The sequence below is a fragment of the Motacilla alba genome, chromosome 5 (assembly GCF_015832195.1).
Source record: "Motacilla alba alba isolate MOTALB_02 chromosome 5, Motacilla_alba_V1.0_pri, whole genome shotgun sequence".
NCBI lineage: Eukaryota > Metazoa > Chordata > Aves > Passeriformes > Motacillidae > Motacilla > Motacilla alba.
This window is the reverse complement of record NC_052020.1, coordinates 55,100,397-55,220,892: the sequence shown is the minus strand read 5'-3', so window position 1 is coordinate 55,220,892 and position 120,496 is coordinate 55,100,397. Positions and strand designations below refer to the sequence as shown.

At 42.0% G+C, this 120,496-nt stretch overlaps 2 protein-coding genes across 4 annotated transcripts; one reads left to right on the top strand and one right to left on the bottom strand.

Annotated features, from left to right (window-relative positions):
* Positions 1 to 343: 343 nt before the first annotated feature.
* ESR2 (estrogen receptor 2) lies at positions 344 to 41,376 on the bottom strand. Of its 3 annotated transcripts, none has more exons than XM_038138482.1 (9): positions 41,227 to 41,376; positions 30,427 to 30,899; positions 26,051 to 26,226; positions 22,721 to 22,837; positions 14,208 to 14,507; positions 8,875 to 9,013; positions 6,243 to 6,376; positions 3,809 to 3,983; positions 344 to 1,831 (listed from the first exon to the last, which is right to left on the bottom strand). In XM_038138482.1, the coding sequence occupies exons 2-9, from the start codon at positions 30,858 to 30,860 to the stop codon at positions 1,642 to 1,644; spliced, it is 1,665 nt and encodes a 554-aa protein (XP_037994410.1). In that variant the 5' UTR covers positions 30,861 to 30,899; positions 41,227 to 41,376; the 3' UTR covers positions 344 to 1,641. The 3 variants fall into 3 exon arrangements, with proteins under 3 accessions (XP_037994410.1, XP_037994408.1, XP_037994409.1); XM_038138480.1 differs by lacking the exon at positions 41,227 to 41,376 and adding an exon at positions 34,233 to 34,467; XM_038138481.1 differs by lacking the exon at positions 41,227 to 41,376 and adding an exon at positions 34,233 to 34,467 and having other exon boundaries at positions 22,724 to 22,837.
* Positions 41,377 to 79,589: 38,213 nt separating this feature from the next.
* Positions 79,590 to 119,964, top strand: MTHFD1 (methylenetetrahydrofolate dehydrogenase, cyclohydrolase and formyltetrahydrofolate synthetase 1). Its single transcript, XM_038138523.1, has 28 exons — positions 79,590 to 79,819; positions 87,724 to 87,808; positions 90,113 to 90,172; positions 90,853 to 90,906; positions 91,271 to 91,407; positions 91,529 to 91,629; positions 91,954 to 92,090; positions 93,501 to 93,612; positions 97,412 to 97,539; positions 98,175 to 98,272; positions 98,824 to 98,997; positions 99,514 to 99,650; positions 99,940 to 99,986; positions 102,264 to 102,371; positions 102,470 to 102,544; positions 104,302 to 104,404; positions 105,567 to 105,643; positions 106,607 to 106,747; positions 109,288 to 109,356; positions 109,887 to 109,998; positions 110,189 to 110,328; positions 110,738 to 110,779; positions 111,803 to 111,903; positions 112,626 to 112,803; positions 113,175 to 113,282; positions 114,474 to 114,626; positions 118,520 to 118,628; positions 118,810 to 119,964. Exons 1-27 carry the CDS (start codon positions 79,779 to 79,781, stop codon positions 118,607 to 118,609), a joined length of 2,808 nt encoding a protein of 935 aa, XP_037994451.1. The 5' UTR covers positions 79,590 to 79,778; the 3' UTR covers positions 118,610 to 118,628; positions 118,810 to 119,964.
* Positions 119,965 to 120,496: the final 532 nt, after the last annotated feature.

Here is a 120,496-nt window from a genome sequence, read left to right as displayed (position 1 = left end):
ATCTGGTATAGTTAGTACAAGATCAAAACAGACAATGGATGTGTAACTCACTGAAAACCTCCTATAAAAAATACTGTCCTTGGCTTTAAAAAAACCACCAAGATTAATGGTTTGACTAATATTCAAAATATGCAAATGGCATATTAATCAAAGTCCCTAATGCAAAAGACTTAGGGGCTCAAAATAGACTTTTGGTGTGATCCCAGTTCATTTCACCATAATGCCCAGAACATGCATGTGCTATATTTAAATGTTTCCAAGTAGAGACAGTTACCAGAATGAATGATGCCACGCTGCTGATCTCTGAGGTCATCAGCTAGGCCATTTAATCAGTTTTGTTTTGTTTTTTTTTTTCTCAGTGCAGCTTAAACACATGCAGAAATCAGCACAAAAAGGAAGTTTTAACCACTACATCTTCAGTGTAATTCAAACAAGTCATCGCACTTGCAAAGCAAAGCAGTGCTTTACATTATCCCCATCCTTACATTGTCTTTACGTTTACCATTATCCCCATCCTCGCTCTTTGAGGGCTCCTGGAAAGATATGCAGACCACAGCACAAGGTGCCATGCATGCTGAGAACAAGCAAGCAGCAAACCTCAGGGCAGCAGACAAAAACAGATCCCCATCCATGTTCCCATCCAGTGCCTCACCCCCTGCAAGAGGTTTTGGGTGGGCAGGATGTAATTCCACACGCCAGTCAAAGGGGTGGGAAGATTTTTTTTTTTCCTAGCTGGTTTCACAAGACCTGATCAGCAGATCATATACAAATACAAACAGTTAATATTCACAGAGCAACTTCTTGTACCTAATTATTAGAATAGATTTAACATCATTAATAAATATATAAAACAACATGATAAACCCACAGACAAAACACATTTCAAAGGTCAGCATTGACTGAGATATTCAGACGATTTGGTCCAGGCTTAAAGCACTGAAGAATTATAAGCAGATAACAATGTGAGCGTTAAGAACAGGCTCACAAAATACAAACTCAAGATCAATTTAAACATTCTGCAAAGGCTCTAAACTGACCCTAGAAGCTATTTCAAATGATCTTCAAATGAAGGCTCTTGCAGCCATTGCATATTTGAGAATAAGCTCCTTCACGCTGTCTGTATCTCGGCACTTTATCTAGATCAGCTGCAGAGCAGGCATTCCCCAGCACACAGAGGTAAACATCTGTCCCAAAAGATGCTGTCCTACATTTCACACCATCCCGTGCTGAAAGAGGACATTGTTCAGTCAGTTCTTAAAAGTCTTGCTCTGGGAGACAGAGACCAACATGCTCTCTCCAAGATTCTCAAACCTGTCCCTTTACCTCTCCCTCTCAGTTCTGCCTCTGAGAAGGAGAGGCAGCAATCCCCTGTCCCACAGTGCTGTTCTGAGGCTTGATTTCATAAGGTGCTTTTGCAGAGTCTCAGAAAAGGCACTACAGCAGTGCAGCTGTTGCAATGTCAGAAACACGGACAGAGGTGAGCGCCCCGCGGCCTCTCCCGAGACACCGATGTGCAAATCCAGAAGGGATGAGAACTCCCGCTAGGTCACGCTCCTGCAGCCCCATCACAGCAGCTCTGTTTTTCCCCATAGCTCTGAAAAAGCCTCACATTTTCCCCATAGCTCTGAAAAAGCCTCACAATTACTGGGGTGCCCCATTCCTCAGGCTGTCTCCAGGCTCCATTTGCTCCAGCGGGCCAAACTCAGGGTGTGTGGCCAGGGACATCCTCTGCCCTCGGAGGGTGTGAGCATTCAACATCTCCAGCAGCAAGTCATACACTGGCACCACGTTTTTACACTTCATGCTCAGGAGATGCTCCATTCCCTTGTTACTGTGCAGGAGAACAGAAAATTTCTCAGCAGTCTGATTCCAACAGTGCAGAGAAGAAAAACATGCTCATGGTTTCAAGAGAGTCCCTTTTTAAATTTGGATTTAAGAGGATTTAGCTGCTGTGGTCCCTGAGATCACTTACCACTACCAACAGTAACAACATCCCAATACTTTAAGGCTGACTAGTCTACTATTTAGAGAAGCAGGTTTTGTTTGACACTGTACAAACCCTTTCAGGAAATAATTCAGATGTATCGACCCTATTGAAATGAAAGGAAAACCTCTTGGATGCTGTAAAGGTGGGAGTCCCCATACTAAAGCTTTATGCAAAAGGGGGATTTACTACATGCAGTTTACTAAAGGCTGCCTACCTCTCCTACCTGCCTGAGTAGGAAGACCTAATTACTCAGCTGATTTCAAGCACTTTGTTTACTCTCTGCATGTCCAGTGAGAGGATCTTGCAGTGGCTGCAGACTTTAGAATAATCTTTCTGTTATGCAGTAACATACAATGACAGCTTGCTAGCTTGAACACTCAGTGCTGTATCATGGTTTGGACTAAAAATGTCTATTGCCATTGCAGCCACACATATTTGTACTCCAAATGCACTCGGGGTTTGGGGTTGAGATCTAAGGGTGCTTGCTCAACACTAAATCCATCCCAGTGGAACTAGCAGCAGACAGCCAGCAGCCAGCTGAGCTGGTGAGTGAGCTGGGAGGGGGGCAGTGCTCCCAGATAAACAAGGTTCTGCAACAGTTCAAGATTTATCAATATATTAATGGGCAAAAAGAAACTGCAGCCCCTCTCCCACACTCAGCTCTCAATTATTTCCAGAACAAAGTCTAATTGAATGACCAGCACCAAGCAACCTAAAGGAGACAGGACACAACAAGCAGCCTCCAGACTTTGGCTGAGGGAGACACAGCATAAAGGATCTTGGCTTCATGAGAAAATGTAAAAATTTCACAGAGATTTGTGATGTTTGTTCATGGAATGCCAGAAGAGCTTCTGCAAAGCTGTGATGTGGAGTCACATCACAGAGCACAAACCAGGTGATGGCAGAGATCAGAGCCATGAGACAGGTTCAGCTCTGGCTGGTGCTGGAGCTTTTGCAAGGCCAGCTCTCAAACTCAACTGACTGTTAAAAGCTGTCTTTCAGCACCATCAGGTCCCTGCTGCTGCCCTTTGCTCTCCCAGGCAGTTTACTGCAAAGGTGGCCATCCCCTTTTCAGGGTCCCTATAGATGTGCCCAGCTCTCCTTTGTGTGCTCCAGCCTGGTCCCAGGACATCTTCCCTGGACACACAGTCCAAAGTCAAGCCATGAGACAGCTTAGTCAACAGCTGGCCTCTGGGTTAACAATTTAAAATGACAAACAGATAGAAAATCAAAACCTCTCCTTTTGGGATCCTCATTTCAGTCTGCTGGACCACAAGCAGAGATGGATCTCTCAAGGAGGTCCAGGAACTGGAGCCACTTCCCGTGGAATAAACAGGAGCCTGACATTGCTGTAGCATGAGCCATTTGGTAACAACTCTGTGGCTCCACGTAAAAGACAACAAATTTGGTGTGGGAAAAACATGGTCCCCAAAATCCACTTTGCTCTACTAAAGCCCACACTGCAGATCAGTTTTGGAAGAGATTTTCATTTTGAATGGAAGAGTTTTGATGGCTGGATGAAAGGCCATCTGAAAGGCTCAGTTTGTGTCATTGTTAAACATTTCAGGCAGACACATCATGAATAATTTAATTTAATAAAGTTAAGACAGCATTTTCCTATCATCACATCCTTGAGTGCCAGCAAGCACTTGAGTTTACTGCCTGTTTTGTTGTGCTGGGAAGGAAAGCCTCACAGTGACAGAGGTGCAGAGCAGCGCCAGGATTCCCTCAGGAGTGCTCTGGAGTTCCAGCCACCTCTTTCTTTGCTGTAATAAACAAACAGTAACACAACAAGTGTTACACACGCTCTGCAAACTGTACCTGGCGTGTCTGACGTGGGAGAGGAGCATCAGCAAATTGGCCAGGCGAGTGGTCTGCTGCTGGGAGGGGATCCCACTCTTGGCAATAACCCACACCAAAGCCTCTGTGACCACGTTGAGCAGGTGGTGCAGCTTCCTGTTGCTTTCAGGCTCCTCTGCTGACAAGGGGAACATGCCTAACCAGAGAAGAGGAAGAGATATTTGCTGCTAGTGAGGAAGAAAAAAAGCTGCAACTGTAAATTTTTAAAATATGTAATATTTCAACAAAATTAGAGAAGATACATGCCCTGACACCCTCCTTAAGACTGTACAAGTGATGCTCTGTATGCCACATCAAGCTTGAATTTGATGGCCCCATCATTTGTAAAGTGAGAAGTTCTTCCAAATCCTCCCAAGACTTGTTGCACATAGGCCCTGCAGTCAGGTCTTGAAGTCCTCTCCATTCTCCAGGGTTTTTCCCCCTGTACCTTGTTTTTTGTATTATTATGAACTATAATATTATGTTTGTTCTAATCCCTTCTTGTTGAAAAAAACCTTTTTCCCCGAGTATATAATAGGGAGGAAGAGAACACCTCAGTGACATTGCTCAGAGTGACCCAGCTGGTCATGGTCTCCCTACAGATCACTAAGGGTGTCATAACACAGCAAATATCTGCAGTGAGAAACCTTGAAAGTCAGCAAAACCAAAACAAAACAAAAAAAAAGAAAAAAATCCAAACAAAACAACAACAAAAACCCCACAAAAATGAAATTTAAAAAAAATAAGAAGGAAGGAAAAAGAAGAGGTTTGGGGGTACGGACAAGGAAAAAAAAATCATCAATGAGAAGGTCTGGAAACACACAATAACATTATTGATAAAGCAGAAGAGACCTGGGACAAGGGAAAGAAAAAAATCTCAACAGTCCCTCCAGAGATACCTATGGAAGGACAGAGCTCCAGAACACCTTGAAAATTAGGGGCAAATGATTAATTTTGTCAAGAAAGGAGAGTAGAAGAAGAGAATAGACAAATCTTTTGAGACATGAAGTTTGAAGAAAATATGGGTGATGAATGTGGAGTTTGGTTGGGGGGTTTTGGCTGTTGGTTTGTTTTGGTTTTTTTTTTTTGGTTGGGTTTGTTTTGGTTTTTTGGGTTTTTTTGGTTTTTTTTTTTTTTTTGGTTGGTTGGCTGGTTGGTTGTTTTTTGTGGGAATTTTAGGGGAAAAAAAGAAGAGCTTTTGTTGTCTGTTGAAATAGTGTTATCCACAGAATCACAGAATCATCTAGGCTGGAAAAACCTTTAAGGTCAAGTCCAACCTTTGACCCAGCACTACCAAGGCCATCACTAAACCACATCCCCAAGTGCCACATTTCCATGGCTTTTAAATCCCTCCAAGGATGGTGACTCCACCACTTGACTGGGCAACCTGTTCCAATGCCTGACCACCCCTTTGGTGAAGAAATTGTTCCTAATATCCATTCCATTCCAAAAACCACTCCTGGTGCAGCTTGAAGCCCTTTCCTGTCATCATCATGGCTTTCCAGCCACTGTTCCCCCAGCCTGTGTCACTGCAGGAGGTTTTTGTGGCCAAAGTGGAGTACCCAGCCCTTGGTCCTGTTGAACCTCACGCTGTTGGTCCTGACCCATCAATCCAGCCTGCCCAGATCCCTCTGCAGAGCCTTCCTACCCTCCAGCAGATCAACAAGTGGGCAGACAAGTGGGACTGCAGCTGGAGCGTTCCCCTTAGTGCAGGACTAAGAATCATGCAGCAGCTTCTTGCTGAAAGCAGCAGATTAAATAGCTTAGCTGCTATTTTGTTGTGGGATTTTTTTTTGTCAATACTGACTATGAAATGTTCTGGGGAAAAAAAAATAACTTTTACTTCAGGCTACCCTAAACTAGAAAAACCACACCTAGGGTGAGAGGCTGCAAAGCAAAGCTGCTGTCCTGAAACCCATCCTGCAGAACTGCTGACTACTTCCAGTCATTTCTAACCAACCCATTACCATTAAATAGGAACATTTAAGCCACATTAATCATCACTCAGTTGAGTAACCAGTATTACTAGAATTAAGAATTAAGGACAGATTTGTAGGACTTTATAGCAACTGCACAAATGACCAGGATCCACAGAGACAGGAGCAAGATTTTCCCATCCAAAAGGACAGATCCACAGCCTGAGCCATGAGCCCCACCTTGTGAGAAGCTATCAGAGCTTGGGGTCTTTCATGAAGTTCTTAGAACAGGACATAGCCCCTGAATACAGTAAATTATACAGCTTAGAAATTTCCTGAGCAAAACTCTTTACAATCTATCAGAGACAAGTCCTTTCCTATTATTCTCTTCCAACAGTTTTTTATCATTTGACATTTTGGGTTTTTTGAGGCTGATTTCCCAGGCACCCTCAGAATGAAAGATGCAGTTTGGTCAGTACTAGAGCCAAGCACATACTCACTGGAATTGAGGAGGATCATTGCCTTGACACACAGATACTCCTTGTGCTGCAGCTTCAGCTCTCGGAACCTCGAGGTCATGGCCAGGAGCATATCAAAGATCTCCAAAATTCCCTCTACACATTTCCCCTCATCCCTATGGAAACACATTCAACATGTTACCAAAAAAGTAGAATTAAGGAACTGACTCAGACAGACAAAAGGCAAAGCATGAAGGAGGCTGCAGAAAGCCTATCTTATCTCATCTTTGGGAGAATTTAAAAGGCTCTGTCATGAAACCTGAATTGAAAATTACACTGGTGTGAAAGGTCAGCATGTACAAGAAACTGATTTTCTCATTAAAGTGCAAGCAGGATTGGCCATAAGTGTGATCTTATTTCTGTATCCTCGCAGTCTGAATAATTCTGGATAATCAGTTTGAAATCCTGTAGTGCAGGGCACAGTACCACCTTGAATAATTTTCCAGATTTGTTTCATAAGGAGTTACCCACACATAATGTTTGTACCTAATGGAGGCCTCAGGACCTGGTAAAAAAAGGAAGAGTTCCTAAAATAAGTTGCTTGGAATAGCAAGACATTTTTAAGGGATAAAACAACTCTTGTCCCTATCTCCTGGCACTTTTTTCTGGGTAGGTATTGAAAGGTATTTGGGGTTTTGTGGTTTGAATACTTTTATATTTGCAAGTGTTTACAGAATGCAACTTCCTCCATCTAGGACATGAGAAGTGGTCCTATTTTTAGATCTGAAAAATGCCCCAAACAAGTCATTCCTTTTTGTTTAAAATTCAGCAGTGGCAAGTCTCTAACTACTGAAGTTGCTGTTCCAGTTTTTTTCTTAGTTTTGTTTTATATGTACTTTACTAAAAAAGTAATTAAGCTCTACAACAACAGTATTCAAAGGGAGGCTCCTTATCCTCTTTGTCACAGGAGATTTTTTTTCTCTGTAATCTTTTTAAGACAAGACAGATTGAAGCACAGCAGTGCAGGAGAATAAAATAAATTTACTGGAACCCAAGAGAAAGGTGCTGAGCCTTCAGGCTGGAGGCAAGAACATGCAGGCAACACCACCTAGGGCAGCAGGTTCTGCCTGAAAAAAATATTGGTTATTGCCCAGTTTTCCTGTCTTTCTCATAGTAAAGAAGAATATTAAGCTTTAGAGAAGAAGAGACAGCTGCCAGATTCAAAACAAGGACAGAGGTTCTGGAGAAATATTGTCTGCAAAGATTATGTATGAAATGTGTCTGAAGGCTCCAGGGAGACCTCAGAGCCCCTTCCAGTGCCTAAAAGGGCTCCAGGAGAGCTGGAGAGGGGCTTTGGACAAGGGCCTGGAGGGACTAGAGGGAATGGCTTCAAAGGGAAGGAGAGTAGGTTTAGATTAGAGATTAGGAAGAAATTCTTGACCGTGAGGGTGCTGAGGCCCTGGCACAGGTTGCCCAAAGAAGGTCTGGTGGAAGGTGTCCCTGTCCATGGCAGGGGGGTGGAATTAGATGATTATTAAGGTCCCTTCCAACCCAAACCATTCTGGGATTCTAAGCTCAACTAAGATAAAAACAATCAAGTTACAGACCAGGTTCACATAAGGATGTCCTGAATAAAATTACAGCATGCCCAGGTACTTGTAAGCTCCCACTCTGCCATGTCTTGAGGAAATGAAGAAATGCATCAAATATTCTTACTCTATTCAGCACATATTAACTCCTGAGCAATTAAATGTATCGTACATTTTCATCAATTTCTGGTCATTGCACTGAACAGTGCAGCACGTCCTTGCATTGAATTTTATATGAGCAAATAATATTAATTTCCTCTATTTTATACACTAATTTTTTTCCTTATTAGCCTTTTGCCTGTCTGTATCTACAATGATAATTATTGATTGCAAGTCACAGAACTGGTGCAAATCTGAATTTTCCTGGGTTGAAAAGATATTTTAAAACTACCTAAGACAGTACATAGCTTCCCTGACTTTTTACCAATGTGAAGCTCAGGTCAAATCCTTCCAAGGTTCTGTAAAAAAAATCCTTATTAATCCATATTCTTCCTTCCTGGTACATGATGCTATGGAGAAATAATCTCTAAACTTGAAAACACCCTGCTGTACCTTGAAAAAATATTCTTAGTATCCAACAACAAGCTAGGGGTGTTTAAATCCCTCTCAGCTAGTGCTCCAATGTTCACTGTTATAGCCAACTATGAAGTCTGCTGTAGTGGCAGGAACAAAACAGGCAGGAAACCTATTTAAAATAATTAAAATATTGCCTGACACTGTATCTTCTTTTTAATGAGGGATGTAGGGACAAATGAAGAATGTAGTGCCTTGTGTTGCTGTACCAACACCTTCAGCATCTAGAGACCTGGAACAAAGGGAACAAAACCACCAAAAGATGGGGAAAATACAGAGAAATTTCACACTCGGTGCTACAGGAGTTCAGGGATTTACAAGTTCAACAACGATTTTACAGCTTAGCATTCCTTAAGCCCTGGAAGGAGGAGGAACCCTAGGACATGGTTGTTACAAGCACAAGTAAATGACATTGTTAGATGAAGTATTAATAACATCTGCCATGTTTAATCCTCTTCCCCACCTTCAAGCATACTAATATGAAGTGTCCTCAATAAATTTATTCCTCTTACCTGTCTAATACAAGGTCTGGTGCAAAAATCAGTTTCCCAGGATGGTCGATCGATCTCCACATCAAACCAATCATTAGAACTTCCATCCAGCAGCTCTCCAAGAGCCTCACTTGGTCATAGAGGCTGAGATCAATAAAGCCTAAAGTGATGCAAATAGCATAAAATAAATCAACTTGTTAAATGCCCTGTTTTGAAAAAGAAAAATTAGTATATGAGAAACAAAAAAGCCAGAAAGAACTATGGGTTGTGAAGATAAGGGAGCGTTGACATCCAAAGTGGCAGAGGCTGCCACTTCAAAGAAGAACAAAAATATTTGCAATTAGCATGATCTACAAAATATCTGGAATAAAGCAGAGTGGTGTTTTAGTGCAATTAGTCCCATATTGCTGGTGGAACTCAAATGACTGCAGAGTCACCTGCTTTATGTCCTTGTCCTAAAAGAGGAGAGATGTTAGAAGAAATATTGTCAGGGTGAGGCCCTGGCACAGGGTGCCCAGAGCAGCTGTGGATGCCCCATCCCTGGGAGGGTTCATGGCCAGGCTGGATGGGGCTCTGAGCAGCCTGGTCTAGGGGAAGGTGCCCCTGCCCATGGCAGGGGGTTGGAAGAAGGCAATCTTTAAGGTCTCTTCCAACCCAACTCATTTAATGATTCTATGATTCATTTCTCTCCAGAACTTTTAGCAAGGCCTCAGACAACACTGCAGCACTGCCACAAGTCAGAGACAGTCACAGCCAACCTTTTCTCTTCCCCTGAGGGGGAAAAAAAAAAAAAAAAAAAAAAAAAAAGATGTCTGGAGAAAAAAATAATGCCTAGAAGTCAAAAGAAAAAAACTGGAGAAATAAAATTCATGCACTCCAAACCAAAAGATCAGAAGTGTAAATTATCAAAACATGGGTAGGAAAACAGACTGTTCAGTCAAGGAGGAAAACACAGATATGATGAAGAGCTGCTCAGTGATCATAAACAAGATCAGGCCACAGTTTTCAGAGCTGAGCTTCTTCAGCTCGGGCCCTCGGCAAAGGTGCTCTGTTTTCAGATGAGCTGGCATCTCTGACACTGCCTGGTGACAAATCCAGGTACAGCCTGGCCATGGCAGACTGGTTTCCTGAAGTTCTTCCTGGGTGTCCGAGGTCTTAAAACACACACAGGATGTTTGGGCTGCCAAAGAACCTCTCTGTCAATAATTTATACAAATGCTTCATGAATTTTAATCTTATTACACGACTCAGCTGGAAGACAGGCAGTGACAGCCGGGGGCTGACATGAACTGGGCAAAGCTCAATTTTATCACTGCGGAACGTGCTGCCTTTCAAAGCTGGTACAGCCTTGCCTCTGGTTTTGTAAGGGTAAACAGGAGCCTAGGAGTGGTTCCTTCCCTCCTGGGTTCCACTGCCGCAGAATTTACTACAGAAAACACAGCCAACAACAGATTATCTGCCACACACACTCATCACTTAGAACTGCTTTCAGGAAAATATTCACGGAAGTGTGAAATGGTACAAAAACTGACAGTGCCAGTTTCCTGGGAAACAACAGCCCAAAGACATTTCAGAGTATATTTAAATAAACATTTACACTGCCATGGACTGATTTCTCTAGGATAAACAAGGAATTATCAGGTTTAAAAACTCTCTCAGTTGAGTGATGTCAGACCAAGTCCCGGCGTTCAATCTACAGGTTCTTGAGGATCCAGATTTACCACAGATGTCATCTGCTAAATTCACATTATCAGTGGCAGCTGTAGGAGCTATGGCCATTGAGCACAGCTGTTAGAAGGACTCGACTTCTCTTTTTTCTAACAATCTCATGCTCCAAAGGTGCAGGACAGCAAACACTGCACCTTCACTGCAGCCTCAGGAGCCCCATCTAATTTCTTCCAGACCACATTAAACTAATAATTTTTCTCTGGTTGTATTACATGTCCTTTAGACTGTGGGCTCTATTTCTTATAATTTAATTATAAATTGCTAAGACAGAGAAGAAAAAAAAAACTTGTGCTGGATGTGTAAAAACTAGGAAAAGACACACTGCTCTGGTCAGCAACACACTGGGCTGCATAATGAATCAAAATTTAGATATTGTGACAACATCTTATTGATTTGCAATACAGATTCAGCAATGAACCATGTAAAATACTTTTAGACTAGGTCAGCAAAGCAAAAGGCAATTATAGAAGCTGTGTTCTGCTGCATGACAACTGCAAATTAAAATACTTGGAATTCAGAAGGAAAAAATCCAGATGTCAGCTTCTATTTGACTGAGCAACAAAAAAATATACTCCATTAGGCTGAAAGTCCAGAACAAAAATACAGCCACAGAGTAAAATTCATAACAAAAGACTGTCATTAAATATTAAACATGAAAAACCCACAAAATACAAACATGCTTTTTTTCCTATTTAGGCAAAAAGTTACTGTTAATACAGTAAGGAATTTTTTTTCACCCCTAGTGAGTGTCAAAATAATATCCAATAATTACTTTGAGATGAAAATGGACTTCTAACCTGGGTACATAAAAGCAAATATTCAGCTTTTCAGAAATAAAATTACTGCTCACTGGGCCATTAGTCAAGAGCTCTCTATTTTTTTCCTAAGACATTACCTCCAGGAACCAGGCAGGGATGGTCATGATTACCTTCAGGCAAGAGCTTTTGAAAAATAAAATTCCATGTCCTGAGCTTTAGTCGTCACAACTTTTTAATGAAAAACAAAAAATCAGTCCACATTGAAGTTAATGGTCCAACTGCCATGTGATACAGCAGTGTCACTTATAATTGGGTGCATGTTAAACATCCCATCTATTTTTGGCATTGCTCTAAAATGCTGTTTATTTCTGTTCTCTGTAACAGGAGTGATCAGAAAAAACAAACAGAGACAACAAAGTGTCAGCATCCCCAAGAACTGTTTTGAAGGGTCTGATTGCTTCAATGGGTTTTTTCATACAGTTCCCTTACTGCCAAGAAAAGGTTTTTATTTTTGACATATGTTGAAAATAAACTAAAAGTGACCCGTGCCAAAATTAAGGTTGGTTTAGAAACTGATCTTGTAAAAAATAAAGAGAATTAATCTTAACTGGCTGAAGGTTTGGGTTTGTGTGTTTGTTAAAAAAAAAAAAAAAAAAAAAAAAAAAAAAAAAAGAAAAAGCCTCAGGGTTAAAAAATAGAAATTAATAATAATCAGGAAATGGAAAAGGTTGGGGTTTTTTTCCCACTGAAATATTGGCTAAAATGAGGTCATTTTCTAAGACTTGTTTTCTGTTACAATTCACTTCCTACCAGATAAACATAGCTAAGTGGAGTCCTCTGAAATGGCACCTTTTAATCACATTTTTATGATTTGACAAGAAATTATAACAATAGATACTGTTCCACCCCTTACGATTACTTACTTCACAGTTATTTTCAGAGTTTCTTTAGCCACAAAAAAATAAGTCTAAAGGATTCAGGCTCTTCATAAATTTTAAAACATCCCACATTGACAACAAAACTACCATCACTTTGCAGATGTCCAGCATGGTTTGAGACGCTCTGGGGTGCAAACATCTCCTCCCCAGCAGCTCAGCAGGAATCTGCACACCCCAAACCCATCACACCTGGACCCTCCAACACAGTGTCTGAGAGTGCTCTGCCCCTGGGAGATGTTCTCAGCAGCTGGAAGCACATCAGCCACTCCACCTAGACCTGAAAGAGGATGCGCTTCCCTGACAGCTAAATTCCTAATTTAAGGATTAAATGAGATATTCTCCTCCAACTTTGCTTCCTGCACTGTGCACACACTGTGTTTCTGGAGGGAAGGGTTCCTGTCATGCTTCCATGAGTGTTCTCCAGCAGCAGCAGCTCTTTACAGTGCACACCATGACAAGGGCAGGGCACACACCAGCACATGCTGAATCCTTCAGCACAAAATCCAGGAGAGGATCCACAGCGTGCTGACCCCCAGCAGTGCACTCTATCTGAACCTCAGGATCAAGTCCCATACTGCTACGAGTCCTCCAATTATTCCATGCTTCCAGCTCTCTTTTAGTTTTTGTTCTGCCTGTTTTAGCCATGGGTAGTTCATAAAGAAGGAACTGCAAATGCTCACCATTTCTGGTTTGTGGGAATGGTTCATTGCCATGGTGCCATGGAGACACTTGAGACATTCCAGGCACTGACACAGGTAGTTGTACTGCAGTGCATGTCCTGGGTGTTGCCAACAAACAAAAGAAACCTTACTGATTTTTGTTTTGAAGGAGTGCACATGATAAATCTGAAATCAATACTGAGCTCCACTGATGTTTTTCTGTAACAGCTCTGTCAAATGAATCGATTGCAGACACCCAGGACTTGGAAACCTTTCAGTTCTCATCAACCACTAGAAACCTTCCATCAGGACTCAAGGAAAAAATTTGTTGTTAAATGAACCTTCTAAATCAGCTTAATGAGGTGTTTATAGCTGAGGTAGAAATTACACACAACACCACCTCTGCTTTGTGGCAAAAAGAACAAGTATTTGAGTAAGGACAGACAGCAAGTTATGGGTTATATTGTGTCTAAATCAAAAAACATCCAGGTTAATTACTGAGAGCAATAAACTCTCCATTACTTAGCAGATAAAAAGCTTGACTTCTATACTGTGAAAAATGCGTATTTTATGATTGGCTTTTCACAAATATTAAAATGAATATGATATGTGTTATGTTAGAAAATTATGCTATATTAATTTTCTTAAGTAGTGTATTAAATATAGTTTTAGGTTATAACATAATGTTAAACTAGAAACTATGCTATGTAAGATACTTTTTCTAAGAGAGGACTCACACCAAGATAGCAGCCCCAGGACACCTAAATCTTTCAGAGAAAAAGAATTTATTGCTCTCTTATTGAGTTCTTCCCACCTAGCTCAGCCATGAAGATGCCACCTTAGGATTCAGAGGAAGAAGTTGACCCTGAACAGACAGAATCCTTTGTTTGAATTGAATTTATGCATCAAGTATGAGGTGTATGAATATGCAACAGGCTGTTGCTTTTAAGGGTTAATCCTCTGTAAACGTGGGTCCTTTTTCAGGCCTATTTTCCCAGATAGAGGTATCCGGACCATCCTTAACTCTTGGTTCTTATTGTCTCATATTGTCCTAAATCCTAATTGTCCAAACTTTTATTACTCTAATTACATTACTATTTTTATAACCATTTTATTACTATTAAACTTTTAAAATTCTAAAAACAAGCGATTGGCGTTTTCACATATACCGCGCACTTACTGTGCTGCTCTGTCACACCAGAGCAGAGAAGGACACGTTGCTGGGTAAAACCATTGACCACAACAAACAAAAACAAGCCTGAATTCCTCACCAGGAATCTTCTTGGCCCAGCCAATCATGTGCACCAGCTCTTTGTCCGCCAGCTTGGTCAGGGACATCATCATGGAGGCCTCGGTGAAGGGTTTGCTGGGCCGGCTGACCAGCACGTGGGGCGGCTCTGCCTCCAGCAGGGTCAGCACGAACTGCTCGGGGCTGACGGCGCTCAGCAGGATCTCCTTGACCCGCGTGGCCGCCTCGTTGTATCTCCTGGCTCTGCCCAGGCAGTGCGCGCGGTCCTCGGCGCCGCGGTGGCTCCGCAGGATGCGGTACCCGCAGCGCTCTCTCCGTGAGCCTGCCACGAGAGGAATGAGGTTGCATTGAAGAGTTTCTCCCCACAGAATTTTCCTCCCTCATGTAAACCCAAATGTTTGGGGAGAGGGAGGAAAACTCTTTAATATTGGATGTTGTGATATTGAACGCTAAGCTTCTAGGACGCACAGCATTTTGTCCCCACTGACTTCAGCTGAGGGGTTTTGTTTATTCTGCTGAACAAAAATAAAGTTAAAAAATGTTTGCTTTTGAACCTCGGTTAACTCGGTTTCAAAAGTCCAGTGGAAAACTCCCATTGACATCAAAAAGATATAAATCAGATCTTTAAAGGCAAATAAAGATAGCTGATTGTTAATTTTGCTTTAAATATAATCTGGAGGAATAAAAAACTTGAAAGTCTGGGCCAGGTTACAGATTAAATGCCTCAGGAACAAGCACAGCTGGGCCTCAAAGTTAGCTGGATGATCAGCCAGGGATTCACAAGATTCAACCCATTTTCTCCCCATGCCTCAAAAAGCCAGCAGGAGCTTCTCCAAAGGGAATTCAAATATCTACAACTAAGAGCAAACACCCTGTGTGAAGCTCTGTCTGCAGAAGGCTATTTCTGTTGCAAAGAGCAGTCCTTTTCATTCCCAGATTTAATTAATTGTTTATTCTGACAAATCTAAACATTGTCCAATTCTTGGTCAGTGTTACTGGTAGCATCACTGTTACCTGTTTTTGTATAGCTTCCAAGGAAAGAGTCTAAAAGTTTCTCCAAAACCACAACATTCATAAAATACTCAGCTAGAGTTCTACTTCAGCTAGCAAAGAGGTCCAAACAGAAGACAAATTAAAAATAAGGGCAGTGGGAAAAAATAATTTCAGATACTGTTGACAAGGCTTGCTAAATAAGATGCTGGGTGAATGCAGACTCTCAGGCTCATGTGGCAGAGGAGCCCCAGGTGGAGGTGGCTTTTCAGGTCATAGTCCTGTGAAACAGCATTTGGGTCAGTCTGTGAGAGGGGTGAATGCAAAGGCCAGTCAGGAACAACCTGTCTGAATAAGAACCAACTGAGTCTTCCAGGATTTTTCGGATGTTTATCTTTCAGTTGTCCACGGCTCTCACTCTCTCACTTCAGTAAACTACGTTGGATACAGGAGAAAGTTAAAGAAGTTCTAATTAAAGTTCTCAGTGTTGGAGAACACACTTTCCCTGGAAATCCAAGAAACTGGGGAAGCCCAACAGGCAGAGCTGGTTTGATGAGCAGACTCAGGCACAGAGCTATCCAAGCGGGACAGGCCATTTGGAACTGGAAGTATTTTTCAGCTGCAAGTCCAGCTTCAGGCCTGCACCGTTTGGAGAAAGGATGGGTTTGCAACTTTGAAAGGGATATGGGTATGATGAATTGGGCTGAGTGCAGACAGGATATTTGCACAAATAATGGAGTGAAGGAAATAAATAATTTGTAGAACCAAATGTTTATCCAAACGACAACTAGCTAGAAGTTGCCAGAGCAGATGAATAGCAACTAAGGGAAGATAGCACACCAGCAGAGACAGTCAGGGCATGAGACATTACCTTATGTAGATTCATGGAATGAGACTTGATGAAAATAGCCAAAAAAAAGGTTTCCTGCAGAACTACAGAAGTGACAAAGCAATTTCTTCCACCATCAGTCTGGGCAAATCCTTCCTGAAGAGAGCCAAAGGCCACCAAGGCATAGACTATTTTCTACAAAGACACCTGGGTAATGTAGTGAACTCTCTGCTAAGCCTCATTTCTTGACTAATGCACAAAGATCAAGAGGAAAATCTTGAAGAGGTTTGTAAGCTTCCAAAAAACACTAGAATGTTTTGGAAGTGGTCTGTTTTGAAATCATGTATTGCACAGAAAGTATGTATTTTCCATCAGGGAAGACAAAAAGTAAAGGCTGAGAGGGAAGTAGGCAACTGGAATGAGAGTGCAGCTGGAGACAGCTGAGGAGATGCCCAGGTGCCAGGGTGCTCTGCCTGCAGAGCTGCATAGCTCTGATCTCCACAGCATGCGAGAGACCAGAACCACAAAGAAAGAAAGCACATTATTTTCACTATTTAGAAACATGAAGCACATTTCCCAGGGGCACCTTGAAATACAGAACAAGAAAAAGAGCAAAGGGAATAAAAGCCATGGGTAGAATAGAGTAAAAATTTTCTTGGGCTATCCAAAAATTCCAAATGCTCTGTGACATGTGTTATCTGAGTTATCCTTTCCAATTCACTGTTGTAAAGATCTTTAAATAACATTTTGTAGCCTATGAATACAAATTTGAGCTTATATAAATAAATAGAAAATATAAACACACAGATAATTGAGCAGATACTTTAATGAATATCAAAGAAATCAAATTTAAAAGCAATTTTAAAAGAACTTCAGCATTCTGTTCCAATTGACAAAATCTTGAACAATTTCCATCTGCACAGCTGCACTCAGTGCTCCCTCTAAAGATGATTCAATCAGGTTATGATTTTGAGAATATTAAAGGTCTCAAGACTTGTGGAGGGTTCTTACTGGGAACTAGCAAACCCCTTTAAATTACTTCAGGTTCTTTAACTGAATCGAGTTTCTTATATAACCGACTTATATTATATAAAATATGCTCAATTTAAAACATATACCAAATTTCTATAATAACATTACCAGTGCAGAAAACCAGACTAGGAGTATTACATTTTTGCATAATAAACTTGCTACTAAAGAAAATATAACTGTTGACAGAAACAAGGTGGGAAAAAACCCAACCAAAGCAGATTCTGAGTTATTTGTGGTGTTTTTTATTCATCACATATTGCCAAAGCAGAAGTAGGCTGAATCACCAAGCAGTGTGCATAAAAGATACTTAAGAGAGATACCATTTATTAACACTTTCTGTTTTTTTCTGCTTGCATTTCAAGTAAAAGAAAGCTACATTTAAACTTTCTAGTCAGCTGACACAGCAGAAAACACCAGTTTTCCAGTTACAGCAACAGCTTTCAACAACATAAAGGAGCTTCTTTTCTTTCTATTCAAATCCAAAGTTTAGGCAGGAGCAAGAAATTTTATATATATATATTAGCATACAACAGACATGTATAACTGTGTATAAAACTATATGTCATAAATAATTATTGACCAGCCTAAAGTTTTGCTTAAGCAGATACAGAGATATGGATCAATGCGTGTAAAGGCAGAGAAATAAAATACAGCTTCCCAGATTAGGGGCTATCTTTGACTTTACTAGAAACTCCCTAACTGTTCTTAAAAATCTAATATTCATTTCTATAAAGGTAATTCAGGCAATTGCAGAAGTGCAAAATGATCAAATCCCTCATTCTTCCTACCACACTCTCCTTATTTAGAGCTATTTTGTGCAAGAAAATTGCTGTATTCAGCTGAGAATGCTGGACCAAGGGCAAGACCTTGAGCTACAGCACCGCAGACCATGAGTAAATGACCCCAAGATATAAGAAGTGAGGCACATTGAAAAAAGGTCATTAAAATGAGCCTGTTGTTCACTCAGCCACAGCAGGTATTACTGGCAGCGAAACACACTATTTTTCAAGCTTTGCAAATTCTCTGAAAATCACAAATGCTGTCTGATATGGTAGGCAGTTACATGGCACGTTGCCCTTCATACTGATTTTGGTTCCTGGCAATGGTTCACATAACTAACCAGTTCTGTAGCAACTGCAGATCCTACCACTGAATATTTTATAATCAGTTTTTGAAAAACTGTGAGTGCAAACCTGCTCCAATACACGTTGGTAAATCATGATCACTGCAGTCACCTTTCAAAGCAAATGCAGATGTTCTGGGGAGTACGTACCCCAGAGCAGACTCTCAAATTGAATTCTCAAGAGTAGAGCCACTGACAAAGGAGCTGCTGTCTGCCTGTGTGCACATGAGAACGTGAGCTGAAATTATAGTGATTGCTATAAAAGCTGAAATTCAATTAATACAGCTGATGTCCAGAGAATGCCTTGAAACATTTTGACCCCACTTATTCTCTGTGTGAAAAGTACTTTACAGTATTTCAACTGCACACAGCAGCCACACGCAGGAGAAAGGGCCAAATCCTGAGCCAGCCCACAGAGAAATCCGTTTTCCTTCCTGCAAACTTGTCAAATGATTCAAGAACAGCATCTCTCCATCACTTGAGTGTGGCCTCTCAGCCTCCTCACTCAGGGATGAAAGGAGCTTTACCTTCGGAACAATTTCAACATGTTGAGAACAGACACATGGGAAAAAGATACAGGAGCAGTGCAGAGGAGGGAAACAAAAGTCAGGGAAACTGAAAACTCCTTGTGAAAGAGGGTCTGTTGGAGCCTCAGGAAGCAAACCAAAAGCAGAGCAGGGATCTGCTCCAGGAGTGAAAAGTGATGAAGCAACTCCCCTCTTCTTCACTGCCTTTGACAAACAGTCCAAGTCCCTTTCAGCTCTCCAGGTAAACACCAGAAGGTTCCAAGGGAAGATAAGTTTTGTCTTGGTCTGTTTTATTCAAGTTTTCTGGGCAGAGTTTACAGCAGTTTTTCTGTTTTCTTTGTTCCTAATGACAGTGCAATTTCTTTGTTAATTATTTTTCTACCACTGTTAGGAGTCCTACTGCCAAACTTCAGCAGTAGCTTCCTTGTTTGGAACAGCAGGGAACATAGATTTCCTGCAGAGGAATTGGCAGATGCAATGTCTACGACCCTTGTGCTTTGGGCAATGATGGTATATTTCATAAGAAAATCCAGTATCACCTCAATACAAGGCACCCCCAAGCTGGCCTCTATTGCCATGGGTCTCCAGGGCAGTCTGGACTTGGTGAAGGGGAGATCTTGGCTCCATTTCAGAAGGTTGGTTTATTATATTATGATATATATTACATTAAAAAAGACTACACTATAACTATACTACAAAGAACAGAGAGAAAGATTCATCAGAAGGTGAGACAGGAATAGAAAGGAATCAATAACAAAGTTCTGTGACTCCCAGAGAGTTTGAGAGCTGCTGCCTCCTCGATTGGCCACCAAGTAGAAACATCCCACACTGAGCAATCGAGGAAGCACCTGCTGCATCCCACAGCAGCAGATAACAAATTGTTTACACTTGAAGCTGAGGCCCTTCAGCTTCTCAGGAGAAGAAAATCCTAGCAAAGGGATTTTCATAAAATATCATACCTACACCTGTGGCTTGTTGGGCTGACTTCTTAACATCTCTGAAGGTGATGACATCCAAGAGAGTTTCAGACCAAGAAGCTGTAGAGCAACACTTTTCTGCCTTCTCCTACTGTATGGAAGATGGCCTGTTCTGCCTAATCGGATTTAGGCACACAAACTTGTTTTGAACAAGCTCCTAAGTGTGTGTTTCCAGTAGTCTATTGATAATATGCAAAGCGAGGATTTAAAGGTATGAGGGGAATGGAGCCAAGATTTTATGAAGAGCTCTCAAACTACAAAGTGGAAATTGAACTTCTTTTATCACTTCTGCTGGACACAAGTCTCCACTGAGCAAAAATGCACTCACAAACCATTCCATCCCATCAGGGCTTCAGCAGATGTGAACCAATCCTTTCACTAAGTGACCTCAGAAAGGGGCAGAGATGCAGAAAAGCCTCCATTAAAAACAAAGTGTTCTCTTTTAAGGCTTTCTACAATAAAAAGTTTTTATTAAAGCACAGTTCTTGTGAGAAAATGTCTGAGAGATAATGGCTCTGGTCTGCAGGAAATGGCATTTACATCTCATGCAAGAAATACTGTTTTAAAATCTGTCTGGTTTAAATGTCTGTCACCATGTGTCCATAGACCAGCATTACTCACAGCTGCCACTTAACTCATCAGGTGACTCAGAGTTCTGAGTAATTTTTATGTTCTTTTTTCTGAAAATAAATTGTTCAGATTCTCAAATTAAATTCTCAAGATTTTCAAGCTTTAGTGCTACTATTTAAAAAACTAATTATTTTAAAATAGAGAGGTTTTTTCAGTTATATTTTCTATCTGTTTTTTTTTTTTTTGTCTGGCATAGTCATCAATGTCCTGCAGACAATCATTACAGTAGAAAAACATATTTCTGAATATGTTACAAGATTCAAGGGAACACAGGCTAAGACATGAGTGCATACTATAATTTATTACTTGTAATACCACAGTGCCTATGAGGTCTAATCACACACCAGGACTTTCTGGACAGCTAGAATAAAAGGATTAATTTAAGGCAAGCATTGTGGAGGTCTACCTTATAATATCATTATGGAATCAATCTTTACCTAACCTTTCCAGCTCCAGAACTGGGGCTTCATAGAAACCTCCCTTGAAAAAACTTTGAGCAAAATTCTGAGTCATAAAAATGACCAAAAGACAGTGGCACAATTCAGAAAGATTTTGAAAGGAATCTTTTTTTGCAGGCATAAGGCTTTCCTTGCTGGAGGTAAGACCCAACACCAATAAAGTTGAGATGCACCAACACTGCAGGAAAAGACAGGAGCTTCACATAGACAGAAGCATCTGACTTGAGCAGAAGAAACTAAATGTACTTGAGGAGTACAAAAATAATACAAGGAACAGTTAAAATTTCAGTTCTACTCTGGGAGTTGTCAGCTAGAAATGAATGGGGTGACTGCAGTCATAACAGATCATGGAGTGATTATGAACTGCCAGCATGATGTTACCTTGAAAAAGGCAAATAGGATCCTGGGGTGTGAGCCAGGAAAGCTCCTGCAGCAACAGAAATGTGTCAGTGCTACTGCAGTGAGGAGAGTGACTGGAATGCTGTCCATGATTCTGGGCATCCGAGTGCAAATTGGGTTATCTCTGCCTGGAGCAGGTGGAGGGACAAGCTACACTGATGATTTCCAGATTCATCTATTTTTCAAGAGGAGAAGTTTTCTTGGTTTACTTAGCCAACTAAAACAGAGGTTGTGAGAGGATATGATGCAGTCCTTAAACAAAACCAGGCCATTAACAACAAAGAGAAGAGGAGCCTCTATGCTAAAAGACAATGTTGTTGCAAGAAAAAATGGACATTAATTGTTCAGCAATAAATGCAGGCTGAAGTTCTAAACAATGTTCTTAATGAAAGAAGTCATATTTTGCAAACTGTCTGCAGATCAAAGCTGTGGGAGGATGAAAATGGAGTCTAGTTTTGAAACAGAAATAGGTATCTGCATTAAATGGGATGAAACAAGATGCACGCCTGCAAATCATGGAGAGCCAAGCACAGGGACCTTCCCCTGTCCACTCCAGTGTTCTCATGGGTTATTTTCCCAGGCTGTTTCTATTACATACATTAGGGAATCTATAAGAAACAGCAAACCTTGACTGTAAACATAATTAGATTGAAACATTTCTCAAATAATTTTCTTCTTAAAAGTAACCTTGAAAATATCATCTATAAATGATCAACTGCATAGAAGTCACATTGCTGTAAGTATAAGACAGATAAAAGAAAAGGCTGGATAATTCTGAGTAGTGCAGTGACAAACAGTGGTGGTTCACTATTTCTTTTGGTGGAAGAGCCATGAGGCATCATCTGAAGATAGCTTGTTCAAGAAAAGGAACTGCCCTCCCAATGCCTTTCCCTCACTGTCCCACCAAAGCCCCCCGCAAAAGCCTGACAACCAGAGAGCTGGTTCCTCCCAGGATGGGTTCCAAGCTGCTGAGGAATGTTGTAGATTCTAAGCCTTTCTAGGGTTAAAAAGAGGGACAATTGAAAATCTTTCATTCTCCTAATGTCTCCAACCACTAATTTTTGGAAACAGAGAGCTGACAGCAGGAATTCCACACAGGAGCTGCTCTCATTCCTACACTCCTCCTGAGGCACCCACTCTTGCCACTGTCAGAGGTGGAATACTGGGTTAATTAACTGCTGCTTTGATGTGTCACTGCTGCTCCTGCAGTGCAGCAGAGCACAGCACAGGCTCCTTTACCTCACATGAGCAGAGGCTGGCTCTGGAAGGTTCTGGAAGCAGCAGCTCCTGATTACCCATTCTGCATGGCATGGAAGTAACTTGCCTCCCCAAAGCTCCGCAGTGGTTATATGGTTTTCACTCTTAACCCACACCTTGCCCCCTCTCACAGGTCTGAAAAATGACAAATCTTCTTCAGTTTAAGAGTCAGATAATTCCTTCCTATAAAACCTGCTTTAGTTGTTGTGCCTTCTTAGGATTCCAAGAGAAACAAGATACAGAATTGGCTGAAGGGAAGAAAAAGCCAAAACCAGCAAAACCCATGCTAAGAGCACAGCCATGCCAAACTCACCACATTTCATCATCCCCACTTCGTAGCATTTCCGCAGCCGGCACGCCTGGCAGCTCTTGCGCCGGTTTTTGTCTATTGTGCACTGGTTGGTGGCTGGGCAGATGTAATCGTTGTGTCCTGCAGCAGGGAAAGAAGGGAAAATTTAACATTTCCAACCATCTTGGTCATTGCCCAAATCAGGAATGTGCCCCCTGTTGACAGAGTGACAAAACTATCCTTTGTCTCCTTCAAAAGGAAAAAAGCCCAGAAATTTCTCTCCTCAATTCGGTAAAAAGACACCTCAGAGGACCTTGGGGACTTCACCTCAAACTTAAGGATAGCCAACTGGACAGAAGCCAAAAAGTCCTGCCCTAGCAATTTACTAGAAAAAGAAGAGAACAAAGAAACTAATCGCTTTTGTGAGGTGTTTTACCAGGAGCAAGAACCTCTTGCCCTGGCTCGGTTTTTCTCTGCAAAGAGTTTTGTTATTTTGCCTTTTATTAAAACTTTTCTGCTTCCAACACTACCACAGAAGCCACCCTGCTGATTCTGTACCTTCTAAGGTAGCTGAGCTGTCTTAGGTGTGATATAGATCTCCAAGAGCTTGTGAGACCTGGCTCGAGGAGACCATATATCACTCTACTTTAAACAATTCAGCTTTTTTGTGTGCATATATCTAAGCTCCATTATTTTAACTGATGCAAAAATGAATATTTGTCCTATATTTTAAACATCAGCCTGTGGCCTCAAAATTAACCAGACAGCATTACTCAGCTTTAGAGCGGTGACTGTCAGATAACTGAGCACCTTCTAAAACCAACTAATTTTTTGAAAATGGAACACATGCTCTTGTGGAAATTTGTTTCCAACCTCCAATTTCGTACTGCATATTGGGAGTCTGTAGCTGGCAGATACCAGATTTTCTTTTATTTTTTCCCCCCCTCAGCAGAATTGAAAAGAGCAGTTTCAGTCCTGCAAAGATTTAAGTAAACTACACCTCTATTTACTGAACTCTGACATGGTGAGTTCCAGGAATGAAGAAGCCTTTGGAGGATTGACCCTGGACCAAAGTTAACAAAAAAAAAAAAAAAAAAGTCAAGATAAAAGCAGACTGGTAGGAAATAATGCATCCTGTAACTACAAAGAAAAGCACAAGGAGAGGGTGTAAATTTTAGATATTCTGGACAAGTGTTTATCTTACTTGCATCAGTTTTCACTGCAGCCTCTTTTGGTCTCTTCTTATTCTTTCCCATATCACCTCGTTCCTACCCAAACCACTTTAGGTTACTGTAGTTCATTAATCAATAATCTGGTCCAAAGGTTTATTACTGTAAACTGAACTTGGGTACACTCCTGGTGTAAATACAGTTGAATCATCTCCTGCCAAATAGTGGAACTATCTGTTGCAGCAATTACCAAAGGATGCAAAAAATATTCGCTCATTTACTTTTCTTAATATCTTTTCTCCCAGGCTGCTTTCTAAATCTGTTTGGTTTTTCTTTTTTCCCCATCCAAGAATAAGATCAGGCAAAAATACAGCTACTAGAGTGACTTTTTTTTTTTTTTAACTTGGTGAAAATCCAAGAGCTCATGTCCCCAAGAGTAATTATTTAACTGAACCATTGTGACTATTGCCATGCAAAATTAGAATTATTTTAACCTTGAATTTTTGAACCAACAATTTTAAAAAGAAGAGGTCACATTACAGTTTGTCCCATTTCTTACTGGCAGATACGACTGAAAAACAAATTATTTCTTTCACTCTTCACACAACATGGAGGGAGAGGAGGAGGAAGCTCTCTGCTGCACCCAGGAATATAAAGTGATTTAAAACTCTCGTGGCCTTGGGAAAATTTAACTTGCAGGCAGATGTTCACCCATGTGGGACAGACTACACTACAGACTCAGACAAGCCAAGGAGACCACACACAGTTGCTCAGTCATACTTTTAATTTTGATTTCTTCAATAAGGCTGACATTTTAGTCTATAGCAGGCCAAGAAATCTTTCATTTTAATACACAATATCCTGCATAACAACTCTTGCAACTGAGTACTTGGTAAGTGTTTTATGCCAAGAACTGGCTTTATTTTATTTGCTTTTTTTATTCTTTCATTTGAATTACAAACTCCATTACCTGACAGGGTACACTGAGGGGCACAAAAGACCACAGTGGGTAACTTGCTGGTGGCCCAAGTACATGTGAGCAACACAGAGCAGGCAAAGCATTGACTTGACAGAGAACGCCTTGAGATCAAATTCTGTCTCCATTTGTGACAAACTGGACACAAAGGTCTCTTCAATTATTTTAGAAATCCACAGTACTTGCACCAGCTTGTAGAAATTGGTATTCACCTGTGCAGAATCTGCACAATGAATTGAAAAGGCAAAACAAGTTCTGAATTAAATTTGATTCTCCTAGTGGCACCCTCTCTGCCATACTGAGCAAAAGAAAATATCTGAAGATTCCTAAAGTCTCTGCAGGCAGAAGAGGAAGAGGAGCATTAAAGATCAAACAGCAGCAGGATTTTCTGCATTGATATCCACGTGTAGCAGCCAATGTCAACAGAAATGATTTTCCACCAAAAGACCCAAGATGAGGCCAAAGATCAGGATAACTAGGCCAAGGCTAAAGAAACTAAGTGCCCCAAAGCTGCAGTACAGTGCCTGAGTGACTTCCACTGGCAGTGACAGCAAATGTGGAGCCCCACGCTTAATTCACACTGCAGCCACGCAGCAAACTTGAACTAAATACCAAATATTTAAGAGTTTAAACATGGAAGTGGAAGTCTTAGATAGAGAGACTTGGCAGGGTAAGAGATCCAGCAGTGCAGGCTCTGAGGGGGAGAGGGCTGAGCATTAATGATAATCAGGTTAGTACCTGATATATGCTACACATATTTTTCCATCCTCCATAGTGTGTAGATATTACATACTATGATTCCACAGCTCCAGGCAACAGACTCTTGCCAAGAAGAGCTCCCAGCAAGCAAAGTCTCCAGATAATTGCCTACTCTTACTGTGCCTATGACAACTAATTCTCAATTACTACAAACTCCCATCAGATTCACAGGTCTGCAGTGCCACCCCAGCCAGGCCTGTGCTGCAGGGCCTCACTGTGCTGTGCATTCCACCTCTTCTCTAAAGAAATCAATTGCTCACTCTGTAATATTTCCAGATCTTGATAACATCAGAGCCAAGAGATAAAAGAGCCAAATCATGTGTTGCTCTATTTTCAGCATGGAGCACCAGACACCAGGATTTCACCAGCTCATTACTAGGTCAACTGCTGCAGCTCCCAGTCACGTGAAACAATTTATTTAAGCAAATTATCAAAACCTGTTTGTCCTACCTTGAATGCTTCTTTTAAAAAATGCTTTGCAGCCTTCACAGGACCAGACCCCATAGTGGTATCCTGAAGCATAATCACTGCAGACTGCACAGAAGTGGGCATCCTTTTTTGAGCCAGGATTATTTGCAATTGGGCTTGTACAGTCATTGCCAGTAGTTTTTATTTTTAATGTTTCTCTGATAAAAGAGAAAAACATCTGTTACAAAAGAGGAAAAATTTAAACTGCACTGCAAAGAGTTTCATAATTTTTCATTGTCTTCTATTCTTTCTCTCTAGAGCCTTCACGTTCCTGAACACAGGATAGTGTGAAACACTGCTAAGCCTTTTCTGACAAGATAAAGCATTTAAAGCATGTAGTCTGATCCCAGGGATGACACACTAGAAGGATTTAGGCATAAAACTGGACTGCTGCTGAATCAATCACATGAACCCTGGGAAAAATCATACGGAAAGCTGATGGGTCTTGAAGAATTATTGGAAATATGCAAGTCTAGGAATTTGTGAACCAAGTGGATTTTGCCTCTTGAGAGCTTTACATGGAAAAGGAGAACTCAGACAGCTCAGACTGACATTATGAATGCTACAATGAACAGAGCTGCAATTGCTCTGTCCTGTTAGCAAGGCAAAATTACAACACGCATCCATTCTCAAGTGCTTCATCCTTTACATGAGGCTTAATCAATGACAGTCTGGAGACAGATAACTGAGGTGTGAATCTCAGCCTACAAGATCAACTCATGATGCCAGGCAAAGTTTTCTGTTCAAGGTGACAGCCCACGTTAATCACCCTAATGCTAAACAAAAAGAGGTCTGAACACAAGAATAAAGAAATACAATTAATAAAATACTTCAATATGTTAAAGAAAGTGTTGCTTTATATAAATTAGTAAGAAACAGACATCCCTGAAGTGTTGCAAAAATGAATATTTGAATAACTCCAACATACAGGAACTTTTCTACATGAAAGGATTAAAATTAAAACAGAAAAAATCATGAAAAAACAGCCAATTCCTGACACCAAGATCCTGTAAACAAACAAAAGAGGAAAGGAGCTTAGATTATCAGTAACATTGGGTTTAGGTACAGGAAGTACATCCACTACATCCTTTATAACTGGACCTCATTTTCTTGGTGGGTTTTGCACATTGTGCTTTCAGGGTCAATAGAACTTCTAGACAGAGAGAAAAAAATGTCATGTGCAAACTCTGAGCAGCTCAGAGTTTGAGAAAAGGAATGGTGCACAGTCAACTTACAGGTATAAACTTAAGCATAGAGGCAGAACTTAGGAACTCTAGAATTTTCCTCATCCAACCTTCCAGAAGGATTAGGGAGGAGAAGAAAAATCAGTTGGGGTAAGACAGCAGGTAGCATGGTTAATGACTTCTACAGAACAAGGGCAAGTTTAAACAGAACAGTGGAAACATGCTGAAAGTGCTGTCAAAGAGGCTTTAACTAATATATTAAAAGTAGATTTTGTGCTGGTTTCATGACAGGAGGTAAGGACAAATACACCCACATGCCAACTGAAAATCATCAAGTTCATAAGTTTTTGAGGGGAACGTGCTCCAATTTCCTGATAAAAAATTTGGAAAGGAGAAAAAGGTGCTTCTTGGAGCAAATTTCAAAACAGAAAAATTAAGATATTTGTTGTATAATAAAGCTACTGAGAGGTTATTTTTTTAAAATGTGAATTCATTCAGATACAGCAGGGCAGAGGAGTGTTTAAGTATTTAACAAGCTGGCTCTTTGATTACACACACACCTCATTAGTGGGTTGGTGAATCACGAAGTTATTTCCCTCTCTGCCATGCTGGGAACACCAGCAAGGGGGAACTCTCCCCAAGAGTAAAGGGGCTGTATCACACAGGCCTAAAATGCTGCTGATGAAAGGAGGGAAGAGCATTCCTATTCCTTTCTATTCCCCTGTATTTGGAGGCAAATGTGACTCAGTGTTTCACATTAGTAAAAGAGGTATATTTTTAAGCTTTACTTGGGAAGTGTTATCCAATCGTGAGGGTCAGAAGAGGCTCAAAATTAGCTGAGAGAGCCTCTCTGTGACTGATTGATATGCTGTGGATAACAGTGTTTATTGCCCTTGATAAAGCACTGATCTTATGGATGAAAATAAAGAAAAAACACACACCACAACATCTGGGTGAGGATTGTCAGTTTTTACCTCCTAGTCATGAAAAGTGCATTTAAAAAGCACTTTTTCTTTCCTTGCTTAGAAGTTTAACAAGAGCCACCCTGCACACAAGCAAGCTGCAACGCTTCCTCAGACTGTGGCAAAACAGCTTGCACACAGCAGAACCATCTGGAACAAATTCCTGCTGCGGGCCAAGCAGCACCAGGGCCACTCATCTGTGACAGCTGCAGCCTCACACCAGGAGGCTCAAACCCCATCAGTTCATCAGGCTGTCTGTCTGGGAGGGCTACAGAGCCTGCAAAGAGTCAGGGGCTGCCAGGTAAACACCCCATACCCTGAGACTCTGCTGCTCCAGCAGCGTTTCCACACACAGGGCAATCCAGAGAGGGCAGCCCCACGTGGGGTAGAGACCATGTCCCAGCTGCTCTGGGACTGGGGCACCCCAGCATGCTCAGCAGAGGAATGAGCTGCCAGGTCCTGCAGGTGAGCTGGAAGTGGTTGGATGGATGCCCACCATGCTCCTGCACCAAAGGATGCAGGAAAACAGGGGATGTACCCTGGGGGCCGCAGAGGAGCCTCATGGTGAAAGATTTATTGCTTTACACCTCCTAGTACTCCTCTCTGTTTTATGATGTTGGGTTCTATATAGAAGTACTACCTTTCTAGAAATTAATTAAGACTTCACTTAAAGTAATAAATCACCGATTTTCTCCTGGTCATCCTTCTACTCTGAGCATCCTGGTTTAGAGGAAGGTGCCCCTGACCATGGCAGAGGGGTTGGAACTAGATGGTTTTTAAGACACCTTTCAATTCAAACCATTCTGTGAAAAAGAGATTATACTCCAGAATTTCTTGATTCTCTTTAAGTTAGGTCATCATCAGCTGCATGAGCAATAGTCCGTCCATATCCATACAAATAGCTGATGACTTATCTATTTAAACTCCAGTGGGACAGGTTCAGCTTCCCTTCTGTCTGTTGTAGAGAGGGCACTGCAGAGCATCAGACAGGGTGCTCTTGCTCCTGGGTTATTCCAGCTGCTGTCCCAACATCTGGACAGCTTCAAACCCTACCTTTCCCAGGGCTGTCAAAGCTTTGGAACCTTAACCAAAGTGGAAAGAGTTTGGATGTTACCCCTGTTCACATCAAAGCTGCTTGGGGAATTCTTCTGTATGTAAGTGCTACCCAAAGATTCTTTCCCAATCCTCACACCTACACTGAGAGCATATTTGCTCTCCATAAAGCCCACCCACTGCAGAAGGAGTGTGGGTAGTCCCAAAAATAGCACAAATCCTTTATTAACCATCGACTAAAACTGTTACCAGGACACACTGCTTTTCATACTCCAAATGAGTGCTGAAGTTAAATAAGGAGGCCAATGAATAAACACACAGATGCTGAAGCAGGAACAGCACCTGCAGACCCTGAGCTTTTATCCATCCAACAAGTGTTGTGCCCAAGAATGGAGCAATTTCATCAGCTGATGATCCAGACCCTGATTAGGGTTTGCAATGTGAGTAAATGTGCAGAACAAGAACGTGGTTTTGCAAACAGAGTTTCTTGTCAGCTGAAAGTTTAGCCTGTGACTCTGCTCTTCACAACAACTTTACAAAGTCAGTTGGGAACAGCAGCAAGAAACAAAGTCAGGCTTTTTCAGCAGCAGCTCCCTTTGAATGCGATGCATGCTGCTGTGTGACTGCTTAGACTAAAGCCAAAAAGCAAAGCAAACATTTCCCTTGAATTTCAAGTTAACAAAGCCTTCACATCTATTAGAAGCAGTAAAAAAAAAAAAAAAAAATCTGGGTAAAAATTAATTTGAACAATATTGTATGAAAAGGCAAAAGGAATGAACATTTACCTCTTTCACTCAAAGGACTTAATCTGCCAGAGCAAAATTAATTTTGTTACACAAAACAGTACCCAGCAGTCTGGAACTTTTTTTTATGCAATGTAAACTGCTCCCACACTGAAGATATTTTTAATGCTCTGTGTTGGTGTATAGTACTCTAAGAAGGTATCAAAAAAACCCTTATTTCAGAAGTTACATTAAAAACAAACAAGTAACACACACACACACCCCCCAGCTGATTTGGTGTCTAGTGCAGTTTTTTCTGCATCGTTTTGTTTTTCAGAGGGAGCAACACTTGAATTCAAATGTAAAAAGAAAAGACTTGAGCTAAGGAAACTGTAAATAACACTCAGCCAAGTTTTAAAGCAAGAAGCAGCACTGACCTGCTCCCGGGCAGCACTGGCTCCATCGGGCGTGCCTCGCACCACAGGCTCTTGGGCTGCTCTGCATACAGCAGGGAGGACTGGCAGTGCAGAGTCAGAGGGGACAGATGGCCAGGAGCAGACCACAGAGCACTGGGGCTCGAGGTTTGCCTCGCAGTCACGCCCTCCGGGTCCCCAAAATTGCTGGCGATGTTGTAATTGACCATGGCAGGGCTGCAGAATGCCATTGTGGAATATTCGTGTCTGTTTTCCATGAAAGATGAGGGAATGTAGACTGGACTGTGCTCTGCTGTCAGCGTGGACTGATTGCAGCTGTAAGGAGCTGGAGAGATGACGCCAGCAGGTGAATTTTTAATTTCTGTTTTATTGCATCCAATATCCTGAAGTGGCAGCAACTGAGAAAAGTCCTTGTGAGCAGATGTGCACAGGGACATTTTGAAGCAAGATTGAAGAGGGCTGTTTAAATATTCATCCTAAGACAATAAAGAACAAAAAAAAAAAATATTTAAAAATAGAAAAGCTCTGCATTAGGTCTTTTCTATACAAGAAAAAAGAACCAGTAAATCAGAAAACATAAAAACATCTTGTTAAAACAGATTACATACCAAATGCACTTAAATAGTCAGTGTACAAGTTTACAAATTTGTAAAAGAAAGCTTTCTAGAATATCCTTAAAAATAAAGGCTAAAACACACATTGAGTTCAGACTCCCTTAAAAAATAATAATAATTTTAAGAACAAAACTATTTGAGGCCTGCCTGAAACAAAGATAAAGGTGACAACTTGGATCTTACCAGGAGTTACAACCAGGGTAAATCTGCTCTCTATCAGAGATAAAATTACCCCAAGGTCCACAGCTATGGAGGAGAAATCAATTCATAACAACTCACCATCTCCTGCTGTTAACTCCACCACAGTCTTGAGCCTTGTACTTCAGGGTGCTTTCCTTTTCCATCACAAACATGTAACAGCAGGCATTTTGAAAGCAGACAAACACACACACACACACACATGCATATCCCCTACACCTCCAAATCCAGAACTCCACTGCACATCCCTCTTCACACAGGAGGAAGACAGGTAGTGGGTGTCAGCAAGGTGCAAATTCATCACTGAGAGGTCCCTGGGCACTGCAGCTCTGAACAGAGCCATTAGAAAAGCAGAAGTCATAAAATTCAGATATTTCCATAGCTGACAGTAAAACTCGAGTGATTTCATGAGGTCCAGAAGTTTTATAATTCCCTGTAACTCTCCATCCCAACTACCCCCTGTTCTTTCTCCCATCTCACTCAGCTATCAAAACAAAGACTACTTGAATTGCCCACAGTAAATATTCTGTGCCACATTTAGGCATATACAAATTATTTGAGAGAGAAAAAAAATTTGAAAAGAAAAAAAAACCCAACAAAATTATCCTCCTGAGACAGACCCCTGTCCTAGAAGCATTATTTTACTGTTGCATTAAAAACATTTTTTTCTTTATTCTTCACTAAGAGTTTAATCTCTAATTCATTCCAGCTCTGAAGACAGACTTAGTTTGCAATTCAAAACAATTCTGTATCCAAAAGAGCAAGTTTCAGCCCCAGAACTGATATTGCAATGTACTTTTACATATGGCAATAAGATCCTAACATGAGAAACCACGGGATAACTAAACATTCACCCACAGCTTTGCTATTCCACAAGTAGCCAAGGCATAGATGCTAAATGTTCTTACCTTTTTTTGCCTCATCATAAAGAAGATGAGGAAGATTCAAGCATGGGTTTGTTGAAGCACCAGCAGCCTCCCTATTCCCAAAGCTCTCAGGCCAATGGCATTTCTAGTGTGCCACCTTGGGGCATTGATACATTTTTCTCTTCTAGAGAAGAAGGTGAGTCCTCTCAGGGTGAGGACTCAGAGTAGAAGCATTAACAGAAAATGTAAGACAGAGTTTTTGACAAAAATGGATTTTTGAAGAGTCCTTCCTTCCTCCTCACTCTGCACTCTGGCGATGAAACTGAAGATATGTGTAGAAATAACCAGAAACTCATTTAAATCAGCTCAGGCACTCTAGACCCAGCTGCTGCTTTTTCTTTTGTGGGAAACAGGAAAATGAGCTATCTCAGCAGCTGTCTGTGTCCAGCAGTTCTTGGACTGGAACTCCAGAGCAGCCAAAGCAGGGGATTCTGACCTCAACCCAAACACAACCCACACACTTCATCTGCCCCCCACCCCCAGACCCTTCACAGCCTCCTGCAGGAAAAACCAGGCATTGTGCAAACTGCACTGCAAAAACACCACTGATAAACCCAAAGGTGCTTTCACTCCCAGGTTACAGGGTGGGGGATTTTTTGGAAGGAAATGATGGAACAAAAAAAACTTAGGAGTATTTTCAGGGGTTACTACGAGTGAGCCCAATGAGCACACTGGATTCAACACACATTTAATGATTCGGTACAAGCAAAGCTGAATTCCCCTTGCAGTCTCAGAGGCTGCAGGTATTCAGGATGAGCATGGGCATTCTGCCAGAGGATCTGGCAGGTCCAGTAAAAGCTGTCTGGGCTTACTTTGTCCCTCTGCCTCCTTTGGAAGGACACAGAGCACAGGGGAACCCCAAACCCTTTGGAGGGAAGGACCTGAGCAGCATCACAGCAACATCTCTGTTCCAGTCAGCTAGGGACATTCTGCTGTGCCAGCTTTTGCAGCAGGCAAACTGCTTGTGTAGTTTCCCTCAGCATTTAGCAAATAAATGCCTGCCCCCTGTAGAAGCAGAGAGAACACAGAGCTGCTACTAGGGAATTTTATGAACAGAAATCAGCTGAGATTTGAGTCATGTTTCTCTGCAGAGGAAATCCACTAATGTGTGTGTGCTTAGCAGAAGGAGATATTGTCTCCAAAGGGCAACACACAGCATTTAGAAACATACACAGAAGTCACCAGAAGCAAGGCTGAAGATTGTTTCAGGGGAAGAGTTCACACAAGCATAGAAGTCAATACAGCCTTCCTGAAAAACTCTCTGCTCATAACTTATTTACAAGAGGAAACTCTGGGGTCCAGCAGGTTAAAGAAGACTGTCCTCGTGGTCTTCAGCAGGCTGTAATGTAGTGAAAAAATAACAGTATTGACCTGAGATGATTAACTTGGGTAGCAGAAACAGCCGAGCCACAGTAGACTATGGATCTGCATGAGATCACATTGATCACATTTCTTTACACCCAGAGAATTTAAAGTGGGAAGCCCAGAGCCTCAGAAATAAATTCAAACTGCTGAAATTATGCATTATTGCTCAGAAGGTCCTAAAAACTGGCTGCTGAACTGTTGCATTGTGTGTCTTAAAGAAGAACTGAAGACTGAGGGAAACAGATCTCAAGATCTGAGACTCAAGAAAAACTCCACAAACACCTCAGAAGGAAGCACAACCACATTTAACGCAAGGATTACAATAAAATAGTGCAACAGGCTAATAAATTTGTTCCATCCTGGTATAATGTCCTCATATCTTAAACACTACTCATTAAACAGAAATTAACTACTTCCTAAAGTGAACTCCTGTCCCAACATGCCCTCTTCCTCTGAAAAAAGATTTTAAAAGCAAGATTCAATGATAAAATACATTATTTAGATGCAGTCTAACAGCTCTGCACGAGATCTGTACCAGACACAGAAACAAAGCAGGTGTCTATTATTTTTATATCCCAGTCTCCTGGGAGCCTGCAAATGTTTCAATCCACTGAAGTCAGTTTAGCTTAGTGAGATATTCAACAACTGAAATGCCATTATTAAGTAAACAACAGCCATTCTGGCCAGTTCCTCACATAACACTTACCATTCACAAATCTAAGACACTACAGGCAGGATTCACTTCTGACATAAAGCAGCTTCATTAGCTCCAGTACCCTGAGGATGACGCCACTATCCATGAGGATGTAGAGAAAAAAATGAATGTTATTAATGTTCTCCACCAAAAAAGAAATTTAAAAAAAAAATCAGGTTTCTTGTCTTTGAATAACTCTACAACGACTGAATGTATCTTGAGTCACCATGCAAGACATGCCAGATGAGGCACAAGGACTGGCTTAGATGTCACAGTCAAACAGACACACGGGTAAATAATTAAGCCATCTGACGTATTTCAACAAACTCAAAAGCCTCTTATTGCACATTACCTATACCAAGTACCTCTTTAAAAGCCTTGTGGGAAAAAAGCTAATTTTCTTTTTCCAATTTTATGTTTGGTTGGTTGGTTGGTTTTTTCTTTTAAGTTTTGGAAAGGGGAAAAATAGGTAGAGAGGACAGGGTGCCTGCTTGGGAACACACTACAATAGCTTTTCCTAGAAAAGTACAACACTTCAAAAAGCAAGGGAGTGATGGATGTTCTCAGGCACCCTTCCATCAACGTACACTACAAACTGCTTAGCATTTTATATGTATTTTGAGTAAATATTTTTTGCAATAGAGAATCAAGATGACTTTTTTCTCTGCTAGGCTTAGACTAAAGTGCAATCACTGTGCCTTTGGGTTTAATAGAGGTGATTCAGCAAGCGTGCATTCCACCACCCCACAGCCAAAGATCCTCAGTCATCTCACGGAGCATTCTATTAATATTCTGTTCAGTTACATTTTACACAACTCCCTGCCACAATAAACTGAATCATCTTCTGGAAAAGTGATTGCTAAAGGAAAGTCATTCCTGATGCGTACCATACTTGTGCTTCAGGTTTTGTGACAAACTTATTACTCATTAAACACAGCAGTGCCAGATATTGCCAACAGAAGGCAGGCAAGTAAACAAGTTTATTATTACCTGAGAAGGACTGGATGCAACAAGTAGGGGAGAGATAGGGAAGTAAAATGCAAGCACAGCTGTCTGTCCAAATTTCAGATATTGTACTCATCCCTCTAAAATTAATAACCTGTCCTCAATGACATCAAGACCTAGTCTAAATAAAATAGTGCAGCTTGAAATCACACAGGAAAAAGTACTTTGAAACAAGCAAAATGAGCACTCTCTAGCCTATGTTAGCCTTTAAGTTACTCAGAACACTGACAACTCCTAGATTATTCTAAACATTCATAAATACGTTTCAGAGCTCAATGGATATGACATGGGGCCACCAAAGGAACTGGATTTGCTCCACTAGAGGAATACACAACCTCATTCTTCTACCCCCTAAGTTACAAAGACAAGGAGTCCAGACTCTATTTACAGAAAGTGCACAAGTTAGGAGATCACAGTCACATGCCAGTGCAAGGGAAACCCCAGTAGAGCACGGGAAAAATTCTCCACAGTGAGAATTAAGGGCAGGACAGGGTACCCAGAAAGGCTGTGAAATCCCCATCTTTGGACAGATTAACAAAAGACTCACTTTGTGCAGGATGCTTGAGTAGTCGCTCCCTAGATTTCCCTTCCCATTACTGAAAAATATTTTCAGATCTCAGTTCAAACTAGAGTTGAGGTTGACTTTGCTAGTTTTTAGCCTTTAAATTTGTGGACCATTCAAATGTTACCAGATCTGAGAGTGGATTTAAGCCTTCTGTGATTTGCATCTCTTCAGTATGTTTCATAGACTTAGGGTTTCAGACACCAGAAATGAAAAGCCACTGTTGTGCTCAAGAATACAAATGGAAACTCTGACACTTCAGCTCCTTTACTCTCCATGTAATTATTTCAATTATTTTGACTTTTTGGTCAAAAAGAATATTTGAATTCTAGCATGAAAATTTTAGCGTGTTCCATTAGGAAAGATCTATTTAAATTATTACACAAGTTATAATTACAAGGATCTGAGGATTTTGTAATCATGCTTCCATCTGCAGCACTATCATGGCAGAAGCCGGTACAAAGAATAGCACCCTTTTCCAGGAAGAACTTCATTATTTAAAAAAAAAAAAAAAAGTATGTCTTCTGATGCAAGAAAGGGAAGAGCAGCATAGGGATTTAGATTTTCATAGATCTGGGCTGTGCATCTGCATCCAGCATCTCTGAAGCACACTTGGGTCCCTCAGCACATACCAATTAGGGAAGCTAATTCTAAAAAAATTGTTCTTGTTTTGATTGCCACACCATAGCTCTGTCCCAACAGCACGGAATACATGGGTTCCTTGGATCCAGGAGGAATTAATTCCTTCAATCAACATTTCTCTCTTAATGACAGTGTCCTAGAACAAATGTACACATGCCTTCCTCCACTCCATTTCTTTCTGGTCATTTGCAAAAAGTGTATTCATAGAATCACAACTGAACCTATGAATGATTTGGGTTGGAAGGGACCTTCAAGATCACCTAATTTCAAGCTCCCTAGCCATGGGCAGGGACATATTCCATGAGACCAGGCTGCTCAGAACTCAATCCAACCTGGCTTTGAACACTTCCAGGGGCATCCACAGTTTCTCTGGGAAACCTGTGCCAGTGGCTCACCACCCTCGCAGTAAAGAATTTCTTCCTAATATCCAACCTAGACCTGCTCTCTTTCAGCTTGAAGCCATTCTGTCTTGTTCTATCACTACACATCCTGGTAAAAAGTCCCTCCTCAACTTTTTTGGAGCCCTTTTAGGCACTGGAAGTACCAGAGCTTTCTCTTCTCCAGTCTGAACAACCCCAGTCTGTGCTCTCTCAGCTTGTGTTTGTATGAGACGTGCTCCAGCCCTCTGATGAATTTCATGGCCTCCTCCGGACTCACTGAATCTTATGTTCTTCATCTTTCTTATGTTGAGGGTCTCAGAGATGGATGCAGCACTCCAGGTGGGCTTCCACAAGGGCAGAGCAGAGACTGCACCCCAGAGCTTGGAATGGTCAGCAAACTCGGCGATCAACACCTAAATCCCACTGTCACCATCAAAGACGTCACATCACTCTAGTGTGCTGAGGAGCAGAGTGCCATGCTCAATCCTCTGCCCTCAACAAGAGAAAAAGCACATGGATAAAATGCCTCACTTTGCCCAGTAGAACTTTTACACAGCTTGGAGGCTTTCTGAATAACTGACTCTGTTATTGGCGAGGTAGAGACATGAGCTGGCACAGGGGCTGAGATTTTTTGACTCGAGTCAAGTTCCTTCTCTTTACTCATACAACAAATCAACAGCTCTTGTATTACAAATAAATTTGGGACTGAAAATTCCACCTCATTTATTCCCTTTTCCCACAGCAGTTTCCCCACTGAGGTCTGTGAGGATATACAGGCAGCATGAAGAGAGCAGAGCCTGCAGCAATGCACTCACTCCAGGCAGAAATTTGAGAGGAAAAAGATGGTGGCTAAAAAAGTCAATATGTGAAGAAAAACAAGTAAATCAGGCAATAGGGATAGAGCAGGAATTGAAAATTCCTACACTCTGTGGGGAGATATTATTTTGTTTTCTGATGAAAGCAAAGACAAGACTTTCCCTGGTAGCAGCTGTTCTTCACTAGGCATAAAGACCAGTGAAAAGATTAAAAGTACTTTTGCCAAAAAAGAGGAAAGTCATTTCTGCCCCTTAAAAACTGACCCCTGGCAACCTATAGGCAACAAGTCTGATTTTGGGCAGAAGAGTGGGACACATGCCCAGATGATGGAACTCATCTATTTCTGCAGTTCATGCTCTACCTCCCTGGCAGATGTGACCTGCCAGAGCTCCAAAAGACAGGGTGGGAGGTTCTGCTTGGCATGTATGTCAGGAAATGCAGGATTCATTGCTCTGGCTAAGCAGACATTGGCTTTCCCTTGAGCATGCCATGCCTCAGGCTCCTCAAATAACCTCCTGTTTTGTGAGGCTCAGAAGCAATGGTGATAACCAGAGCAGTCTTTGGCAAAAGAAAACCTTCCTTGCAGAAATGTTGTCAGGGAATAATTTTTTCAGATCTCAGTGACCTAAAGAGTGAAGAAAAAGCAGTGGACTTTCTTCCTGTCAGACCAATTTGCAGAACGTCTTATTCTACTTTCTCCTTCCCCAAATAAATGGTGTTATTTATGGTACTTTTTTCCAGATAGCCTCTTCACAATGCAAATGATTCATGCTATAGGATTAATTTAGGTAGCCAAAGAGTAAATAAAAACCTTAAAACTTGTGTCTTTTTAGTCATAAAACTTGAATAAACAATCTTTTCTAAAATGGTATAGAAATGAAATCTATATCTGAATACGTACAAAATGCAGAACTCCTTTGGCTGCCTATCTGGTTTTAGCTATAGAAAATTGATTTTCTTACTGGAATTTCTGTAAAAGACTATTCCAGTTGTATTAATTTTGTTGTGCACCTTCACATGAACAGCAAATTCAAGACTAAATATCTTTGTCTCTGCAATTTTATTCTAACTTCTTTAAAATAAAGTTTTTTCAATGCAGCTTTTTGATACCTGATTTTTGATGACGTAAAAGACTTTAAAGCATCTCATAAATAAGTCTTTACTTTTTTTTTACTCATGCCTTTACTTTTTCTCCACCATCACTAATTCACTGAAAGAGCACAGAAACCAAGGCATTGCTTATTCCTGCCTTTCAAGCTGTGAAACACTCTTACAAAGCTGCAGGAAACCCCAGGTCTGATATGTTTAACACCATCCACAGGTCACAAAAGTTTGTACATATGTTTTAGTCCCTTAAACAAAGCAAGCTGTTCTAGATTTGTCTCATCATTAACCAAGACATGAAAACCTGATTTTTATTGTGAGTAAAATCCTGTCTCAGCTGAGTCAGTTGGAATTTTGTTGATGATTCTCACAGACTGACATTTGTCTAACATATTAAGACAAAATTGTAATGCCCTCCTAGTCTTATTAAAATGAAATCTGAGGAACTATTCTGGAATTTCTGCCTGCTGAGCTTATGTCCTGTCTCTCAAGGAATGGACCAGCAAACTCTTTTATGTGAATATTTCTTGCTGCTGGCAAAAGCATGCTGCAGATAGCTGAAGAGGAGCACAGTAAAACAGTGGATATAAAACCTGGCCAGCCCCCTGGAACACCATCCCTTTTCACTGTAAGCTCTTTGCTACTTTCACCTTTTAGCCAATATTCAAGAACCAGAACTAAGAGTATTTAAAGAGATCATATACTAACTGGATTTCTAGTTGTTTTAATTAACATATTTTAACCCTTTCTTGATCAGAACATCATTATAGACACTCACATTAGCTGACTTCTTGAAGACAATTCTGCAGTTGCAACATTTTAAGAACACCTCTAAAACTATGAGCATTTTCCTCCTGTGATATTTAAAGTTTTTCAGGTTATCAGCAAAAAAATTCTCAAGGATATAAAATAGTTTGTGTATTTCCACTTTCTCCAGCAATACTTGGAGCTCCATTTACTGGTTCTCATTTACAGCACTGATGAGATAAACTGCAAAGAAGCATCAGATTTGCTCCATCCCTTCAGGTCCAAAAGTTTTATTGTTATTTCTCCTTTGAAAGCCTGAGGAAGCTGAGCTGTTCACTTACACACAGAGTTACCAGCCTGACAGGGAAGACACTACAGCTGTCTTCCACTAAAGCTGTGTTACAGTCACTGTGTCTGCAAAATGCAAGATACATCTTATTTTAAAAGGTACAGGGAAGTCCAGAAAGGAAAGCAAAAAGGAGGACAGCCATAGAGAAGTGCTTGAACTTTGTTCACAAACAGAAAGAAGAATTTTAATAAAGTTCTCGAATAACAAATAAAAGTTTTCAAGCTTTAAATCAGAAATACAACATGTATTTGTTGCTTCAGTAAAAGCACCAGTCTTAGAACTCCCCCTCTTGTGGGGACAACAGATGACAAGGAATTTCAAGGATATGGATGAGGAAACACATTGCTGGTAACACTGAGCACATCAGAATCAAATGGTAAACAACTTTATGTTCAAAAGCAGTTTCTCATGCCACCCATAATCATATAAAAACTCTCTCTACACACAAATTGTAATTGTGCATCATTCTCTGTATGACAAGGCTGAACCCTTTCCCAGAAAGAAATAGCACATTTACCAACCATTCCAAGGTATAAACTGCACAATTTGCATCCTCTCTCCAGGCTGAAATTTATTCTCTCTAATAAAACCTTGGTTATAAAGCATCCAGGATTAAAGACCAGATCATTCTTGCCATTGCTAGGCAAAAGTCTTTTACGAGCATTCAGGCAAAGGTTCTGATGGGTTTGAAGAAGATTTACACATGTGCTGTCCAATCTCAGTTATTGTTAAGTAAACCTTTTAGCAGTGCCAAAAGCAAACTTAAGAAACAGGCTTGGATCTCATTGTCTAATTAGGAAGATCCTTCTTGAAGCTGAAGATCTTATTAAAAGAGTGTAAAATCTATATCACTGACTTCAATGGGAAAACTACTTCAGAACTGTCAAAACAAAACCTGAGACATTGATCAGTGAGAGACTTGGAATTTCAAAAGTCAAGTCAAGAGACCTCTAGTAACCCCAACTTGGTTTGGATCAGGTTACACCAATTGCTATGTTGCTTGGAAGAGGCATTTACCTTTTATTAGTATATTTATCTGTGGAATTTCCCAAAAACCTTAAAACACCATGTATGTTCCAAAATACTCCTTCTGCTCTCAGTGCAGTAATCCTATTCTAATAAGATTCTTAAGCCAAAGACCTAAAATATAGCAAACTTCTATCATTTTCTCTGTATCTACAAATATTTAAAAACCCCAAGCCTATTGGAAGATCACTTAATCTGCATAAACAGAGAGACTTCAAGAACAAATTTACACTGGAACTAAAATTAATACTCTCAATAATTTAACCTATCTCCTTTCTCTCACAGAGGCTATTGTTCATAAATCAAGAGACTATCAATTGCAGACCTTTGGCAACATTTACAATAAAAAAATATTTCATTCAATATAGCACGTACCTGAATGACACTGAATAGGGTTTCTGTTCTTTATAAATGCTCTGACAGCATTGTATGTCAGCAAGATTTTCTCATAGCAATTCTGGATTTGTTTTCCTTCTTTCCTTTATCTCCGATTCTAAAGCAGCTGTGCCCACCACCACTTAGTCATCAGATCTCAAATATGAATCTTTCCAAAGCAATGTGGTGCCTGCTCATCAGTGCAAGGTTACAGGGATACTATCAGTGTTTCCCTCTGAAGGCAAGACCTAAACAGAAGTTCCTCCTCCTCCTTTCTGACATAACAAGCCTCTGAATTTGTCGTTCACTGCAGTTAAGGCTCTTACATGATGGAATCATTTTATAAGCCAAGCATTCTCATATGTAGCACAGAAATCTGAAGGTTAATTAACCAGCATTTTCTGGCATCAAACACTGAGGTTTTTAAAAGGCTAAATCAAACTTTTTTTAGCTTTGTCACAGGAAAACCTGAAACATAATTAACATTTGCTCTGAAGCAGAGATGTACTCATCTTAGACATTTTGGGCAGCACAATAAATAAACTTCTTTGGCATTGTTTTTTAAATACCAGATGCACAAACACAGACTGGGGGAGGCGGGGGGTATTTTTCTTCAAGGTAGGTACATTCATTTTCAAGAAAAGCCAATTAACTGGAACCCATTTGGGATAATATCTTTGTTTTACTGCATGTAAAACAAAGCTTTTTATTCTAAAAAAACCAAAAAACTTATGTATGCTTTAACCCCAGCCTGCAACTAAACACCACGCAGCCACTCACACACTTCCCCTCAGTGAGATGGGGGAGAGAATTGGAAGAGTAAAGTGAGAAAACTCGTGGGTTGAAATAAAAACAGTTGAATAGGTAAGGCAAAAGTCTCCCACATGAGCAAAGCAAAACAAGGGATTCATTCATCACTTCCCATGGGCAGGCAGGAAAGAAGGGCTACATCACATCCAACAGTGACTGGAGAAGACAAATGCCAGCATTCCAAATGTCCCCCTCGCTTCCTCCTTCTTCCCCCAGTTTTATATGCTGAGCATGACACCCTGTGGTCTGGAACACACCTTTGGTCAGCTGAGGTCAGCTGTCCTGGCTGTGTCCCTTCCTTGCTTTCTGTGCAGCCCCAGTTTCCTCACTGGTGGGGTGTTGAGAAGCTTGGACTCTGTGTAAGCACTGTCCAGTGGTAATTAAATCATCCCTCTGTTATCAACACTGTTTCCAGCCCAAATCCAAAGCACAGCCCCATATTAGCTAATATGAAGAAAATTAACTCCACCCCAGCCCAAACCAGCACAATCTCCACTTCTTATCCCATACCATTCACATCATGCTCAGGTCCTACACACCATCATCCCCCACCATCCTCATTCTCACTGTTAGATATATTTCACAGACAACATCCCCTTAGTCTGTGGACCACCTACGTGAAATGTCTGTGAGATGTCCATAAAAGCATCCCCAAAATGCCCAATAGGTTCATTCAGCCTGTGGTTTTGTGCTCCATCTGGTGTGGTGCTCACTCAGGACACGAGAGGTGCTGTGTTGTGGGGAGTTATCAGACACCAAAGGCAGCTCAGGCCAGGTGTCTGCTGCAGCTGTAAGCATTGTCCTCCACTGCTTCTGGTGGCTCCTGCTGTAGCAGCTCACATAACATACAACTCAAGTCATGGATTACAACAATTGAAAGGTATTTCCACTACCATCTCCACTCCTGATCCCTCTGAGGGAGGTTTTATGGTTTAACGTTGCTCCCTTCCTTCCTGCTCCAGCTTGCACTTACCCACAAACTGCAATCACTTAGGGTTGGACCTGCTCCAGCACAGCCTCATGCACAGCCAGTGATGCTTCAAGATGTGCCTTCTCCAGAACAAATTCAAAGCATAGCCCGTGCTGGCTGCTATGAGCAAAAATAGCTCTACCCTAGCCAAAACCAGCATACTGAGTTAGCATTTACCAAAAAAAAAAAATCACACAAAACCAAACTAAGCCAACATAAAACCAAAACAGAAAAACTCAAAATTTTAACACAGTCAGCAAGTCCAATTCTCAGTTACACATTGCAATGTCTTTCAAAATCCTTGATTAGTTGCTAAGCATTAATTTAATTTACTCAAGAGAAATTAAATACTTCTAAATTTGCCTGGATAAAGCCTCATGTTATTCATCCTTGCATTTTGGACACCAAAACTCCTTCAAGCCTACACAACTTTCCAAACCTACTTGTTAGAATTAGGAGCTGAAACAGCTCTGCCTCCTTTGCTATCAACATCTCTGCAAGCACAGCCAGAACCAGACCAAGGTAATATCACTGTTACTCAGTCAGCTCTTCCTATAATTACTTTTTGCTAATGCAATTTTTCTCAGTATCAAATTTGTCTCTACCTTGTTTCTCTGTGCTTTCCTTGAGCCTCCTTGTCTCCTCACATTACTGTTTTGCTGGTCCAAACACTGCTGCTTTTAATTTGAATTTCCATTTGTTTTAAAAGATAAAGCCTTTTTCAAGCTAGGAGGGATTTAAATGCCAGTGCTTTTTGATGATTAGTTCTTATATGGAGTGTGACTCCTGTCCACGTAATCCTATTTATGTCTGTTTGAGGACCAGGTCATGTTCCCAGCCACCCCCAGGGCTAATGGGACAGATAATAAAGGTTTTCTGCTAAACACTATAGAAGTGCACCTTAGTTTTTGGCACATAAAAGCTGCATTCTCCTCACATCCTGATGTAGCCCCTCAGCAATCTGTACCAGACCCTGGTCCTGTAAGTCTTTTACTCCAAATACCTGGGAACCAAATAAGCCTTGGGAGCAGCATGAATCCAATACCTGTGGATTGTATCTTCCCTTTCCATTCAGATCTCCACTCTGTTAGGAGCCACAGCTGTCTTGGGTAATATGAACAAAACCCTTCAATCAAGGAAAATTCAGATTGTTTTGAAGATTTTATGCGTTAGATAACCAAATGGAATGAAGAGTATTTAGGCAAATGATGGTAAATAAGTCACATTATCTTCTCTCTTATATATATATAACCTAAACTAGTATTTCCTACAACAATATAAAATGAAGGCCTTTAATTAATGTATTTTCCACCTAGGTTTTTTTGGGGGGAGTTGTCAAGATGGGAGTGTCAAGACAGGAGTTTCCACACATAAAAAGGAATGATTAGACTCCGAGCTGCAGCAGTTTGTAAGTGAAGCAGCACCTGCCTAGCAGACATGGGGAGCAGCTACAAGGAGCCTTGAGGCAATACACAAGGAAAAAAAGAAATCTAAATCAGATGTAGTTCAGGATGTTACGCTCCCCCGTGTGTCCAAGTACATGAAGGAAAATACATTAGTGCAAATAGATTCAAAAAGCAGTTCCTTTAGACAAAGGTGGTGTAGAGAAAAAAATGGGTAAATTTACCTGCTTGACAATGCAGGCCCATCCTGGGTGACTGTCTTGTTCCGGACAGAATAATTTACTTACATCATTATCACCTAAAATTGCTGAAGGCTGAGCAGCTCCTGGGGCCACAGGACAGGCTGTGCCCATTCCATGGTGTGTGCTGTCCATAGAATCCCCAGAAAAGCACTGAGTTTTCTCCCCAGCACTCCCACTATATTTAGCACCAGGTCTCACAGTCACGACTTGGCTGTCCAGCAAATTCACACTGTATAAGCAAATGGAAGAGTGGCTTAACTTGAGGATTCGCTTAACAAAGAACATTTTTACCACCTCTAACAAGTTTTAGAGGTGTTATGATAAAAGGATCACTATGAGGGAGGAGTGAAGAAGCAGGGCCAGAGCAGAACTGCAGAAAGAATCTTCCTGGACACTGTTCATGAGTGGTTACAGGTTCCTATGTACCTCATTAAATTGCTGTGGCATTGCCCTTAAGGACACTTACTGATAGCTGCAAAATAGCTCCACATTTTCTCACATATCCATAAAATGATGTAGATTCTAAGGAAAATAAGGATGCAGTATTACATTAGCAGAAATAAATAGCACAATTATGCCTAAAAGAATTTGAAGGAAACTATCCAGCCCCGTGCTGTTTTGTGCAAAGGTTTATTCTCCACATTTGCTGTAAGTACACAGTGGGTGGATACCTTGCTTTGCTACCACAGCTTCTACCCCAGTACTACACAGAATAAAACAACTAAAGATTTAAATTCTTTCATATTAATTATTGCAACATTCATTAGGATTGAAGATTGCTGCAGTATTTCATTATCTTCTCAATTAGTTTCAGTCTTGGCAAGAGACAACTAAATTTAAGAGATGAAAGTCACTGGCTGAGAATGTGGAACTTGTGTTTCTTGATTCTGTGTGACTTTCTCTTCCTCCAATTTACCTCATTAAATACACATTCAACATAAGTCATTTTGAATTCAAGCTGGTTTTTAAAAGTAGAAAAACTGGGTTTCCAGAGGAAACTCAACATGGATCTAAAACATCTATATAAGTCACACATGAAAAACACAGCAGACTCCATATCCCACATTCAGTACAGGATATTACTAAATAGGAGGCTTGGTCCCTTGGGTCCAAAGGATTCCCCCCTTTCCCCACAGCTCAAACTCCCTTCTGTCCTCTTTTAAGTCTTTCCAGATAGAGCTCCCAGCCATGGCTCATGGCTTTACAGCAGATCCTCCATCTTCCCTTGGTCTCCTTGGCCTTGAATTTCCAGCTGGAGCAGAACCAGTATGTAGCCACATTAGTCCTGAAGGAGCAATCAAATTAATACATTATAATAAACAAATGTTGCTTTTCATCTGAGATCTTAGCTTACTGGCAGGTGTTATGAAGGAGGCAACTCTGCTTCCCCAAAATCAAAATCAAATCTTGTTTCTCCAGGCTCTCTGCTTCCAGAGAACTTGGGGCATAGAGATTACAGAAACTAAGCCCTTTTATACAAACATTTCAAACATAAGCTGTTTCTTGCCAATGCACAACCATGGTTAGGTCATGGGGAAGAAATTTTTTTCTTGCTGTCCAGGAAATTAATATTCATTTCCTTCTCCTCCTTTTCACCTACCCCATATGCCCTCCACTGCCCCAACCTACTACTTTATCCCTAAAGGAATTCCTCCCCATACACTAAGGACTAGAGACAATGGATTCATTTCCCATCTACCCTACAGTTACACCAGTCAAAAGTATTTTTGAGGAGGCTTCTAGTCATTCCTCTTCATTTAATCCAGTTACATTTAGCCTACTAGACAAGTTAAGGCAACAAACCTCCAAAACATACATTGTAGAGTAGGAGTGCTTGGAGAAAGCTGCTCTTTCCATAAAACCACAAAAATCAGCAGAGAGAACTAGCAACCTTACAGACAGCTGACAGGTGATACAAAAGGTGAACCATGCAATTCCAGGAGCCAACAGCTAATGTCATATACCTGTTTATGAGATGTGCTCCATCTAGACTTGCAAATTATTCCTTGCTGCCTCCTCTCTTTGCAATGAGCTTACCAGAAAGTAGGCAATGGGAGGGGACAGAATAGTTGGACACAGCAGACAAGGCCTGCTGGCTTAAAGCAATCACTTCTGAAGGGGCTTTGCTGTGGGGCTGAAATGTAATTGGTCACACCCACTGCCCTTCAATAGTTCTTTAACAGACATCCAGAGCAGCTGCTCTGAATTCAGTCTCTCTTACAAAACAACAAATATACTCAAGTAAGCTGAAATACATTTTCTGTCCACAGCAGATAAGCCAAATCTAACTAGCAAAGCAAAGTTCAAACACAGAAGATGATACCAGCAGAACAAGAGAAGAGAGTTACAAAGGCACCTGAAGTGGCTGAGAGGTTCCTAAAGTTTTTACAGCAAGTGAAGCAACTGAACTTCATTTTTTGATCTTTGCAGGTACTTAAGAACAGCTTGCCACCTCAAAGATCACAGTGGTGAAACTGCTGTTTCTCTTTTCAGTGTCACCACAAAGAGGTAGGTAAAGAACCCGGTAGCTCTAACCACATATCTTTTTAATGTACAGTTTTCTAAATCAGATCTCATTTTTTAGTTCAATTTTCCCTCAAAAATCAATGTCCTCAGTGGCACCCGCTACTGGCAGAGGTTGGCTTGGACAGCTCCTCCTCTCTGACAGTTTGCTGCCATCAGTAGCAGCAGGGTCTCTCTCTTGCCTTCTCAGGACCACATGGTCCCTCCCTTTCCCTCTGCTGGCTCTGGAGCTCCCCTGATCCAGGAGAAGCCACTCCAGCTTGGGAATTTCACATGGAAGCTATCCCAGCAACAGAAGAAGGAGGGAGGAGGAGAGGGGTGGGTTTTCTCCAGAATCATTAGGAATTTAGGAAAACTCTTCAATGCAAATAGGCTTTAAATGCAACAGAACATTAGAGAAAATACACTGCCAATGGATTAGCAGAGAACATGTCACCTATTACTTTGCTAAAGGAAAAAGAAGATGCACAGCACCTACATGAAGATGGTCCTGGATGAGCTCAGTTCCAGTCTACCATGGTTTTAATCTGGGTGCTCATTAAACCATTTTTTGGTGAGTGTTCATGGTCTAGCTCTGTTCTAAGCCCATGCTTCTGTACTGTGTGGGGTCTGCAGTCATATCTCTCTGGCTGTTTATTTGCAGAATACACGTAAACCACTTATTCTCTGATCAGGGAAATAATCTTTTGGAAGTTCATTTTATTCTTCCAGAAATATTTTTTACAAAAATCTCCAAGCAATTTTTGTTCTTCTCTCAAGTTCATACTAGAAGCACTCCTCTTCCTCTTTTTAGTTGACTCTTCCTTGGTGATTTTGATCCCACACCCACTCACAAGGAGATCAACAGTTCCAGGTTTTACTGGCGTTCAGAGTGATCTCTGAAGGAGCTTCCCATGTTCCAATTAGTGTTAAACAGAGGGGGTCACCGTTGTTCCCACTTTCTGCTAGAATGGAAAGCAACTGGCACACCCATCAGCTTAAAGAGATTTTTAACAAGGAGAATGTAGAAAGCAAGAAGCAACAATGGCTCGTTTTCAGAGGGCAGCTTCCATCTGAGAGTCCAATAATGCAGAGTGCACTTGAAAGGATTGGGGTCTGGACACATAAAATCAACACCTCAAAATGAGAGAAACCTGACATTTTAACCTTAATCTCTTTCTGACACTTTCCTCATGAACAAGATGAGGAGCAAAGCTCTGAGGGATCCTCATATGAAACAAGGAGGCAGGAGGAAAGTTGGGAAAGGATATTCACAGAATCCACAGGATTGTGAATACTGAGCACAGCAGAAGCTGCAGTCACTAACTTCTGCTGCACCAGTCACAAATGTAATAAAAAAGGTGTCAAAAACTAGAAATGGTGGGTGCAGTTGAATACAAACAGCATTCCTACTTACCTCTCAAAGCTATTTTATCTTGAATAGCAAAAAAAAAAAAAAAAAAAAAGAACATTAGAGACATCTCAATAATTAATTTCCTATTTTGTGAAGAGATGTAGTAATAGTGATGGTAGGAATTAAGAAGGAATGGAATAGGCTCTCAAGAGAGGCCCATGGCTGAACAAATTTTACACATAAAATAATGACTCTATTCAATTATTCTATACAGATGAAATATTTGTAACATGCAAACTAAAACCATCTGGCTAATACACCTCTTTGGAGAGATTTATAGGGAAAACCCCCCAGAAGTGTGCATGTACATAGACACAGTCACAAGAAGGAAGATAAAATACATGCAGTCTAGGGCTAGTGGGGAAATTGCCAAGCAGACAACACCAGAGCCTGATGCCTGAAGACATCAGAAATGGATTAGAAATTGGAGAATTGGAGAAATATGAGGATGAAAGGCACAGATTTTCTTTTTGGAGATTCTGTGCATGAACTAGAAAACAAAACTCTCTGTTTTCCCAGCTTACTGTTAGGTGTGGTGGGGCTCTGCTCTACTGGGGATGGCTGAACACCTGCCAAACTATGGGAAGCAGTGAATTAATTCCTTGTTTAGCTTTGCTTGTGTGTCTCTTGCTTTCCCTATCAAACTGTCTTTATCCAAACCCACAGGTTTGCTCACTATTGCTTTTCTGAGTCTCTCCCCATCCCACCAGCTGGGAGGAAGAAAGAGTGAACAAGGGGGGATGTTCTGGCTGAAGCTAAACCTCAGCTCTGCTGGAACTTCAGCAGGTGCAGGAGCTGGGAGATCTCTCTTTGTCACTGCTGACTTGCTGTTGATGCTGTGCACTAGTCACCAATCCAAACAGGACCCACACCAGGGCTAAGGGGCCTCAGGGACACTCTTGCAAGCCAAGGTGGCAGATCTTCTCTACAAACACTTTGAAAGGTACCAGCCTGTCTTTGGCAGACACCCCTCAAGACTGATGACTATTGCATGAGTACCAGAGAGAAATGATGAATACTCCTGGTTAATCCACTCTCCTTCAAATCCTAAACTCTATTTTTTTTAAGTGTGCTCAGCATTGAAAGAAGAGCCTGTAATTCTGAAGCAGACAGATTTCTATACAATTTATTTGCTCAAATTATTCCTGTCAGTGTCTTCTGCGCTCTTGGAAGAAGGGGAAAGAGCCAGCACAATGCAGGATCCTTTTGTGTAATTTGCATAGTTAGTTTCTAGTTGATATTTAAACTATTTCTTGCACATGCACTGTATATTCTGCACCACTGACCAGCAAATTGCATTCAGCATCTAATTTGTTAAATGGTTTCCACTGTCAGGAGAATGTTCCCACTGTAATAGTGATATTTTAACCTGTCAAAGAAATGATTAGACTAAAACATCTTAGTAAATAACATGAACTACCCAATAACATCAGAAATTGAAGATGTACAAAGGCTATCCAATTACGTGGGAAACTTCTAAATTTTCAGGTAACAGAACTCATTTTCTGCTTGAATGAGTAATCAAGGAAATATAATTTTCTTTTATATTGATCATGGTATAAGGCATAGCCTAAGGACAGGAGCATAAAATGGTCTATTACATTTTCTTTATTAGTGTGGGAAAAACCATTTTCAAAACTATTTCAGTGATTCTTTTCTGGGAATGTAACCTCCTTTCTATATATTTTTATATAGACCTGCCTCTAAATTCTTAGCTGCATGAAGCTGTTACTGGTGGAAGGGCATGGTCTCTCTGAGAAGTTGTGTCCTTGCTGAAGCCAGTGGAATTCTTGCCTTTAAACTCACCAGGGCCAGGATCACTACTTCCATATGAGATTAAAATGAAGGAAAACCAGCATTCAAAATCCAGAATCATCCCAAGACTCCATTGACTAAGCTTTTCTTGCCTTCTGTGCCAAAATTAACCAAAGAAGAGCAAAGAGAAACAGCACACTCAATTCCCCAGAACCTAAACCTCCTGAAGCCAGTTACGTGAGCTCACCAAAACACCTGAGGTTTTGATTGGAAGGCTGCTTGATGACAGATTCTGTGCTTCAGGGAAACTAAACCCACGCCAGGGGTGCCAGAGTGCTGCCAAGAGCAGCCCCAGAAGTGCCAACCATCTTTTCCCTTGACTGCACCCACTTGCCAAGATCCCCTTGTGTCACAGGGTGAGGACATCCAGAGCACTCTTATGCCAGGCTCCACTCCCATTAGGGAAACAGCCTTGGTTAAACACATTTTCCAGAACTGGGATGCACTACTAACATATATAACTGAAGTATATCAACTTCAAGGTGGTCCAAGGGTAGCAAAAGTAATTTTCCCTACAAGTCACAGTACGTGGCTCTGTGGAAATAGACTGTTTTACCATAACATAGCACGCAGTAGGGCTGGACTTGCCTACCACTCCTTCAGTTACATTTTTGGGAAGAAAAAATACATGTGTTAGACCCATGTGTGATAGACCTCATTATCTCCTGACTATACCTTGCACTCATTTTGATTTTTATTTCCTTCCAATTTCCCATACTGTGAAAAGTAGATTAGACAATTCCTACAACCATTAATGGGAAAAGTACACTGTAAATATTTTCCATGTAATGGAAGTGAGATGTTAATCTATATACAAGTTTGTTTAAGTGACTTTCTAAACTGTGAGCCTTTCCTTGCTGCTTTATAGGTGATCCTAACAAACTCCACATAGTTTGTATCTCCAGCTTTCTCTCTTGGGAAACAACTTTGCATCTCTTATAGTCATCATTATCCACCTGAACCTGAAGATGCCACCATCTTAACAAAAAGGCTGCTGGAAGCATAAAATTAAACATACATATGTACACACACATCTATATGTATTTTTTTACTTGCTTCTAGATATATTTAAACATATAATTCTGCAGAACAAAACAAAAGAAATTCACCTGGAAGCTTTTTCATATGTGAGCTACTCTGTGTACTGCAAATAATAGCAGAGACATACACAGAACATGGTCTCCTATTTTGATCTCTTGAAACTAGTGCCCAAATCATCACAACTCTGATTTTATTGAATGTATTTCCTCGTTGTTCTCATGCTAAAGAACCCAAAGGTGACAAGTTGTAATTAATTCTGCAACTCTATATTACTCTATGCATCTAATGTTTGCATCTGATACCAGCAATGCATTGCTATTAAAGCACATTTTCTTCATAACATGTTCTGTGATGCCAGCATGCTGTAGTGAACCACTGAACATGATTACTTTCCCAGCAATAATAATAGCAGTGGTATGAAAGCAGAGAGACTGTTACTAAAATAGTTTTTAATAAAAAGATCAAAATTGTTTTTAATTAAACCTCTAAAACTGTTCTATGTTCATTTTTTTAAACTCTCAGCAAACCAACTCCTGGTTGCTTTTTAAAGGAACACTACAGTTCTTGTGACTCCTCTCTTACAAACAGGTCTTTTGTTCAGTTCCTGCGATGCATTCTATCTCTTTTTGTGACAAAACTCATTCTTTCAGGTTGCTGAAGCAGTCTCTTAAAAACTCCTTAAGTTACCATCACTCGAACAGAGAGCCAGCTTACATTAACTAGAGGACCAAAAACCTGTTTAATAAGGTTTTTAAGAGTGTCTTAAGAAACCCTAATGATTCACTGTAATAGCAATACAGAGGGGAAAAAAGTACCTGGCTTTTTTTTTTCCTCATCTTGCTATTTCTTCAAGTGCTCTTTTGGCCAAGTGCAGCTCATCACTGACTGCTTCCAACATATGCTGTCTTCATCTTTTTCTATTTCATAGCCTGTGGAGCCTTGATCTGTTTTCAAACTGACCACCTTTCCAGATACTTCTTTTTCTCTAGCCCTCTAAAATCCTTCCAAAACACTTAGGGTTCTGCTGCGATTCTTTTTTTCTGCAAAATACTTTTCCTGAATAAAGGAAATAAATCAGAAATTGCATTCAAACATTCTAATTGTGAACAAGGAGCTAAGTTCCCCAAGCTAGTGGTTTTGTCAGACAGATCTGTGGTGTAATTAATCCACTGAGATGTTTATTGTGGAAAGAATGGGCTGGGGCAAATATGCAAATTATTATCTAAATTTTGAGAAATATGTAGGTGCTGGAAGAAATTGCTCTACCTACTGATTTACTTGAAGCACTTGTGGCCAACTGGAAACATCTTGTTCCAGCTAATACAGATTTGGGTTAAAATGTTAAAACTGCATCAGCTGCTAACTTTTGTGCACTGGTCTAACTTGGGTAACATTGTGCTCAGTCATCTGACTTGAAAAGATCTGTAAAAAATTGCCTTGATGCCACTGTGCTAGCAATCTGCAGCAATATGCTCTGCCTGGTCAGTAAAATAGGACTGCTGTACTTACTGTTCAGATTGCAAATTGAGGCTGTTGACACCATCCTTTCACTGAGCTGTTCCTGAAGTTTCTCAGCACCATGGAGAGTTTAGAGGTTCTGAGAAACTTTCAGCATTGAAACAAACTTGTTTGCCTCTCTCAGGCTGATTAAATGTCCTCTGGTATTTGTTTATATGCTGTTCTGCACACTTATTTCCTTTCCCCCAAAGGAAACTTACCCATATTACAAGATTTAATTTTACAGAGCATGTCCCCTGAAAAGCTTGAGTTCCTCCTGTTTACATGCCCTAAAACAAAGACTGATGAACAGATTTGAATGCAAGGGAAGGGTGGCACAGTTACTTCTCAACACCTGTATTATTATTCCAAAGTGCTTTCCTGAAGATATGAATTGACTGTTTCAGCAACAGTTAATGACTTACACGATGTTTGGGAAGTAAACACCAGTGGAATTGTTTCTGAGCACTGAAAATGTCCTAGTGCTCCATCAATCTCTGAGTGACAAAAGCAGTCTGTTGCTCTTGTAAAGCAGTAAGAAGTCCCAAGTCCCCCATGACGAGGCTCACCAGGAAAATACTGCCAGAGACCTGTGTGACGTCCATGTGTGCTGTGCTCCCTCCCTACTCTCAGATGGCACTATCAAAGATGGGTGTTCTTTTCAACTCTACTCACCAGATTTTTCATCTGAAGTTTGCTTCAAGAAAATTTGCATTAATATATGGAACATATTGTCGCCTATACTAGCCCTTCGTGGCCCAATATTGTATCTGAAGTACTTGCAGATTAAATTTACAGATTTCTGTACCCTGTAGGAAGAGTTTGCTATTGGAATAAATCACACAAGACTCCATTTTCTTCATGGTGGAAAAAGCCCATTCTTTATTCACACAACTCATTTTTATACAGTTTTACAGACCTCGTGTATGACTCCAATTGGTTAGTAGTTTTCTTGCCAATTACTTTATTAGTTAGTAAAAGGTATTTTACTTGTCCATCAAATCTCTCTACTCTTAAATTCTTTACATATTTTCTTCACTGGTGGGATTTTCTTCAGTCATGGGATAGATTTTATGTTTATGCAGGTGTTAGTTTTTTTTCACCCAGGAATAGATTGTTATGTTAAGGAGCTGCTCACAACAGGATTGCTTTCACATGGGAACTTGCAAAGTGCTAGCTTGACAAGGCCAGCCACTGATATATATATAGAATATATCTGATATATATATATATATATAAAAATATAAAATGATTTATATATAATCAGAACAGGCCTGATTTTATGAAGCCTTTATTTTATAATCTTTCTACCTTACTGCAACAGTTTATAGTGGAAAGGGGAATACATATTTGCATTTTTAATGTTAATGAGTTATCCATCTCACTGGATTATGTTTCTGCTCATTCAGTTATTGCATGGCATCCCACAGAATCACAGCAACTGAGACAAGATTGCAGCCTCCTGATACCAGAATTCATCATCCTAAGATAGGAGGCATCCATCACACTGAATTTTGCATGTGAAGTTGAAAATTTACACTGACTTTCCATAGGTTAGATGTGCAAGTAGTAATGGCAGGCACAGTCTGATCTTGTTCATAGAGATTTTCCACTTTTTCCAAGGACATCAGAAGAACCCCGAGCACTGATGAACTCAACTTCCTTATCTTCAGCATCCACCATTCTTCTACTTTGCGTCGTGTAGAGGTCCTAACAGTAAACAGCATGATTTTTCCATTGCTGTAGCCAAGGTTGCTAAGAAATCAGCTATCTTTCAAAATCTGTTTAGACTCCCCTTGCCTTTGAGGCACTTTATCTCAGATTCAATGTACAAAGACACAGATGGTGTCTTCTATATCTATAAGAAATATCATCACAGCTCTAATTCTGAAGGGGCACACAAGCAACAGAAATACCTCAATTCTATTTGATTATTCAGTTAATTTAAGAGCTGTACCTAGGCATAAAGAATACAATTGGATATTTCTTTATACTCTATACAGCAGCAAAGCAAGCAGAGAAGACGGATACTGCCAGAAGAATCCTGAAATCAACAGAAGTACCAAATGTATTTATTTCTTGTCTTCTCACAGACCACGTGCAACATCCTTGAATAAATGGATACATGTGATTGGAGGAAGCATTGGAAAAATTAATAGGCAAGAGAAATTAGAAGAGTTATGAATAATAATTAAAAGAAGCACTAAGGAAAAGAACATAATGAAAGGAAAGAGTAACTTCCCAAATTATTTGCTCACTGGGCTCTTCTGCCTTGTTAAAATCTGTCACTTCTCTCTGGAAGTGTTGAGGGTTTTTAAACCCCCAGGAAATCTGAGAGCTGCCAAAGCCTTACGAGCTGGTCCCTTCCTGCTTTATCCCCAGTGTCACTGCCTCATCAAGGCTAAATAAAGTTTAAATTAGTCAGCAGGGTGTCGGGGCTGCTACTGCCAGAATTAGACAGTGCCTTTAACATTGCCCACTATTCTTTCTTTTCAATCTTGTTCTCTCATTTTAGTCTTGTTCTTGTATGCAAATGTTCTTCTTCAAGCTTTCTTTTTCCAACATTTCAAATTTTTGAAGTACATCTGTGCCTTTTCAAGTTGTTCTCAGAGCCCTGAGAGCCCTGTGGTAGGGATGTCACTGCAATCATAGGTATCAGGTTAGTGATGAATTTTTTTTTTTTAGAAAAACTGAATTATGGAGGTCATCTGGTCCAACTGCACTGCTTAAAGCAGTTATATTATGTTCCTCAGCACAGTAAAATTCTGAGTTATCTCCAAAGAGGTTCCAGAATCCCTCTGGGATACTTGTAACAGTGCTGGTTGGTTCTCATTATGAATTTTTCTCTTTAGATCTGACTGGAGTTTGTCTTGCTGCAATTTTTTCTGTTGCTTCTTATCCTTTCCTTGTTCACATGCATGGAGAGTCTGGCTGTGTTTTCTAGTGGGTGTTCACAGATGCATTTGAATTGAAAGGATCATTCCTTTCTCCAGGCTGAACAAATTCCTGCCCAGTTGGCTTTTCCTCATGCACCAAGACCAGGTTGGATGGGGCTCTGTCTTAGCACCTGGTCTAGTGGAAGGTGTCCCTGCCCATCACCGGAATTAGATGATCTTTAAGGTCCCTTCCAACACAACTCATTCCAGGATTCTGTGATCATTTGCTCCATCATCTTTTTTTCATCTTTTTTAATCATCTTCATCTCTTTTAATCACCTTGGTGACCATTTGCTGGGATCAGTGTAGGGTGACCACAGGGCTGCAGCAATTCCTCAGTTCTCTCTCATACCGGATGCTGATTCCTTCATGTCTTCCCTCTTTCAGGCTGTTCACCTCTAGGAGCATTTACAGACTGTTCCTTGGAAACAAATCCATGCAGGAAATGCTAGCATGGAAGCTTTTTGCCACCACTGATAATATTTCAACAGGGTAGTGCAGAGGATGCTCTGCAGAAGGGTCAGTCCATGTGTGCCTGCATCCAGCTTTTACTCACAAAACTGGGCAGCTCAGTGACTGAGGGATTGCCAGCTAACTAACTATTCCTCACCTAACTAACACTTGCCAGCTAAGTGTTCCTCACCTGAGACTGTATTTCATGAGGCACTTTGGTGGCCATTTACTTCCTGAGGCTCATTAGCAGTAAAGTAAGAATGCTGCCCTGCAAAAACATTGGATAAAAGAACTGTGTTTTGCCTTTATTAATCTGCATTTACAAGGGCTAGAGAATATCCAAAGTACTCTTGTATTGCTCCAGAAGTCAAGGAGTTCAGGAATAGTGGACTGCTGTAGCAAGGAAAATCAATGGCCCATTATTTCATTTATTCAGCCTCAAAACAGTCATCACTTTAACACATTGTTTGCCTGTACTATACATCCAAAATAGCTTTATTAAGGGCAAGTTCCAGGGGCATGTAGCTGTGACAGCCTGGTACTTCACACAGCCCTCACCACCAAGGAGCTCCAACCTCTCTGATGCCATGGCCAGTTGGTTTCCAGTGGCTCTGTATGAGCCTGTCATGTGCAGTACAGACAAACCCCAAGGAAAATAAAAACATTCACAACGTTTCAGACTGGCTGTCCAATATTTAACACTATAGGCAGTATCTTCCTGTTTACCAGCAACTTACATTGTGCATTCTGAAGATAATTATATTTAATTAAGGGAGAGCACACCTTATGTTAACTCGTGTAGGAGTGCATTTTATTCTCAAATTTCACAGAAGAGTGGCCATGAGTTGTTTTTAATATAAAACTTTTGAGAACAACAGCAAATGCAATAGATCAAATGACAAAAATATTTTAAATGTCCTTTCTCTAGCATGGTTTCATCAAAATTATATTACACAATTAGTCATCTGTTTGTTTTATAATACAATGTGGAAGAGGAGACAACGAACTCCAAATAATCATTGAGAAAAATGTTATTTAAGTTCTTTCAGGAAAAATATAATTAGTTAAGGGATCTTTCCACACTCTGATAGAACTAAAATAAAATCAATGACATTTCACCAACTGTGAACATTATTATTCTAGACTCACAAAATATTTTTTAAAGACACATTCTTAATTTAAGGCAAAGGGATTCCATTACATGCTAATGTCTATCTCCTCCCTAATGTAAGGAATATGTAATTTGGGAGCAAACAGTATCTGAACTGACTTAATGATTGTATTCTATAAAATGTTTTTAATCCAAAAACTACAAGGAAAAGGAATAAAGTATTTTTTGAGGACACTGTAGAAAAGCAACAGAATGGGGTAAAAACTGATGGTGAGAAGGGAAAGAAAGGAAATTTCCTGACTTCTAGAAAAAAACAAGAAGACTGAATGGTTTTCTATGAAAGGAACTAATTTATTGTAATATTTTTATCAGGGGTTTTCAGGAAAAAATAATCCATCATGCCTCTTCTTCATAATCTGTGAAATTTCACTATAGATGAATTTAGCCCGTTGTTATTCAGGGTCTTTTCAAAAACCAGTAGGGCAGACATTTGGAGACTAAGCATTTTTCAACAGAATCATGTATCATGCAGAATATATTGCTTTCAGATTTATCAGAAAGGCTGGAGAGCAGCAGGGATGTCTGCCCCACCTGTGTAAAGTCATTATGTTCAATCTGAATCTCATAAATGGAGAAAAAGCAAATAACAGAACTGTAGAACTGTTGTAGCAGGTCTACAGGAAACATGAGAAACAAGAAAGCTTCACTGCAGTAAATGTCTCATTTTCTACTCAAATCCAGCCTTTAGTTTTTCTCAAAAGCACAGGGCTATGAAACTCTTTCAATCTTCCCACTGCTCATATTTAAACAGCTGGAAGTTCATTCTTCCAAAGTTCAGGGTCCTGACTCTGCTCCTCACCAGGCCCATGTTTCTCAGGATCATGAGCTCCCCCAGGGCACAGTCACTACAGCCCAGGCTGCTCCACTCTTAAATTCTGATGAGCTTATTTGTGTATGTGAGCACCAGGTTAGTAGCACTTCCCCTCTGGCAGTACCTGGACCAAGAAGTGGTCCCTGACACTCTCTGGGAATCTCCTGGATTGCTCACAGCCAGCTGTGCTCCCTCCCTGCAGACAACCTGGAGGATTGCAACCCCCAGCAGAATGAGAGCTTGGGAGTGAGATGCTGCTGGAGCTGAAACAAGAGAGCCAGCAGGGCCTGCAGGTCAGACTCCTGGAGCAGACCCGAGCATAAGGTGCCCTCTGTTGGTCCGGTCTTTGATTTGTGGCCACAAGATCTCAGGCTGCTCCTCAGAAGAACAGAGGCTGTTCCTCTTCATCAATCAATTGATTGATCTCAATCAATCCATTCCTTAACACAGAGCACAACACACACACCTCCTGCCCAGCCTAACTCTGTAAATACACCTATTTACAGGTATTTCCCTGTTGCTTCCCAAAATGTTGGTCTTTCCTGGCTCCTCTCTGACGCTTGGGAGTACGTCCCCTTTCCCTGTCAAATCTGACTTAAAGGTCTGCTTCTAAGCCCAGCCAGAAGGCTGTAGCCAGGTGGGAGGTTGGTCTCTTCTCCTAGGTTACGAGTGATAGAACAAGGAAACAGCCTCAAGTTGCACCAGGAGGGGTTTAAGCTGGATACAAGGAAAAATTTCTTCCCCAGAATGGTTATCAAGCACTGAAGAACAGGCTGTCCAGGGAAGTGATGGAGTCACTATCCTTAGAGGAATTTAAAAGACATGTGGCACTTGGGGACATGGTATAGTGGTGATTCTTTTACACTACACCAGGGAGACAACTGGCATTTTGTTTAATTTACAGCTTTGGGGAGTTTTTGCCCACTTTGTGCAGAGCCCCTGGGACCTCACTCCTCAGGAGGGTTTGCCCTTGGTGTGATGATGCCCTGGACCCACTGAACGGGGCAGGACAAAGGCTGGGGGATTCCAGCTGGATGATGTCACTCTGATGGCTGTGTCATCACTGGAGACAGCTCACAATGGGTGCTGTCAGCAGGGCCATCATCCTCTTGTCAGCCAGGATATGAGGCTCTGGTGGTTGTGACATCATTCAGGACAGGGCACAATGGGACCTATCACCAGGCAGCCTCAGCCCCACTGCAGCTGGACTTGGACAAATGGCAAGTTGTCATGCAGGGAAAAGTCTGAGCTGGATGGGGGACCAGGGTGATCCCCAGGGTGTTTCTAACCCAGAGAGAGAGAGCTGAGTGCCCAGAGAGACTCTGAGGATGAGCTGGGTGCCCTCAGCTCCCTACTCCCTCCCACCTGATGAGCCCCCTTTCCTCTCTCCTCCTTCAGGCCATGGCCTTGATAACAACATTGTTTCTGCTTCTGCTGGCTGCCCAGCCTGTCCTGAAGGAGGATAACCCAAAAGACCTGACTATAACCAGAAAGATGCTGGAGCGTGAGGTGCATCTGCATGAGGAGATGATTCGCCTCATCCAGGAGATTGAGGAGAACACAGAGGCAGACACACTCCTTTCCACAGTGCACTGGCAGTGTCTGTTTTGGACAACTCTAGCAGCCCTGGTCCTGGTCACTGTGGTCCTCTGGCCAGACAGGCCAGGGATGCTTCACGAGCCTCCTCAGTTATTCAGAGCCCACTGTTCTGGTGTCCCACAAGATGTTTCTACATTTGAAATCAAGCTGATAATTGGTGAGCAAAATGCTTCCACTGGAAGCAAAAAAGCGTTGTCAAAGGCCTCTAGTCTATGATTCTTTGAATCATTTGTGCACCTTCACAAGGTTAAATATAGATCTGTGCAGAGCCAGAAGGCACAAGTTTCTATGTGGTGGCAGTGGTAATCTGCCAACAGACTTCTCTCTTTGGAGTAATATAACCCTGTGGATTCCTCTTTTTACAAGTGTCATCAGAGTGTCAACCCTATTCCAGCCAGTCCGGACTCCCCATCTCTGCTCATAATGCACGTGTGAATCTAGAGATTTGCACTTTTCCAGTAATATCATTATATGAGAAACAACACTTGTAGTGAAACACAGGGGTGGGTACTTGGGCACACAGAAGTATCAGCACTGCAGACTATGAGCAGTGCAGATCTGGGACTCCAGTGTAGCCTTTTTGCTGGCTTTTGGAACATATTGCTCTGCAGGCATGGCATTGCCACTTCCAGCAAAGCCAAAATGATTCCACAGGGATCAATGTGGAGACCTGTGGGGCTGCAGCTCCTTTTTACAGTGATGCTTTTGGGCAGCAGGAAATGAACTGCAGAAGGTGGCAGCAAGGACAGAGCCATGCCGGACACCAGGCTGCTGTCACACTGGATCAGGTCAGGATGTGCCCAGTGAGGTTTCCACTCATCACCTCACGATGTTGCCTTGAGGGAGCTGCCCCCAGCTCCTCCTGCAGCCCTCAGAAGGTGCTGTCAGAATCAAGAGTGTGGGGGTTTGCTCTTCTCTTACCTCCTCTTTTTCCTCAGGCCCTCAGGAGAAGCAGGATGACACCTCAAGACAATGAAAGGAAAGGGTTTGGACTGCTATGTAAATAAAGAGCTACCTATTGGGAACCTGAAGAAAGGGTTTTCATTAAGAAATCTTCATTAAGAAATCTTCATTAAGAAATTTTCACTAAGGGGGGTGCTGCTGTAATGAGAGGGTATCTTAAAAGCCAACCTGACTAGTGCAGGGTATTACAAATGTCTGCAATAGCAAACACCAAGAAACCTAGGAAGAAATCCCAGGCTGTGTTACTCCATCCCTTTAACACCTTTAATCTTGCTGCTGGAAAAGGATCAGATAACTTTTTCACCCCAGAATACACATCTCAATTGAGATTTTTTTTTGTTTTGAGAACAGAATGTGCACTGTGGGTACATGGCTGTTTGTGATAGCAGCAAACTCAAATGTTGGTCATGGCCTTTCCAAAGAGAACAGACCCGTTTCCCTGCTCAGATTTAATGTGGATGCTTGTCCAGCATCTCCAGATCCATAGCCCTGCCACAGATGTGGGAGCAGCCCATGAAGGGGTCCTGTGACCCAGGAGAGGGTGCTGTGACCCAGGAGAGGGTGCTGTGACCCAGGAGGGGATGCTGCAGCCCATGAAGGGATGCTGTGGACCACATAGGGATGCTGCAGCTCATGAAGGGATGCTGCCTGCTCCTGGCAGCAAGTTGCCATGGCTACAAAGGTGAGATTCTTTGGGGGAAAAAAGGAAAATATGAACTCTGGCAGGCCTGCCAGTTTGCAGCCTGCCCTGGGAGCCACAGTGATGCCTTGTGTGGACAGGGCAAGGGTAGGAGAAGCTCTAACCTCTCAAAAAGCCACTGCCCACGGCAGGGCTTCCAGCTTTGTTGTCAGATGCAAATTTAGAAGAGGGAAAAAATTATTAATTCAAATCTGATTAGTTCATTTTCTCATTCCTCACATACACTCCCTTAGCCTTTCAAGCTTAATTAAAAAGGGGCAGAAAGATTATGCTGGCAAGGGGAGCTCACAGCATTCTCCTCACAGCAAACACCAGAATTTGTGCTACAAACAGGAGAAAACAGCCTGTGTGTCATGAGACTGCAAAGTTTCTGCTCCTTCCTTATGCTGGGTGTCCAAAACTTGTGCTGCTGATCTTGAGTGAGACATATTCAAGACTTTTATGCTTTACTGGGGTTTTTGGTGGTTAATTTCTGTTTGTTTGTTTGTGTTTTTGTTTGTTTATATTGTTGTTTTGGTTTTGTTTTGTTGTTTGTTTGGTTGGTTTGTTTTTTGTTTTGTTGTTTTTGGGTTTTTTTGTTTTCTTGATTGTTTTTTTTTAATATTGCATTTTAGAGTCTTTTGAATGCTGAGAAAACTGCTCCAGGGGAGTGGAATACTACAAAACATTTCTTCATTTGACAGAGTGGTTAAGCCCTGAAACAGTCTCTCCAGGGAAATGGCTGAGTCACCATCCTTGGAAGTATTCAAAGAATGAGTAGACATGGCACATCACAAAATGGTTTAATGGGCATAATGGTATTTGGCTTAAGGCTGGCCTTGAGGATCTTGGAGATCTTTTCCAACCTTGAGGATTCTCTGATTTTATGACTGCTTGAGCTTACATTAGTTGACAGCTCAGCTGGCAATCTCCTGGCCTGTTTGTTTCTGAAAATCCTCTGGCCATGCCTTCACTGCAGGACAAGCTACTCCTGCTCCCCAGAAGTCCTTCCAGGGGGCAGGTTCTGGGAATGGCCAGCTTTACCCAAAACTATGATAAAGAATGATGGAGAAAATCTGATTTTTTTAGAAAAAGGTATATGGTTCTGCATGCCCTATTTTTCAAACTCATGTAACTGCAGCACTTCAAATCCTGTTGGAAATTATTTATACTGTAAAATTGCAGAAAAGTAATGTACCCAGAGTTCCAATGGAATATTAAAAGTCAGTGTTTGAGGGCTTACTACGAATCCTAAGGGAAATGGCAATTTAAATTGGACAGATCCATCTTGCAAATTTCTGGAATATTCATTGCCACAGAACTATTGTATCTTTTTTCTTGGAAATTTTTTGTCTTAATTTGTCAATAATCTGTTGCATACAAATGTAGCAAAGCAAGGTAAGACCACAACTTTAAGTTAGATTTTGGGTTTTTTTTTTTCTTTTCCTCTTTATGTAGAATTTTGTGGAATTAAAGGTTGGGAAATATTTTACCTGTCTCTGTAAAAATATTACTATTCCATTCAGTATTTTGAGGTCAGTACAGCCTCATGTCTGTCAACAGGACCAAACTACATCAAAGCATTCCTTCTCAGACTGTGAAGGTGGTCGTGATCAACTAACACCAGCTACCAGCTTCACTCAGAAAAAAAGCAATTATTTTCTCCTGCCTATTAAATCTAAAGTAACTATTGCATGTTACTTGTGTTGTCTAAGAGAAAGATCATGACTTTGCATTTTTGCTAAATCTTTTTTTGACTCCTAAATATACTGCTATTCCCACAATGCAATTTCATAAAGGTACTCTGTTTTCTTGCAAGTTGTACATCTCCAAAGAGAATAAAAACCCTTTTATATTTCACGATTGTTTTTCTTTGTTTCATTTTGTTTATTTGAGAAAACCAGAACAGTTTGCTCCTGTCTGTGGCAAGGCTGATACCTATGCTTTGTACTCCTTTCTCATGGGTTGGTTTCAGTGCCTGCATCATCCAGTACCCCAAAAACTTTTTAACCAGGAAGTTTTTGGGCACTAAAACCCAACAACAGTAGAAAGTGACCTACTTTTAAATTTGAGAAGAGCAAGTACTTTGCCCTTGATAAGTACTTCCTTGAACATCAACTGATAGCAAGGTATCATACATTAATGCTATTTTTCTCACAAGGAAAAAAGGACATTATGCTTTCCTTTTATTGCTAAATAACATGGTTCTTCACAATGAGGTAGCCAACTGATAGCAATCAGGAGAGATCAGTAGGAAGAATTTGCTACCTTTTCATTGTATCACTTGTTCAATGAAGCCAGCTGCTGCTGCTTGTTCACTTTATTTCTCAAGATAAAGTCACTTTAGCTTCTCTACTAATTTTAAATTTAATTTCCTGAATAGTCAATGCCTTTTAAAGAGTGCAGTTCTGGTCTTCCCCAGCCAATGTTCCTTCAAGGTACAACCACAGAGCTAGAAAAGGCAGATGTGCAGGGAAAGTGACACATTTTGCTGTCCTACTTGTGGCTCTAGTCAGGGAATAAAAGTAATGAACAGGATATAATGCAATATGGGAACACCATTGTCACTTAACAGCAAACTCCTTTCATTATTTACAAAAAGCTTTAATGTACTTGTGGATATAAAAAGTGAGTGGCAAGGCAACAAAGGAGTTGTTTTGTACCTCTGAGATGCCATTGATTACTCTGACCTAGAGCAACTGGTGAGAATGTATTTTCTAGGACCCTTTCACCAGAATGGAAATTACTGTACAGGAACATGTCAGCTGCAGTGAGGAATCCATGCACATAATGCTTCAAAAGGTTTTCCTAGAACCTTTTATTGCAGCACAAAAAAATGTGCACCATGGATTCCTTACCAGCATTGTCATTTTTTTCAGCTAGAGTTCACCTCAGGCAGGAAGTGAGACATATTGCTTCAAATTTACAGAGGAGATACTACTGGTTTCTTGGAGGAGCTGTTGACTCTCATCACACCTACTGAGGTCTTGGTCCCAGACACAGCACGACTGCAGATGCACCGCATGTACAGGAAGATTTGGACTGCTAACCCACAGCTAAATCCACTTGGGCACTCTTAGGAAGGACTTGTCTCAGTTGGCACTAATAGCTGAGAGATGATGAGGAGCATGTTTGCACATTTCCATTCAGCTGTTACTGCCCACGGGTGTGTTTACTGAGCATCACTGCAAAGCAGGATCATGAGGCTTTAAATTCACCTGTGACTTTACCCAAATATCACTCACAGTTGGATACCACAACTCACCTCAATAGCCAAGCCTCCAGACTTCAAAACCCCACAGGAGGGAGCATGTGCTAAGTTCTTGTCACCCTGAAGGATCATTATTTCAGCTTAAAGTCAATTGCATCCAATGACAGAAATAAGCATCACATCTGCTGGAGTTTCTGAGCTGGGCACAAAAGTTCCCTCATTATCTACTAAATGAGAGGTGGATCTGACCAAAGACAACAACAAAAGCATGTCCCCTCTGGAAAGAGTTGTTTAATGGACAAAAGTTTCTTTCCTTTGGCAGTACAGAAGAGCACAGCCATGAAAACTACCCCAGCAAGTCACTGCAATGCTTCCCCTAGTAATCTCTGCAAATAAAGAGGGACTTGAATACCCTCACCTTTATTAGCAGAAATCCCAGCAGATCCTCTTGTCATTAACGTCATATAAGAGGATAACCTGCCTCTGGGTTCTCAGACTTTTCTTAGGCTGTGCTGCTCTTCCTTTCCTCCCTCTACAGGGATATCAAGAATAAAATATGAATGAGCACTCTTCAAAACAAAATTGGCTGAAAATCGTATCTAGGGATAAGCAAATATCAAGAAAGAAAAAATTGCACATCTCTTGGATATTTATTGGCTTCTCAGGGTTAAGAAAGCTGATGTAAGTTGGGAAAACTTTTCAAGGAATAATTACTTTTGTTTATAATGAGCTGCAGCATAGCCTGTGTGTGAGGGCTAGAATATCTTTGCAGCCTAGATCTTCCCAAAGATAATAAATACTCTTATATATTGGACATAAGACTATACATGACAGTCCACAGTAATTGTTTTTTAATTAAAATATTTGAAAATGCAAGTCAAAATATTGCTTTGGTTAGTGTTGAGAGTTTAACATTGCTCAAAATTCATCTCCTTAGAGGAAACAGTAAATTAAACTGTTCACATATTGTTCTCACAGTAACTTCTATTAGTCATTGGCAATCCCTTGATATTTTGCTAGCATAACAGTTCTTAAATGCACATGATACCAATCAATATCAAATTATGAGGTATCCATACTCTGAAAATATTTGAAAGAGTATTCTTGTATACGTCCTGTGCTGCTTTCTGTGGTAGCCTGGATCTACCCAGTACCATGCTGTCATACTGTCACTTCAAATGTCCTGCTCTTGGAGGCTGCCAGCATTATTTGCGTCGATGTACCACTCCAGGGGTAGGGGAGGGGGCAAGAAAGGCTGTGATCAGGTAGAGAATCAAGAAGGGCAGGGTTCCAGTGCCCCAGTCCAACCTTATGGTGCAGTTTCCAATGCAGCATGAAGTCCCCAGGAAGGGTCCCAGACTTCTACTGAAAGAGCGTGTCTTGGTTTGAGAAGACAGGTGTCTGCTAAGGAAGGCAGGAGCCTCCCCTGAAATGGAAGATGTAAACCCCCTCCCTCCAAATTGTTATGATTTTGATCTCAGGCAAAGATAAGGGAGCCAGGAAGAAAATTTCAAAAATAAACAATGCAGTAAAACAAAACAACACTGCCAAAGTCAGAATAGGACCTGACACCCTGTGGCTCAGGGTGGTGGTAGCAGTCCCATGAAATGGTGGCTGCAGCCCTCCTGCAGTGACAGCTGTGGTTCTGTTGGAGCAGGGATCCTGTAGAAGGGTGGAGTTTTCCTCTGAAGATCTAGTGGTGATGTAGATGTTCCTGGTCCTCCTCTAGGAATCCAGTGGGAAAGGCTGGCTGTGGTGTTGGAAATCTCAGATTCTATCCAGGTAGGAATACCTGGGTCCTCCCTCTGGGCAGAGCATCTCCCAGTGGCATGATGTAATTTTATCAGTGACACTCAATGGCCCATTAACAGCAGATGTCCCTCTGGAGGGAGGATTGGTTGTGGAAGAGACAAAGAAAAACTGCCCAATGAACAGAAGATAACTGCCCCACCTCTAACAGATAGGAATAAAATACACCCCCATTTCCAGCCTAAGACAGAGAGTCTCTAACCCACCATCATCTGCTCTGAAACACCTCTGAAACCTGCCTAGCAGCACTGTGACACTGTCTGAAAGAATGAAAATGTCACTGATTATGATTATTACTCATAGCATTTAATACACTAACCACAGGAAAAGCTTGGATGATCCACATCTTGTCACTCCAGGGGTAACCATACTCCAAATCCCATCATTGTGCACTTCCCTCAGCCCTTCCCTGCAGCCCTATAACATCTGCACTGGGGCTGAGCAAGGCCTGAGCTCTGTCCTATCTCCTGGCTCAGAGAGATCATGGGTGAGGTGGATCCAGACAGGTTCTGATAGTTCTCCTTCATTTGGAGTACCTTGTGTCACCACTTGGTGCAATTGAATTGTTAATAACTGTAATAGCAATAAAAATGATCAATAAAAGGTCAGGAATATTTTGTTACTGCAAGGAATTGCATCAATTACAAGCTGTGAAATCTCTCCTTGCAAAAGCAGCATGCACATGAGTTACTTGCAGCCTCAAGGCTTTGGTCCTTTCTTTCTTGAGGGTTTTTCCCTTTGGGGAAAAAAAAAAAAAAAGTTGCCAATTAACTCAATCCTGTTAAATGTGGCATGAAGCAACTTATTGAAGAATGAGCTTAGGAAAAAAGATTGCACAGTTAAGTACCTGTAACCAGATACAGGAAAAAAGGGCTTTACACCTTCACACAAAACCTAAACTCAATGTACTGATTGCAAGAAGTAGTCATGGCAAGGAAGGATCACTCCATACAGGAACCCTTCCTCACACTTTTTCTTGGATATCAGTTATTGATCAACATTAAAACCAAGATATTTGTCTAAGTAGAACTTTATTCTAAACTATGTATTAAATCATAGGTGTTATGACTCAAATTATGTTTTTAATACATTTTTTTGGATGAAGGAATGGTCTATATTTCTTAAGAGAGAGAGAATTGTGGAAGCAGCAGGAAGCTGTCATGCTCAGTGCAGGACTGCTCAGATCTGATACTTTGCAAACATTCAGAAATTTTGCACAAATGGCCCACAGCTCCATTTTACATGGAAGACATCTGAACAACAACTTCCACAGAAGCACCACACTCCATCATGCTGGGGGTGGTCCTTTCCAGCTTTTACAGTATTGCCCAACTAAGTAGGAATTCATTCAGTAAGTTTTCCACTGCAAAACACTTCTGGTCCAAGAAAATGTTTAGGCAAATCACACAGAAAAATAAGACTGCTCGTTGTAACAAACTCCAAGTAAATATATGATTCAGCAACACACAAAAAGATGTTTTGCCAGCACAAATTGAAATTGATTCTAATGCAATACCATTAAGGAAAGGATGTGATAAAGGCAAGTAAGTGTCTATCAGGCAGTTTTAGAGGCACAATAATGTTGTTACATTAAATGTTTCTTTTCCAAGCCTTTGTTATTAGCTGATTGAGAGGTGCAGTTTTTCCAGGCAAGATGTACTTCTCATTGATAATTTTAGTTTTAAATTGAAAATTACCTTTCATTTTTTTAAGAATAACAATAATATTAGCTGTAGGGAGTTCCTATAAGAGTATTAAGGGATTTTAACACACCATGAAACCTTCCTCTCCTCCTGACAACTCTCTGCTGAATGGTCCCAATGCCTGTATACGATATCTCCAGTTTCCTGTGCCTGTGCAACCAACAAGAACTCCAAGGATGCCATTTCTAGCTGCTGCTCCTGTTGTCATGGAAACAGGTGTCAGAAGTAGGTACTTTTAAACTAATCACAGTTTAATGTAAAAAAAAAATGAGAAGCTGTGATTGTGTATGAGTGTCCCCCTCTTCTGTTTTTTTTTTTTTTAATATGATCTTTGATAGATGTTTTCCCTCCACTGATTATTTGCTACACTTTTGGTGCACTCATTGGAGTGAGAGCTAATGAGTTCCAATCCATGCTTGTGTGAGGTGCTTGGTACAGTCTCCAGGTAACAACTTACAAGTCCTTACCATATCTTTATATAATTGATGTAGTATGAATCTGATAGAGCTACTGCAATTGTTTTGAAATTCAGATCTATTTTAGCGCATTACTGAACACAAAATCCAATCAGTCACTCCTAGTTATTTCCTTGCTGCTTTTTTGATGAAGTGAGACCAGTGTCATACCATAATAGATTGGCTTTCCTCACTTGCTGAGTATCCAAAAGCCACTGCTATTTGGATCAGGTCTGCCTGGGTCCCACCAGCGTTGGCCAGTCTGGTAATATCCACTGGTCAGTGGAAAGAAGAGCAGCTGCAGATGATCCATTATTTTTTTGGCCCAAAAGGCAATACTGGCCCCAGCTTCAAAAACAAACTTCTCTGTGGGATCTTTTTCAAAAAGCTGATCTAGCAGAGGAGACAAACAGCTAGCCAGAAAGAAAAACAGTGAAATTCTGATTTCTGTGATGAAATGCAAGTCTAATCTGGGAGATTGTGGGCGTGAAATTGTCCATCTAATCTTAATGTAGCTACATATCTGTGAAGAGCGTGATTAGATTGCAGAAAACCTAAAATCATAAGGTGAAATGAAGCATCTGAATTACTAAGTGGGCAGGTGCAATCCATATAACAGGAGCAAGTAATCATGGCTTAGTATCAGAAATAAGAGATGTGTTACTGGAAATGCAGTATATCTAAAAAAGGGAGGACACAAGCAACCTAATTCATAGGTAAAATTCTTCTTTGCCAGAAGAACTAACCAGGTTTTCATGTGGACACCATTATCTCCTTACCTGCTACCTGCCCAATCACACAGTTCCACCTGACAAAATATGAGAACTGTGAAACTCAGAGGAAAATGTCAGAGACCTCCTAGATGTGATGAAGACAGCTAAACAAGAAACCATCACATCCTTTTGATCACAGGCTCTAGAAATGTCTTCCACCGATAAAAGCTTTTGGTGAGATCTTTACCCTGAGCAGTACCTTCCTTAAACAACCTGGACAGTCAGAGGAGAGAAGTGCTACTGGGCTGAGGTACCATAATATAAAAGATAACAGGAACTGTGTAAGTTCACAACAAATGATCTGCCACACCTAGAGGTAAACTGCTTAATATCCTGCTCAAACCTCTCCAGATGCTGCAGGAAGTGTGCAGTTAGTTCTGTGAAAGAACTAAGTCCTACTCCTTCAAAGAGCATAAGAGTTTGTTTCTCATGAATTGTGCTCTTTGGGTGAAAAGCAAATGAGAAGTATTAAGCAAGTTATAATTCAGGTGTAAATGAGGAAACAATTTCTGGCATTCAGGCTGCTGCTAGGGAAAGCCTGCAATGCAGATTGCAGTGCTTTAAAAGCCCAACGACAAAAATCCAGAAGAGCCATGATTAATACTCATTTTTCACTATCATAATTTAAACTAATCTTACAGAAGACCCAAATGATGATTTTTCCCACCTCCCCTCCCATTTCACCAAGTCTCTGAAGGATCTGTAATCCACAATGCAGCATACCAATATTTATTTTACAGATCTCCCTCTGAAGGCAGTGTGCTTTCAGCTGCCAGCCAGGCTGTTCATTACACACTGTGCTGGGGACCCTGCCCCCATGGCAGCTCTGAGGGAAGGGGAGGCTGCTGGCCCTGCACCACACCTAAAAACCCTGACCAGGCCCATCAGGGGGCCCCTGCCCAAGCTGAGCTATACTCAAATGTGTCCCCAGTCCAGTCTCAGGCCCAGTGTCTTGGGCTGGCCATGAAGCTGTGCCATAGGTGGATGGACCCCAAAAATGCACATTTCAGTTTGTCCCCAGCCTGTCTTTGTCCCTGTATCCTGGATGGACTTTGGACCCATGTACGAGCCTTGTCTATAACCCTGTCTCCATTTGCTCTGGATCCAAGTTTGGACCCTGGATTTGGTTCATTACTTGCCTGGTCTGGGACTGATGATGAAGTCTGTTATCATCATCCATCTCTGTCCACCACATTCAGACAGGACATGGAGACATGAAGACATTCTTCTTACAAAGACAGGCTGAGAGCTGGGATTGTCCAGCCTGGAGAAGAGAAGACTCCAGGGTGAACTTAGAGCACATTCCAGTACCCAAAGGGGGTAATAAAAATAAGAAAGAGTGACATTTTACACAGGCAGAGAGTGATAGGATAAGGGGCAATGGTTTTAAACTAAAAGAGAAGAGACTTAGATTAGATGTTAGGAAGGAATTCTTTACACAGAGAGTGGTGAAACACTGGAACAGGTTGCCCAGAGAAGTTGTGGATGTCCTATCCCTGGATTCAAAGATTGGATGGGGTTTTGAACAACCTGGTCTAGAGAAAGGTGTCCCTGCCCATGGCAGGGGGTTTGGAACAAGATTGTCTTTAAGGTCTCTTCCAACCCAAACCATTCCATGATTCTAAGTTCAGCTATCAGTGAGGACACTCACCAGGCTGGAATCACCCTCTGCTCCTGGCTCACCTTTCCTTATGGAGCAACCAGCCCTTGCTGCTCCCTGACAATTATTTTGCAGTGCCCAAAAATTTATGCAATTTTTAACTTTCCTTCTGCCTTTATTCTGCCCATAGGAAAACAGAAAATAATTAATTAAATTATGTTATTTTGTTTCCCTTGTTAAGAACAACATAGAATATCGTTTTATAATAGGACCTTGATAAAGTATGTACCCTTTTTATCAGACTTAGCACACACGAAGGAGTCATAGAGACTGAACTAACTCCTAGACAGTAAAACTGGGGCTGAAACCTAAAAGATGAGAAAGACAAAAAGAAATGCTTTGTCTTCAGCCAGACAGGCAGGAGCTCCGTAGCACACAGACACAGGGGATTATCTCACCAGCTGTAGAGGCTTTAGCTGCCTGCACAAAAAAAGCTCTTTATTAGCAAATGAGATAAATACACTTAGGTTTTGCAAATAAAGCCGTAGGACCAGACTAACACTGGGAGCAGCCTTACACCATCCTTTGCCGTTCAGTGTCCGCAGATGATGCAGGGCAAGCTTCTCTTCTCTGTTACCAGAGCTCCCCTTTGTGTCGAACATCTGAGTAGCAGCTTCAGCTGCACAATTTACTGAGCATCTACCTCGGGTCCAGTCTCTCAGGTTCTGGCATACAAGGGCCATGTGGTCACTAAACTCAGTGTACAGTGCAGCACCTTTATTACATGTTGGAGTGTAAACATAGTACTGAATACTCTGATAGAAAAGTGTGTAACCTATTTTCTTCCTACAGCTATAGGAGGGGTTCTGAGGAGAAGACCAAAGCACCTGGCAAGAAAAAACACTCTATTGTCAATTCTCAGTCTAAAGATCTCACACTAGGCATTGGGAAACTGCTTTGCCTTTTGACATTTTCGATTTTACCAGATTAATTCCACAAACTGTTTTGGTACCAGGCCAAATGGCAGGATAAACAGTTAGATCCACAAAGTTCTTGTTCAGGTTAATGGAAACTATAAATATTCATAATGCAGGCTTGAGTGGCTGTTGAATTCAGTCTAACATGTTTCCTTTTTTTTTTTTTTTTTTTTTTTTTTTTTTTTTTTTTTAATGGTGTAGAGGACTCTCCAAATAAGCCATAGGATATCTGGACTCTTCCAAGAGCAACTCCTGACAATACTACCACTTGCAGGACGTGGCACTGCCAAAATATCTCTTGAAGAGCAATGGTTTGCAAGGAAGAAAGGAAGAGACTGATACAGGAGAACTCACACTGCTTTCTATAAATAACTGGCTTCCTCCAAGTAGAATTGGGAGCATGGAAAGGCCTTGGGCAAAATGCTGTCTGGGCCAGCCAGTTCCACTCCTGAAGCTCAGGGGAGCGTGTGCTTCACTGGGAATACTGCCACTGTCTGAATGTGTTCAGCAAGTGCTGTCACTGTCGCTTGTCATGAGAGGGTGGGGAAAGGTTCAGTTCACATCATCACTCCCTCAGAACTGGAAAAGACAGCACTGCCGTTTACCAAGAGAGTCCTTCAGGATTGTTTAAACACAGCTGTTGGTGTTTTGTGTAAAAGCACAAAGAGCAAAGAGAGTGAGCTTGTGACATTTGTTACACAGCTTAAAATGTCCCTTCTCAACTGCGCAGATTTTCAGTTTGTGCAGACCTTCACCATTACCAAATGCAGTATCTGCCAGACCTGTGCAGTCAGGCACATATTCAGAAAGTCTAAAACCACATTTGAAGTGATGGCTTTCAGCTGGTCTCTCGACTTTCAGAGGGCTCAGCCCACAGGGAATAGCCTATGGACATAGCTGACATGTAACTCCATCAAGACCTCACAGAGTAAAATTAAAGAAGTTCTCTGTAAAATTCATATGTCTCCAGGAAAGAAGCACTGATTCCTGCTCTTGCTGTATGAGGAGCATTTAGTCTGAACTTCTGGTATAACCAAAATGTTTCTCACTATTTAAAAAAAGATTACTAATTCTTCTTCAGAGCTATTTAACAAAAACAGAAAGTCTGTGTGCATGCAGAACACTTTGTAAAAGTTTAAAAAAATGCTAAGCAACTTACCTTCCTCCAAGTTTTATTTGCCTTGGCTGGCAGCTACTGTTACTGTTTGTTTGCTTTTTTTTCCCCACTGGGTCAAGCACCTACATTGTGACGTTTGTATCATTGTACCACAGATGTTGCATCACCTGTGATAACAGGAGTCACTGACAGTCACAGGACAAACGACAAGGTTCCCACCCACTTCAGTGGGCTGGGATGTCACAGCCTGTTCCATCACAACACCACAGCAGGAACAGCACTGTCCTAGGATCCTGCCATAGCAGAGTGACACCCAAAACCAAACAAGGGGCTTTTTAGCCTGTTATCTTGGTCAAAGCTTGAACGGTTGACCCAAGGATGGGGTTTGGTGTGGGTACTCTTTGCATCACTCAACTCTATTTGTTCATTTCTTAACCTGCCACAAGAAAGTACTTGAGATTTGCTAATTCTGGGGAATGGGACATAATTTTTTGAGTCCAGCATTGTCACAAGCAGTGTTTGCTGTCTGTATCTTCAGGAAAATCCCTCTTCCTCCCATCAGAAACATCAGCTCTCACTGGGCACTTGATGTGGGTGTACAAAGTCTTCAGTAAACTCTAGATGGCTGACTTGAATTTCAGCCTCTTTCCTTCATGATAGTAACCCTGATGTAACAAATCCCATAAAAGAAAACAAAATAACATTTTGCACTTCTTAAAATACAGTACTGGAAAAGTATGAAGTTTTACAAAGAACAACTGATGGGAGGTTATGTTGTCCTTTTCATGTACTAATTAACTACTCTTTCTGTTTTGTAAAGCTGACTCAGAAAGGCTTTATTGATAGGAAATCTTTCTCCCAGAGATGTGCAGGACAGGCACTAGAGCTCTGCAGATTTGTGAGATTAAAACACTGGAATCAGTGCTTTTCTTCCCTGATGCAGCTGAGCACGAGGGAAGAGACACAATCCACAGCTTCAGGGCAAACATTAGCAATGTGTCTCTGGACAATGTGCCTCACCAGGCTCTGCCCCATTTATTAATGGGGCAATTCTTGGTGTAACTACTAGACAAATCACTCAGCTCTTAGGCAAAAGAAGGGAGAAGTCTTCTGTAGCCACACACTGTTAATTAAAAGTTTTTAGCCAAAAGAATTAGGAGGAGATGGAAATGTCAAGGTAGTTAATCATAGCTCCATTGCTTCGGTTTGTATTCTGCTTTAGGCAATCAATATTCCCTTCTTTCTCAGCTACCTTATCTGAAAAATGCTGTAATACATGACTCACAGGCAGGTTGGGACAGTGAATTAGGCTTTTGTTTACTGCACAGAGTGCCCCAACATGCTGTGGAAGTATTAGGAATGGTTACTATGTGAGAGAGGGAACTACTTTAAAAATGGTCTCTTTGATCTAATTCTCTCTTACCATCAAAGAGTTGGGATAACCTTGGGCCCACATTTATCAGGCGCTCTGGCACTGTTCTCAGTGGAATCAAGTGTGACACAAAATTCTTCAAACTCTTACCAAGACTTTATGCAGAATCCTTAGGAGGTCAGTGGGAACTGTTGGATTTCTGTGTGAAGGAAAGATGATGTAGCTAAAGGAAGATAGCGGGAAGAACAAGAAAAACAGCCAATGGAAAATTCACTCAACTACATACAAATTTGTGTCATTGGCATAGTAACACAAGTGGAAATTCAGAGATAATCTGAACTGTTACTGCTGTCTTTAGAGTGACAGATAAACAATGGTCAATACAAAACTCCTGCAAGTGGTCAGCAAGCTGGAGACAGGGGTCAGGAAAGCATTTGAGAGGTCTGTTTGTTACTGCAACTTTGTGGGGCACAACCAGCTTTGCCTCCCTGCCAGAAATATCTATGATGAAAGTACCTTTCACGGGTTTTACAAAAAAATGTAACTTATGTAATGTAAAAATAAGTAAAAAATGTAAAAAAAAAAAAAAAGTAATTTAACTCCGGTTTGTTGGAGTTAAATCTGTGCTTGGAAGTGATTCAGTTAATTTGTCTGCCTTTGCACTGAAATGGACAAAGAGCACTCCAAGTATCTGTTCTGCTGGTTCAGCCATCAGACCAGGAACCACGAGGTAGCCAGAGAGGAAACACCACCCTAACCCAGGAGAACAACTTCCATAGTGACTGTCCAATAGCTAGGGGGGTCACCACCTTCTTATTTCAGTGATGGAACATATGATATGGCTACACAGAGTAGGAGACAACTACACTTGGGAAACACTTTATGATGGAACAAATCATAGCTCAGGCCATCTACTATTTCACTAACACAGCTTAGCTGTAAGGGCTGTTCCAAAGAGCACACACTGAGATCAATCTCAAGCCTTATGTCAAAGTTCAGTCTTGCTCTGATCAAAGGGAGAGTGGACCAATTGTGTGTGTTCAAATGTGTCACTGTTACCCCGTGACAAAGTTGTGTCCCTCACCATGGTAGATAAAGGGACATTCTTGGGTAATGTCATTCATTGTTCAGTGGGGCATCTTTAAGCACAAAAAGTTCCCCATAAACATTTGAATATCAAAGTCTAGTATTGGTATTCTGGTGTGCTCCTGAAAACAGGTTTTCTCAAAATCCCTTTTCAGACCAAGGTTTATAAAACTAACCTAACTTGTCTGTTCCTCCCCTTTACTGGACACAATCCTAGCCATCCCACCTAACGGGTAAAGCAAAGCTTAAAGTTCTTCCTCACTTTGATGGTTTGGGATCAGTTTCTTATGACAAATCACAGGTTCTGGGGCCCTGTGTCATCAGAGGCACAGCTGTTAGCTCACCAATAACATTGGAAGTCTTTCTGGCATTTATTTTGCAGCCCTCAGGGTTTTTTAAAAGAGCAAGCTTCATAACTTTTGACATGTTGGGTAAGAGGGGGTGGATGCAAAGGTAAACAGTCACACTGTGGGAATTGCCAAATCAAACCCAGGGATCCTGGCAGGGAGGTAAGGGAGGGAGAAGGACTATGCTGGAGCAACACTCAGAGCAGAGAGACCTCTCTTATACTGAGGCTCCAGCCTATCCCAAAGTAACTGTTCTTATCCCTATCCTAACAACCATAAGCCTGCTTTGATACTGAATGCATAAAACATTGATTTTTGCTGTCCACTTTGTAAGCATTTTCACAATGTTTGTCTCCTTTGCACTGTGTTTCTCTGAGAGTTCCTATACGTGAACAGGAACTTTTTTACTGCATTTCAGGGCTGGATTTGGCTCTGAGCTGGGCAGAAAGGTCTGCTCAGCCATTTCTCATCACATAATCCCTTTTCTGTTTCTTTGCCCCTCCTTTTCCAGCATTTTGATCTCAGGATGAAAATTAAGAATAAATGTTATAGAACATGTTCTTACTTAGAGATATGGTGTGCACAACTTCTGAGGAAAAAATCCCAGCTTGACTGCCACATCAGACAAGTTAGAAATACAAACGACTTCCTGCTTTGACAACAGAAGGTTAGTCTGATTTTCTGGCATAAGTATATTTAAAATTCATGAGTCTGTCCCTTCCCGAAAATTATTATCTGGATCAAAACTAAAGAAGTGATAGAAGAAATTGTTTGGAAGTATTCTTAGTTCCTTTCCTGCAATAAATTTGGGTAATATTCAAAGTTTTATCTGTCATCATGGCATATGTATTATTCAAAAGCTGGGGCACTAAGAAAAGAAAAGGAAGAAGGGAGGTTTATTGCTCACACACACGTAAATAATGCAGATTAGCAGCTCAGGGTAGGAATCTCCAGCTCCTGATGGCAACAGTGTCTTCTGCTCACTCTGCAAGTAAGGTCACTTGAATATTTTGAACAAAAGGGCTTTCTGGTTGTTTTTAATTTTTTTTCCTTTCCCTGAAGGATATTTTTATACTGTAATCCTGGGTGTTAGGTCTATTTTTGACAAAAGTTGTTTTTGTGAGCTTATCCAGTCCTTAGGTGAAGGAGTTCATGTTTTGTGGGGTTTTTTTTCCTTAACACTGGGTCATTTTGCCCTGCAAGAGTTTGTTCAGGCCTCAGATAAAGGCAACAGAAGAAACAACTAAGGCACAGAATTTTAAGCAGCCTAGTAAAATCACTGCTCTTGACCAATTGCGTAATCTGAGTTTTGACTGTATAATACTACAAGTGCCTGTTGCTGCATTCCAGAAAATACAGGGAATACATAATGAAGGGGGAAAAGAAGTTTCTTACAGCTTTTTGTATTTATTTCTATGGTTTTTCTTATTTAACATTAAAAAAACCCTCAAACTACAATGTTTTCTCTCTTTTCCAAGTCACTTCTAAAGAGAAATTTCTGACCTTTTATCCTAAAATTACATGTTGTTAAGTAATTTAATCACCCACGGTAGCAATCTCTACACTCAACAGAAAAAAAAATCAGAAAAAAGCAGAAAATATGTCACTTTTTAGTGTATTAAAGGAAACACAATGGTAACTTATCCTCAGATGAGTTTTGAACTATGTATGGTTTATATTCCCCTCCTAGAATGTCAAAGAAGCAACATTAAAGCCTCTGACCTTCTGAAATAGAAGGGCTTGTTTATTTCTATCCTCACAGCTCTGTGCCCTAGGTGGAATCTGCAAGACCGGCATTTCTCTCATCTCAAAATCCGAGAGCTCCCCAAATCCCTTTGTGAGCTGATTACATTACGGAGTAGCAGGATTGAAAGTTTTCTCAGCAAACTCTTTGGCACAGATACTTTGTTTCTCCAAACTTAAGCATTCTATGTAAAGCAAAAGTCTATGTGAAAGCACTTCACACAGGCCTTTTAAGCCTCAAATTCCCAGCAGGAACACTGCTGTTCTAGCATTCAGTCCTGACTATCTCTATCTTGATGATTTGCAGTGAGATTATCCCATTTGTTTGCTGTGCTGCCAACATGTGGCAGATGTTGCTAGGTCCCAAAACAGACAGAGCACAGATTTATTGGAAGCATAGGAATGTGCTACTACTCCCTAACAGCAATCTAACACTGTGGGGTCAGCCCAGAATCAACCCCCATCTGCCAGTTCTCTGCCCCAGAACTCTTTATCATCAGTTTCTTGAGTCATGGATCTCTTCTCTAACCATGTGCTAGACATTAGCAGGGAACACGGATGAGTTCCTTAACAGTTCTCTGGGTCACAGCATTATCTTGCCTGGGCAAGTCTGTCTCAGTGATATTCAACTGCTTTTCCTATCCCCAGCTCTGGCTGGATGCTAATCACTCATTTGCCATACGTGTGAGAAAACCACTGACAACCAACTCTCTAAGATAGGTCCTAAAACACGTGCACTGGTCTGCAGAGTAAGGAAAAGCATTGGTCATGCAAATAACAGTACATGTGGACAACTGCATGGATCTGATGGGAAAATACCACCTTCACCAGTTCTAATGGTATTATTTAGTGCAAATACATCCCTTGGAGGGCATTGTTAAGAACCTTTTTCTCACTCTTGAAAACTTTTATGAATTTAGGCCACAATCCCAACCTCCTGTTCATTACCTTCTTTCTGGTGAGCCACTGGTTTGGCAACTCTATGTTGGGCAAATGTGTTGAAATCCTGAAAACTAAAATTACTTATTTTTATACGAATGAGGGATGCTTTACAAGGGCATGTAGCAAGAGGACAAGAGGGAACGACTTCAAACTGAAAAGTGGCTAGATTTACATATTGGGAGAAATTCTTTACTGCGAGGGTGGTGAAGCCCTGGCACAGGGTGCCCAGAGCAGCTGTGGCTGCCCCTGGATCCCGGACAGGGTTCAAGGCCAGGCTGGGCAGGACTTGGAGCAGCCTGCTCTGGTGGAAGCTGCCCCTGGCTGGGGGGGGGTGAAACTGGATGATCTTTTAAGTCCCTTCCAACCCAAACCATTTTGTGAATCTGATTCTGCTCTTAACTTCTACTCTTGTGGCATGAGAACCACAGGACAAAGAAACACGGATTATTCTCACACCGATGTGGGATTTCCCTATTTATTCGCTGCGCGCAGCCCAGCTCAGCTGAAACGTTCAGCTCCCTCCGGGGCTGCCCTCTCCCTCCCGCTCTCCGCGGAGCAGGGGCCGGGCACGCCCGGGAGCGCTGCCTCGGAGGCGTTCTGGAGGCCGCTTCGGCGGCCATTTCGCCGCGGCGCCCGGCCCCGCTCCCCAGCGCTGCAGCCGGGCCGCGGGCGGGACACGGAGCGGCGCCAGCCCCGCAGCCCGGTCCGAGGGAGCCGCGAGGGGCGGGACACGGAGCGGCGCCGGCCCACAGCCCGGTCTGAGGGCGCCGTGAGGGGCGGGACACGGAGCGGCGCTGGCCCCGCCGCCCGGTCTGAGGGAGCCGCGAGGGGCGGGAAACGGAGCGGCGCTGGCCCCGCCGCCCGGTCTGAGGGAGCCACGAGGGGCGGGACATGGAGCGGCGCCGGCACGCCGCCCGGTCTGAGGGAGCCGCGAGGGGCGGGACGGGGGCAGCGCTTGCGCGGCGGGGCCGGGGTCGGGGCCGCGGGAAGTTCGGGCCACGTGGGGCGGGAGTGAGGCGGCGGCGGCGATAGCGCGTCCCGCAGAGTGCCCCGGAGCCCCGCCGCGCTCACCTCTGCAGGCCCGCTGCTCGCCCGCCCTCCGGCCCTCGCCATGGCTCCCGCCGAGATCCTCAGCGGCAAGATTGTCTCCGGGTACGTAGCGGGGCCGCCCGCCTTGCCCGCAGCTCGGCCGGGTTCCCTCGCGCGGGAAAGTCCCGGAGCCGCGGGGCTTCTGCCCTTCGGTGTGGCCGGGGAGCTGAGGGGTGCCCCGGCAGCCCCCTGGTGTGCTGGCAGCGGGATGGGGCTGGGGGGGCTTTTACTGTGGCTCTGTGGACGAAGCAGGTTTGGAAGCTTTTTCACTACGTTGCAGCCAAAGCTCGCTTCTTCCTGGCTGTAAACTGGGAGTTATTAGACGAAGTACAGTGCTAAAGGTCTCAAGGAGAGTGCAAAGTGCTGTCAGTGCTCCCCAGAAAGCAGCGGTGCGTGTGGTGGGGTCTCTTTGGCAGCCCCGGGACGCGCCTGGTGCCGCTCAGCATCGATGGGATGAGAGCCCAGGCAGGTGTGAAGCCACGGGCTGACCTACAGCTTCTGTGCGTGCAAGCTGGGCTGGTGGGATGCTTTATGAGCAGGAGTGGGGAACATGTGCTTGAGGTATGGGCTCTGTTTTTATGCTCTACAGGCGTTGACTATTCCTCTTCAAGGCCAAATAAGTTAATCTACATGTTGGATAGCACATAGCTGAATGGTCACAGGTGTCCTGCCAAAGCTGTTTAAGGGGTTTGGGAAAGCTTGAAAGAAAAAGTGTTCCCATGCTTTTCAGCATTTACTTAGCTGCCAAGCCCTGGGTGTAAGTGAGCCTGCATTGTGTCTTTTAAAAAAAAACAACCTTTGCTTGTTTTTCCTGCTGCCACTCAACACACACATTTGGCAAGAAAGCCAAATAAATTTCACCAATCCTGGGGGAAATGCAGTGTAGTGGTTCTGTTAGATTCTGTGGAAACAGAGTTCGGTTAGGTAGGTTCATTGGGTATCTCCTGTGGATACAATCAGGGAATTCAGATAGAAAGGTTACATTTGAAAAGGTATGAAATAATCTCAGTAAAGGAGTTAGTCCTCCTCTTAGGTATTGCTGTGTACGACACAGCTCCATCTAACCAACAGTGGAGCAGTACTGAAAAGCAGGCCTAAATGTGCCTTGAATTTGAATATCCACGAGGAAAGGCTGCTTGCATGTTTTTTACCTGGTAATTTTGGAGTCAGTACCACCTGTGTATTGCAGTGTCTCAGTCTCATATGCTTCATTCCACCTGATGCTTTTTGCAGTGTTGGGGCCAGCACACTCTGTAGTGGCTGTGCTTGCTGCTGGTGGGACTTAATGATTTGCCTGTTGTGGGTTTCTTTCCTGTTATAGAAAGTTACCCTGAAGTGCAATAGGTCCTGGAAAGATGCTAGTTTGGGTACAATGATAATTCACATTAAAACTTCTAGCTTCCTTGGTATGGCATGTTGCATTACTCAATTTTAAAGATATAGGGGTGAAATTTTTTATTTCTGTTTATCTTCTGTACTATAGTAGCAGCTGTAAACTACCAGTTCTCAGAGGACATTCATGATGTACAAATACCTGGGAAGAGGCATGAACTTTTAACAGCCACGTGCAGGGGAAAGGTTTGATTAACTTCCAGCACATCTCTTAAGGTGTTTGGCTGAAGTCTGCCTTCCAGAGTCATCAAATCTTGAGCTGAAGATGCCACATAATGGAAAAATAATTTCAGTTGTTCAGCTGTCCTTCAGTTCCTTAATTTGTGCTGTGTTTATGTTCAATATAGCAAAAGCATCACCTGCTCCCTACGGGCCTTAGGTAGTTCTGCCTTTTTCTGGTGGAGTACTTGAAGGAGTCATGAGGAATTGAGCTGTCCACACTGGAGACAGCTGTCCCTTTCTTCCAGACCCCTGGAGAAGTCCTGGTCCAAGGGATTCTCACTGTCCAGAGTTCACCTCCAGGCCAAGAGTCTGGCAGCAGCAGAAGTGATAGGCATGTGGTTTTTCTATGAATTTTCAACTGAACTGCCTGTTGTAGAGAGGGAATGTCCCTGACTTTACATCAGCTGCAAAACGTTTTCAATTACTGTCTTGTAGGGGGTGGATTTTGTTACTTTACCCTTTAAGCAAGAAAAATGTTTATTTGTAAGTTACTCAAATATTGACAAATGAGTTGAATCAAACAAGTAGTGTTCAGCTATGTAATGCTGGTTTCTGTGTGTGTTTTAAATCAAAGCTCATAAGTATTGTGAACTTTCTCCGCCGGCCACCAAGCACTCCTAACTCAAAATACATGAAAAAATACCTAATTGACAATCATGCCAGCTATTTAAACAAAAATCAGATAGATACTGGCATTCTTATTCTTGTGAAACATGTAAAGAGAATAAGTACTTTGAGAGAGTTCCCTTGCCTCTGTAAATAAGGAAAACTTGATGAAGTGATAAAGCTAGTTCAAATCTTTGGAAGGCTCAGAAGAGGTACAAAGGAAAATTGACATTTTCAGTGGCTTTGGGTGTTACCTGTGAGGATGGAAAATGTGTTTAGGCTGGGCATGGGATGAACACAGCAAGCATTGTTTTCTCTGTAGGATTTTGGTGTTGATGTTGATGCATCAACATCAAAATGCATCTAGTTTGCTTCTGTCAGTACAAACAAGAAGCTTGCACAGTCTGTGAAATATATTAAATATTGGATGGTTCTGTGTCAATCTGAGTTGGCTGGTTATCTCAGGATGGCTTTCCTCTGCTTGTCTGAGTGGCTGTTTGGTAATTCTGCCTTAGATTTTGCTACAAGTTAAATTTACCTCATTGGCAAATGAGTTACGAAAGATGAGTTATTGTATAACAGCACAATAAACAAAGGACTAATGGGAGGGAGAATAGCAGTGCTTTAAGTATGCAGGATATGGTGGGTTGAAGGTAATAAAATTACAGTATTCTCCACCTTTTATTGCTGGTATTCCCAGAAGAAAAAACAATCTGTGTTACTGTGTCTAGAGAGATAATCAGAGCAAAACATGGTAGTGGCTCTTCTTTACAGTTCATGTGCCCTGCAGTGAGCTGTGAGTTCAAGCTTTACCATCTGAAAGAGCCAGGTGTGGAAACCTCTGGCTTGGCCCGAATTGGTTGGTAGGACCAGGAGTGGACCAGCATTTCTGCTGTGGAAGAGTGGCTGATGAGTTGTGATGGCAAGGAAGATTTAGCACCCCTCACAGCTCCTAGGGGTGGGCCAGGTAGTGCTTTGGGTTTAGAGTGCTCAATAAAGTGGTGATCAGGCTGAACTTATAACTGGAGGTAACAGTGCAGCAAACAACTCCTCAGCCTTTTCAGTCTGGGCCTTTTTTTTTTTTTTTCCCCTCAGAGTTCCTATTGTAACTCTGGGTAAATATAGCCTGAAGTGGAAAAAATTCCCTGCTCTCTGAGCTTTCTTTTACCAGATCCTATCCACAGTGTTTCAGGCTTGCACTGGAGGGTCCCACACTGTGGATGGGCTGAGTTAAAGTGAACTGCCAGTGCTATTGGTGTCCCCAAATACGAGCAAGAACCCTTGTGTTCAGTGCTGTGCAGACTCAGTTTAAAAAAATGGGACACTGCTCTAAAGAGTTGATAAGAGAGGAGAAAACATTGTCTGGTCAACAGCAGGGCCACAGATCTGTGATCTATGCACATCAGCACCTTGCAGGGAAAGCAAAGAACATGTGGGGACTGCTGTGTCCCCCTTTGTGGAATGAGTAAATTCTCAGTATAATTTCTTCAGAAGGCAAACCTTTGTAGATAGGGCCTAGAATATTGTCTGGAGTGCTTGCAGCCACTCAGTCCGAAGGTGATTGAGTCCTTACCTATTGCTCTTGTGTTTTCCTCTGATGAAATCACCTGGTAGTAGGGTATTATATGCAGTATCCATTTTGGGAAGCAGGCCTGCATGCATGTTGCAGCATGGGAAAGTGGTATCATAACTTATGTTTGGGGCAAACTCTTCCAAGTTTTAAAGACTCAGCTTTGTGTTAAACTCTGTTGTTCTGTTGTCAGTCATCCACATTTGCAAAGTGCCTCAGTTGCTACCTGTCTCTCAGGCCCACCTGGGACTGAAATTCTGGACATGATGAAAAAGCATCTAAAAAAGCAGAAATGTCTTCATGTATTTATCTGGTCTGTGTGCTGACACAACCAAAAAGGTGGTTAAGAAACCTTGTGAGTGTGGAAGTTGTAGAAAGTAGCAGGCATTTTACCTAGGAGATAATGACTGTGTGCCAGGAGCATGCAGTGATGGAGCATGAGACAAGAGGGAGGGAGACCTGTGAACTCATTCCAGCTCTAAATGATGTCTTCCTGCAACTGGGGCCATCTGTTGAATTCCCAGCAGTGTTCAGGTCTTTCCCAGGTATTTCCTATCTCAGTGCCACTCACTGAGCCAAGCTGTGACTTCCCTCAGGAGAGACTCCTCTGTGCCTCCTTTGGGTGCAGGTGGGATGTGCTGTGACATTCTTCTCTGCGGTCCCCTCACGGCATTTTAAGATAATGCAGTTGTCCTGAGCTTGGATGTGGTGCCATGGTGGTTTGGAGATGGGAAAGTTTGTTTTTCCACATTGTGGTGTTGGTCATGGGAGCAACAGGAGGTGAGCAGTGGCAGTGCTGGAGGCTGTAAGGGGGAATGGCTGCAGGGACAACAGCTCTGACCAGGAGCAGGACCTGGGGAGGACCATCAGCCTCATGCAGCTGTTTCTGCAGGGCTACAGCAGGAGCATTTCTGCTGCATGTTTATGAAACCCTTGGGGAATCTGTGATCCAGGCAGTAAAGCCAGACCCACGGGGACAGGCTTCTTCTGGAGCATCACTGTCTCTGAGGAGGTGTTTGCCAGGTCCTGTGTTTGGCACTCTTTGCACAGACCCTTGACCCTGTTACTCACAGAAGGGACAGAAACACAGCTGGTGTCATCTTCAGCATGGTGCTGTGTGTGCTCACCAGCTGAGCACTGTGTCTGTAATCCCACAGGAGGGTGTGGGGTTCTGCTGACATGGGAGTCATGTTCTCTCCATTTCCAGCAGAGCTAAAGGAGTGTGGTTTGTCCTTTGTCTGAATTTCTGGGAAATTCACTTAATAAATTTAAATTCAGCTCACTGTTGCAGTCCAGAGAAAGAAATGCCAACAGTTCTTTAATCTTTGGAGCTGGCTGTTGCATTGTATGCTTAGAACCATGTGCCGTCCTTAACCTGTGTGGACCCTGGACTTTTGTTTGCTGCATGAATTTGTTTGTGGAAGGGCACGTGGGCACAGGAGGGGCTTAGAGTCAGAGAGAAGGCTTTTGGGGAAGCAGACCCATAGAATTGCAAATTTTCTGTTTGAAGACTTAAAAGAATTTTCATACAGCTAGTAAAAAGTAGTGTTGATTTATCAATATGAACTTTTATCTTTGGGAAGGCCTGAGGTCCACAACAGAATTTTGTAGACTGTGTAACTAAATAGCTGCTAGTTTGCAAAGATTATTTTTATGGCTTTTGTAAGTCTTTTTTTGTTGAGAAAAACAATGATTTCTTTTTTTTTTTTTTTTCCTTGAACTTTCTCTTAAACCTTTGCCCACGTGGTTTTTTTGAGCACTGGAGAGCAGGGGTACCCAACGCTAGGTGGCTGTCTAACGAGTGATTTCTTTATTCAAGGCTCCTAAAGAAAATCGCACTGACAGCACCGCGTTTGTATGTTTGTGTGTGTTGCCTTTCTTCGGAAGCTGAAGGGGAGGTGACCTAGTGCCTAACTACCGAAAATGACAGCAATGTAATGTGTGAATAGCTGTGGCTGCTGGGGGTGAAAGCACACCGCAGCCCTGCTTCACAAAGGAAGTTGGGTGGGCTCATTTCTCTTCAGCTGAGAAGACTGCAATAAAAGTAATACCTAAACCTGGGACCCTTTCTAATATTTCATGTTTGTTTGCATTTCTTTTTGTTTGCTGGCCTCAAGCCAGTGCTGCTCTTTCCTTACTGGAACACCAGAAACCTCAGAAATAGTTCCCTTGGAGATCTGCCCACAGCCCCCACTCGCTGGCCACATGCAGGGGGTTTCTGATGCTCCTTGAGATTGTTGTGTTGTTAGAGGCTGTTCATGAGCCAGCTCTGGTGTCTCCCTAGGGGCTTACAGCTGGAGTGTAAGGAGAGGCAGTTGGGGATTTTGCTACCCAGCAGATGAATTTTTGTCACTTAAACACAAAGAATTGCTGGGATAAGGTTTGCTGTGAGACTGGTTTCTGAACTCATCAGCTGGTCTTGATGTCAAGTGCTCTACTGAGGTGACAGCTGAAGGAAGGCTCAGAACTACAGTTTCTTAAATAAGGCTGAAAACAGTTGCTTCCAATGAGACTTTGAACCACTTGGCCAGGTGCAAACACCTATGAATACTCTGAACCCACTCCTCGGGTGCAGCAGAGCTCTGACCACGTGATTCAGGATGCAGCAGGAGAGATGCATGATTTGGGGTGTAGCTGGAGGCTGTGACTCCCACTGAGATGAGAGCCTTAGGGCTCTCTTTAAACAGCCTCAGGGCTGCTTCTAGCTTGGCCAGCTGCAGCTGTCCCCTGGGATCAGTGCTGCTGGATTGAGAGAGCTGTGTGCTGCTCCCATTTCCCTGTCTTCCTGCCTCTGGCAGGTCTAATTTGGAGCTCACAGTTGCAGGGTAGAGTTGCCTCACTGGCTATTTGTTTTCCTGGAGTTTTCCTCTATGCAGGAATCACAGCCTCCCAGCTGGCATCAGCCACATACCCTGTCCCCCTGCTATTCACATTTTTAATGAACTGGCACCAACAGCACCTGCTCCAGTCTGGGAAGTCTGGTCCCACTTGGTTAGTAGCAGACCTGGTGATACTGATCTGAGGCTAAATGAGCACAAGGAGACCTCTGTTTTATACAAAAGGCTGTTTGGTGCAGGGTAGATTTGAGTGTGGTGATAGCACCTTCTCATCTCTGAGAATGGGGGTGGGATGGAGCTCACATGGGCAGACCTGTCAAGCCTCTCATGTCATGTGAGCTTTTGCTTACCTGGCTTTTGCTTCTGAGTGTCTCTTACATTTGCAGTGCAGTGCCACGGGCTCCTTCCAGAGTGCCATGAGCCCGTGAGATGGGCAGAACTGGTCAGATCTTTCAGAATCCTGACTGCCCCTGGTGAGGAGATGGAGCAGTTGGGCCTCAACCTTCCCTGATGGAGGATTATGCCTGTGGGGCTGGAGAGTGTTTGAGAAATTGGAGGAGGGTGCAAGGCTGGCGAGAGGTGATAACAGTGACTTTTGAGCTGTCTGTGGCTAATTTCAGTGCTGGGTACTCATTATTAAAACATTCCATGGTAAACTGGGTGTGAGGTCACATCTGAACTGGAACAACCAATGAGTGCTCTGTTTCAAATTGTGGTTTTTCACAACTGTATCCTTAAACTTGCCTTTACTGAAGAGTTGACCTGAGCTGTGTACCCGGGTTTGGTGACTTTTCCTCACCTCTGTCCACTTCCTATTCCCCTCCCTGCTTTATCTTTGGGTACCTTCTGCTTGTTTAGTTATTTCCCAGAATTTTACCATTGTAGATTCATAATCCTTTACCAGGACAGCTTGTGTGACAGTAACAACTGGTGCCTCTGGGATTCAGGTAATTTTAGTACAGCACAGGGAAAGAGGATTTCCTTTTGAGAAAGGAGTTTGAAATCCCAAGAGTTTCCATGCCAAATTTTGAACCTTTTTTTTTACCCTTGTATCCCATGAGACCGTGAAGAAGCACAATGTAGACTTCAAAAAAATAAAGTTATTTAAATAAATTTGAATTAACCTGGTTCCAGAGTGTCTCAGTGATGTGTGGACATCAGTCTTATTTGGAGATTGCTGGGAGCTGTGTACTCGAGGCATAAGTACATGTTTGCCAGTCTGCCCATCCATCACTTTTACAACTCCTGACTGTATCAGAACAACTCCATCACTGTATGAGGATTCAGCCCTGTGATTAACTTCTACCTTGTATTTGTTTTCATTTTTTTCCCCTTTCCAGACAAGTGAGAGAGAGACTAAAGCAGCAAGTTGTTGAGATGACTGAGAAATTTCCAGGCTTCAGACCAGGACTTGCCATTTTACAGGTATTGTTTTCTTTAATGCCAATTACAGAAAATATGAGTTGCTTTGCAGTGGTAAGGGCACAGCTGATGAGCTGCCTTGTAGTTGGTAGCATTTTATTAGGAACAGTGTTCTCTGTGAGGTGGTGACACAGTCCTGTTATGTCTTTTTGCCAAGTATCAGAGCCCAACAATTTTTTTGGGTTTTTAAGTTGTTTAATTTCTTTCTTCAGACCCTGTTCTCTGTTGGAGTGTTGTGTTTGTGAAATGGTGAAATCAAGCTGTTTGCCTATTAAGAGCAAGCAGTGCTTGTAGACTCCATTTGAAATTTCTGCACTTGAGTGAGCCCTGAAGTTTGGCAGCTTGCAGAGATGTGTTTGTACAGAAATCCTCCAAATGAGATGTTTATTAAGTGATCTGGTCTGCTGTCATGTCAAAACATGGAGAGAAAAGAGGGGTAGAGGATGGAAGGGAACCCAAACAAAACTAAAACTAGCCAAGATGGCTTTGAGTACAAGGGATGGAACAACATCCTTTTGCTGAATTGGATATCCCTCAGCAGTGAGCAGGTGTTAGAGTCTACACAGAAAGGCTTGCAGAGATAAAAAGCACATGAAAGGTACAGGGGTTTGACCTGCATTTGGCATTATTTTTTTCTCCTTTGCAGCTATAAAAAACTGGAAACTGTGCTTAGGTCAGAAGGTGACTAGAGGTAGCAAGTGTCATGCTACAGGAAGGACTTGTGTGTCTACAAAGGATTGAGGGAATGTAAGTGGCTGCTTAGAGCAGTGACTTTTGTCCTTATTCAGTATTTTGAGCTCCTGCAGAGCCTTTGGTGCCTGCCTGTAGATTCCAGTGCTAATACCACCATAGCACACAAAGGCCGTGCTCCTCTTCGATGCCAGGAACAAATTGGTGCTTGTGTTTTGTTTTGGTTTTTTTTCTTCTGGTTTTCCTTTCCATTAGCTTTAGGTAGATTGTCTCTACAGAAACTTTGTCTGCAGATGCTTAGAAGGAAGGAAGGAGGGTCTGAAAATTTAGTAGTGCTTTGATGAAAGCTGCTGAACTGTTGACCTCATAAACTCTGTTCAAAAATTGCTGTCTTGTGGCAATATAGGATTATTTTCATTGTGGGCCTGTATTCAGTCCTGAATTGTCTCAGAGTCCTTTACAACCTATTTGCTCTTTGGCTGTCTTGACTCTTTTGTAAGCTGTCAAACAATCTGGTCTTGGAGTTCATCTCCTAATATTGATATTTGCAGCTGTCTGTTTTTCAGGGAAGTCAGGACAATGATCTGTTTCTTATTTGTAGCACACCATACATTATGTGCTCGGTTCTTGGGAGGCATCAGGTGTCCTCTGAGCTCAAAGATTAAGTCAGTTAATCTTTATTTTTTTTGTCCTGTAGTCAGTAATTCCTTATTCACAAAATATATGTTTGCTGACATCCCTTGCTTCTCTGCCATGTATGAAACAAACCTTTTCCTACATCCAGCAGACTTTACAGGGGAGACAGCTCCTTTATCTGTACCTAGGGAGGAAGAACCAATGTGTTCTGGGTGATCAGGTCACCCCTGCAGCTTGTAGTCTATGTGACAACCAGGGATAGATCCCAAGTACTAGGGAACAGAATTTCACGAGCTTGCTTATCAGCTTTTCCTTATTTGACCCCTGTTTTCTTAAGGTTAGAAGGAATATTACCTTTAACAAAACATACTGGATTATGCAACTGGTCTCCTGAAATGCTGTTGTACTGTGAGCACCCAGTACTGCCAAAAACTGCAGGCATTTGTTCCACTTGCTGCTTTTTCTTTGTGCACCACTTTGTCCTTGTTTTGTTCTTTGTTTGGCAGGAAAATTTTCAAGGTTCAAAACAGCAGTGAAAGAAATGTCTCCATCAAAGCAGACATGTACATAAAATTAAGATTCCCAAATATCAAAGAGGCCCAACGTTTTTGAAAGCCTTAATCAGATAATTGAGTGTTATCAGCATCTGATGATGATGTTAATTAGCTAAGGATTTAACTTTCTCAGATCAGGTGGCAGGCAGTATTTTCTGCTTTTGAGACCACTGTGTTTTTAAGGTTTTTCAACAGGTGCAAATAGTTTGTGCAGGAGATCAGACAACTTGTCTTTAACTGCCTTGTACTTGAGAGAACTTTCCTGTTAGCTTCAGATGTTTATATCCTTTGTCAGTGTGTTTTACAGTAATTCAGGAATACCTCTGTATCCTTGATGTAGATCCAAGAAAGCTGAGGGTTAAGCCCATCTCATCCTGTGTCTGGGTCTCTATTCTGTGCTGTAATTCAACTGTCTTTTCTTCCTTAGGTTGGAAATCGGGATGATTCAAACCTCTACATCAACATGAAGCTGAAGGCTGCTGCTGAGGTAATCTTGGTCTTTTAGACTACTTTTTACCCTTCTACAGTTGGCCAGATCTGAATATGGAAAACCAGATGCAAGTCAATTGTTTTGTCTAAGTTTTTCCAGTATTGGAGAAAGCAGTGTTGGCCTGAGTTCTCAGTTACAAGAGTGTGGTGTAGGTGTGTAACCTGAGAGCCAAGTGGGCTGCTCTGGTCACAGCAGTGTGGCTTGGTGCCACTTTTTGTGTGATCATCACAGATTACATTTGGCTGAAGTGCTGTGTCTTTCCTGACCCGTGGCCTTGTTCTTATCTTCCCTGCCTGTCTTGTACCTGCAGTTGCTTTGTGCTTGTCACAGGTAGAACATTACATGCTACAACAGGGCAGGAACACAGATGAGTGCATTTTTCCCTAGGTAATATCTGGCATTTCTGCTGGTATTTTAAGGCAGTGTGCTGTCAAGCAAAGCTGATGTTTTTCATGTCAAAAAGTGAATAGGACAGTTAAAGGACAGATTCAGTAGGCAAAGCACTAATCTTTCTTTGATGGTATTTCTGAATCGTGGAACTTGGAGCCTCAGGAACAGGAGATAGACTTGGGAAATGTAGCAGAATGCAGCTGTGATTTAGCTGGATAGAGAGATTAGCCAGATCAATTGGATGTCAATTCAGAAATCAGATAATTTGTTGTTATTCTCATTTGCAGATTGGGATCAGTGCCAATCACATAAAATTGCCAAACACAGCAACAGAAGCTGATGTAAGTAATACAGCCAGCGATGAAAAAATACATAACTTCAGTGTTGTGCTGAAGATATCTTTGCTCTGTCATTGTTTTAAAAAGAACTACTTGCCTATTGCTACTAACTAATGAAAAAAGAATTGAAACCTGCTGAGGTGTTTTTGTGTTTTTTTTAAAGAAAACTAAAACACAACAATGTAAAATTTAGAGACTTTAGAAGCTATTTCTTTAAATTAAAAATGTAAGTGATTTATACTTTTGGGTGGAAAAACTAAACATAAAGTTTGTATCTTTTAATCCAGATAAGATTATGTTTTTTATCCTTTGCATCAGTCATATTTCAGTTCATCAGCCATTAGTTTTTTGATGTTTGCTCTTGTAGGTGCTCAAGTGCATTGCCTCTTTGAATGCAGACCCAGCTGTTCATGGCTTTATAGTGCAGCTGCCACTTGACTCCGATAATCCCATCAACACAGAAAAAATAACCAATGCTGTTGCACCTGAGAAGGATGTGGATGGGTAAACTGACTTCAACCCTGGAGAGCATGACAGCTACTCCAGAAAGAAACCTCTTTTCTTTATTTTCTCTTGAACAGTGAGGCTGGGTATCTTACTTGGCCTTTATTCTTTCAAAATACAGCTTAAGTAGCATCAATGCTGGGAAACTCTCTAGAGGGGACCTTGGAGACTGCTTTATTCCATGTACACCAAAGGGATGCATGGAACTTATCAGGCAGACAGGTAAGGAGGTATCCATACATTATCCATGAGTGCAGTAGTCTTCAATAAGTTTAGAAATCACACACATTGTGAGGCTCTGCTTCACAACTTTTGCTGAGATACCACATTCTCTGCTGCCTTCAATAGTAGAAGAACTAGGTTAAAATGGTCTTTCCTTCCTCCCTCCCAACTGCAATTCCCTACCACACACAACAAAGAAGAGCAGTATTCTGAAGTACCAGGGCCAGAGTTAAACTGACCAAGGCTCCAGAGCAGTTTGAGTTAGTGTGTACCAGGCTGCACAGTGACCTCGTTTTTGCTCTCTGCTGACTCTCTGTGGTGCAGGTGTCCAGGTGGCAGGGAAAAGAGCCGTGGTGATCGGTCGCAGTAAGATCGTGGGTGCTCCCATGCACGACCTGCTGCTCTGGAATAACGCAACAGTCACCACGTGCCATTCCAAGACCTCCACCCTGGCTGAGGAGGTAAGGGCAGGCTGTAGTTATTTGTCCCAGGCCACTCAGCTCCATGCACAGTGCTGCTCAGTGTGCTGCTGCTCTGAGTCATTAGGTCTGGGGTGTCTTTCATCTGAATTGGTTTCCCAGTCCTCATTGCGTGGTTGTGTAAATACTTCCGCTGGAATAGGATCTTGATTATTTTTGGCACTTAATTAGAGGGGTTTAATTATAACAATAAAATTATTATTTTTGTTGTCTTTGAGCGAGTGCTGAGAATTTAATCATCCCTTCCTAATCTCCATGTAGGGGTTGGCAAAACAGCATATGTTTTTGTTGTTTTGATTTTTTTTTTACCAGAAAGACCAGGTGGTCTTCTGCTCTAATGGCTGAGAAATGTTAGGCCAAATGATTTCTCAGTTGGTTTATTTTTTTCAGTCGATTTTCTGACAGGGAGTTGGTACCATTTTCCTCTTCAGCAGTGAGAGTGACAGAAATAGTGTTTTGCTGTGCTGCCACCTACTTGGATTTCATAGAGCCATCAGCACTGCCAGGCTCTGTAGGCAAGTATTAAAGCTGAAAAAGGGAGTAGGAGTGTTTGAATATAACTCACAAAGTAGATCAGAAACACTGCAATGCTTCACGCCGTTAAGTTGCTGTTCAGTAAGACCATCATTAGGTTGATTAAAAATTGAGGTGCTCATACTTAATGATATTTTAAAAATAGTTTATCTCCCTTGAAGATTAAAGGAAAAAAAAATCCAAGGGATAGCAGCTTCCTAAGCAAATGTGAATGAAGCAGTGCAGGAACTGACAACGAGCTTTAGTCGGAGTCTTTAACACCAGCTTCATGACTGGATCTGTCAAATTTACTGAATAGTCCCTGAATGAATATTAGTGCTGAAATACAGTCAGCTTCCCCTGGAGTTGTGTGTTATGCAGTCCTGGACATGAAAAGCACAAGACAGTGCTGTCACAAGTGAAGTGCTGCTTAGTTCTGTGCAGGGGTTGTTCTTGGCTGAGCAAGATGAGTTCTTGCTGTCTGATGAGTGCTGGGTATATTTCTAGCACTGAATGTGCAGGGATATTTGAAGGAAGAGAAGAATATTCAGAAGGCTTTAATTTTATCTAAATGTAGCCTGTATGATCCACTTGGGAATCATGGAGGAGTTCAGAGGAGGTTGTGAAGTGTTGACTAGCAATAGTTCGGGGTAGGAGTGTGAAAATAGGCCATTATTTCTAGCTGCAGGAATCTGTCCTTGCCAAGGAACTGGCAGCTACCTTTAAATGCTGAGAGTGCCCTTCCATGCCTCCAGTGGCAATGGGTGAGCACAGTTTCACTGCAGCTGAAGCTGATCTAACTTGCTGCAGAAGCAGCTCTGCATTTTCCCCCTGCCAGTGTAATACACAGTTGTTTGTTGTTTTTATATTTTTTTATAGGTTGGCAAAGCTGACATCCTGGTGGTTGCAGCTGGTAGAGCTGAAATGGTGAAAGGTGAATGGATCAAGCCTGGTGCAATTGTAATAGACTGTGGAATTAACCATGTGCCAGGTGCGTGGGCAATGTATGAGTGGGGATGTGTTTGTTTGTGTATAATGCAGTTGCTAAGTTCTTGAATACTGTTTCCTTGGTGTCTCTGGTCCACATGGACTTCTCTCTCATTTAAGTCTGTCTTAAGTAGTGATGACAACCTCTGACAATGCCAAAGTAAAGAAAACACTGGTCTGAAGCACTCTCCTAAAGCAGATCAGTGGCAGTTTTGATTTAGCCTTCAACGAAGTTGTTGATTAATAGAGAAAAGAGAAGGCCTACGAAATATTGCAACAGAATATCCATTTAATTTGCCCCAGCTGCATGGGGAAGGCTTGTCACTGCTGTCACTCCGGAGCTCAGGGCTTTGCTGTCATTGCTTCGTGCTTGGATCTGTTGAAGCAGTTCGCTTTGAAGCACAGAAATGACAAGCAGTCTCCTAAAGTAGCTGTGGATTTGTTGAATCACAGCATTAACTTCTTAGGCTTGAATGGCTGTTGTCTTGAAACAAAGCAGGTTGTGCAAGAGTATTGGTGACAATGGCTCAGGCATAGAATAAAGTGCTTTAACATAATGGATTTTAGGGTAGGGTTTCACTTAGCTGCTCCTTCCTTATAAAGATGCTACAGACAGTCTGGCAATTTCTGTTTTCATCTCATTTTAAATCCAAATTACAGATATTGAATGATATGGAAAATTAGTCACTCTTTCTGTGCTACGCCCACAAGGCTTTTAAAAGGTAGTTTTCATAATTAATCAGTCATTTTGTTGCCATTGTTTAACAGAATGTAAAGAAATTTCTGTTCAGTGGTCTTGTTACTCAAAGTTGACATTAGGCTGCTTTTAAAAACATTAGTCCTCTATCTAATTAAAACTAAAAGTCATCTGCTGTTGCTGTTTGTTGCTTGATGGTTTTGTTCCAAACAACCCAAACTTAGGCCATTTGCCAAAACCCACAAGGTCACTGCTGATGTGCATGAAGCAGAATGGGTTGGAGTCTCCCCAGCTGACATGTTGCAAATAAAACCCCCATTGTGTTTCTGATATATGGTGGTATGACCTTTTTTCAGGCTTTATTTGAACTGCATCTCTGAGAACACATCCCTGTTCCTTTGCAATTAGCCTGCCTTGAGCAGTGCACTGACATCTGAGCTTTGTGCACCCAGCCCAGTCAGTGTCACATGGAATACACTTAACGGCATTGAGATTTGGTAATTGAGACTTGATAGAGTATCATGGAAACTGTCACATTTTTAAATGATGGATATAATAGGCTCTTTTTTTTTTTTCCTGTGGTTTTCTGAAGCTGCTGAGTTTTCCTCACTTTTTTCCCCTCTGGTATGTTGTGAAAAAGTTTTCAGGTGAATCTTTTGGGAAATGAGTACCAGAATTGTGGGAATTGCAGTGCCACAGAAAGAACAGCAGCCAGCTTGCTGCCTTCTCCAGCTAAGTCACTGTGCAGATAGAACATTGCTGCTAGCTGTGATGGTGCTTTGAATGTGATGGGGTGAGAGCACATACACCTTACCACGGGTGTAAGTGCACCCAGCTAGGTGCCTCCCAGGTGCAGCTGGAGGACATGGCAATCTCTGGATTTGGTAGTCAGGGTGCCCCATCCATGCAGATCCCAAACTGATTTGATATATCAGGAAATTACCTCATGCTGTCTTGCCAAGCTGCAGTTAGGACAAGTTATAGCCATGTAGCACCATACAAATGCAGCTGTTGTGCTTTTGAATGGAGGGTGGCCTGAATGCTCCAAGGGTGCTGGTTTGGAGGCTGGAAGAGACACTTCTGCCACATCTGGCTTGGTGTACTGCAATTAACAAAATTGCCTTCAGGTAGGTAGAGAGGAAAAAACAATCTCCTGAAACGTCTACTGAAGCAGACAAGTGCCTCTTACTTTCCAAACTGGGTTGTATTTGTGTCTCCCCACTGGTGCAGTTGGAGGGCTGGTTCAGCAAATACTCTGGATGCCTTGTTGCAGACCTGTAGAAGTTGCTTTGCTACAGAAAGGGAAAGCAGTGCAGGTAGAGGATATTCCCAAAGATCATAGTCCCTGGAGTGTCCCTCTTTGAGTCCTGATGGAGGAAGCAACTCTCCTCAAAGTTCCCTGCTATGGGATTTTGCAGCCCTTGCTAACAAGAAGCCATGAGAGTGGAATATGAGAGCAGCTTTTTTGCAACATGGTTATAAGTGTCACTGATACTCCCTGTAACTAGTTTGTATTTTTTAAGAGTGGGATGATGAATATTGAAAAGGTGAAATTATGGGGAGAGATGGCATGTATTGTGTGTGAGCTTTCTTTCAAAAGAATATTTTGCAGGTAATTGAATAGCTCCTAGGCTGTGCTCAGCAGTGCTTGGGGTGAGGTGCAGATACAGAAGCAGGGACTGGGGCATTGTTTGGCCCGTGCTCATCTCTGTGTCTGTGGAACAGATGAGGCAGTTTGGAGTGCCAGCTTGTTTTCCCTGTTCTTGGGCTGAGAGCCTTCCTGGCCAGGATGGCTGATGAGCCTGCTTGGCATCCTTGGAAGAAAATAAAATTAAATTATTTACTGTTTGCAGCCTTAATTAAATTGGTCTCTAGGGGGGAAGGCCAAGCTGGTCTGCAGTTCAGGCAGCAAACTGACAGCGGCTGCAGAAACACTGGTTACCAGCTGTGATTCTGTTCAGGCTTTGAGCTTTAGGGAGAAGTATTGTTGCTTAAAACACACAGCAAAACATCCAAGCTGCTAATTGTCAGTAACAATGCAGCTAAAAAATAATGTTGGCTTTTGTTCTCTCTTTGGTTTTAACATAATCTGCTGTTGGGGAGTTTGGTTTCTGTTCCACTCCTCCCCCTCACCAGATGTATATGAAAGTTAGTGATTGTGTTCTGTTCAAATACACATTTATTGTATGCAATATAATATTTCAATATAACAACATTAGAATCTATTTTCAGGTTTTCATGTTGGTTAGAAGCTCCCTAGAGTCCTTTATCTGAAGTGAGAATCTGCCATTCCAGGAGCAACTTAAATTTTCTGGTTTTATGTGCTGTAATAAGTGACTTCCTTAGATGGCTGGGTTAGTTTACTAATTCATTTGGTCTCTTCCTCTCTTTATGGGTGAGTTTAAAGGTCACCACTGGAAAAAAAACCACTATGTCTGCTTCTGAATTGTCAGGTCATGTAGTGCAGCAGGATATAACAACATACGTTGCCTGAGAGAAAGATTATTCTACTGAAGCTTTCTTAAGGCACCTGTGAAGTTTGTTTTGACAAGACTGATCTCTGTGAACTGCAGTATTTACTGGTCCATCATTAAACTAGCAGTGATAACTGAAAAGCTCAGCACTTTGTGCCTTCAGTTTCTGTAAAACCAGGTGATTTTATTCAATAGTAAGGCCCAGATGCCCTCCAAAATGGAACAGAACAAATGTAAACTTGGGGGGTTCAGAACGAGTCAGCCATGTTTCATCTCTCACCTCTTCATGACTGTTGGTTTATATCTCATTCAAACTGCCCTGTGGGCGATGAGCCACTGAGAAAAGGCTTGCATCCCCCAGGAAAGGGAGAACTGTCTGGCTGAGGATAAATGTGCTTAATGGGAGGATGTGTTGCATGAGCTGTTGACACCCTGCAAGTGAAATATGATGATAACAGCTTCATCTTGTGATTTTGTCTTAGCTGTTTTATCTTTCTTGCAGCTTCCTGGGTACTCAGCTTCTATTTTGTTTGCTCCAGCAGAATTAAAGACTTCAGCTTCAGTCAGTGCTGTCTCCTCTGGTGCTGTGCTGAAATGTGATGTGTAACTTACTTTTCTCCTTAAATCCCCAGACAGCACAAAGGCCAGTGGAAAAAGAGTTGTGGGAGACGTGGCATACAATTCAGCAAAGGAAAAGGCTTCTTTCATCACCCCAGTTCCTGGTGGTGTTGGGCCCATGACTGTGGCCATGTTAATGCAGGTACTGAGCAGACTGTGGTCATCTCCTCTGTGTTTGCTTTCGGGGGTGTTGCTGCTGCACCTGCCCAAGCAGCTGTGCTCCCTTCTTGCTCTTGAAAAATCTAGTCAGGATTTCCAACTTCTAGACCAGACAATTTGGATTCAGTTAACTGAGGAAGAAGATGGACTTCAAGAAAATGTCAGGACAGAGGTTTCTGGTTGGTCAGTTTTGGGAGGTTTTTTAGGGGTTTTTGAATGTGGTCACTCAAAGCCGTAAGAAATGGGCCTGTCCTGTAATGCTCTGGCTGTAATTCTGAAACCATCCTTAGGGTGATTGGATGAAAAGGAGAGTAACAGTATAAACCAGCTCCCTCTGTTTCCATGCTTTGCTGAAGAAACCCTGCTGGCAGAGAACACCCCAAAAAATCCAGTGCACTGGAAGATCAGTAGAGATATAGATATGGTGGGATTTTTTTCTTTTTAAGAAAACAGTGAGCAGAATCTCATTTTGGATTATTAACAAATGCTTTAATAAAAGCACTTTGGTTTAATTCCAAACTGAGACAGATAGGAGGGGCAAACCTTTCTGGTCTCTTTTTTAACTGGTATGGTTCATGCAATGATGGTTGCTTTAATGCATTCCCTTGCTCATTTTAGAGCACTGTGGAGAGTGCACAGCGTTTTCTGGAGAAGTTCCAGCCTGGAAAATGGACCATCCAGTACAACCAGCTTACCCTAAAGATGCCTGTTCCAAGGTAATGCTTTCAAATTAAAGCATTCTAAGGTCTTCCTGAGGAAGCAGAGCTAAGCTGCAGTGGTGCTGTGATATCTCTTGAAGTGTCTTGAAGTCTTCTTGGACTTTCACAGACTTCAGGCCAGCTAGATGGTTGCTGATTCAGGAAATAGTGAAAAGCTTGTATTTTGGAAAATTTTCAGTCTGGCATGCCGAAACAGTAGTATCTTCAAATAGGAGTTGCTCAAATCCCCAAGGAGCAACTGAAAATATGCAAAATACCATATGGGATCATAACACATTGCCTACAAAAGGCATTTGGGAAAATGGGGAGATTGAGGAGAGGAGTTGTTGTTTGGTTTGGGTTTGCCCCTTTTTTTATTTTTAAAAGGCAACTCTGAGAATGTGTCTGTTGTAATGTATCTGATACTTGTATGTGATTCGTTTAACTAGGGGGGGTTTAAAGATTGACTTCTAATATATAGATTATGTGTTTGTAGTTTATTCCCTACAGAAGCTCGGAATTTGTGGAAGTCTTTGACTTATAAACTCGTCTTGCTCTTTTTCTTTAAGTGATATTGAAATCTCAAAGTCTTGCATGCCCAAGCCCATTGATCAAGTTGCAAAAGAAGTTGGCCTTTTCCCTGATGAGGTGGAGCTCTATGGCCAAACTAAAGCCAAGGTCCAGCTCTCAGTGCTGAAACGTCTGCAGAACCAGCCAGATGGCAAATACGTTGTTGTTACTGGGTAGGTGCTTCCTGAACTGAGACATCACTTACAAGATTAAAAGAAATTTTATTAGCATGGCTTGTTGTTGAATTGTCTTTTGCTGGGGTGACTGTATGGAGTGCTCTGGGTTTTAGTAAATCACACAGTGAAAATGTAGTCGTTTGGGAAGTAGATGGATCACTTGTGGCAAACAGTGGGGATGCAGCTTAACATTTCTCTCCGGCAGATGAATTGTTGTGGTCTGCAGGTCAGAGTTAGGAAGAGTAGACTGATTGCTAGCCAAATTTCTCCTGGCCTAGTAGCCTGCCTTCAGTAGGAACTAGCAAATTGTTTCAGAGGAAAGTTGTCAGCAGTTATGTGATAATTTGCCAATCTCTTTCCAGTTTTGAATTGATGAAGATTAGCTGAAGTATGAGCCAGTTCAGAATTTGAATTCTCATTAACTGCAATCACTGGGTGACTGTTTTATCCCTGGGATTTGATTCTCACCCACTACAAGGATGTCATTGTGTCTTTTCTGCTTTGTTGCTGCAGAATAACTCCCACTCCCCTGGGAGAGGGGAAGAGCACCACCACTGTTGGCCTTGTCCAAGCCTTAGGAGCACACCTTCACCAGAATGTCTTTGCCTGTGTTCGGCAGCCTTCTCAGGGGCCAACTTTTGGCATAAAAGGTATGATTGTTCTGTTGCTTGCAGTTGGCCTAAATGGACAAAGATGGCATTCAGAAATACTATTCTTCTGCACTGAAGTTTCACATAATTTCTAGTTACAAGTGCATTTATTTTAAGAAAAAAAGAGCTTTGGGTAAGTTCTTCAGTTTTGTCTTCAAGGTACTGTGTTGGGACTTAAACTCAGCTGCTCAGTGGTAGCTGCCCCCTTGGAGCCATTAAGCAAACAGATGTAATAGCGCTGGGCTGGAGACACCTGGATTGGTGTGGTCTGACTGTTGTCTCTCTGCAGGTGGAGCTGCAGGTGGTGGCTATTGTCAAGTTGTCCCAATGGAAGAGGTAATTCTTTATACAAAACCTCATTGCCCTCACAGCTCACAGACCCTGAAGAGATACTGCAGTCAGATAACTTAGAAAATGTATGAGTTTATGACCTAGTGTAGCATTTGGTGCTTGGTTTCAGCAAAGCTTGGTTTTTTTTTTAGCAAACAACCATCCTTGTGTTGTTTCAGAAGTGTGCCTTCATGGTCAGGGAACCTCATAGAGCTAGGAATTCTCAGTTCCTCTCTTCCCTCCCTTCTCTGCCTTGAATTGTTGTGTACCCTGGAGCAAAGTACATCCTGTGCCTCATTTTCCCAGTGCTGAAATGAAGGTGATAATGGCTTAATGAATTTTGGAAGAATATTGCATACTTCTGTCAGCTGTGGTGGCCACCGACTCTTTCCATGAGCTATTTTGGTGTACTTGTGTTTTAGATTATTAACATGAACTGGGAAAAAGGAATTTGGGAATCAGCAATGCCAAGACCTCAGCCTGTGGAGGGCTGGCACTGGAGCATATTTCTGGTGTGACTTGGCAACAAGTAAAATTCTGTGTTTAGAGGCAGGGAATTAAAAAGCACGTGTAGCATGTGCTCTCGTGCCTCTCTGAACTCTCAGAGTAATTGCCTGTAGAATTCTGCCTTTGTCTCATGCATTGTAGATTGACACAGGACAATTTCAGGAAGAAAAGTAGAAACGATCAAAAGGGCTGTTTGTTCTAATTGATGCGGCAAGTCCACAAAAGATAAAGATGTTCAGGAGGCAGAATATTGATTTAGTCACGTGCCAAGAGCATGTGTGAAGAGTAGATGTGATAGGAAAAATAACCTCCTCCTCTTTGGGAGTGTTAGTAAGACAAGCCAAAATACCTGACTGTGTGCTGCAGTGGAAAACAGCCACACTCTAGAAACCAAACTGGCTGGAATGACTTTTTTTTAAGTATGACCCACATGGTACAAATACACATAGTTTTGTTGGGATGTTTTAGTCAATGTATGTCTGGTAAAATTAAAGTATCTGGAGTCACTAGTTACAGTAATGATCTTGATGCATCATTTAATAATTCTGCATGCAGTTTTCATCCTGTGAAAAAAAATAGCAAGTGAAAAACTTTTGAGTTCATACTGCAGAACAAAGGTAATAATAATTGCTTCTTGTTGTATGTATGCAGAATGAGACAACAATTAGCATTTACTAATTAGGATTTATAATTGGTGTGTGACTAGCTGCATTCTCTTTTAGCTTTGTGGGTTTTGAGACCACAGTAACAAGGCTTCAATAAAATGGTGTTGTAAGGTATTCTGTCATATCACCTTTTCTACTATCCCCTTTTCATCTTCTTCCTTTGCTGCTTTGCTAGAGATGAAGAGGATTGTTTTAACCACACCTTTTACTCACCTGCCATAATCATAGGATCATGTAGGTTGGAAAAGACCTTTAAGATCACCAAGTCCAACCTTTCCTCCAGCACTGCCAATCCCACCTCCAAACCGTGTCCCCAAGTGCCTCTGCATGTTTCTGAAATACCTCCAAGGATGGTGACCCCACCACTTCCCTGGGGAGCCTGTTCCTGTGCTTGACAGCCCTTTTCATGAAGAAATTTTCTCTCATACCCAATCTAGATCCTTCACCAGCTTCACAGCTACAAGATAGTGCAGTCAGATAACTCATGTAGGCAAACCCACTCAAACTATGTTTTAATGAGATAGAACTAAGAAAACTACTAGCAGTGTCACTGTGTTAGTACGTGGTCTACAAGCTCTGCCTGTGATTCTCTGTTTGGGTGGTTACCTTAAGCAGAGCTCTGTGCAACCACAGAGCTCCACTGCTAGTGCTGCACAAGGTTGCTAGTTCCAGTTCAGCTCAGACTCCCTTGTGGGAGCAGCAGCCGCTTCAGCTAATGTGTGTGTGAAACCTGCTGTGCAAATGAGGGGGTCAGCAGGAGGGTGAAGGAGGAGCAATGCAGAACACAGAGTGTGCTGAGTGGGGTCTTTTAAGTGCCCAGGAGCCTGTGAGAACTGTTCTGGTGGAGGGGAAAAGAAAAAAACAAACAACTTTTTATTTGGGAGCTTTGTTTTAGAAGTTCGTAAAATGACATGAGTGTGGGGGAGGCATTTTTATGTTTTAGAGAAATTCTTTCCTCTCTTCCACATACTGCACTGAGCAATCTCTCCCCCTCCACCCTCACCCACTTTAACATTACTATTAATACTCCTCTTTCCATCTGTCTGCGGTGAGCTGGAATAAATGAAAATTGCAGCAGGATGAGGTAACTGATATGTTTTATGTCCTCTAGTTTAACCTTCACCTCACTGGTGACATCCATGCCATCACTGCAGCCAACAACCTGGTGGCTGCTGCTATTGATGCGCGCATGTTCCACGAGCTGACCCAGTCTGACCAGGTACAATCCTTCCTTACCATGTGTTTGATCCCAGCCCACTTTGGCCAGGCTGTTTTGGATTTGCCAGCAGTGCTGATCAACTGCTTGTTTCATTCAAGGCTCTCTACAACCGTTTGGTGCCATCTGTCAATGGTGTCAGGAAGTTCTCAGACATTCAGATCCGAAGGCTGCAGGTGAGCTCACTGCTTTCTCCTTGGTTTCTGGTTCTGTTCCTTTTACTTACCCTTTAGGTAGGCAAGGCTACGTTACAGAAACCCCTGTGTTGTCCCTTAGGTCGTTCTGCTGGCGTTTGTTTTTTACACAGAGTTTGCAGAAGTGTGGTAACCCTGCATACAGCACAGAAAACAGATGCAGGAAGGGGAGGAGTCATTGCTATAACTCTGTTAAATACTCTATGATTAACACAACTGGAAGAAATAGAGCTTAGTGTCCTTTATTAGTGGTGTCAGTTCAGTGTCCTTAATGCAGTTTAAGAAAAGACCAGAATCTGTACCTAACACACAGCTAGAGATTAGTGGTTCCCATGTGACAGCTGTGTAAATAATGCAGCACAAAAAAAAAAGCAATTCATAAAATTCAGCAAAAAGAGAACATACCGAATTTTCTTTGTCTTACCCAGATTGAGAAAACAAAGAAAAATGAAAAAAAAACACCTGTTCCCTACCTGGCAGATTTCTCCTCTGAAAAAAACCAAAAATTAATTCCTGGTTAGATAAGTAGCCCTGTCATTGAATGGCAGTCCCTGAGCAGCCCACGGCTCCTCTGATCCTCAAAACTTAAGGGCATGTGCAAGTTCACATTGGCTTCTGCAAAAATGAGGATTAGCAGATGAATAGTTTTGCACTGGGCTTGAACCTTGCAGCTAGGAGGACAGACTGAGCCCTGCTGAGCTCCTTCAAGGTACAAGCCTGTTTTGTAGAGTATTCAGGCTGGATCAGTTGCCCATTTGGAAGTCAGGAGCAATAGTCAGACTACTTGGGAAGGTAAAACCCTGATATATTAATTGGCTATAATGCCCTAAACCATTAGAGAATGTGTGGTTTGCATCCATTGCTGAGCGAGAAATGATGTCATGCTGCTTGGTGTTCCTGATGGACTGCTGAGGGACCTCTACTCTAACCACTCTTCTGGTTATTAAATGTTAAGATGTGAACAGAATGCTAATACTCCAGAAAGATGGTATCTCTGTCATTGTTGTTGTTTATTTCTTTTTCTAAATGATATGCTTGAAGAGGAAAAGAACAGACTTTCTTCTCCCCTGCTGTTCTTCAGGAGAAAAATATGACTTAACTGTCTGGTTAATTAAAAAACCTTGCTCGTTCATAAATCAACTGTATCGTTTCCCTCATGCCTAAGCTTGCACTTCTATCAGGCTTCTTGAGATAATTCTTCTCTCAATTAAGCAACTTGGCAAGCTGCCCATCCTCTCAGTGTGTTCAAGATCAGCTTTCTGGGATGCTGACAGCCTTGTGACTGAATTGTTTAATTCCTCTTTGTGCTGCTTTAACCAGCGTGCTGAAAGCAGTGGCTTTAAATACGTGTGGCTGTGTGCAGTGACCCCAGGCAAAATAACGAGAAATGGATGTAAGCATGTGAGACTAATGATGAGGGCAAGGCGTGGAAGGAACTGCAGAGCTGTCTCTTACTCCTTCTGTGGGTGCCTTGCACAAAGCTTGGTGACACCCTGCCCTAATGAGCTCCATTGTCTGCTTTGCCCTTTCCAAGGTGGACAGCAGCAAGCTCTGTCCAGTGTATGCTCATATGGATCATCTTATGTTGTTGTGGGGTTTGGAAGAAAGGGTCCCAAAAAGGCAGCCCCTCCTTATTTCTGAATATGCAGATGCTGCTGCCAAAGCTTCAGTGCTGCAGTAAAAGGTTCATTCCTGTGAGTATTTTCACTATACCTCTTATTTGTCTTTTCTTCCCATAGAAACTGGGCATTAACAAAACGGATCCTATGGCTTTGACAAAGGAAGAAGTAAATGCATTTGTGAGACTGGACATTGACCCGGCCACCATAACATGGCAAAGAGGTACTGGAGACATTAAATGAAAGAAAACATGTCAAAAGAGACATTTGCAGTTGCAGCTGAAACTGTGTTTCCTGGGAAAATGTGAAAAAAGGCAGAGCTGGTTCCTCCTTCCCTAAGTTTGGTGGGATAGTTGCCTGCAGCTGGGATCCCATATCTGAATGGTCTAACACAGGGGCTTGAATCTGCTCTGAACTCACAAACATTAAGAGTTTCCTAATGGGTGACAGTTTGTGTTTCTGGATTTGTCAGTTGCTGAGAGAGTTGAATTTGGTAACTGTAGCCAGCAGCCTTTTTACCTTACTGCTCTGTGAGTAAGAAGAGGGTTCTACTCTGGAATTAAACTCAGTATTAATCTGCCCACTTGCTCTGTCAGGGACTGACAGCAAATGAAGACCAGATTTTTTTTAAAGGTTTTTAAGGATAGTTGAAAGTAGGATCATTCTCTGGTCTGGCAGATTTAATATTTCACTATCAAAAGAATTTGAAAAGTGGACTTTTTTCCTGAGTTAGGCTCCAAGTGTATTGCTTTTTCTTCTTTCTTTTAAAATACAGTATGAAATGTTTTCTCCATAATTTACTTCATAACCTGTAATAAGACTAAAGTAGTCTGCCTCATGGGAAATACTTCATGAAACACTTGGAATATTTCAAGCATATAGAAGGAAACAGCAGATTTAAGCCAGTGTTTCATGGTTTGTGTTTCCAAGGTAATTTGACTTAATGGAGCTATATAAAACAATTCTCACTAAATGATAGTATCTGACCATTTTATCACTTACATTATAAAGTGTTAACTTTATTTCTTTTTGACTGCAGTAATTTCCTGGATTCATATTGGTTAATGATGGTGAAAAATCAATTGGAATAATATTATCATTGCTGCATTTCAGAGAAGCTTTGGTCTGGTGGTTAATGCACACAAAGGGATGCAGACTCCCTCTAAATGCAGTGCAGGCTCTGGTGTATCTCTGGGTATCTTAATTTCATTGCAGTTTTTGTGTAAGAATCATGTTGAGAAGTACTTGCCATTCTTTAGGAGAGGATGGTTTCTCAAAGTGCCATCTTCTCTTCACTGGTGACCTGACTGGGTGCTTGTCACAGGGCAAAGATGTGAATTTATGACTTGGCAATGTGACATCTTACCTCTCTGCATTCCTTGCAGTACTGGATACAAATGACAGATTCCTTAGGAAAATCACTATTGGACAGTCTGTGACAGAGAAAGGCTTCTCACGGACGGTAATCATTCCCTTTTCTCACATGTTTAAAAAATACTTTGAAAAAGGTGTTCCTAAAGGAAGTTTCTGTAACTCCAGCTATTTTCATCTTTGACCATTATCTTGTTAAAAGAGAAAGCAGAAAGTCTTCTCACCTGAACAGTCGAATTTGCTACCAGTGCCGTGTTTAGTTTTGTCTCTTCCCTCCTTCCCTGTTGTCTCCTGAACATTGGCTTCCCAAACTGGGATGTCTGTGGCATAACAGTGGTACATGAGTGCCCTTTGTAAAGCTGGTCATGACAGTGGCTCATCTTCACTTCTGCAGGTGTTTTGGGTGGGGCTTATCCAGCCAAAACTAGACACAGAATCTGAGCTTGTTTAGATTTATTGTATAATCAATAGAGTAAAAGAGGCAATTGGGCTGTGACTCCCCTCAGCCCTTAAGTAAATGTCAAATTCATACTTGAAATGAATTGTGCTCAGAAAAGCCTCTTTCTTTTTGACTTTGAATGTCCTCAGGGTGCTCAGCTTCCCTAAGGTGGAAGTGTCTGCATTACGTCAGATGAATTTCACCCTACATTTCCTATAGAATCTGTTTTTTCTGCTGGTGGGCTTTTTGTCTTTTACTGTATTGTTTAGCAATGATCAGATGAGTTAGTAAGCTCAGTCTTCAAAAATATAATTTGTTAGTGTTACGTGTTCTCACATGAATCACTAATGTTCGTTCCAGGAGAGACACGTAATAGCAACAGAATGAGTAGGTTTTGTTTAATTTTGCTGGAAAAAAAAAATCCAGTTTAAAATGGCCAAATGAAGTGTTCTGAGAGCAATGCTTTGGATTTCTTGTATATTGTGTGTCTGTATTTTTTTCTTTCTTTTCTTTACTACAATGGTGATGATTTGCCTTGTTTCAAGAATTGAACAGAGGCAAGAATTGCTGGGAGGGAATCTTAATGAGTTCACGTCCTTCATTCATCTCTTGCAGGCTCAGTTTGACATCACGGTGAGCAGTGAAATCATGGCAGTCCTAGCCCTGGCTGATGGGTTGGATGATATGAAAAAGCGATTTGGCAGAATGGTGGTAGCTTCCAGCAAAAAAGGACAACCAGTTACAGCAGATGACCTTGTAAGAGTCATTGCCATTAAATGCTTTTTCCTATTTCTGAAATCCTTGGATTAAAAAGCAGAGAGACAGTTGTGTGAAAAAAAAAGAAATTAATATATAGAAGAGCAAAGACAAAATCCTGGCCCCTCCAGTTAATGAAGGTTATTTTCCTTCAGTGTGGCACCTTCACACCTTATCCAGAGAGGGTGTGTGTGTGATCTGGGCAGGGACAAGGGTCCTGTGGGATGTGCTGTGTGTCAAGTTGCAACTGGCACCATAGGAGTTACAGGGGAAATACGTGGTGGCTTCTACGTAAAAAAGCATATTTATGAATCAGAACACAAAATGCATCCTGCTGGCCATCCTGTTTCTTAGGCTCCCTGGAGTGAGGAAAACATTGAGCAGGAGCAAAGCGTTTGCAAATTCAATTACAGACAGTGAAATACCTTCTTCTGGGAGTCTGTGAATGCTATAAAAGCCAAAGCATTTGCAAGAAGTGTGTGTTCTCTGTAAGGCAGCCTTTGAGGGACACAAATGTTTAATTTCCCTTCATGAAATGCTGAATGTCATAGCACTGGTGATGCCTGTTACCAGTGTGTAAAGCAGCCCTAAGCAGCAGTTGCAAGCTGCAGCACTGTTTTGCAGCTTTCCCTCCAATAATTGTTAGTCCTTGGCAGGTCTGTGGAGTGTGTCAAATAGCATTTTCCCAAATGGTGCTTGGGCATGGTGTCAGGGCAATGCCCTGTGTCCCAGGCACTTCTTCCTGACCTGTGTTCCCAGCTAGGTGGGACAGGGCATTAAGGCTTACCCAGCTCTTGCTATCTTGCTGCAGGTTTTTTGTTTCCTCATGTTCTGGGGGGATGTGGGAGTGTTGTTTATTTGTTTTACTTCCACCCAGGATAAGGCTAAGAAACAGTAGATTGATGGCCTGACTCTGGCCTTGCAGGAAAAGTGCCTGGCTGGAACAATTTATCTGTAAATCCCTCTGTGAGACATTTGTTGGGAATGAGAAAGAGCATGTGCCAAAGTTCTGTAGGCAGCTTTGAGATTTTAATTTCCACACCAAGCATGCTGCCAGTTTAACTTAAGTAACTGAGTTAAGCCCTTTTTCTGTGAAACAGGAGTGTTTTTACTGCCCATCAGCCGTGTAGGCAGATGGTGCTTGGCTTGGGAGTCTTTGACTTTTATGTAGAGTCCAGGTGATAAAAGTCTTTCCTCTCAATTTTTTTAACTTTTTAAAGAATCTAATTATATTTAATTCTGTTCATTCCAATTGAAGAATGGAGGGTGGTGTCAGACATCCAACAGGTTCTCTTGTCTGTTATGTTTGCACTTGATGGCAGCCAGTGGCTCATGTTGGGACCATGTTACCCACTCCTCATGCTGGCGGAAATGTGACTGCAGAGACCAGGCTGGGTCCTGCTGCTGTGGTGCAATCAATGTCATGAGTGTGCTACCAGGAAGTGCAAAAAAAATACCTGGGAAGGAATGTGGAATCAAAAAGTGACTGCAGGTTTTAGGGATGGGATGTAGGGAAGTGCACTGAGCGACACAGGTCTGGAATGTCGCCATGGAAATCTTGCTCTGCGGTTTTCATTATTGCGGAGATGAGTGAAGTTTAAAGCTTTTCCATTAAATGTTAAATAAGCTTTCATGTCGCAAGATTGAAACTAATGAAACAAAGCAGTGAATGTCTTAGAAAGAAATAGGCTTTCATATCTTTGAGTGCTGCAATTCAGTTGAAATTGAAAGGAAAGAAAAAGAGATTATGGGTCAAGGTTTTCATAACTGCTGTGAACATTTGGCTCAGGACTCATGACAGCAATTTTAGTTACTTTTTCAAGTGCTGGATAACAGCTGGTTTGGTTTGCAGTGGACTGTCAGTCACAAAAATGACCAAAGCCACATCTTCTCTTTCCAAAGCACATGGAGATGAAATCATAAGCTTTTGTTGCACAGGAAACAGAATTCAGCAGGGTACGTGGCTGCACCTGGAAGGAAATGTGGGCTCCAATGTTTGCCTTTCATGTCAGCCTGGTTGTTCTCATCAGCACAGAGGTTCACTTTAAAAGTTACTTCTGCACAAGAGACTTGAGCAGGATATAGCAGGTTGTTATGACATTTTAAGGCCAGCATGTAGACAAAGTTGCTGAAAATAAGGAAGAAAAATCCAAGACAAACGGACCTACAAAATCTAATAACATTGCTTTCTGCTGCTGAATGGGCTGCAGTAAACCATACTTACTGAGGGGTTACTCCCTTGCTGCTCTTACCTGCTAACCTTACCATTGAAACATGAATTAATTGTTCTTTATGCCTTTTCTAAGTCATGGCCCAGCAAGGTCACAACCAAGAGGCTGCTCCCACCAGAAATCTCAGCTCCTCTTACAGGAATGTAAAGGTCATTTTCTGCTTTGCCTGACTAGAGTTAGTTCTGTGTTGAGCAGCTTCTGGTTCTGGTACCAAAAGCCCTTGAGAATAAAATCAGAGCCTTTACACTGCACAGGAACCATCTCAAGGTCTTGGTACATCTGGAAACTGATTGTCCTTTTTTCTTTTAGGGAGTAACTGGAGCTTTGGCTGTCTTGATGAAAGATACTGTTAAACCAAACCTCATGCAGACACTAGAGGTGAGCACAGGTTATTTGGTTCTTGGCTCTGAGAAGGCACTTAGAGCAACTGATTTAGTTAATTCATCACAGTCAGTGTGGCTCTGCTCAGCTCAGAGTTGGGGGTTTACTGTGGTTTTGTGCTCGGGGAGGGAGCTGGGTTCCTTCTAGGTCTGCCACTGGCATGTGGGATGACCCTGAGCAAACGCAATAAACTGTGCTGTGTCTTTGGTCTGCTGTCTTTAATGTCAAGAAGTGTTTTGGGAATTTAAATGGTGTGGATGAAGGAGAATGACAAAGAGTTGCTGGGATTTAGCCATCCTTTTCCTAAGCGGATTAATACCTCCACTTGTGGAGATTATTATAATCCTGTTTGCCCTGTAGTCCTTACTGCTGATAACAAATGTCTGATCAGAAGGCTTTAAGATCTGTCTTCCAGAAGTGTTTTTCTTTACTTTCAGATACCACTTAGCTCCTGACATGCTGCATATTTGCAAAATTGCACTTTCTGATTTCCTCTTTCTCTCCCTTCCACATCCCTCTTGTTCTAGGGAACACCAGTGTTTGTTCATGCTGGACCTTTTGCCAATATTGCACATGGGAATTCCTCTGTGTTGGCAGACAAAGTAGCATTGAAGCTTGTGGGTAAAGACGGTTTTGTTGGTAAGTGTGTGGAGTGTGGGGTATTTTTGTTCACTTTTTGTTTTGGAGGAATCTGCCCTTTTTTATCACGAATGTCTTTGGGCTTTTTCAAAATCTTTTTTTCTTGGAAGAAGTTTCAGATTTATATAATCAGAGTATGATTTCTCCACCCAGAAATCTTTCACAAACTTCTTTTTATTTCCTACTCTAGTTACAGAAGCAGGATTTGGTGCAGACATAGGCATGGAGAAATTCTTCAACATTAAGTGCCGCTATTCTGGTCTCCGGCCTCATGTGGTGGTGTTGGTTGCTACTGTCCGAGCTCTGAAAATGCATGGGGGAGGACCTGCAGTAAGTACTGGGGAAGGTTTTCAGTAGGTTTTCCTGTTGTTCTGTTCCAGTCACTTAAAGCCTTGTAGCATTTGAGCAGCTTGAAGTTGTCTTGAAATTCAGAGTTGTAAAAGGAATTGATTTTTCCCTGTTTGTCAACAGCTTCATTGTAGCATGTTACAGGTTCGTACCTGCTTGTTTTATTGCCCTAGTAAAGTGCCTGCATGCTGGGCCACTTGTTACAGTCCCAGAGTGAGTCATGTATCTTCTCATGCAGTCTTTTTTCTTGCTTTAATTTTTTTCTTAGAGATGAAAAGGATCAGCATGGAATAGAATGTTGTATCTTCATTCTGTTTAATAAGAATCAAGCGGTGATTGCTGTCATGGATGAAAGCCTTATGGGGCTCCATTTCTTTCCCTTTTTCCACAGGTCACTGCTGGGGTACCTTTGCCAAAGGAATACACAGAAGAGGTAATCTTTAAGCTGTTGTGACAGTGGACCAGCAAACTGTGGTCATGACATGATGGTGTCGTGCAGTGCATGCCTGGATTACTAGTGTGTCACTTATTTAGCTGCTGCAGAAAAGCTTCTTCATGCAAGCTGTAATGTTCTTTTTTTTTTTAATGGTGTTACTTTGGTTCTGGTCTTTCAAACATTTATTGTCCTTGACCTAGCCAGTGTTCAGAGCCTTTTTTTTTCTCCTTAATTCATGCAATTTTCTGTGTGCTCAATTTTTCATAGTAGTATCTACTCTGTTTCCCCAGCCCTCTCAATGTGGAGTAATTGCTTAGCTGAAATATTGTCTCTGAAAATATCCAGAGTGCCTCTCTAATTACTCTCTTCTTAGCAGCAGATTTTTTTATCCCCCCCTCGTTTGCAAGCAAGGAAAGTGAACTGAAGTCTCACCTTCCATCCTTATGCCTTGAATGGTTGTGTACTCTTTGGATAATTGATCAGGCTCTTTACATTGCTGCTCTTTCACTTATGGAGCTTCTGTATATATTATCCTTTGCATAGGAAGGGAGGAAATGTCTGAATTTCCAGGAATAGTCTCTGATGCTGCAAAATGTAAATATATGTAAACTGAAAGCTGTTGCCGCAGACTTCAAATGGATGTCATGAAATTCACTGCTGGTGATATTTAAGATATAAAGAGAAACGTGTCAGAGAGGAAACTGAGGCTTTACTCTGGGGAGTTAATGAGAACAGGTATTAACTTTTTAAGCAGAACAAAAGGTGATAAAAAATAGTTTTTCTTTACCTTTACTTGGAAGCTGAAACCAGTGATCATTACAAATAGTCACTCTTTTTCCTGTCTCCTGTCCAAGAGCTTGCAGTGGTCTGGACTGTTCCAAAAGCAGCACTGGGGATTTGCCTTTGTGGTTTCATTCCCATTTTGACATTTTTTACCGTTAGCTTCTGGTTTAGTGGGTTTGGGAAAAAAGTTTCCCTGCCCCTGATAAAATATGCTTCCTGCTTGCTGCCTCTGTACAGAATCTTCAGCTGGTGGCAAAAGGCTGCAGCAACCTAAACAAGCAAATCCAGAACGCGCGGATGTTCGGTGTCCCGGTGGTCGTGGCTGTCAATGCTTTCAAGTGAGTGAGCTAGGACGGGGAGCTGGTACAGGGTGTGACACTGTGGCACTTCATATGCTGTGTTTGACACAAACTCTTGTTCTCAGTACTGTTGATGTGTTGTTGGCAGCATGTCCACAGAGTCATTAAACCATAGAATGGCCTGGGTTGGAAAGAACCTTAAAGCTCATCCAGTTCCACTCCCCTGCCCTGAGTAGGGATACCTTTCACGAGACGAGGCTCCTGAGAGCCCCATCCAGCCTGGCCTTGAACACTTTCAGGAACACTTTCAACACCTGGGCACCTTGTTCCCTCAGCCTCAGCACCCTCACATTAAAGAATTTTTTTCCTAGTATTCAATCTAAACCTACTCTGTCAGTTTGAAACCATTCCCCTTGTTCCTTTCACTACGTGCTCGTGTAAGAAGTTTTTCTCCAGCTCTTGTAGGCTCCCTTCAGATACTGGAAGGCCACAGTTTTGCACTATTGGAAAATGCATGAATTGGGCTCTGCATTATGTACTGCACAGCAGACAACCACTGTGTGGTCTTTTTATGCAGCAGAAGTACTTTGAGCTGTGCTGTTAAAGCTGATGCCAGCCAAGGAGGAGGCTGTGGTGGATAACCCCTGAGCAGCTTTCTGCTAGCTGTGATTTCTTTGGACACATTTTGGATCTTGTCAAGAGTGAACATTAATTTACTGTGTGTGCATTCTGGTACAAACATGCAAACTTTCTCCTTGCAGGACAGATACAAAGGCTGAGCTGGCCCTTGTAGTACAACATGCAAAGGAGGCAGGAGCGTTCGATGCTGTGGAGTGCACTCACTGGGCAGAGGGAGGGAAAGGAGCCCTGACCCTGGCCCGAGCTGTTCAGAGAGCATCCCAGGCACCTAACAACTTCAGGTTCCTCTATAATGTGGAGGTAGGAACTGAACTTGCACTATTACAGAGATGCTTTGTTTATATCAGTTGGTTTCACTAGCTTAAGTTGTTTAGGGCTAAAAGGCTGCCTGAGAAATTGAGAAGAAACATGGTGTTAGAATTGAAGCATTGATTCCATGAGTGTCACAGACCTAGTTAGTCAATTCTTACTGTTTTGGCTACCCATTGAAATATTGAAACGTGTTTTGAAAACTCTCAAATTACTCTGTATCTTGTTCTACAGCAATTGGAATTAAGCCTTATGTCTGTAGAAGTGCATTGATGACATGTGTGGAGCATCTGACACTGCCGTGATGCTGCAGGTCTTTGTGCCTTGGCCATGCTGACTTGCCTGTCTTTTTGTTTTTCTAGCTACCTATTGTAGACAAGATCAGGCTTATTGCCCAGCAGGTCTACGGGGCAAGAGACATTGAGCTACTTCCAGAAGCACAGGAGAAAGTTGCCCTGTACACCAAGCAGGTGAGTTTTCCACATCACCTGGTAGCAGTGGTGCTTTTCATTCAAAATTATCATACTGAACAGTGGTGTTCCAGGCTGTGTTTGAAGGGAACCCTCACTCAAATCCTGTCCTTATCCGGGACTCATTAAATGCTTCTATGGCAGAGGAAGAAAAGGATGTGGGAAAGGAGAAACTGACTTTGTCTTCTAGTGAAAAAGACAGAATTTGCTCATGTGGCCAGTACCACCCATCTGTGATAGCTTTGGGGAGAAAGGGTTGGAGGATTTAGTGATCTTTCCCTACTGCACTCTCCAGTCTTTCAGCATTTAGAGAATTAGGGAATTACAACTCATTACGCTGGTTTTAAATAGTTTCTGATTATTTTTCCATTGTGTTCCATTGAGATCAAGTTCCACTAATCAGTTTTTGATTCCATGTGGATTTTTCTCAGTCACAGTTATTTTGGGGAAAGAGTTCTGTGGGTTATACAAGACGTAAAGTGGAAAGTTTTTTAAGTTTTGAACCTGCCATCTGGTTGTTGAATTCAATGTTTTCTGGTTGCTGTGTTGCTTTTGCTCCTCTCAAGTGTGACATTGTTGTGAATTTACCTGCTTCTGCATTATTGAAGGTCTTTGAAGAGAAAAGCAGCGTGAGGACTGGCAATTCATTGGCTGCAGGGTGCTGTAACCAGTTTTCCTTTTGCAGTCCATTTACTGCTGGCACATAGAGCTTCTCACTTTCGTGCTTCCTATATATTCCTCTACAAGTCCATCAAAATCCCAAGGGCCAAATTTTCACTTCCTCAAAACCTGCAATTGTATTGATCAAACACTTCTAATTAAGTGACTTCATCTGAGCAAAACTTGAACTCTGAGCTGTTCAACATTTTGGGAAGAGAGTAGGAAGTAAGTTGGCTGTCAAGGTTGTATATCTGGCACTTCCATTCCATTAATCTTTTCCTCAGCTGGATGTGCCGAGGGACATGGTGGTTCTTCCTTTAGTACTTAATGAGGGTTGGGGAGAGAATTTCATAGAGAAGGAATGGGAATGTAGAATGATCAGTGGATCTGACAGGCTGTGGATGAAGCACTTGTTGGGGAATAAAATGCCTGATGTCTGCAGAGAGTGGCACAATAGAGCAATTAGCTTTTATACTGGAAAAATTACTGGTTTTTCCACTTATGTCATTCATTTTCTTTCTCTTTTCCCAGGGATTTGGAAACCTGCCAATCTGCATGGCTAAAACTCACTTGTCATTGTCTCATGACCCTGAACAAAAAGGAGCACCTACAGGTTTTGTTCTGCCAATCCGAGACATTCGGGCCAGCGTTGGGGCTGGATTCCTGTATCCCCTGGTGGGAACGGTATGTGGTAGCTGTGGGGTGAGGAAAAAAACTCGTGTGCATTCCAGGAGTCACTTACTGTTAAGTGTCTTAAAGTAGGAGAGAGTCCTTGTCATTTACAGTTGGGGTTTTAACAGTCCAGTGTATCAGATTCCTTAATAGGGGTTTTTCTCTGGGAAAAGAGGGAGGCTGAAACAGACCATTTGACATTTGAATAATTAGCAAGCCCCTGCTGTACCCCTAAGGTCCCACATCTCTCTTTTCCTCAGTTTTGAGAAAAGGGTGAGCTCTGGAGTTTGTGAATTGTAGGAACAGCAGTCTGGTGGAGGGAGAAATCCTTGGCCCACCCGGTTGCTGTTGAGGCTTTCCATTCCTGGTGGAGCACTTTGCAGGTGACCTCTGTGTACAGCTGTGGAGTAGGGCAGAGCAAGGCAACCCCTCCTAAGCTTACAGAGCAGCTGTCTCTGGATGAGACCCCTCCAAAGCAAAGCTGAGCTCTGCTATCAATCATTTATCAGGCTCCCCTCCTCTCTGGTTCTCACAGTTTTGCTGACCATCTGTTTGCTGTTCAGCCTGCAACAATTCCAACAACTCATTTCACTGTGCCCTTGAGTTTTTCGTTTCTGTTCTTTGATATGATTGGCATATTGTCAGCTGAGAGGGGAGAGAGTAGCAGCAATGGAAATAGGATCCTGGAACAGCTTTGTTATGAATTGCCTGGCAGAAAGAGGAGCTATCTGCAAAATGAACCCACGTTCAGGTTTGCATCTGTAGAAACAACACTAGGATGAAAGGATCCACTGGAAATCTTACCTGGGGAATCTCTTCTGGGCAAATGTTAACTAGTTAGATTACCTTAGGGCATGAGGCAGTTGGAGCAAGCAGCTCCTTTTCATGTTTACTAGCCCTGAACCTTTTTCTGAAGTCTTCATGGCAATGTGTTTGTTATAATAAAGTTTCAGAAGCATAGGGGTGCATGGCTCAGCTGATGAAGTTTGCTGATTTAAGAGTTGGATCCTCTCTTCCTTCAAATGCTAGCTAGAGCCAAATATTGGCTGCCTTTTCCTTTTAATTCTTTAAAAAAAAAAAAAGGTAGTAAAGTTTCCAGATTACCCAGCATAAATAAGGTAATCACATCCTGATTAAAGTCTGGCTCATCCATGTTCTAAAGACTAATGTGTGTTTTGGGATAGAATAAAAGATAGCATGCCTGTTCCTGTTATAAATGGCATTTTTGCAAGCCAAGATTTAGTCCAAACAATGATTTATTTTATTATTTATTCCATAAGCATTGGAGAAGGAAAGGGTACGCTGCATTAATGAGTAAACAAGAGAGAGATGTTTTCAGACATTAAAACTTACATTTTGGCTCTTTTTCTGATGTCTTCAGTTTCTATGGAGTTGGACTTTTTCCTTTCTGCTCCTGTACCCATTTCCTAATGTTTTCTTGGCCATGTAGCAAATCATGGTGTTAATTCTGCCAGAGTTAACAATAAGTCTTCTGCCTGGGACATGACCACTCTTCAGTGGTGTCTAAAACCCAGGGAATGGATGTCCTTTCGAGAAACAATTTGGGGCATTCTGAATCAGCTCACTATTTTAAACCCATTCAGCAGGGGATGTGTTAGCCTCAGAATAAATTTTAGGCCGCAGCCATTGAACTGTGAGCTGAAAATGCAGCAAATATGTAGCTCTATGCAGAAGCTTTTAGGATAAATGTGAGGTAAATTAATCACTGCTGTGTGCCTATTGTTATCTGAAGTTAATCACAAAGGCACATCATGCTTTATTTTTTCCAAGCTTCTGAGTTCTGGAATTTTCCTTTCTGGCTTAAAGTTGAAACTTTTGTACCTCCATGAAATACTGTGAGATTTTAAAGGAAATATAATTTCAAAGGTTATTTAGATTTAAATTAAATAAACCATTGGACTCAGATGGATTTGGTTTCTTTTCTGGTGCTGCTGCTGAATTGAAAACAGTTCTGTTATTCAGCTCTGGTTTTTTAGATCCTAAATGGCATTTATTTTAAAAGATCCACAAGAGCAACAAATATATGTTTGGTTGGTATTAGCTTTATTTGAAATCTTGCAAGGGGTTTGATTATACCCAGGTGGTCTAAGTTTTTCTTATGAGTAAATAGTGGGAATTGCCCTGTGTTCTTTTTGAGCACATGTGGTATTAAAATGGAGGAGGATAAATGAGAAAAAGTTCATTCCTTCAGCTCTGAAAATAACTGCATGAAGCATTGTAGACACTTGTACAGAAAATTAGTGGCCTGGATGGAAATTATTCTGCACTGCATGGAAATTTGGGGTTTAAGCAGACTGCCTTGAAGTAATAGATAGCAGAGTAGCCACTGTGGGCTGCCCTCGGGATAGGAAAGGAGGAAAATTTGACTGTTCATTTCAAAATAGAAAGTGCAAGAAATGGCAAAGTCAGGCACATTTTCAGCACCTCCTACTCTATTGAATGTCACTCTCTGAGCTCCTGCTGTGGCCCTCTGAATCTGGAGGTGGAGATCTGCAAAGCTCCATGATTCTCCAGTGGTACATAAATAAATAGGAAGTTTCTTGCTCTTTGTGTCCACAGACTGGGAGCTGAGAACAGGAAAACCCCTCTGGGCACTTTGAACCTCTTAATACTTTCTTGAGATGTTCTTGAGAGCAAAATATTTATACAGCTGAGCACAAAGACAAGGAATGGGGGTCCTGCCTGTGGCCCCCTCTCTTCTCTGTCTGGGAAAGCAGTGGCTCTCATGAAAAGCTAATGCAGCCCCAGAATTCATTACAAAGAGGGGACTGAAAGTGATTTTTACCTTTGTGTAACCCATGAAAGACTTGCACTGGTACAGTACATGTGGGACTGATGTTAGCACTTGTAAATGGTTAAGGAAAATGGGCTGGGACTCCAAAAGCTCCCTGAACAGTTTTGAGAACTGCAGAAAAGACCTCTCAAACAGAGCTTTGCCTTCTTGCTGCTTAGCTTATCATCAAAAGGAAGATGGGGAGGTAATTTGATTAGCGTGCAAAATACTTGCTCAGGGAGAAAATACCAGGTTGCCAAAGAGATGTTTAATCTAATGGAGACAGGCATAACAATACTGACTGAAAGCTGAGGCAGGGTGATGCAGATAGAGAATGAGACCTTTCAAGTTCTCCCTTTTTATAAAAGCACTTAATGACCACTGACACAAAGTACCAAACATGGTCACAGACCCTTGTAGAGTCTGTGTTCAGCCTGTGTGTGCTGCCGGGCTAAATGCTGCCTTAGGGGAGGGGAAATGCTGTCAGCTGCAAGGATAAATCAGGCCAGGTGTAGTTCCTGCCAGCCTTGTTCTGCATCCCTGAAACTGGGTACTCAGCAGTGGGACGAGTGCAGAGGACTGGCCTGAGGCAGTAGTGCTGGCAGCTGCTTTGTGAGCTTCAGTTCTGCCTCTGAGCAGCCCTTCTGAGTGTGTTCCAGTAATTATTCCTAATTATTTAACATGCCTAGTTCTAGATTCTCAAGGAATTGTAATCATCTGAGACTTTACAGCTGGCAACGTTGTATTAAAATTTGTATCTTCACTTTAGTACTCAGAAAACTTGAGAAGTAATTGTCTCATCACAGCAAAGTCCATGAACACTTCTCCAGCAGTGAACTGGTCAGCTGCATAGCCAAGTACTTTGTCAAATCTTGGGCTCAGTTACATGCAGCTGCAGAAACCAAACTTAATCCTCATAAAAAGCAGAAACTTCATACCTGTCTACTGAGCCAGGAGTTTCTGGTTCTCATGGGGTGCTTCGAAACAGTCCATGACCATCATTCTCAGGTCTGTTGGTGTTCAGGGAGCTATTGCCATCCAAGTCTTCAGTACTGGATCTTGTGCCCAAAAATGCTGCCACTGCCACTTTAACATTCTGTCTCTTGTCCAGATGAGCACTATGCCAGGACTTCCTACAAGACCCTGCTTCTATGATATAGACCTGGACCCGGTGTCAGGAGAAGTAAATGGGCTCTTCTGAAAGGAGTGATTAACCAAAGGTTGGTGCCTTCTTGAAGGGCTTCAATATTTGAGCTTTATTTTTCCAAAGATCTTGAGATAATGGAGTTAAGCCAATCCGATATTATGCCATATGTTTCCAAATGACATTTTATTATAATTCAGCCTGAAAGTTGCCTGCAGTACTATATAATAGTAATTAAATTTTATTTTTGTTTTTAGCTCCCAGAAGAACACCTGATGAGTCATGTAAATGGAACTGTGCTCTGATCTTTTTTTTAAAGTCAGAATAAGATATCAGTGAGAATATAGTGCAAGAAGTGACTGGAAGGAGGAGTACTGAAGAATCAACCAGTAACTTTAATCTGTAATAATTTTTAAACTGCTGTGTTCCAAGCTAGTTGACACTGAGCATATAAAGCATACTTCCTCTACAGACCTCCCACTTCATGATTGTAGCTGAAGCAGAATACAGAAGCTTGGGTTTAATGACCTCTTTTGATTCAGAGACATGATTTTAATAATTAAAAATCCTAAAGCTGGAGCTGTTTGAAACAGTCTTGGGACTTCAATTGTCTTAACCATCGGGGTTTTGCAGCATTATTATCTTTAGAAGTCTTGCAGGCTGCAGTTTCCCATTTGCCACGTGGAATCCTCTGTTCCTCTTCTCGCACCCCGGGAGAGCCTGCTGCGCCCTGGCACCGCTCCTGTGTCATTTCAGAGGAGCAGGGAGGATCCCCTTCTCTTCCCAGTGCTCTCCACAAGTGCTTGCCCTGCCTTCTGCTGGGAGTTTCTCCTGCAGGCCCCTGAGCCGCATCAGATAGCCCCAGCCCAGCTGCGACTGCTGTGTGCTCTGTCAGTGGAATGGAAGCTCTGCGGAGCAGATCTGGAGGCACTGGCTCTCTGGCCATATCTGTGGCTTCTACCAGACGTGTCCTTTGAACCATTTCCTGCTCAGCCATAAGTGCAGTTACACCACTGACAGGCCTTGTTTCACGTGGTACCTTTTTGATCAATAGAGACAACGTGAATAGTGATCGAGTGATTTGTAGCAGGTTTTGTCAGCGGGCCAAAAATCATTCTGTAACACGAAGATAGCATTGCTGCCAATTTTTTAACTAATACAAATAAACTGGCAAATACTTCAAGTATATTGTTCCAAGTGCTTTTTGGGGTTTAATGTATGCACTGAGATTACTGAATTAGAATTTATTTCTGTGATTAACTACACACAACAGCAATCATGGTATTGACAAGTAGGAGTGATTATTGCAGTAATAAGTAGCCTGCAATGCACCAGGGTGTGTGTGTTTTAATCTGGTTTCCTTCCCTAGATGATGTATGTTGTCTGTAGGAAATAAACTACCTGAATTATTCTGTGAATGTGAGATACTTGCATCTGACTGCAAAATATCTGAATTAACAGTTGTGAGGCCCATCTGCTTGTATCAGAACTGAATCTGAAAACATTCCAGATTTGGTGAGAACTGGGAGGATCAGGATGTAGGTGTGCACCAACGTAGGGGAGCATCTGTAGTACACCGATACTGTGTGTGAATATATATATATATATGGATATGGAGAGAAAGGGATCTCTATCTCTTCAGTTGTTCAGGAGGGGAGAATAATTACACAGAAGTTACCTGGTTGTGTCACAAGCAGCCAGAACACTCAAAATGGTTATGAGAGCATTTGAAATGCATTCACAGCCTCCTAAAATGTTCCTTTTGATGTTACCCAGCCAAGCATTTCCTGGCAGGCAGGAGAGCAGGCTCAGTCCCCTTGCAGGGGGTCAGGAGGTGTTCCCCCATTGCTGCCCAGCCCCCCAGCCTGGCTGAGGGTGCCTCTTCACCTGCAGCTCCTGGGCCCAGCCTTCCCTGGGAGCAGGGTGCCAGAGCGGATGCTGCCA

What these genes read in the sequence shown, in the direction of transcription:
- ESR2 (XM_038138480.1), bottom strand. An exon ending in CTGGGCCAAGAAGATTCCTG is followed by an intron (nt 9,014 to 14,207) that starts GTGAGGAATTCA and finishes GCATCACTTTAG; the next exon opens with GCTTTATTGATCTCAGCCTC. An exon ending in TCCCACGTCAGACACGCCAG is followed by an intron (nt 1,832 to 3,808) that starts GTACAGTTTGCA and finishes TCTCCTGCACAG; the next exon opens with TAACAAGGGAATGGAGCATC.
- MTHFD1 (XM_038138523.1), top strand. Translation starts at nt 79,779, where the DNA reads ATGGCTCCCGCCGAGATCCTCAGCGGCAAGATTGTCTCCGG. An exon ending in CCTCCACCCTGGCTGAGGAG is followed by an intron (nt 92,091 to 93,500) that starts GTAAGGGCAGGC and finishes ATTTTTTTATAG; the next exon opens with GTTGGCAAAGCTGACATCCT. An exon ending in ACCTCATGCAGACACTAGAG is followed by an intron (nt 109,357 to 109,886) that starts GTGAGCACAGGT and finishes CTCTTGTTCTAG; the next exon opens with GGAACACCAGTGTTTGTTCA.